This window comes from Serinus canaria, chromosome 3, assembly GCF_022539315.1.
Source record: "Serinus canaria isolate serCan28SL12 chromosome 3, serCan2020, whole genome shotgun sequence".
Lineage (NCBI taxonomy): Eukaryota > Metazoa > Chordata > Aves > Passeriformes > Fringillidae > Serinus > Serinus canaria.
The window spans coordinates 93,550,246-93,694,424 of record NC_066316.1 but is presented as its reverse complement, the minus strand read 5'-3'; the positions used below and the strand labels follow the sequence as shown (position 1 = coordinate 93,694,424).

The 144,179-nt window shown below is 38.5% G+C and overlaps 3 protein-coding genes across 7 annotated transcripts; 2 read left to right on the top strand and 1 right to left on the bottom strand.

Annotated features, from left to right (window-relative positions):
* The first annotated feature begins 56,918 nt into the window (after nt 1-56,918).
* Nucleotides 56,919-70,198, top strand: ALKAL2 (ALK and LTK ligand 2). Its single transcript, XM_009094875.4, has 6 exons — nt 56,919-57,170; nt 58,015-58,346; nt 60,660-60,713; nt 60,824-60,904; nt 63,282-63,348; nt 69,970-70,198. Exons 2-5 carry the CDS (start codon nt 58,064-58,066, stop codon nt 63,344-63,346), a joined length of 483 nt encoding a protein of 160 aa, XP_009093123.2. The 5' UTR covers nt 56,919-57,170; nt 58,015-58,063; the 3' UTR covers nt 63,347-63,348; nt 69,970-70,198.
* Nucleotides 70,199-74,207: 4,009 nt separating this feature from the next.
* ACP1 (acid phosphatase 1) lies at nt 74,208-93,123 on the bottom strand. Of its 2 annotated transcripts, none has more exons than XM_050972305.1 (6): nt 92,982-93,123; nt 83,204-83,277; nt 82,988-83,101; nt 78,533-78,594; nt 76,228-76,333; nt 74,208-75,338 (listed from the first exon to the last, which is right to left on the bottom strand). In XM_050972305.1, the coding sequence occupies exons 1-6, from the start codon at nt 93,022-93,024 to the stop codon at nt 75,261-75,263; spliced, it is 477 nt and encodes a 158-aa protein (XP_050828262.1). In that variant the 5' UTR covers nt 93,025-93,123; the 3' UTR covers nt 74,208-75,260. The 2 variants fall into 2 exon arrangements, with proteins under 2 accessions (XP_050828262.1, XP_050828263.1); XM_050972306.1 differs by lacking the exon at nt 82,988-83,101 and adding an exon at nt 82,819-82,932.
* Nucleotides 93,124-93,229: 106 nt separating this feature from the next.
* Nucleotides 93,230-139,830, top strand: SH3YL1 (SH3 and SYLF domain containing 1). Of its 4 annotated transcripts, none has more exons than XM_018920287.2 (11): nt 93,230-93,385; nt 105,566-105,676; nt 106,690-106,803; nt 107,289-107,353; nt 109,897-110,009; nt 113,133-113,261; nt 114,057-114,219; nt 114,858-114,930; nt 115,648-115,704; nt 116,574-116,623; nt 139,236-139,380. In XM_018920287.2, coding segments are annotated over exons 1-10 (849 nt in total). In that variant the 5' UTR covers nt 93,230-93,384; the 3' UTR covers nt 116,597-116,623; nt 139,236-139,380. The 4 variants fall into 4 exon arrangements, with proteins under 4 accessions (XP_018775832.1, XP_018775821.1, XP_009093104.1 ...); XM_050972302.1 differs by having other exon boundaries at nt 93,232-93,385; nt 114,057-114,201; nt 139,236-139,369; XM_018920276.2 differs by lacking the exon at nt 116,574-116,623 and having other exon boundaries at nt 139,236-139,830.
* The last annotated feature ends 4,349 nt before the right edge of the window (nt 139,831-144,179 follow it).

Below are 144,179 nucleotides of genomic sequence, written 5' to 3'. Positions count from 1 at the left end.
TGGATTTATATCACATTTTGGAATAAAGATGGTGGAATAGCACTTCCTGGTATCAGAGAGGACACACTAGTTTTCAGAGTAAAAGAAGGTATTTCATCACAGAAACACATAAAAAATGACACAATTGCACTTCTTCTTACATTCACTGATAAATAATAACACTAAAAGGAAGCTTTCTTTTTAAAGAGAAAACGTATATATGAAATCAATTAAATTCACACAAATTTAGATGATTGCACTATGACATCAGAGTGAGTATAGAATTATCTTGGAATGATTTGCAATAGCTTATTCTTGCTGCACTTTGCCATAAGGTCACTCATGTTCATTCTGTCTCCCACAGGACAGGGAGTGTTACAGCCACACAGCTGCGTTGTGAGCCCCTGCCTCCAAATCAATCAGTGCCTGTCTTAAATCAATACTTGTCCTAATCATGGCAGCCTGCCAGTTTATCACTCCAGGATAACACACCTGTGGTGTGATATATTCAGTGGTCCTGTGCCTCTCTGCATTAGGTACAATTCCACTGTTGCTACTTACTGTTCATTGATAAGTACCTCTCCTTCATTTTTGTTTTTTGGCACTCAGTTTTGCGACTCAGCAGGGTTCATTTCTCAGCAATAGCAGTGGAAGGAGGTGTGAATCAGACAGTGAAGGATAATTTCAACCACCCACTACCCTATCATCACAGGATGAAGCAGAAATCAGTATAATAGATAAGGTACACTCTCTTGGAGCCATTGATTTTGTGGTTCTGTAATGCAATGACACATATTTGCTGTATATGTCCAATAATGTGCTTTCTGGAAACACTACAACATTATCTTCTGCTTTATTTTCACTGATTCTAAAACTGGATTTGTGTTACTGTCTGAATTGCTGGGTCTGGATCTCATTATGTATTTTAGTATGTGGTCATTAGTATGTAGTCCACTTGCATTTGGATATAAGGGCTTAGGTGAATCTTTTGAAAAATCTTCTTTTATTCAGGTTAAGATACAGAGCCAGAATACTCTCACAATTTATGTCTTTCCATTCTTGAATCTTAAATGTTATGTCAACCAGCCTGACAGCCCTCTACAGAGAGTTGTCTGGCCTTACAAACAGGGGGACAACAGCAGAGAAAAGGCTGCTCTCCACAGCCTGGAAAACTTCTGGAGAACAGAAGGCTCAGGAGGTGGAGATCTTATCAGTGTATATAAATACATGATGAAAGGGAAAGGAGAAAAGAAGGACAGGCTCTACTCAGTAACACCCAATGACAGAACACGGGACAAGGAGCACAAACCAAAACCCAGGACATTCTCCATGAGCTTAAGAAACCTTTTCACAGTGTGACAGTGGCATAACTTGTCCAAAGACACTGTGGAGTCTCCCTCCTTGGAAATGTTCAGAAAGAGACTGGACATGGTTCTGAGCATCCTGTTCTAAGTCACCCTGCTCTATGCAGGGGGTCTGACTTAATGGTCTCCTGAGGCCCCCCTTTAATCTCAGCACAGTTCTGTGTCCGCCTCTCTTTCTTGCCCTCTCACATCTTCTGTTGGTTTGCACTTAAGTCCACCAAAAGTAGCATAATTTTAGAAGACTTTCACTGTTCTTAGCATCAATTAAATTAAAATATCACTTACTAAACCAAATTCTCCAATTTATATACTAAATACATACATTGAATAGAAGCACATGTATAACTGAGGGCATAAAAGGCCCCTGGTACTGTACATTATTTATGATGGAGTTCAACAGCTTTTTGTTTTTCATTTCTCCTTCATCATTTAAGCCAGAGTGCTGTGCTACTACTGAAGGCAAATGAAAATATTTACAGTAGATGATCAGGAGAGGTAATTTTTTTAGGCTCATGATAAAAAATAGTTTGATGCTTTGGGAATTCATCTCCCATGTCCTGCAAAATATAGTACTGAGACAGGTTATAATGGATCGAGTTTATCTGGTGCAAATACTGTAAGATATGATTTCCCTTTCAGCTAACAAGAATTTGCTAATTATTATCATGGATGATTAAGTGTTTTGAAAGAACAGCGAGAAGGAAATTGCCGTGAAAAAAATCATATTAGAAACTTTCAGCAACACTTATTATTCCCATTAAATATGAATCATTTATTAAGAAAAGTGACTGTAAGTGATACACATGCATTCACAGATAACCCAGTGTGAGGCTTATGAAATTAATGGGAAATAGAGCAATCTTTGTAATGTCCCCTGTAATGGCTAGATGGCCAGTCCCTGCTAATATAGCATGAAGCACTTTGAAGTGTCATGGCCTTACCTCCTTGCCTCACTTCTTGTCACTGTACAGCAAACTTAGTGCCATGACTTGAGCAGAAGTACCCAGGATGTGTGTCTTTTCCTTGATTAGATACATTGCATAGAAAAAGCACCATCAGACCTGGTTAAGAATGAAGTTAGAATGAGTAAAAATCAAATCAGTTGCCCTGGAGACAAGCAGAAATGCTAGTGAGTAAGGGTCATATCACAACAGATGTTTGGGTGCCCTATCTTTTTATTTTAAAAAAACAGGTAAAAGGAACTCAAGTTAAAAAAAAAATAAAATTATTTATTCAAATCCTATTTTACTAATATTATTAAGAAGATCATAGAATCATAGAATGGTTTGGGTTGCAAGGGACCTTTAAAGGTCATCTGCTCCAATGGTGCTGCAATGAGCAGGGACAGCTTCAATTTGATCAGGTTGCTCAGAGCCCAGTCCAACCCTTGGATGTTTCCCAGGGATGGGGTATGTACATATGGATGTACCATGGAAATGTTAAAGATTTTTCAAAGGGTATAGTGTCAAATGACTCTCTCTGCATCTAACAGTGGGTGGCCATGCATCTGCAATATCGAAGTTGTGTTTAAAAGAATTATGAACCCTTAGATGAAATTATGAAGATGTTTTCCCTAGGTTTTTAAGCACCACACTGAGGTTTTCTCCTCCAAAAGACAGGCAAACATCGTGATATTTGCCAACACTGTGGAGGGAAGCTTTTTATGTGTTGAAACCACTGGGCTGATTCCTTGCCTTTAATCTCCCATTCTCTGTACAGTTCCTGAGTAGACCCAGCAACAGACCTAAGGACTACCGTATCTTCTCACAAAATACTTATAATTTTTGATGGAAAAAACCATGAAGAATATAAAGTAAAGCATTAAATAAAAATAGCAAGATGATCTGAGGTCATTTTAGTGCTTGTTACAGAAGTTATACGTGGTTCATTGAGCGTGTACATCAGTAGGAGGCTCCGGGTGCCCAGGCTGGCAGCAGCGGCGGCTCCGTGAGGGGAGGCCGGGACTGCCCCAGCCAGACACAGCCGGACACAGCTGGGCACAGCCAGACACAGCCAGTTCCAGCTGGACACAGCCGGTTCCAGCTGGGCACAGCCAGTTCCAGCTGGACACAGCCAGTTCCACATGGGCACAGCCAGTTCCAGCCAGACACAGCCAGTTCCAGCTGGACACAGCCGGTTCCAGCCAGACACAGCCAGTTCCAGCTGGACACAGCCGGTTCCAGCTGGGCACAGCCAGTTCCAGCCGGACACAGCCAGTTCCAGCTGGACACAGCCAGTTCCAGCCAGACACAGCCAGTTCCAGCCGGACACAGCCGGTTCCAGCCAGACACAGCCAGTTCCAGCTGGACACAGCCGGTTCCAACTGGAAACAGCTGGTTCCAGCCAGACACAGCCAGTTCCAGCCAGACACAGCCAGTTCCAGCTGGACACAGCCGGTTCCACATGGGCACAGCCGGGTCCAGCCAGACACAGCCAGTTCCAGCCAGACACAGCCAGTTCCAGCCGGACACAGCCAGTTCCAGCTGGACACAGCCAGTTCCAGCCGGACACAGCCAGTTCCAGCCGGACACAGCCGGTTCCAGCTGGACACAGCCAGTTCCAGCCAGACACAGCCAGTTCCAGCTAGACACAGCCAGTTCCAGCTGGACACAGCCGGTTCCAGCCAGACACAGCCAGTTCCAGCTGGACACAGCCGGTTCCACATGGGCACAGCCAATTCAAGCCAGACACAGCCAGTTCCAGCCGGACACAGCCTGTTCCAGCTGGACACAGCTGGTTCCAACCAGACACAGCCGGTTCCAGCCAGACACAGCCAGTTCCAGCCGGACATCGCCGGTTCCAACTGGAAACAGCTGGTTCCAGCCAGACACAGCCAGTTCCAGCCAGACACAGCTGGTTCCAGCTGGATCCAACTGCCCACCACAGGGTGCGGCTGGGCCACGGCCGGGGCACGGGTGCCTTGAGGATTATTTAACATAGGGAAAAAAACACTGCACAGGCAGTGAGGAGTGAGTTAAAAAAGTGAGAGAAACAAAGTGTGAGTGGGGAAAAGAGGAGAAAAGGGGAGGAGGTGATCCAGGCACCAGAGCAGAGATTCTCCTGCAGCCTTTGGAGGGAACATGGGGAGCAGACACCTGCACTGCAGCCCATGGAGAGCCCACGTTAGGTCAGAGGGATATTCCCTGAAGAACTGCAGCTCATGGAGACCTCACACCAGAGCACACTTCACCTGAGTGACTGCAGCCCATGGAAATGACCCATATCAAAGCAGAAGAAAAGAGTGAGGAAGAAGGACCAGCAGAGAGGAACCTCTAACCATAGACCCCTGCTCCCCATTTCCCCTGTACTTCTCAGGGAGCAAGGGAGTCAGGAGATGGGGGAGGAAATGTGTTGGCTTCATGCATGTTTCTCACTATCTGAATCTATTTTTATTGGCAACAAGTTAAATGATTTTTCCTCAAGTCAAACATGGTTTGTCTGTAATGGTCACTGGTAAGTGATCTTGAATTTATCTCAGCCCACAAGCTCTCTCATCCTACTTTTTGCCCCGTCCTACTGAGGATGGGAAGTGAGTGAGCAGCTGGATGGGAGGCTGGCTGCTGGCCAAGGCTAATTTGCCATTGTACATGAGTCTTTTTCATCTTAAAATTTAGCTGACAGATGAGCAATCATTGAATCAAACATATTCCTGCAAAGATTTCACTGTAAAATCCTCATCAGAACATGAATGCTTCCCTAGTGACAATAAAAAGGTAGACATTTTATGTCCAGCTTAGGTCCCTTTCTGCAATCTAATTTGGTTTAGATTTCATTAGAGCTTTCTCACAGGCTTTAGTTTAAGAAATAACAGGGTTGAACAGTGAAGAATAACAGGGTTATGGTGTCCAATAAACATTTCTATCTCAGGAATTTTGTTACTAGTAAAGCTTATCCTTGATTTAATTTGTAAATCCAGATATAAAATCTGCCTTCATTCCTTCCCTTTCATTTATAATGTCCAGATTCTTTAAAAAAACCCCAGGAGTTATTATGTTATACTTTTATATTTATTAGTCTATATTTTGTATCTGACTCTTTTCTTCTGAGTAGACTCTGTTTACATTGGTTTTCCTCTTACTGTTACACACCATTATTTCAATTTATCAAAATTGTTATGTGCCTCCCAAAGTTCTTGTGATTTCTCAAAAACTGGCCTTGTCTGCAAATTTTATCAAGCACTTTCATCATTAATTCACTAAACACAGGGTTTCTATGTAAGAAAAAGTATAAACTAGTGCTTACAGCTGGGAATTCCTCTGTGACAATGTAAGGAAGAGGCTTCTGTTTCCATTAAAACTAAACATTTACTTTTACATTTAATTATAGTCAAAATTTGAATAAATGTGTAATATAATATGTTAGAACTACAGACATAAATGGAAAAGTGGTAAGGTATGCCCAATTTTCCAGTTTTTTTTAAGAATTATACCACCCAGATTAGTGGCCTTGGATATTCCCTCATCTGGTTCTTCATTAGTGTTTCAAGACTACATTAACTCCTTTAACAGACGGAATCATAACCCAGAAAAAAAAATAAACAAAAACAAAAACAAAAACAAAAACAAAAAAATTTCTTATAAATTTTGATCCTTCTACAAATGCAAAGGTCCTCCCTTATCAGGAATTTGGGCAACCAATTGCCTTCCATGGCTTCCAATGTGTACTCATTCATGAAGTGGAAAAAAAGGTGGGGACAGAATAAGCTGACAAAACCCAGTAATGAATACAAGAGCATGTCTGCTTCTTAGGGAATCTATCCAATCTGAGAAATCCCAGTTTATGGTTAAATGCAATTTCCTTCAGCATAAGGGCTGGTGCATGCAGATTGCATACCTCATTCTCTTTCCCCTCTTACCAGCTGTTCCTTAGTACCCTGCACAGTCTCACAACCAAATCACTCAGCTGTTTGTGAGGTTTCCTGTTTCATCATTTAAAAACCTAGCACCAATGAAAAATAACCCTTTCAAGATGACTCATTCAAGAAAAAATTGCTTCTAGCCTTATTTTCTGTCTTTCACTCAATCTACTCAAAGTTTAACATTCAGGATTTGTAGAATGCTGGGCTCAAGCCCATCAAAATGTTCAAAAAAAAATGTCCCAGCTGAAGAAATTATATTCACATGTATAGAAGCTGAGTCTTGTTCAGGGACATTAAAAACTAATAAGAACTATATCAAGTAATAATTAAAGCTAATTAATTGAGGTTTTAATTCTCAGCAATAAATCTTGCCTCTGTGTGATCCACCATTTCAGAAATCCACAGATCCACTCACCAAAAACTGATATATTCAGTATTTAGCAACATTAAATTTTTTCACTATATAGATATATTAAATTTCTGTGTCTATCATCTATAGGCAATTCAGCTCTATTAGAACAGACAATTCAATGGCACATATTTAAAATTTAAAAAAATTAAAATTTAAAAAATTAAAAAGGTATTAACTCCATTATAGTTAAAGTATAATGCAATAATCTAAGGAAGTGGAGAGAGCATGAAGGGTCAGCCTTATCATAGATACTTTCAGTTACTGTGATATTGTAGCAGAGATTTTAATAGAATGCAAAACACACCTAAGTATGCAACTGGTTTTTTTTTCAAAATCAAAATCAGCTATAATTTAATCTGCCTTTATTTCACTTATACGATTGCAAAATTTTCCACACACATCAATATTTGCACTTCTAAATATATTTACCTGTGTTTTTACTATATGCATAATTTAAACCACCAGAAAAAGCATACAAGAAGAAATTAGTGTAAAGAAAATTGTACTCAGAGCTTTTCCACTGAAATTCTGGCTCTGAACTGTGTCATTAGTTGAATGACTTTTACTTTTTTTAACATTCAGTAATCAATACTGCAATCAATAATATTAGGTGCTCAGAATTTTAATGATGGAATTATTAAGGTTTTCTTTGTTTCATACTGCCAACTTTCATGGGTGTTTTTAGGGGGAGAGTTATTAGTTGATATTCTCATTATGGGATATTTATTTACATATTCTCTTAACTCCCAATATTACATTTTCTTCCTCTGTCTCTGATACTAACCCCATTTCCTGTTTCATTTTGCCTATAACAGAACAACTTCTTCTCTTGAAATCGATGCTAGTTTTGGGTGAGATAGAATTAATTTTCTTCCCAGTAGCTAGTACGGGGCTGTGTTTTGGATTTGTGCTGAACACAGGGTTGATAAAACAGAGATGTTTTTGTTATTGCTGAGCAGGGCTTGCACAGAGCTGAGGCCTTTTCTGCTTTTTGTACTGGCGTGCTAATGACGAAACTGGGGGTGCGTGGAAGCTTGGGAGGAGACACAGCCAGAACAGACGATCCAGATTGACCAGAAGGATATTCCAGAGCATAATGCTTAGTACATAAAGTGGAGGGAAAAATGGGAGATGGGGGGGCATTTGGAGTGTTGATATTTGTCTTCCCAAGTAACTACTGCATGTGATGGGACTCTGCTGTCCTGGAGATGGCTGAAAAGCTGCCTGCCCTCGAGAAGCAGTAAATTTATTCCTTGCTTTGCTTTGCTTGTATATGTGGCTTTTGGTTTCCCTATTAAACTGCCTTTGTCTCAGTCCATGAATTTTCAATCTTTTCCTTCCAGTTCTCTCCCCAGTCTTGCTGGGGGCAGAAACCGCAAGTGGCTGTCTGGGGTCTGGTTGCTGGCTGGGACTAAACCATGACAACATCCCAAATAACCTGCTTAAGACACATCTGTTGCTGCAAATGAAATAAAATGACAGAATCTTCCCCACTGATAAAGCAAAGCTAGCAGTATAATTTTTGTTGTCCTGTTGGATGCAGGAAGATGGCTGCACTTGCAGCACAATCATTTGCCCCTACTTTCATTCAGATAAAAGCAATCCTTTTTTTTCTCTACATCTATGACAAATTTATATTATGAGTCACTTTCTGTAAGGTCACTTGTAGGTGCATTACATCACAGGGGAAGGTACAACTCAGCATTGCATTTCTGTATTATATCACTGGAACAATTCTGCCAAGTTTTGTCAGCAGGATGAAGGGTCAGGTTCAAAATCTGTGAGTTCTTTGTGAAATTACAAAACAAAACCAGATGAGTGTTCATTCAAGCACCTGGGAAAATGAAACCCTTCCTCTCAAGGCTAAAGGTAGTCAATACTTTCCTCTTTTCAAGGAGTTTATATTTTTGTGCATATAATAAAACAAACAAAAATAAAACAAACCCAAAGCATTTATATTAAGGTGAAAGAGAGCACAAGCAGCCAGGAATAAGCAAAATGTAATGTATGAAGCACATAGCCCAAAATTAATTTTGACAATAAACATTTTCCTTTGCTTCTTTTTGTACTGACACAAGTATCCATTGAATAGATGTCCTCTTGACACACTTAACTATTGGTTTTATTTTCTTGTGACTTGGATTTATTTCTTTTCGTTAGTGAATGGTCAGACTCAGGAATTCACTTCCATGGGTCCATTTCGAGTCCCTCAACGAAAAAACTCAGTAGCTTCTTTGGACATGGACACCCAACTCTTCTGCTCTCATAGCAGAGCTTTAGTATTAAAGTACCTAATTTATGATCAGCCCAGAGCCATCTTGTACTTTGTCTGCTCAGACAATGGACAGAGGATCTCTCTAAACCCATTCCATAAGAGGAGTACACCTATCAAATGACTTCTTGACCACATCTTCAAGCATCTTTGCAATAACATGGTGAACCATGAGCATCTACTTTCAGGTTTGTAAATGCTGTGCAGAAAATAGTTTGTATTTTTTTCCCAGGTGACCTGCTGTATGTAACAATATCTAACAATTTGCAGCAAAGAAACACCCTTTTATTTTTCGTGCCAAAACTATGCTGATTTTAGCTCTGTGCTTATTTTGAGAACTGGTTTGAATTATCATTCAGCTCTTGATGCAACCTAGAGCTTCAGCAGAATGTGTCTTCCCTCTGATTTCTCCTCTTGATTCAGCTGTAAATTGCAGAGTACTCATTCAGTTTTGACGCATGAAAACAAATGGAGAAAAATGGTCCTTAGCCACCACACATTTGTTCTTTCTCATTTATTTCAGCTGTGTCTAGAAGCTAGAAGATGGCAAATCTAGTTTCTTTGTTTGGTGTGGAAGAATGACTAGTGAAAGCTGAAATACTAGCACCCTTTAAGCCCTTTAGATTGGAAATGTAGAATCAGTTCTGAGGTTTGGTGTTTTTATTTGTTGGTTCATATTCCACTTGAGGATCTGGACCATAGTCTAAATAAACCAAATGTGATAATCTAATAGGTGTAGCAAAAGAATAAAAAACTAAAATATCATTATTTCAAGTTTCCACTGAGCCATAACCCATATAACCTCTGATACTAGAAATGCAGTTGACAGCTTTCTATCAAAGAAGGTAGTTTGTCCAAGTTAAAACACAAAGCTGCAGTTGGTTTCAGTGGTAAAGACCAAACCACAGATATTTAAATCTTAGAAGTGAAGTTCTGTTTCTGTTTGACCTCCTAGATGACCTAAGGTTATAGATGATTGGAAACAGACGATGCAGAAAGAAAAACAATGATACCACCAACAGTTAAAGATTGGGAATGAATTGAGGCTTTTTATCCATATGCTCTTCAGGAGGTAAAGGCAAGGTTCTTTGACTCACTGATCAGCAAATCTGTTCTACTTGGTGGACAGTTTAATTCTTCATTCATTACTTGCCTTCATTTGGAGGGCCCTTGCTTTTAGCGTTATAATTCTTTTTCTGTGTAAATAAAATGAAATTACATGAGGCAAAAGAAATAAAGGGAGTTTTAAAAAAATTATTTCCTTAAAAGCTCTTCACCTTTTGCCATTTTGTAACACACTTATTTATGCACATTTTCTACATGATACCTCATGAACTTGTACATAGAAATGAGAAAGAAGTCACTTCCGAATCTGGAGAAAGATTTCACTCCTGAAAAATAACAGGTCTCTTCCAGAAAGTAAGAGCAAAGAAAACCACAAGACTAAAAAATTAAAAATTATGCACGATTTTGGTTAAAATGTGTTGACAAAATACTGATTTAAAATCAGAAAAGCCAGGAGAAGTTCACAGTTTCACTAAGTTTCAAAAAGTCAAAGAGAAGACATTTTGCTTGAAATCTGTCCAGCACTAGAATTAGACAGGTCCATCCCAGTATGGCTGCATCTGTCAGTACTCAATGGAGGGCATAACAGGTAAATCATATCTTAAGTTATTTCTGATTTATTAGAAACATAGCTCTGCATCCATTCTGGCTGAAAACTTCCAATACAGAAAGACAAGGTCCATCAAGACAAGATCTTTGATAAGGATTCTGTTCATTAGATGATCAAAAGTTTAATATTCGGTTTTGAATTAATAAAAGGGATGTTTCTACTATTAGCAAACAGTATTCCCTCTTTGCTGATGATCACAAAAAGCCTTCCTTCTATGCTGTTGCTCTTTTTCTGCAGCATACTACTCTGACACATTTTCTATGATTTTTTTCCTGATCTATTTCCCTCTTTTCTAAATAAGCATGAAAAGCTAGCAGGAATATTGAAGAGGACACATGGTCTACAAAGCATATTTAGCATTGCATCTCTTCTACCATATCTATCCAGAACTTCTGAGTGACCCAGAATGTGGATGAAACTGTAAGTTTATGAAATGAAAATGTGTCATCTGTATAAAACATCAGAAAGCTGGTGGAATTGACAGAAGCAATTGTTCTTGTCACATGAACCACTTTGCATGTAATTCTGTGAGCATTTTCAAGTGTTCTTAGGCTGCAGCCCATTGGCCCTTCAGCTCCTGGTAGAGATGGTTGGCCAACTGTTCTGCATATTTGTAGTCACTACATCAGAATTAATACACTTCTGCAGAAAAAAAATAGTGTCAGTAACCTTCCTTCTCCAAAATACACCCCATTCTCTTTGAAAGCATGACTCCACAGTAATTTAAATAATTTTGGATAGGGAAGGATTGTTAAAGGTATTCAGGTCTCATGTCATTTTGCTGTCTTGACATTGTCTTCATTCTCAACAGAAGGCTACATTTTTTTTAAGTGTATACAGCCTGTTGCAGCAAGATTTTAAGAAAACTCTCAAACACCTAAAAATTCTGAAAAAACTACTGAATTATGTACAACACTTCAATGTGTAATTCTGACTTTGAAGTTAATTTTATTTATTTATTACGTATTATGTTTATCTCTGTTTTCAGGTAACACAAGATCTATGCAAATCTTACTATTGTTGATTCCTGTCTTGGTTATTCAGCTTATCCCATACTTATCCAACTCTCACCTCTCTTTGCCAATAACAAGTTACAGAATTAAAAATGTTGAAGCACGGTCTAAATTTTCAAGAATGGATAGTGATTTAAGATTGCTGAAACAGCTGGGAATCAAGCACATGAAATTTTGTAGATGCAAGAGCTAGCTTTCAACCAGTGAATGCTAAATGTTTTGGAGAAAACAAGCTTAAAAACAACACAAGAACTGAATCATTTAAATGATGCACTAGAAAATTCGGAAATACATCTGAGCTTATATTTTCTGTTCTTTATTCTTGTTCTGAATTGCTGGGCAGTACAAATTTACCATACTGACAGTAGTGGCAATATCAGGACATAGACAAAACAACAATAGACTTCATCTTTGTGTTGAAAGTGCCAATAGCAAAAATTGGAGATCAGCATAGTTAGTAGCCCAGTCCAATCCATTAAGGGATTAACTTATTTTAAGGATTGAATTTTGTAAAAAACAAACAAACAAACCAAACCAAAGGGGGAAAAATCAAAAAGGAGGGGTGTACCAGGTAAAAACATATCTTCTCTGTTTGATATCCCTTCCAGGTTTAAATACAAGCAAATTAGAGTAGCAGTCTTTTCAAAGCAGAGAGCAATAGTTGTTTTCAGAGTTGTAACTCACAATGGCCATATATTTTTAAAAATTTTCATTTTTACAGCATGGGAAAAAAGTATTTCCTGTCTATCTCAGCATCAGGAAAGAATTGTGGCATTTTGTCAGTGAAGAAAATAAAGAAAGAGTAGAGCTACATCAGTCTCCAGAGCCATGAAGAAAGTACTTCTGGACACTTGAAGGACTGCAAATTGATTTGTAAGACATCCCCTGTTCTTTTCTTAAATCATTTTGGCAGGAGGAAAAGTTTGGGGCTGGGACTCTTCCCTTTTTCTTGACCCACTGAGACTGGCATCCCAAAGATAGATGCAGGTAAAAATCCACACTGATGGCATTTGTTTCAGATCCTTCACTGTTAGAACTTGAGGAACAACTCAGCTCCAGTGAAAATTCGCCTCCACAGCTAACCCAAATTAAGAGGCACATTAGATTCCTTACATTTATACATCTCAGTCAGCTGAGATGACTGTTATCAGATGGCTGAGTTATCTAATCACCTGGGACTTTCAGTAATAAAAAGAAATAGGTGTCTACAGTAATTCAGTCTTATCTAAGAACACAGATCAGAGTGAACTGCCTTCTGAAAATATCTGTCATTTCCTCTCTTCATTGAACAGCAAAGTTCCTCAGTTAAGCAGCTGAAATTAGGAGAGGTAAGTCTGGGCCTATGAGTTCCAGAGGCACTACAAACTTTAAAAGCGTTAAGGTCTGCTTTAAACTTCTGCTAAAGGAGTACCAGGGTTTTGTTATTCTGCTTCTACATGGCTAAACTCTTCTCTTAATAATCTTCTTTCTGATTATTAAAATGATAATTCTATTTTTCCTTTATATTTGCTAAGTTTATGCTTTATACTCAATACTAAACACATGTGTTACTTGGAAATCCAACACTATGAAAAGGTAATGGTAGCACAGGATAGAATCTTCATTTTGTGAGACAAAGTGCTGAATAAAAACAATCCATTTTACTAACTGAGATAATCTGCAATTGTAACAGCTCTTGTTAATAAAAAACAGAGATGATTCTTTGACAGTTAGATCTAACATATTCACAGCAAATTGTGTTTGACTCCTTCTTGAAAGTTGACCACTAGTCAAATAAAGTAGCTGATTGAAAAAAATTGATAACTTAAATTCAGCTGTCCAGTTTTTCCTCATAACTCAGTCCAAAGGGTTGTCTGCATATGGAAGAAGGAAAACTCACCATCTTAGAGAAAGTTTTAGTGAAACCAGTAACTGTTAGATTAGATTTTTCACACTAATCTGGACTATCCTGATTTACAACATCAATTTTTTAATAACCATAACAGTTTCTGGGAGATGATAATCAACAGGGCAAGTGGTGAGAATACATTTAGGTTTTTCCAATTCACAGCATTGTTGTTGATAAAGAGCCTCACCAAACAACTTGGTTTTCTCTACATGGAAGCAAGTGACATATTTTTGGTTCTTCAGTCACACTGCATCAAATAATCCATATTTAAAACAAAGATGGTTTTACTCATACATTCAGCAGCCTACTACAAATAATAATCAATAAAAATATTTAGAGTTCACAACTTTGTGGATGACATATTTGTTTAGGCACTTTTACAGTTTAACATCTGGATTGAAAAAAAAAAAGAAGTAATGCTGCTCTTTAATTTGACACTCCCCAAAATTCCAAGCATAGTCAAAAATCACAAAAGTGTTAAGTTTGGATGGCATCTCTGGAGATTGCCTAGTCCTACTTCCAGCTCAGAGTAGGGTCACCTGAATAAGGTGCCTAGGACTGACTAAATGTGGCCTCTGTGGTGGGAGTGTCTGCATGAGTGGCTTAGAGCAACTAATGCCTCCGTAAGGGCTTTAGCATGGTCTCACTCAACATCCTTGTCTCTAATAGGAGAGATGGATTTGAAGGATGATATCTTTGATGGATAAGGGACAAGCTGGATGGATGCACTCAAAGAGCTGCAGTCAGTCATTCGATGTCCAAATACAAAACAGTATCAAGTGGTGTATCTCCACATCAGCACCAGTACTGTTCAATATCTTTATTAATTATACAGACAGTGATCAGTAAAATCTCTTCAGTAAGAAACTTGAGGATTAGTACTTTTTTCTATTCTTTTTTCAGAAATATCTGGAGAATGAGATTGTAACAATATTCTACTTGCACTACAAATACTGCAAATCTATGTGCACCCGTGCACTTCCATTTACCTGCATAAACAGAAAAGATTAATAAACAGGCTAACTTATGCTAATCTTGAATGGAAGCAGTTTTCGGATCCTTACTGATTCTTTGTTTTCAGAACATATTACTGAGACTTGCTAACAAAGCACATGCTTCACTCACCTCATGTGCTAGCCTGCATAAAGATGAGTAATCTGCTATTGCCTAGTGTTAATGAAGACGACTGTATTACTTTATTGCTTGTTTTTATTACTTTAGATTTGCATACCTTCCAAAAAGTAGTCTCATGACTCAATATCAAAGGGATGATTTGTGATTCATCTTATCTTTTTTTCTCTATGTAAAGTAGTAGAAAATTGGAAAATAATCTGTGTTCAGACTGAAGTTGGTAAAAAAACATAGTTGTCCATACACTACCATTAAAGTACTTTAAACAGAGATGTGTATCCAGGTCCATTCATATGCTAAGAAATTCCTGCTTAGTGCTTTCTTTCAGTAAATCTCCTGAGTAAATAAAACCTTCATCAACTTTTTTGTCTCTTCTCATTTGTCCTGTATTGTGTCTGTATAAGTAAAATCCTCGGACTGTGTAATCCCTATCTGTAATGTCCAAATAATCTTTACCCAAAAACCACATATTCAATTTTTTTTCCAACAGTTAGTATACACTGATCCTCTGAATTGAGTAGATATCATGAGGTAAAGAATTACATCAACAATGCAATGCATCTTCATGGCATTTTTCAAAGTATCCTAATTAACCCTGTTTGCTCAGTCATTAAAAACATCCCGTTGAGTAGTGAACAAAATAGAAACCAATTTTAAGCTGAATTTCCATGATGTTCCCCAAAAATCTTTTCTTTTAATGATGTTCTTCTCTCATATCAGCAGTGTCACTGGCTACAACAAAGCCACATAGATTCATGAGGCCATAGAAGGCACGTGGCCTCTTCCAGTTGCAACAAGGCTGAAGTGCATGGCCACAAAAAGAGCTAAGGATTTCTAATACTCAGGCTCTGAAGAGGTTTTATTTTGTTCCAGTTTTTGTCAACACTTGATAAAAAAATAAAGGCAGGTGACAGAATCAGAGTACATCTGAAGTAGAGAAGGTTTTTCCTGCTAGCAGGCAAGCAATCAAAGAGCCAGCTGAGCAGAATGATCCAACAGAAGGTCAGAATGACCTGCTGGAGATACCCAGTATACCAGAATCTAACATGCACTTAAAATTCCAGCTTTTTTGGCTTTGAACAAGAATTGCTTTTCATCTACAAGAAAATTGAGGAGAGAGGACACCACTACTTTAATTTACTACAATAACAAGTGTGGCAATTTTAATTCTCAGAGAAGTTTGAAGAAATATTAAAGATATATAATTTTATTTTGGATTGCTAAATCTTGTCATTGGGTATAAATCTTTGATCATCACCAAGTCCCACAGAAAAAAAGCCATGTTTTCTACCAGGATCAGCAATGATCCTGTTCTGTTTAAGTCATCATGCAATTTCTAGATGTCAATAGTCCAAGACTGAGAAAGCCACTATGATCTCTGTGATCTCTGATATCTGGCACCAGGTTTACCTGAATTTTCATGTTTTCTTTATCTAAATGTTTTCTTGTACCTTATTCATTCATGCCTTACATCATAATCCAAATTTTACTCACTTCAGGCTTTAATCTTAGATTTTGCTATAATGTTGCTCACTAGATTTGGAAAGTTTTCAAGGAACAGTTTCTTGTTCCTTATGTAGCTACTCACTTGACAAAAGTCAAGTCTCTCTTTTGCCTCTTCTACGGGTAACTCATCTCAGCATACACCAGAAACATCTGAGCAGACTTCACGTTAGTTAGTTTGAGCTCATTCTTACACACTCTCCTGTGGAATCATGACCTGATTTTCCTCTACAAACTTCTGTTTCTAGAGTACAGATGTACTTTTTCAGTCTCTTGTTGATAGCACAGTATCAAACATAGTAAGATTTTAGAAGAAACAAACATTTTACTTTCTATTCAAAAATGATGAAATTTATGACTCTAAACCCAAACAATTTCTGTACAAATACCTTTTACTTTCAGTGTTTTCTTTTTTGGTGTTTTAGCTTTTTCTTTTCTTTTCTTTTCTTTCTTTTCTTTTCTTTTCTTTTCTTTTCTTTTCTTTTCTTTTCTTTTCTTTTCTTTTCTTTTCTTTTCTTTTCTTTTCTTTTCTTTGTGCATTACAAGTCTACCTCAAATATGTTTCAAGTGCACTAGATTAAACTTCTTTCACTGAAACTTAAAATAATACATCTGTCTTACATCTATGGTGAATTAAGAGTGTGTAGGTGGCAGCATACAACAGATGGTTGGCAATGGAGGTCTCTGCAGAGATTCTCTCTACCTGCTACCCAGCTTTGAAGGAATTCAGTTCAGAATTAAATCACACAGATGCAGGTGTTTACAAACACGTCTGTAGGTATGCTGTTTATTGAATTTTCCTTATATTCAATGGACTATTAGTCAACAGAATCAATCAAAATTAGAAGTTACTTAGCTCACCATAAATCAAGGTATCTGGTGGTATTATCTGGAGTTGAATTTTGAACACTATCACTAAATATCAACAGTTGAACCAGCTCCATGAGGTGATTCTTTGTCTGTTCTGACTGCAGAGAGATCCTAGACCAATACATTAGCTCGGAAGCCTAATTCTTACATTGCTGGAATTAAACAAGATTCATCTCACTGCTTTTGTGGCAAGCTTTTTCTTTTGTCCCACTCTCATATTCATCATTTGGCCATTATTTCTCCAAATTTCTCTGCTACATTGTGAGTAAACTGCTAACACTGTTAGCAGTAGTTAAAAAAAAATGGGGACATATCCTGATGGTTTTAATTTATTTTCTCATGTTTCTGTAGACCATTTTCAAAAGGAAAGAGGTAAACAGCTCATGGCTTCTCAGTGGAAAAACAATCTGATAGTGCTGTTTTCCTAACTTGTATTTTTGGTTGCTCAGGACAGTCAGACTAGAGGAAAAAAGTCTTTGAAAGCAAAATGACTTGCAATGATGAATCACAGCTGAGAAAGGGGATATACCAAATCAACTTCTTGGCTGTATTGATTTCAGTGTACAGACAGCTCAATCTCTGATGTAATGGGAAGCACTGTCCATGGCACTTCCCTAAGGACTAAGAGGCTTTATGCTATTACATGAATGTCTCCTAAATGAGGATGAGGATTAATTTTCAGAACTCTGAAATAATACTATAAGTTTTGCTGTCTCACACTCAGTTGGATCTGTTACATAGTAACTCCCACTACTTTATTCTCCAAATTACAGTAAATTGGCCCTGACTTTTTGAGAGTTGGCCTTATCTCATGCAACGCAGGGATAAACTATTTTATTTTGTATTGTTTTTCTAAATTAAAAGAGCAAATCATACAAATTAAAGTCGCCCCAAAGTGTTCTGTTGAAATGTGCACCTAGTCATGCCAAGTTGGGAAAAATATGAACTCTTGATCCTTTTCTCAAAATCTGACATACAAATCTGAAGTCAACAAATTTTGTTTTCAAGAAATACAGGGTTTAGGGTTGTATCTTGACTGTTGGAAAGTCATTGATTAAATGAAATACAGCACAATTTGAGATCTAGTCTAATCAACACAATACTTTTCCACAAAGACATTCTAAGAGTACACTATTTCCCTAATGATATTACTGTTCAGATATACACATACCACGTGAATTTTAGCACCTACATGCTAAAATTCACAATATCCATTTCCTGTCTTTGTCTTTCTTCTTATTTGTATATAGTTCAGGGAGTGGAATATAATAATACAATCTGTTGAGAGCATTGAATCTCCAAATAAAATGTTTAAAACACCATGATTCTTATTGGCTCAGCACTACTAGATTCTTGACTTGGATACCCATACAAATGCAGGCTGTTAAATTATAGGTTCGTGTTTGATTTTGTTAATGGAAATACATTTTTGTGTATGCAAAAATATGGACCAATGGCACACTGAACAAAAGCCATATGCTACTTAGATTAAAGCCCTGAGTTAAAATCATTGTGTTATCCTGAAACTTGATCATTTTTCTTTTGGCTGAAACATAGGTAGGTGTCTTGTTAGAGAGACTGACAAGGCAGACTCAAACAGAGTAAATGAAAAATAAAGAGCAGTTTTCATTTTAAAAGACACAGATGTTTTTAAATGAGATACCAACAGAGCTATGTTACTCTGAGTCTCTCATTAATAGTGTGTGAGTTGTCTTTCAGTATTACAGCAAATACAGCTGAAATCCATTCAGCATGCAACAACAGCCTGATGCTTTTATCACTCCACAGGAACCATGATACAGGTTCAGAATTACATACAGCTTCATATCATTATGCTACTGAATCATTCTTTTAAGACAGAAGTTTAATCTTCATAGCCATCTTCGTGTTTAAACAGGCTGGCAAATTAAAATGAATGGTCTTTGGAGAGCAGCTGCAGAATACACTAGAAAATCCCAAGTGAGTTTCTGACCATGCATGAGATACTGCATGACTGACAGGCTTTTTCTTCCTTCATGTATGATGCATATAAAAGATCATGTTAGGTGACTTCAGACAGTAGGTGAAAGTCATTCAGAAGTTAGGAGACACAGATCTTTAGGAGTTTCTGTATTTATGGCACTATAATAAGACCACAGTTAGCCATGCTTGATATGGGCATGGATTTTATGTTCTGATTAAAAATCTACCATATTAAAAATATACTAAAATTAAGAAAATATGTCTTAGTAAAGTTATAGACTGGTCAACACCTGTCACTTGCCATTTAAACCTTAAATTGTGCCCACAACTGTCACTTTGCATACGTATCACACAGGATGAAGAGACAGTGACATTCCTGTCTGACTACTGTTTAAAAATTGTCTAAAAAAATTCATCTTGAAATCTGGCATGGAAGACCAGATATTTACAGCAGCATGAGACCTTTTCTCCCCACATTCAGTGTGTTATGCACTTGTACTGAAAGACAGTCAAAATGCTTGAAAGGAAGTTGCCTCTTGAATAAATTTTCTTAGAAAATTTAAGATAGTTACAAAAAAGGAAGGAATTCTATAGTAATTTTACATTAGTTTTACCTTCATTTGATTGCCACAGGAATCCAGTGTTACTATTTAGACTGATTAGTCTCTTAGGTACTTTGTCTTCACCATCACAAAGACTCAGACTGAGTAAGAAAGCTTTGGGAGAAAAGACCTTGCTAAGTTTCTTTATCCTGATACAACTAATAACACTACTACAACATTTTGGCCTTGTCCGTTCTCTTACTTGGATTCTTCAACATTTTTTTAAGCATCTTCTTTGTAACTCAGATCCCTAAACCTTGATTTCCAGTGTTTGCAGTAGAAAGCAGGTAATAATTATAATTACTTTCTATAAAATGCTGCAAAATATTCAACTTTTCCATCTCAGAAAACCTCCAATTTCTAAAGGAAAAAAAACCAATGTTTTAAATTTTCCAAGAAACAACTTCCATATGGGCTGTGATGAACTTTTAAATGTCTGCCTTTTATTTCACTATAAAAATGATGAACTTGGAATACTTCAGCTTCCAAAACTGGCTTAACCTGAGCATAGGACTTCGCGAGAGGATGAGCTAAGATTGTGACAGAGAAAGGAGGAAAGAACAAGGAGGAAAGATGGCTAGGGGTTAATTAGAGGACACTGAGGAGTTATATTTGCATCCTAACAGATATTATAATGATACAGGAATTCTGGGGTAAAATACAGTCACTGCTCCCTGTCTGGAAAGCAGCTGGCATGCTCGAAACTTATTCCACAGTGACTCCTCATGCACACACACCTGCCAAGGGGATGGAACAGAGGGTGGAGCAGAGTGGAGACATCGTGGCCAGGCTCTGTTGAAATCCCTGAAGGGAAAGGAACCTGATGGTACTTTGCAGCTGATAAACCACAGAACACCCATCAGACAGGGCAGATAGGGGAGGAGATGTCCTGCTGCTGAGCCAACAGCTGTGGCGAAATCTCTCTCCTCAGATGAACTTGGTTCGCTGTACCCTCATTGTAATATCAACTCACACCTCCATCCCAAAGTTACTCATCTCCATGGTACAGCCACCCCTCACTGGGCATGGGCTCGAAATTCCTTTTGACTGTATCTTTAAAATAAAGCAAGGAAATCTTACACCAATCAGTAACAAAGACATGTATGACTAGAGTCACTCAAGCTCCACCTAAACATAGAGAAATAGTGTAAAATCAAGTTGAGAAGGGGGAAAGTCAGGGAAGACTCCATTTTAACTGCTGGGTTCAGTCGATGCACTGAACCATCTTCTCCCCTCTAGGGACACCTGTCGTGTAAGAATCACACTCTGTGCACACTGAACATATTATTGGGGATTAGAGCTTGTAATGTATTGCTCTGAATACATTTTTGCAGTCAGATACTATCCCCTCACCAGAAATCCTTGAACTTTAAACTATCACAATTTTAAATTAATAAAGAGTGATATTCTTTAAACTGTTGATATGAGACCTTCACACGGGCTGGCAGTCCCCAGCAGCAGGGAACATAATGGAGTAAAGAGGAACACCTGCTGAGGGTGCATCAGCACCTTTTGCTCCTGACGCATTTCCCTGAACAAGCCAGTCCTGCCTTTTCATCCAGCAGGACTGCTCAGTGAAGGGTCCCCCTAATGGGACACTGACAGATTGCTCAGGCACAAGGGGCTCGGCTTTCCTGGGATGCTGACAGACAAATTGAACACTAAGGGTCAAGGAAATCTCCTCTTTTTACATGACAGACAAGCATGGCTGGGGATTTCTTTCTGGAACCCCAGATTTAGATATGATGCTTTTGCTGCCTTTTTCCCAACCTGGAGATGAAACTCGAGATAATTTTAGTAAGGAGGTAATATAAAAGAGGATCTTTAATGAAGGCCTTCAGGAGCAGTTATGGAAAGATGCCCACAAAAGCCCACACCCCCTCCCCCCCAGGGGTGAGTACATTTTTATAGGTTTTAGGAAATTAGCATAATTGATAAAAAGCACCAATTAGTAGGACAAGTGGTGATGCAAATCCCCTCCAGGTCAAGCCCCTTCTCTGGAGTCCCCCCTTGGCACTAGTTGTACTTTGTCCATGAGAATGTATCTCAAAGAGTTCTTCTCAGCCTTGGTTCCCAGGAAGAGCCAAGACACCATGAGGCCTTGTGCCTCCCAGGGCTTGGAGCTCTGGAATTTGTTTTGTCATTCTGCTTAGTTCCCTGAGGCCATGGAAAAGGAGCTACTAATAAAATAGGTGACAGAGTTACAAATATATATGTAAAGAATATATAGAGAACATACAAAAGAAAAAAGGTAAAACACAAACTGCATCACTTTTGGGCTGGTAGAAGCTAAAGGAACAAATGAGATGTAGCAGCAGCACACAGAATATCAGATACAGGTGAGAACACAGCAGTACCAGTATAACTGGCCATGGGGGAGTAGTATAGATGTGGAAAGAGAGCAAGACCTGGAAGACGGACTGGATGGGTGAGGCCAAGGCTGGCAGGTCCAGGTCAGTGGAGGATAGAGAAAAGTAGCTAAACCATGCTATTATGTTTTTGTCAGGGCACAATGTTTTTTGGCACAGATTTGAGAGCTGACTGAACAGGATAGGGTGTGACCATCCCAGCATGAAATCCCATGATTTCTCCAGATGTCTTGGACTCACTAGAAAGGCTCAAAGTTCCCACTTGTCCCAGACATCTTTCAAAAGGTAGGTGAGCACCTCAATGGTTTCCTGTTTTGTGCATTCTCAGATTGCCTGCTGTCATGACAGCTACAAAGACCAACTCTTCATATGGGTGAGTATTCCGAGGTCCAGACATCCAGGCATCATGTTCTCTGAGTCCAACTTCAGGCACTTTCTCATTGCCAATACCAAGCTGCCTTATTGGGGTGTGCACCTCACGCTCTGACCCTCAGACTATATATATATATATATATTTCCATTTATATATGGATATCAGGACTGTCATTCTCAAAAGAAATATTATCCATAAATTAGGAGTCAACAAAGGCCTTCCTTTTGATATATCTTGCTAACTGAATATCATACCACGCATCAGAAGCATTCCCTGGAATCTGGTGACAATTTGGGTAGGGAAATAACTGTTCTAAATTATGACACTGCACTTATCTAGATTGTGCAGAAATACCCAGAACACAGGGGTGTGTGACCACTGGTCTAGGGATATGTTCATTTGCTACTAATGAAAAAGAGTTCTAAAAGACCATAAAGTAAGATTCTCATTAGCTAAAATTAGGACCTGCCTTCTTAAGAGCAAAGATAAGAAATCATAAGAAATTAGATTACTGAAGTTCTACTTGAAAGTGGTAGGTTCAAAGTTTTGTCTACAATTCATCTGAGATAAATGAATGAAATTATACCTATTTTTTAATCAGACTAAACATCCTTGATAAAGCCAGGTGCACTAACAAAACATAATGTATACACCTACAACATATCTACACCAATTTCTCTGTATGAAAATAGAAACTTGTGGGCAGCATTACACAATTAATTCTGTAGTCACTTCTCAATTTTCGCTAGTAATCTATAAAGATCTGTGAACAGCGTTTGACCACCTTATGTGTTAACATGTACAATAAAATTCTGCATTTTAGACAACCTTTTCCCCAAACCTCATAAACTTACAGACTCCTCATGCATATCATCAGTCTGATAGACTGAGAAAAGGATGGAGGACCATTCTTTTCAGAGATTCATCATCTCAAGAACAATGATATTCTCTCAATCAGCAGTGCATACCATTTGCTTTCCACATTGTAATTTTTGTTTTAATCATGTGCCAAAGAGGATAAAAATACTCATGGTAGAATAAACAAGTTACAGAAAGGATGATATTGCAAAAGACCTGTCTAGTCTCTCTAGTTCAACATCTAGCTCAAAGTGCAGGTAACTCAGGACTATGTCCACTTTGAATATCTCCAAGGATCAAGCCTCCACAACCTCTCTGGGCAACCTGTTGCAGTGTTTGACTCTCACTATAAAAAGTTATTTTCTTATATTTAAACATCTTTTTCTGTGTTTCAAGTTGTGCCCATTGCTTCTTGTCCTGCCAGCAGGTGCCAATGAGAACAGTGTACTCCCCCTTTTCTCCATTTCCTCACATTGAGAAGATCCCCTGAGCCTTCTTTTCCCAAAGCAGAGGAGTTCTAGTTCTCTTACACTCTTCTGTCCATCTGAGAGATACTCTGAGCCCTAAATCATCTTTACGGCCCTTCACTGGGCTCTCTCTGGTATCTCTGTGTTTTCTCTTCTATTAGGGGTACCATAACTGGACACAATACTCCAGTATGGCCTCAGCACTCAGTCATGATGTTCTGCCAGACCCATTTCTCTAGCCTGATGAGGTCTGCCAGCTGGTGGAACCAACCACTCTTCTCAGTTTTATATTGCCTGTGGACTTGCAGAGTGCAGTCTCCTACACCATTTAAATCATAAAAGTAAATGTCACACAGAAGTGGGCCCAGGATCCATCTGTGGGATAAACTGCTAGTGACTGGTGTCCAGCCCAACTTTGTGTTGCTAGTCAAAAGCCCTTTGAGTCCAGAAATGCAGTTTTCAGTCATCCTCACTGTTTATGTCTCATCAATTTTTTTTCTGTTAAAATGTGATGGATATAGTGTCCTCACTGTTTATGTCTCATCAATTTTTTTTCTGTTAAAATGTGATGGATATAGTGTCAACATCTTCATAAAGTCAAGATAGGCACCAGTCACTGCCCTCCCTTTATCTACTGACACAGTCATTTCACTCTGGAAGACTATGAGGTTGGAAATTTGAAAATCCATGTTGACTACTCCAAATTATATTTCTGTCCTTTATATGTTTGGGAATGGTTTCCAGGAGTGTTTACTCCATCACCTTCTGAGGCACTGAACAGACACTTCCTGTCCTGAAATTCTGTGGATACTCGCTCTTGCCCTTCTTGAAGATAGGAGTATTTGCTGCCCTTCAGTTGTTGCGAGCCTGCCTCAGTTACCATGACCTGTTAAAGATAATTAAAAGATGACATCTGGGCAGATGACCCCAACTGACCAAAGGAATATCCCACACCCTGTGGCATTACACTCCATATATAAAGCTGGAAGAACAAGGAAGAAAGGAGGTACACGAAGCTTGGCTTTCCTGGGGATTGCTGAACATCCACTGGCTGATGGGAAGTGATGAATTAGTTCTTAGCTTTGCTTAACCTGTGTGTGAAGCTTTTGCTTTCTCTATCGAACTGTTTTTATCTCAACCCATGAGTTTTCTAGATTTTGAAGGGCAGTTTTTTTATACCACACTTCAGTTCTCTTCCCATCCCACTGGTGCCCGACTGAGCGATCAGTTATGTGGTGCCTGGTTGCCAGCTGGGATTAAACCAAGATATTGCTACTGCAATTACTGTATCGAGGTAGAATTTCTAGTGACTTATTCCAACATGGCTGTAATAATATGTCTCAAGCCCCCTCATGAAAACTGAGAAAGTAAACAACACTGTGTGGTTACTCAGTAATTAATATTTCCTAATTTAAAAAAAACCCTTTCTTTGTTTGAATGGGCAAAATAACTAATCTCTCTATATAACTGTTAGAATATTTCCTAATTCTGTTTTGTAGTCTATGATGGAGAAGTCCAGCGGCTGGAAAGTTTTATCTCTTGCCCCTGTCATGATGTTACAACCATTGTCACCACTTTACTTTTATACTTACCACCTTACACTTCTGCCCATTTTTCCCAGCAAAGGCAGCAGGGTTTCCTTGCAGAGAAACCAGAGGGGCTTGACTAAATTCCTGACTTGACAGGGAAAAGAAATAGCGGTCTCTTTCACATTTTCTCAATTCTAGTCTTTTAAAGCTTGATCCTGTCAAAGGCTGCAGCATTTATGGGCCACAAAAACAACTGGCAGAACTTCCAAAAAAAAAAAACTAATAAACCCAACTCAGCAACTGTGCTGAAATCAGCTCCAACTGGGTAAAAGGTAATTCTGGCAAGGGGAGATCTGCAACCACCGAGTCAGGGGCCACTGACACAAGAAACCCACTGACCCAAAAGAAGAGAAACACTGAGCATGGGGACTAATTAGCATGAGAGGCGAGAGAATAATTAACCAACAGAAGACAGAATTCTAATTAATAAGAGAACTAAGTTACTTGTAGCCAATGAACGCTAATTCCTTTGCTTGATAAATGTATAAATAGTAAAATGTTTTGATAGTTGGTGTGCTTGATTTGAGGAATTCCACAAGCACCCAGGCTTGCACAACTCTGAAATAAATAATCAATGTCTCCCATAAGTGTGAATTATTGGCTTGTTGCACACCAGGTAACAAATCCAGATTTTGCAGACAACACATGAACTGAGATCTCTTGCCACAGGTTTACAATCTGAATAAAAATTCAACCATGAAAACGTATTGGAATGTTAAAAATGCCTCAAAAATCCTTACATAACTTCCTTGCAACTGGGGATTAGCAGTTACCTTTACTTGCCAGCAGACGCTGGCAGAACACTTTTTCCCTGGGGAGGTTTCTCTCCATGAGCAATTTTAAATAACTTTGGATTCCTTTTTTGATCCATTTATCAACAAAGGTCAACAGCAAAATTTTGTTTATTGTTTCAAACCAGCATCCTAGTAGGCAAAAGGAACATTATCACTGGGTTGTAGATATGTGTGTTTACTGGTTTTTTTATACTATACTTCAATGGCTGGTCAATGGCATAACTGCGGGAAGAATGGGTAAGGTTCTTACATCTGCTCAGTCTTATGGCTGGTCAATCAGGATATTCTACTAGGTGACTTATGAAAGAATTTTAGTTCCAAATAAAAATGCTGGAAGTACAGAAAGTGAGTTATTCAAATTCTGCAAGTGCCTAAATACCTCTAAATCCTTAAGTTGTAACCTTTAAGCTAGGAAGTCTTGCACCAAGCTCATAACTAACTCATGACTGGATTTCTTCTCTTCCTCATTGAGTATCTTCCTGAAGGACAAACACTAGCATTGTAGGTTCTGTGTTCAAATCTGGGCTGGGGATACATGCTAAATGTATATAATTTCCTACTGTGGAGCTAAAGACAGCCAGCCCTAGAGGATGGTTCAATCGTGTCAAGACGGGACAAGCAATAAAACTACTGTAAAGGCGTTCTTCCTTTTACCTTTTAGCTGTCCACTACTTCCTCATTTAGAGGCATTGTAAATTTCCAATAAACATCAAGGTGAATTTACAGCTCTGGCATCTGCTAAATCATTTTCATGTATACACTACAATGTCATCTATGTTGTGCTTGTGATGATTGATTCTGTGTTTACAACATTCCAGATGACAGATAATACACTTGAACAGATTGGAAAGATATTGTGCCCTTAACAGTCTGGCTTCTGTGATAATTAGATAAATAACATATGTTTTTTATTGATGTCTCAGCACAGTTTTATATTTTCAGTATTACCATTAGGTGAGCAGCCTTCACAGTATGCCATTATTTACATTCATGCAGTATGTTCAAGAGTAGCATCTAAGAGCAGATGTCAGACATACTAGCCTTGCAATAAAAGCCTCCAGCATATGATAAACATATAAAAGGAAATCTTCTGTCGGGTCCCTGCCTTTCTGGAGCCTATGAACCACATGGCACACAGTGGAGTCAATCAGTGAACTTTGGATTAGTACTTTCAGTTTCTGTAGTAGTCCTCATCTGCCACTATACAAATGTTAATGAGATTAACTGAACAACACCCTCAGAAGCTGCAAAGACAGAAGATATTCTTTCATCCATCCGTTTCTGACAAGGTGATGGAGGAATGTAAGGAGATACCACACAACGTCTCAACAAGGTAAATGAAATTGCTCATTATACTCTTTAAAAATCCTAGGAGATTTAAATGGATGAGTTTCTATTGGCTCTCTAATAATTCCTCTTAAGGATAAATCCATAAGAGGAATTAGAACAGCAATAATGACTGAGGTTGATATACATTTGCTGAAATTTCTTTCCTGTCAGAAGCATGCCCATAGGCTTTTAAAGATTTTAGTACCACTCCAGTAGTGGAAAATAACAAATGAATACTTGGAAGTAAGTGAAGTGATCACAGATGTTCACTATGAATTCTGAAAAAACCCCAATTTTCTCACAATGCTAACTTATTGCTACAGGAAATTCTGTATAATAAAGAAATAAAAATTAGTTTAAATTTTTTGGCATATTTTTGGAAGAAATGTTCTTCTAACAGTGTTGAAAATAATGGTATGAATACTGAGCCTTGTAAAGTTTCTATAAAAATGTTCATATCAGGTCATACTTAGGAATACTATTTCCTACGCACTCACTCTTGACCTCCATCACAGAGTGGCTTAGAAAAACTGGATGTCTTGATTTGCAGTTCAAACACTAAACTGTCTGCTGCTGGGTCAAACAGCATGTCTTAAATGTTGTGATTTTTCAGGCAGCCAGACAGAAAATAAGTAAGATAGAACAAAGATATTTAAAGACATAAACAGAATAGTTGTGCATTAAGTGGAGGTGTCTCCCTGATATACACAATTCATGTTACTCTTTTGCAACAGAAAACACCATGAAAACATAGCAAAAAACCAGCATACTGAAAGCAATAACACTTGAATAAAACTAACATTAGGCTTAACAATAACTCACGGATAGGTAAATAGTCCCATATGTCTATACTTGGTAAGGTTTTGTCCATTAGGTTGTCATTTGCCAAGATCATATGTCTTGAAATAAATATATTGTTTATATCTTGGAAAACTTACAAATTGCTGTGTCCCTCCTTCAAGCAGGAAAGCCTCAGTGGAAGAAGTTTCTCACTGTTCTCATGTTAAAACTTCCTGTATAAAAATAGAAAAATGTTATGATACCTATTAATTTTGTGAACCCTCGGATCATTTCCTAACATGAAAAGAGAGGACATTTCAGAAAACAAAAACTTTCAGACTATTATAACATGAAGTACTGGTAACACCACATTTATTTATTATTGATTTCATGTGTTTATCTGTACACTTCCAAACTGATTTTCTTACAATATGTAGGGTATTTTTTTTAGAATGCAAACAATAAGCTGTCGGAACAATCTGTCAAAACTGTGAAAAAGTTAAAAAATATATACATACAAGATATGATTTTAAAAAACTTTATTTTAACACAGGAATGACTGGATGAAATTCTGATAAAATTACAGTGAATACCAGACTGAATTAATTCTGTAATTTTGTTGGAATATGACAGATAACTGCAGGAAAATTAATTTTGAAATTTTAAACATACAGAGGTTGACACGCCCTGTTGAAAGAATAAATATAATGTCACATGAAAAATTTAAGAGAATTGTTTGAGTACCAACTACTCCCTTCATTTTTTACACGTAGAAAGAAAGAAAATTCGTACTAAATGGAAAACTGTTAGCTTTAATGTAGCCAGAATCACATTTTATCTACATTGCAAGCCCATAAGTGAAATATTTTCACAAGAAGTTAGTATAAGCACTGAAATCCATATTTTTCAAAGAAATTTCATTAATAAATATATGATTTTTCTCCAGAATAATTTATTGCCCATCTTAATATGCTTATGACAATAATTAAAAACATAATATCTTGATAATGATGTCAGCATTTTATTCAGTCTTTTATCTTTTTATGTATTAATCTTTCCTTCTTTTGTGACTTAGCATCAAGAGTTTTGCCATAATTTAAAATGAAATAATGTTTCAGAGCCATATAATTTGCTCTCAGTCTTCTAGTGAGCCTCAGAATAAATTGTCCTTTATGTTATTGATACCAAGTCAGACATCTCTTTGGAATGCTCTCCTTGTAAACCTAATCAGAGTTTCTGGCGGTCATTTGTTTACTTATTTCAAAACATCAAGAGCAAAAGGATATACTGGACCTCACATCTACTTTAACACTGAAATGCTGCAACCTGTTGGTCATCTGTCCAGGGATGATAGCTAAGTCAGCATAATCATATAATAGGATTGTCTCTTCTCTATTCCACAACTTAATGTTCATCTATCTGTGATAGATAGCAAAGCCTGACAAGAAACCCTGTCTTAATGCAAGACAAATTCTTCTTTAGGAATGATCTTCCTATTAAAAATTGGTAATAGCAGCAACACATAAATGCAATCCATGCAACAGTAAAATAAAAAAGGTGTTTTGCTCATGTAACACATATAGTTATTTGGAAATCTTATAAGAAGTTAAGTTTTGGAAATAAATAATTTGTCCTATGTGGACTTCCCTGCTGTGACTGCTATGTGGACAACTTTGCTTATATGTTCATCTCGCAGGAAGAAAAAAGATTGTGGTGTTTTGACTTTGGCCAGCAGAGAGATACCCACCCAGCTGCCCACTCGTTCTCCCTCCTCAACAGGATGAGGGGAGAAAATAAGGTGACAAACTCATGGATCAAAGGAAGGACATTGAGATCATTTAACAACTAACGTAAAAGGCAAAAGAGACTCAGCTTAGGCATAATTAACTTAATTTACCTCAAATTCAAAATATAGTGGGATGGTGAGAAACAAAGACCTCACCCCACTCTCCCTTTACCCCAGCTCAATTTCAGTACTTCATTCCGGACCCCTTTATGTCCTTCCCCCAAACCCAAGTGACACAGTGGAATGGAGGATGGGGACTGTGATCAGTCTGTATAAGCTCCTCTCCGTTGCTCCTTTTCTCTCCCATTTTTCCTCTCTGCCACTCTTTCGGGGTTAATATGCTCCAGCATGGTGTCCCCACTGGCTGCAACTCCTTTAAGGAGTCTGCTCCAGCATGGAACAGCGTATATCCATGGCTACAGCTTCCTTCAGAACACATCCACCTGCTCCCTGTGCTGTCTTCCATGGACAGACAGCCTGGTCCCCTCCATGGGCTGCAGGGGAACCACTTGAGTAACCTCAGGCTCCTCCAGGAGTTGCAGGGGAATCTCTGCTCTGGGCCTGGAGCAGCTCTTCCACCTCCCTTGGGTCTCAGATTGGTGCTCACATGGTTGTTTGTCTCATCTGGTTTTTCCTCACCACCTTTTGCCCATCCTCACACACGCAGTTCCCGTGGTGATCCGCCCACCCCCGGACCTGGCCCAGCCGCACCCTCTGGTGGGTGGTTGGATCCGGCTGGAACCGGCTGTGTCTGACTGGAACCAGCTTTGTCTGGCTGGAACTGGCTGTGACCAGCTGGAACCGGCTGTGACCGGCTGTGTCTGGCTGGAACCAGCTGTGACCGGCTGGAACCGGCTTGACTGGCTGTGTCTGGCTGGAACCGGCTGTGACCGGCTGGAACCAGCTGTGACCGGCTGTGTCTGGCTGGAACCGGCTGTGACTGGCTGGAACCGGCTGTGACCGGCTGGAACCAGCTGTGACCGGCTGTGTCTGGCTGGAACCGGCTGTGTCTGGCTGGAACCGGCTGTGACCGGCTGTGTCTGGCTGGGGCAGCCCCGGCCTCCCCTCACGCAGCCACCGCAGTCCCTGCTGCTGCCAGGGCCTCGGTGAGGAGGCTCCAGGCTTCTCTGGAGAATGTGGAACTGGCAGCTCAGAGCACAGACACCCTCTTCAGACTGGCAAAAGCCACTTCATGGACTAGTAGAGCTTCTTTAAAGTATGCCTTTGAGGGTCACATATCTTCTACACAGCTTAATGATCTTTTGTCACTATGGATACAGCCTGTCTCCAACTCAGTGTGGATACAGTGTGCCCAGAGATGTGAGGCTCTGCGGTAAAAATGAGGATGATTTTTTTGTAAGTGCACTGCCCACTGTATGATGGGGCCTGGGGTCCAGGAATGAAGTTTTGAGGAGACTGTCATGGCTTGTCCACCCCTCAGACTGTTCCCCTGATTGCTCCATTGGCATGGACATGCTGGTGAGTAATGGCATTACAGGGGAAGATGTGGAGTGTATCAAGAGTGACCACAAGACTCTTGCGGCAATGGTCAAGGGCATTATCGCTCTCTGTAATCCTCCTAGGTGAGAGGGAAGAGCTCAAGGATGATTGGAAGGATTCTGTGGGCAAACAACTGTTTGCAGACCAGGTATCATCATCAGGAATTAAGCTTTCATGACTATGTTTGAGGATTTGAGAACTCCTAGGAAGCTAGAGAACCACCTAACCAAGTGGGGCAAAATCCTCCTTACCAGCTGGCCAAGCTGCTGAGGAGAGCTTTCAGCTAGGAAAGCTGGAGGAAGGAGGTGATGATCAACCATCAGATGAGGAAATCAGAGATGGGTGACAAGCAAAGGATGCAGGGTGATGTGGTCAGGAGAGATACAGTAATCAAATCAAAATCATCATGGTAATCATTGAAACAGAGTTGAAGACACTGTTTATGATGCCATATATAAGGGAATGATGAGAGAGCTGCATTATGGAGAAGATGTCACACTTCTGGGAAATCAGCACTACTATGGGCTGTACACTAATTCATGTAAGCATGGGGAACAAGCAGGAGGAAAGAGAGGACTGTGTGCAGTCTCTAGGCCTCTACAATGCCCATTAAAAGAAAGCACTCATTCTGATGATTCAGATGTACTTTAAAACTTTATCTCAACCACAATACTGTTGTTTTGAAGATATATCAATGAAGCGGTGCTAAACTGAACTGTTGCAAATTCTTAGACTCTGAACTAGCTTCTTTTGTTCTCTGATGTTTTGAATGACTTCTCTGTGGCTACAGCTAAGGATGAGCTGCATGAGTATTGTTAAGTTGGGTGGAAAAAAGAGATATTGGGAAAGAACAGATGTCCTTAGAGAACGCATCCTTTTAAAGGTAGGAGGACTATAACTAATACAAGAGAAAAGGTTTAAGTCACAAAGACCTTTCTTGTGATTTAAACTAGAATCTTTAATCAAAATGACCTCATCACATTTACACTGTCAAATAAAAATGCTACTCAAAGTTCAGTTTCAAAGACAGAGATCACATCTACAAAAACCAGAGCTTTTGAAGATTAGTCCAGATTTTGAGGCCAGCTCTTTTTAAATGAAGTTCATCCTTTATCAGTGTGCTGGAGCTCATTTTCACCACAGCAGCCCTCACAGTGCTGTGCTTTGTATTGGTATCTAGAAAGGTCTTGATTACACACCGGTGTTTTGGCTACTGCTGAGCAGTACTGGCACAGAATCAGAACTGTCTCTCCAGGTGGGAAAGATCTTGGGAGGGGAAACAACCAGGACAGCAGACCCAAACTGTCCAAAGGAACATTTCATACAACTTGAAGCCTAATGAGTGCAAAAGCATTCATTATTACAATGCTTGTCTTCCAGAGCAACTGCTCTACCTACTCAAGGCCTGCTTCTCAGGAAGTGGCTGATGGGAGGCAGAGAATAAAGCTTTGGTTTACCTTTGCTTCTGTGCCCAGCCACTGCTTTCAAGTTTATTAAACTTCCTTTATCTTTATCCATGAGGTTTTCCCATCTTACTGCTTGGCACCATGGATAAGAGCCTGGATCCATCCTCTGACACCTCCTTTCAGATACAGTCAGACACTGACAAGGTCCCCTCTCAGCTGTCCCGTCTCAAGTTTGAGCAGGCCCAGCTGTTCTTCATAAGAGAGATGCTTCAGTGCTTTAATCCTAATTGGAGGCCTCTGCTGGAGCTGCTCCAGGGGCTTCTTGGCCTTCTTGTTCTGAGGAGCACAGAACTGGATATTCCAGGTGCAGCCTTACTAAGGCTGGGTAAGAGAGGCATGATCATCTCCCTTGAGCTGCTAGAAAATCTACGAGGAAAATGTTTTTATGAAGATCTCTGTAGCATAAATTGTCCCTGATGTGCTTGTTTCCATTCCAACAAAGCGCTAAGAGGGATTTAATGTCTGATTCTGGAAAAATACTAAGAATGCAATCTCTCTGTCTCTTCTTGATTAGTGCAGATATGTGCATACACATTCCTTGTGAAGTGTGGACTTTGTTCAGTTTGAATGGGCCTCATAAGAACACACACACACACTCACACACACACCCACACACCCACCCCCTTAGAGTGACTCAGGCAGTTCTCTAAGAGTTGTCATTTTGCAAGAGGAAAGGACACTCTTCAAATATCCTGTAGACTTGTTCTACCTTGCAGGATTTAAGAACTATTCGTTATTTCAAATATATAGTTATTTATTTCTGAAAAAAAGAAGATTACATCCAAGAAGTAAAGACATAACATTGACAGCAGGTGGCTAGGACAGTCTTCTGGAAATGAGGAGGGCTGTTTATGGAACTGGTAACTGTCCAATATAAAGATAGGTGCTGAACAAGGAGCAGAATTAACTGCCTGGAAGTTAAGGAATGGAGTTGCCTTCTCATCAAAGATGCTTGGTCACCAAACTATGAAAGCACAGTCCAACCTCTGGTCTCTCTCTCACTCTCTTGATCTTGAACCATTTCTAGAATAGAGAAACACCTTCTGTAAGGATGCAGAATGCCTGGTCAACACCACCCAAAGCAGCCTTAAAATAACATTGTGATGGAAATGTAATCTCCTGGACCAAGTGATTTCCCTTGAATAGAATGTGGCACACAATTCAGGTTCTCTGCTTTCTTGATGGAAGCTGTAACTATGTGCCACTGTACAGAGGGGAAGTAGGATTGGACTCAGCTTGGTTAAGCTTGGCACAAAATTGTGCCCATGTTGCAAAGGCTTCTATTTGTAATGGGCACCTTGCACAAGCTCAGCACCTACCTAAGCCCCATAATGGAACACAAATAAAGGTTTATGCTCAGAGTTCTCTAAATTCATCTAAATGTTTTAAGCATGTACAAAATGGGAAAGGTGCAGGGAAAGAAAGACTGCATGTTAATTAAGCATTTAAGCTGTTAAATTTGTTTTCCTAAATGAATAAGAATGCATGAAAATATTTGAAAATAACTAAAATTAAAAAAAAAAGTTTTGGCACCATGCTACTGAATATGAAACTGGGAGCAGATGTGAATTTAAATACAAAAAAGTTGATAGGGTCAATCTGAGAAGTAAAATGTCTACATAGAAGTTGGGCAGTTGGTAGAGCTAATACAAGTATTTTACATGTAAGGACTAATTATGATAGCTGTTACTGCTAGTAGAGAACTCTGCACATTTAAACTGTGATGATTTTAATTACTTCAAGTCATCTGCATTTAAAAAAGCACAAGTATTTATTGAAACAAGTGTGGAGAAAATGTTAAAACTAAGCATTTTTATGCTTAGTTTTTTAAAGAAAACTCTCAGGTCTAGGGGAATTTTGAAGGTTGAAAGGAATTTTTTAATGAGTTTTGAAAAGAAAAGAGCACTTTTATCTTATGAGGGCTATATGTCTTAATAAATGATCTCAAATTCAGAGTTTGTAGGTAAGGGACAATTAAAGAGACCCCAACTATAATTAAATTTTATCATGCTTAGAGGCAAAAAGGCAAAGAAACACTGTGCTTTAGGGGTATAAGGTAAATATTAACACAGGACTCAGATTTTCCCAAGATGAATAACTTACTTTCAGATACCTAAAAAAAAAAAAAACTACAGAAAAAATAACCCTACTTTGGTTTCAAAGTCACACCATCAAAACCCTGAAAATAGCTTCATTAAAAATTTCCTGTGTTCTCTCAGTTTAATTCTTTATGTTTATTATATGATCAATCTTTTCCTAAATTTATTCAGTTGTAAGCAAAGCATGCAATGATACATGCAACTGTTTTAAAGTACAGAATTAACAGATATTTGTACTAACATTTATTTGTTTATTGACACTGAAATTGTGTGTGGAATAAAATCTTGAAAAGACTTTCAGCACCTATTAGTATGCTAGGACTGAGTTCTTATATTAAATAAGTCATTCTTTGAGCTGTGTTCTGTTGTTTAGGGTAATTTTTAGTGAAGGTAGGTGGATAAACACTAAAAATGAAATAATTTTAAACAAAAAAAAAAAAGACAAAGAAAATTAAATGTTAACAAAGTCTTGTCATATTTCATAAGGTCTACAAGCAACTTTGTATTTAGTTCAACACACCAATAAGTAATTTTATTATTTTTAACATAGACTGGTAACATAAATTAAGATCTCAGAATCTAAAGCTCTAAAACAATGAGTTTTTTGAACTGTCAGATAATAAATCCAAAATTTGTTTAATTATACAATCTATGGTAATGAAATTATTTTAAAACTCCATATTTTATCATAGCACATAATGTATTTGTATTTACTCTACCATAGTGAAGTGAAAGGTAGCATTTCATCTTGACATTTTATCTAGTAAGAATTTTCACAAAGTTCACATAGAAAAAAAGGAAAAAAAGTCACATTCTTGTCCTTATTTGTCCAATAATTCTGAGATTAGTGTTACTTTTTTATTTTTGTTTTTTTAATAAGCAACAAAAGAATGTAAGTATTTTTAGTAAGCATTAATTCTGCATTCTGAAGTCTCTTGGGCATGTTATATTATTGAATAACTCACTCATGAATAGAAAACACAAGGAAGCATCTGTGAAAAGATAAAAAACTTAACTCTGATACAGAAAACAAAATTTTAATTAGGTTTGTCTACTGAGTACTGAATTTTTATTCTAAAGGTAAGCAGCAACCTTGTTTAAACAGTGAATTGGGCAGGCAAAGTCTGTTATTTAATGCATGTGAGAAGTTTTGACTTCAGAACATGTAATATTTTAAAACAATCTTATTACTAGGAAAAAGAGATTTGTGTATTTTGTAATGAGGATATATACACATCTATGATAAGAACATAAATATAAGATAACTCCAGCTTCTTTTCTTTTTTTTTCTTCACACTTTCTTTTTTTTCTTGTGGGAGGGAACCTCACAATGCACTTCAGAAGTAAACTTACCATAGGTCACATATCAGGGAAAACCTGTGGCTGAGAGCAGGCTTAGAGCTGCTCTCCCTGGAGCAGCACTGGCAAACTCCTGACACTGATGCCAGGTTTGGTACCAGCAGAGATTTATGCTAGCACCAAAAATGCTTAAAGTGCATTTAAAATAATTTTTTCATTAGACATGGAAAAGCTTTACTATTACACATTTCCACGTCCTAGCGAGAATAATCTGAAAAGCTAATTTATTTGCATTTGCAAGGCCTATAAAGTTGATACAACAGTGAAGGCCAATAATTCTAGCTAGTTCCTTATCTTTTTGAGATATTTGCCTAAATTTGGAATTACAGTTATAGTTGGACAGAAGATCAAGTTTTATTTTTGGATTCTGAACACAGATACCAGAGAACATGAGAAAATAGCATTAAATGAATTAGAGAAGGGAATTCAGCCTCTTAGTAAGGCTAAGGCTGGATTAGAAATAGATTTAGCAACTCAGAAGAGAAGACTGAAGATCTAGGTCAATTTCTGGATTCTTCAGTGCCTAGAGAGCTAATCCAGGGGTATATAAACAGACAATGGCTTTTGCTTACTTTGGAGGCAGATGTGAACTGCTAGTTTAAGAAAAGCTGTAAGATCACCCCAGGAGGGATGCAGGAGCATAGTGTTATTGGCAGTGCTTGAAAAGTACAAAGGGCTGTGAAAGACTTGGTGCTAGAGCAGCAAATTGGTTTTGGTTAATTGTCTAGATGTCATTGGGTTCTGGGTTCAGTTCTCAAAAAGACAAAATTTAGCTCTGACAATATGAGCAGAATTGACCAGCATGTGAAGTGTTTACCAGTAATGCTATGTGGGACAAGTATGAATTAGGTATATCTGAAGAAAGCTTTGATTTAACGTTGAGAACATGAAGAAGTGAAAAAGATCTTGTTTTCAGGTTCCTGCAGCTCTGCACTCTGGAATGCACAATATCAGAGGCTTGAAGTGGGTCACATACACAATATAGTGTAGTGCACAACTGTAGAGTACAAATAAAATTTATATTTTGTGTGGCAGTTTAAATTTGAAAGCAGAAACAAATTTTTACCGTTTGTTATGTGTGATTTACAGGCCCAGGATGATATGCTAGTGAGTCAAATAGCTCAGAATGAGATGGATCTGGCTAACAAGTCCATTTTTGGTTTATATTTCATTTCAGTTCAGAGATTCAGACCAAGATGATCTGAAAATGTGGGCTACATGTAACCCCTAAGGCTCATAGAATCAGGGACAGAAGGGTTAAATTGCTAAAATGATTTTTGGAAGAAGCACAAAGGCAGAGAAAAAAATCTGAAATCTGTAGAAACAAATTTCTTTTGGTTGATCCTCTGTCTTTAAAAATCCTAACGTAATAAATAACCTTCTTTTACCAACAATCAATGCCCACATCCCTATTATACAAGCTTTCCAAGGCCATTCCTCATCTTGTTTTAGAAGATCCTGAACTGTACTCTTACCAGTTTAGATCTAGAGCATTTGCTTTATAGCACCATGAAACAAGCAGAAATATAGCTCTGAATAAGATATGCAACCTAAATATGCTTCAAACCTAAAGAAAACTCACCTACCCCTATTGCTAAACATTTACTCCAGATCTGGTGTAGTTCCAGTATAAACATAGATTTTGGGTATCATATCTTCTAGTTCCTGAGACATTCACCCTTACTCTAGCCTTAAACACAGTTTTCTTTGAACACCAGCTGTTTTAGTCTATACAAACTGGGCTAATTAACTTTTTCAGCTGATGATGAACTGTTATACTCCCTTACAATCATACACCCATCCTAAATTTATGTGAAGCACATTGAAAAAGAAATAACACCATTTATCCAGGCCACTCGTGGCATCTGCAAGAATTAAATTCTGCAAGAATTAAACCCACAAAAATCCCAAAGATTTTCAGCACCTCTTGCACAGAACCTACATTTTGCTTTCAATTGTAGCCCTTGTCTCAGCTATGCTTTAACAACCCATAAACTCCTTTACAGAACCTCTTGTTCCTGTGTGCTCTGCTAAGTCTCTCAATAGGCTTAATTTCTTTCTCTGATCCTCTCGCCTATTTCGATTCCTAAACCTCACTAGAACAATAAATTCTCCAACACAATTACTTCAAAAGAAGTAATTCACAACATTCACCCTCATTCTGCCTCTTAGATCTTGAAAGACTTCTGTTCTTCATACTTACTATCCCATACCATAATACTAGCCCCAGACTTTACCTTTTACAGAGAACTATGCTGCCTTCCCTTGCCAAACTAAACTTCTCATTCAGACCAAGCTCAGCTATAATTTGTCTGGTCCTACAAATTTCTCAGAAAAGATAAAGCCAGTATCCCAGCTCCATAGTCATTGTTACTATAATTCTTCTTCTTAGTTTTAAACTTGTTGACAGTAGTGTGTTGCATAGGAAGGAGAGTACTTTCTGGGAGATAGCTCTGTGGCTACCCTAGCATGCTACTGTGCAGTTAAGACAAAGGCAAAGATTGTGGTCACGGCAAAATTCATTCTATTGCCAAGGAATGCTACTTGTCAAACTGGGACTTGGGCTGGCACAGGCAAGGTCATATATCTTACAGTTCATTCCTAGGTTATTGTAGGCTGATGATAAGTCTAAGAATAAGATTTTACTTTGGTGTTGGTAGTACTGTTGGGGAGAGGAGATCCCAGACATTCTGGGCTATAGCCACAGTGCTTTTACCTGCTCTCCTGGCACCTCTGTGTCCCCACCTCTCTCAGTTTTGAGATTAAATTTAAGAATAGGGGTGACTGATTTCTTGAGGTTATTGCTGGATCTTGATAAATGTGCAAAAATTTGATGAAGGCTAGGTCTGGAATGACTGTATCCTTTTTCTTCTTAATCTGATATCAAAGCATACATCTACCTTTAACCAAAAACAAAGTGCTTCAACTAATCTTGGGTCTGCCTGGCTTGCAAGATATCTTCAGCATCAAGTCCTTCAGTACCTCTGCTGGCTGCATTGCATCACTGTTCCTAATCTTCGGTCTCACTTTGCATCTATTAGTCATAACTGCCAGAGAATGAGCCATGACTCCCCCACTCCTGTTGGCACCAGCTTTTAATCCAAGACTGTGAGCCTTTTTTCCAATACAGTATCATTAACTATTTGGTCCCACTTTCTAACACTTCACAATGTGCTGGGCATTATTATCTTACCTAAAGTTTTAGGGAGGAATGGAATCTGGCCAAGTGTCTATGCTTTTGGAAAAGGTGTGAGGTTCTCAAATAAGACACAGTAAAAACTTAAATTTTCCAGAGCTCTCAAGGGCCAAAAAAGCAAAAATTGAAATGATAGAGGTGGATGGGTTCTGTTTAGTAATTTCCTGTCTACAATTCCCATCTATTGAATTATCAGTGTTATTGATTTATTGGAAAATTTGTTAATGGTTTTAGTAAAGGTTCTGCTTAAAAGCATAACAGATATAAATTCAAAATGAGATGTGCTGGATGTGATACACATAAATGTTTTAGAGATGTTCATCTACCTACTAGAAGTATCCTTTGGTATGGTAAAGAGGCAAGGATCTCTTGGATAAGGACCAGGGACAAAGGCCTGAACTGGAATTCACCTCCTCACCCAGCTGAGGCCTCCAACACAGCTTCTTTGCAGCTCTTTCACAAATCCTTTTGCAGCAATCTGATCCCAGGTTACACAGCTGCACTGTATCTTAGCTGGCCTTGACCACAGGTGGTCAAACATCTCTGAGAGGGGAAAGGAATGAAGGGGCTGCTGTTGGCACTCAAGGCGCTGACAACAAGAGTGGGTGGGAACACCTATCCTTTATTTTAGCAATAAACTCTTACCATGAGAGCTGAATGAATAAAATGAATGCTAACAGAAAAGAGGCACCTAAGAAAGCAGATCAGCCTCACAACTAATTTCTCAGTTTTTATTTGCTGTCAACAGTGTTGCAGTCCATGCAAAAGTGAAACCCCCAGGTTGGCCTGCTGATACTTCATCTAAGATAAAAACATCAAAAATTTCTAACATACGCAAAAGATAATTGTGGCACAATCAATACACAGATCTCCTGTCACTCTTCGTAACTAATATGGTTGATCTAATCTATTCCAGATCTAACTCATCAATGTTCTTAACACCCATATTTTCCTATTCTTTTACTCTGAGCTGAAGGCTTTCTATATTCAGAAGTTCCACCTGCAGCCACCTGCATAGAAGTGTCTAAAAACACACCATATCCTTAATCACTAAAAAAATGTCTGAAAAATTCTGAGGCAGCTGCTTATCTTTTCTCTCATCCCAAGGACAGAATCTTCGTGTTATTCAGCCTCATTCATGAAAATTAGGCCAGTTAAAGCATCAACAACTTCATAACCATAACAGATCTGGGCCCTGTGTATTGTTGCCATCCTTTACAATATGCCACAGAATTCCATGGAGATCAACAACTTAATCTCTCTTAAAGAAGTAAAACAGAGTGTTGGTCCATGGATATTCTAATAGCTTCTGAGAATGCTTTTCATGTTCAGATCAAATAACTAGCAAGATCTAGCCTTCACTTTTAGTCAGTGCTAGACCACATTTGACATGTGACCTTACATTCCCTGCCCGAATTCTTGCAGCAGATCTGGGATTTTCCAAACTGTCTTTCACAAACTGGATAGTTTGACAACCTAAAGATGTCTGGATCACATCAAGCCACCTGAAAGCTCTACAAATGCTTCCAGGTCACCCTCAGGCTGATTTTATTGGGAGACCACCATTCCCTGTACGTTTCAACATCATTGTACTTACTCTGTGTGCTGGTTTCCTTTTTATTGTGGTTTGCTGATCAGAACAAAAGCTTTTAATCCTTTTCCTTAGTTCTGGAGCCTCTTTTTTAATGTTCCTCCTGTAGCAATTGCTCTTACTGTGCCGTAAGTTCTTGCAAATGCTCACAGGTACTCAAAGCTTCTACCGGGTCTACTGCTGCCACCTTTACCTGCGCCTGTAGGTACATTTGCTACAACTGTTGGTGATGTGCTGCTACCTCCTGGTTTCCTTACCAAGGAATTCTGAATCTGCATTTTCTATGAGAAACGACCTTGCTGCAGACATTCTTCCTCTCAGATGGTCTGCCTCTGTCCATGGTCATCACAGGATCGCTGGTATCACTCCACTTAACAACTCTTGGATCAATGTTTCAACACAAAGCAAATGCAGCAAGACTACCCAGGGAACAACAACAACAACAACAACTACAACAAATTCCTTCTTCCTTGACATCATTTTTGCACTTATTACAGAAGAATCAGGACACACACAATGGCAGTCCCACACTTTTAAAATCCACAAATACTTGAAAAATTGGTATGCAAGCTCTTCTACTCATTCACTGGGGTAGGAATTGAGAAGCATGTGTGTATCATTTTATTATCGAATACAGTCAATTTGCTAGATTTTAAAAAATCCACATGAACTCCATTTGAGGGAACTAACAAAATTAGTTCTTGTGACTCATCACTGTATTGCTGGTAAAGTGAAAGCATTCAGAACAGGAAGAATAGATTGATTAAATTTGAGCCCTGCAAAGCTCACATGGCTAAGATAAAACCAGGACCAGTAGGCATGATATGAATTTTATTTTATTTTCTAGCAAGTATTGATAGGTGGTTTATAAGGCAATCAGAGCTGAAAAGAAAAGCATAGTCATCTCCAAGAATATAATGAAGGTCAGAGGTCATAATTGTCATGGGTCTTCAATCTAGAGTGGATAGAGTTAGTTATGCTTCCAATTAAGGTTTCTCAACAGAAACAGCTAATTTTTTTAAAAGAGGGATTTTCAAGATCTCCAGGTATGCCTGTAGGTCTGGAGCTATGACCTTTACTTCTGAAGCAAGTATGATCATATCATAAAAGAAATATAGTTGGTTTTCAACAATTCAAAATAGATTATAGTGCATGTGATGGCATCCTGGATTACTATTAAACAAACAGTTATATCTGGAAATGGGCTTTGGGACTTTAAAGATCTGGGACAAGTGCTGTACAATTCTAAAATCTGGTTGAATAGGGTAAAAGCTGGATTTAAAACAAGCATGGGGTTTCGGTCTTTTTTGGTGCCCAGTGTGAGGCAGCGGCCACAGGTGTCAGGCTTCCACAAGGAAAAATCACCCCCTCTATTAGTTGCTCTTTCCAATGAAGGACCCACCACCTGTGACCACCTCATGGTGAAAATAGATCTCCATCACCTGTCAAAAGTCCCTGGGTCCTCCAGGAAAGACAGACACCAGAAGAGAGTAGAGATCAAGGAACTACCTGGTGCAAGGAAGCAGGAGTTGAAAAGGAAAGCCACAGACACTCCTGAGGAGTCCCTTTGAAAGAGGAAGAGAGAAAAGAAGGAGGAGATTGATAGAAAATTAAATCAGAAAAAGAATAGAAATCATTACAGTGTTCAGCTAACAGACTCCAATAAACTGAAAGCATCAAAAACTTCACTTGAAACCCAGAAAAAAGATCTGCTGCTCCTGCCACTGTCACATTTCTATTGCAGTCTGCACCAAAGTCAACCAAGACGGCCAAAAAAGAGACACATATCTGAGACTGATAAGCTTCCTCCCATTGATAACACTGACAGGAACAAGAACAACCACAAGGATCCTTTGCTCACCACGCAGAAAAAAGTGAAAAGAAATCACAAAAATCACACAGAACTGTCAAAGGGTGTCAAAGGATCTGCGGGGAATATCACAAATAATTTCTCAGTGCTTTCTTTACCAAATGGTACCTTCAAGTCAAGGAGGACTCTAATCAATTCTGAAAAACAGCATTTGCAAAAGTACTACTTGGAAAAGATCAAGAGGCTGAAGCACAAACCTGATGCAATTACCAACAAGGCTGGAAATGTCTTTCAGTACTCAGCAGAGGCTGCCCTTTTATTCACCAAATATGGGATTGCCTTGAAACTGGATGTGCTAGAACCAAAATAATCTTACAGCATATTTAGCGACACCAGAGTTCTCATCAAATTCATTATGATATTGAAACCATTTGCAGACTCCTCAGTATCTTCACATGGAAAAATCTTTGACATGTTATGAATGTGCTGTGAGGCCATTTTGCAAATGGCCGTGTTTGGTTATATTATTCCAAGCTCCTGAATGACCACTTCAAGGGTAATTCCACAGTAAAACAAGCACCTTCTCCAGATGCTGCAAAAACAATTGCCTTCTCTTCTTTATCCAATACCCTCTCCTGCTGGTCTTGTGAGTTCTGAGCTGTGATAAAATATCAATAACAGCATTGGCAAGAATGGCATTGTCTAGAATATCTTCACTTCACTTCTATTTAAACTTTTACCATTTGAATCATCTTGTGTCAAGCTGTTTTTCCAGGTAACCACAGGTTAAACACCTGTTTGAATCTAACATCCCCAAAACTTTCATTGGAAGGCACAAGCATTCAGTTTTCTACTCTACCAACAGCACTCTTGATTTCATAAGCCTTTGCCACATGCCATCAATTGTAATTTCCATGTTGAAAGTCCTAATGCATTTAGCTGTTCCCTGTATAGAAGATATTTCAAGTATCTTATCACCTCTGTCAAACTTTTCAGGGCCTCATCCAGTGCTAATATATTTCTTCAGTGGGTAGGGAGGCGGGAAGAGGGGGGAGAAGGGGGGAATTCCTCACGCTTAGGTAGTTGCAGACAGGTCACCATGCTCCCTGGTGAGGGACGGAGTGGTTTCCACCATGTTTGTCTGTTCTTTTTTAAACAGTTCTTAATATTGAGAGCAACAGGATGACATTTCTAACAGAACAATCAATTTTAATTCAGAGACAACATTCAGAACAGTAATTAGTTCAATCTCCATTCACTGTAAAATCCATATTATTTTCCCCATATATTTTGCTGAACATCAGATCTATTTGTACTGAGTTTCACCTGCCATTGCAGTGACCATGCAGTTTTACATGGTACTTTCCTACTTTTTTCATGGTCAGGCTTTCCTGAATACCTTAATATCAGTAAACATTTCCTAAGGAATGGCTCATTTATGAAAATGCTGGAAATTATTGATCTCAGCACAGATTCCTGAAGGGCTTTATCAGTAATTTTACAGAATCACAGAATTAACAAGGTTGGAGAAGACCTTGGAGATCATCAAGTCTGATGTATGACCTAACACCACCTTATCAACTAAAACCATGGCACTAATGCCATATCCTGTCTTTTTTAAAACACCTCCAGGGATGGTGACTCCACCACCTTCCTGGGTAGCCCTTTCCAATGCCCATCCACTCTTTCTCTAAAGGGTTTCTTTCTAATATCTAGCCTAAACTTCCCCTGGCACAGCTTTAATACTGTGTCCTCTCATCCTGTTGCTGGTTATCTGGGAGAGGAGACCAACCCCCACCTGGCTACAAACTCATTTCAGGGAGTTGTAGAGAGTGAAAATTTACTCTTTACTCCAATTTACTGCACTGTGAAATTTTACTGCTGACTCCAGTTTCCGTTTTCTACACATCTATATGTGTAACAACTTTTGTTCTTATTCAGTGGATGCTTTATTTATGTAGGAGGCTTTTGAGATGGCTTGTTGACAGCATCAGTCAGATTTCCCTGATGTCTGCTTATTTCTCAAACAAAGCACAACAGGTATTATATAATTGTAAGGTATGACTTTCCTCTGCAAAGTTTGTGTTAATAATACTGCAACACAAACCCCTCCTGAACTAAAACCACCTGGACCATAGGAAAGCTTACAACAATGGAAAAAACTCCATCAGCAGCACCACTAAGAGTGAGGAATTCTAATGCACTGAAAAAGAAATGAATCATAGCAATGAAACGGCCTTTTAACTAGACATGGATTGTTAAATTATTAATAGTGCAGAAAAGGAACATTTATTCAATTAATACTTTTGTTCTGTCTTTAAAAGAAAGCCAGATAAGATACAAGGGTCACGTAAGAATAAAGGAAAGATTCTTAATTCACTAGCAACTGAGAAAGATATTAGACAACATTAGAACTAAACAAGCATTTTACAGGTGCATAGGATGTTTCCAGTAACACTTAATTGTTTGCTGAGGAAATATCTGCCCTCCTAATTTGAATTTTATTTATTTATTACAGTGACAATAAAACTGTAGAAGACTGAAAACACTGATTATTTCACTGATTATATCTCCATTCCGGATTAGGAAATGGAGTGTTAATTGATTAGTCTGATTCCCGTCAGAAGTAAATTAATCAAAAATTATTTCAGAATCAATAAATAAAGAATTAAAAGACAGAATTCTCGTTAATCTCTGTCACCAAATTTTTTTAAATACAATTTTTCAAACAAGATGGGATGAATTTTTTAAAATGATATATATCTATAGATAATATTGATAATTTAAAGAATATATATATATTTTAGATCATATTTTAGACAGTTTTTGTTTACAAAAGTCTGTTAACCAAAGGGATACATTAAGGAATTAAATATGTGCTATTAACATCATAACTCAATGCCATCCTGCAGCAAAATGACTGAATGAATTTTCACCTGAGTTTCCTAAAAAAAGATACACAACTGGAAATCCAGATACAGCAGTGGTGAGACTGTTACTGTCATACTATGACCTCTTGATGTTTCCTTTTACAAAAGGTTGTAGGGAAAAACATGGAAGTCCCACAAAAGAGGGAACATAAAAATAATTAAAGGGTTGTAGAAAATGTGAGAAGAAACATTCTACATAAATTGAAACATAAGTCAGGTGCTCTTGCTTCAAATAAAATGAAAACCTGTGAAAAAAGGCAAATGCAGTAACTTATTTCTGTAATCTTCCATTAACCTATGATTAATCCACTGATTTTTGAATAGTTAATTGGGCTATCTTCATTAAGACCTTTTCTGGAGTCATAAAGTATATGGCTATTTCATCAACTGAGAGAATTAGGATCCAGGTTAATGTGATTTTACTGAGTTAAATATCACATGAGTCTGACTTTCTCTATGTATTCCTTTGGGTAAGATAAAAAGGAATCATTCAACTTCACTCTCATGGCAACAAAAATGTACCCATTCTCCATATTATCTGGAGCAACTAATCAAAGCATCCGTTTGTTCCAGACACATATATTATCAATATTGGAACAATGTTTCTTTTCCAAAGTATGCCATGTAAAACTGCTTGCCATTCTTGTGTGGCTGCATTTCTCCTCACAGAGAAAAAGCAAGGCACAGCTTCCCAAAGATATTTCTGGGAATCGCAACAAGGACTCTCAGAGAAAGAAAAAACAATTCTTATCTCATTTGCTAGCCTGTGTTTGTGCAAAAGTAGAATGCAATATGGAGATTGTTTACCCAAAGTGATGGTGTTTTGTTTCCTTGGGCTATCAGGGCCAAGCATGTGTCCAGACTGTCAGTCAGCAGACAGTCACAAGATTTTGGGCAGTTGAGAGGTGTTGAGTGCTTGTGCAGGTTCAGTTTAGATGTAGTGTAATATAGTATAGAATGATATAGTATAATAATTAATTAGCCTTCTGATATCAATGGAGTCAGATGCATAATTTCTCCCCTTGTCGGGGTTGCCCTGTTTACTGTATTCTTGTGGGATACACTGGCGATAGGGTCATCACACCTTGAATATAGATTAAGATGAATACAATAAAAATACTGATTTTTTTTCATCAATATAAGACCCCAGAACTTTTTCAGATTTTTCTTCATACCTTTCTTTCATATGTATTTGCTTGCTTACACAAGGACTTGTTTGTTCAATACAGTGCGTTTTACCTTGTCTACAGAACAACAACAAAAAAAAAAACCCCAAACAATAAACAGTAGCAATTTTTTAGTGTTCTGCTACTAAGAAACACCCTAAATGGATCATGGTAATTTAATTTTTTTTCCTTTACCCAGTTTCTCAGACTGAGAGCTTCCTACTACGTGAAGAGAGCTAGTAAGAAGTTTTCAAACATGGCAATATTTAATTTGAGGAACACCTCTTTGTTAAAGTGCTGCAGAAATATTTTGTTTTCTATCAACCTCTGATGAATCACAAATGCTGCTTCCTAGCAGGCTGCACTACACAGATTGCTTCAGAGTCCAGCAGCTAGGCACTTAACAGATAGAACAGCCAATCTCAAGTTTCTTGGCACAGTCAGGAGTTGTAGAACAAGATGCAGCCAAAAGCACAGCAGCCTTGGGAAAGCTTTATTCAAGCTTTAAATAACCTGGAAGCATCTTCAAGGCATCCTGTTCAACATGTTTGCTGTGCTAGTCCTAATTCTGGAGAATTCCCAAGAATTATCCCACTTCTGAGTGAGAGGTGTGCACTGTTTAATTTTGGAAAAATCATAGGCTATTCTGATTTTCTGAAATTATTTTAATATTTATTTTCCACTGTCAATATCTTTGAAGGTTTTTTATTTGTTTGTGACATTGTCTGAGATCAAAACTAAAATATTTTAAAATGTTGAACATTTTCAGATGATGGAAGTTCCATATTTTATCTAGCTTCTAATCATTATTACCGTGCTCGTAATCCTTTTCCTTTGAGTACTGCCCTTTTGCTCTTCTAATCTGGGAGGAATGGACAAAGAAAAGGTGATAAATAGCTCCACTTGAAACAAGTTTTTTTCCTTTATTGCAAATCTCATGTTTTCAAATAGTATAATTGCAGAGCTCACAGTTGCATTGGGCAAAACTGCCAAGGGAACATTCTCATTCTATGACAGCCTCTAACAGAAACATCTGCCTGCAATTTGCTACTTAACTGACACTACCAAAGTGGTATTTCAACTAAACTAGCACTGCAAAATAAGATAGGCATAAATATTAATATCTATGTGCAGTACCTGATGGCTGTGACAGAAGTCCATCTGAATCCCTTTAAACACACAGACAAATTCTTTGGAATATCAGAAGAACATAATACAAAATTTGATATAAGAAAATTAATATCTTAACCAGAAGTTATAATTTTAAGACAGAAACCCTTCTCTTGTGATATTTGACACTAAATCTTTAAAAAGAATGGATGAAGACTTCCCCAGATGAGTATACCAACTGGAAAAGAGGGGAAAAATTGCACTGCTTCTCTTATTCCAAACTGAGTTCAATATAAAATTTAAATTAATTACATAAAACAGTGAATCATCAATTCAATTTTTATCTTTTATGTTAACCATATAGGTAGTAATTCAGCAATACAAGATCTTCTCATACCTGTCTCTGTTGTTGTTCTTTGCTAAAGAGAGTGAAAAGTTTTGAAAATACTTTTATAATGTGATTTTCGAATATAACACTGCAACACCAACAATCAAATAACCCATAAAGATTGGTCCCATTTTGGATGAATGTCAGATCCAAGTCAATTTCCAGTTCCAGAACCATTTGGCGTTAATGCTCTGAGACAAACTGGAACACGCCTGACATTTAAGCTTAGAATAAGACAAAATCAGAAGTGAATACTACTACTACTGCTACAACTACACTAGTACTACTACTAAATGACCTCTCAAATGAATCAAATGTTTTGACAGGCCTCAAAATGGTATTATTCTTTCATGTGTGAAAATTTCTCCATTAAAGAATATATGATTAGTTTTGGGGGGGACTGAGGAGGAGATGATGTCAGGAAAAAGGCTGAAAGGGCAGTCATAATAGCAAAACATTGAGCAGCTATATGTCATGGTTTTACACTGGCCCAACATCAGGCACCCATGACAGCTGCTTGCTCACCCTCCCCAGCCACAGCTGCGCAGAGGAGAGAAAAAAAATTAAAGAAGGGTTCAGGAATTCAGATAAGGACCAAGAGAAAACACTTCAAGGGCAAAACAAGCTCAATTAAATGTTGCAAAGTGAATGTGTTACTAACAGAATCAGAGGAGGATAATGAGAGGTAAAATAAGCCCTAAAACCACCTTTTTTCCCCCAGCCCCTCTCTCCTTCCCACCGATAGCACAGGGAGACAGGGCATGGGGGCTTTGGTCAGTTCATCACCAATATTTTCTTCTGCTGCTCCAGGAGAGGAATCTTTCCCCTGTGAGACCATGGGGTCCCTCCCACGAGAGGCAGTCCTCTGTGAACTTCTCTAATATGGGTCCATTTCCATGAGCAGCAAGTAGTCCTCCCAAAACTGCAGCAGCATGGGTTACCTGGGGCGCAGTCCTCCAAGGACAGGCTGCTCCAGCCTGGAACCAAGGACCCTCTCCCTCCACCAGGTCTCCCACTGGATCTCAGCCTCCTCTAGGCATCCACCCACTCCAGCATGGGCACCTCCCCCATGGGCTGTGGGTGGATCTCTGCATTTCCCATGGATCCCCATGGCCTGTGGGGGGATCTCTGCATTCCCTGTGGATCCCCATGGGCTGTGGGTGGATCTCTGCATTCCCCATTGATCCCACAGGCTGCAGGGCCACAGCTGCTTCACCATGGTCTCACCATGGCCTGCAGAGGAATCTTGGCTCCAGCACTTGGAGCACCTCCTCCCCTTCCTTCTCCACTGACCTCGGTGTCTCCATGTTGTTTCACTCACATGCTCTCATCTCCTCCTCTCTGGGTAGAAAAAACTGTAAGAGTTTGTTTTGATCTTCTTCTTAACTGAGCAATCACAGGGGCATTACCAACCTCTCTAATTGGCCTAGCCTTGGCCAGAAGCATGTCCATGCTCAGAGCCATCAGGGATTGGCTCTCCTGGACATGGTAGAAGCTTCCAGCAGCTTCTCACACAAGTCACCAGCCACCCCTGTGCCCCCCCCACCTCCCCCACCAAAAACCAGGCATGCAAAACCTATTTTAAAAATATATACCTTTTAAAAATAATGTCATGTGAGACTAAGTCATTTTCTGTCTTAGGAGAAAGACCAGATTGTAATGGTCATATAAAATTATTTTAATTTTTTTTATTTTTCTTTGGACTAAAACTAAAGATATTGATAATTTTGAACCATTGCCGTATGAGAGCTAAAAGATCTTGCATTCATAAAAATAGTGGATTGAGGGGAAAAGGAAAAAAAAGTATTATTAAGTTGTGTAACTAAGTTGAGTTTGCTGTGGTTCTGCCCAACTTGCCTTTATTCTTTCCTGCCTCCCGTGGAAGCTGTGTACAGCTGCCTGACCATAAAGACATGGAACTATTTTTTAAAGGTGATTTCAAGTCTTGAGGCTGATTTTTGAAGCTGCTGCTGTTCCCAGATTCTGGTGCTTATTTTATTCCCATTTAGGACATGATGCAAAAAAGCTCATTTCAGTTCTACCAACTGATAAGAGTCCCCAAAGCTTTTGCCTCTACGCCTTGGTAGAGGCAGAGGTGGGACCCACAGGTTGTGACAATACCAGAAGACAAATGTGAAAACTGCCAGGGAAGTTTCCTGGCACTGGAACCCAGCCATCAATACTGTTAAATTGTTAGGGCAGTCCCTGGAACGTGGTTTGTCTGTGACAACTCTCCTGATCGATCCCTGTGTGCTGTTGGGAAGCGAGGCTGCCCAGGAAGTGTTCCTAATGAGTGGTTTGCGTAAGGCTGTCCTCTTGCTGGCAGTAGGAGGGATGGACAGAATGGATGTGGCCTATCCTGTGCCAGCTGGCTTAAGTGCCCCAGACTTTATCAGTGCTCTTGAGCACATTTTATTTATTCCTGCATATGAATCCTGTGTATTCCAGGTCCTTAGCTTCCCGCAGTCGAGCTGAACCAGGATGTTCTGTCTCCTCTAAAGGACAGCAAATTTCCATACAAAAAGAGACAACATTTACAACCCTCGGCTTGTGGATGTACAATACAGTATACTGAATATCTAGTTTGCACTTTAATATCTTTGCATCACTTCAAGTGCAGAATCAAGAAAAGCTACAAGCTGGACTCTGAAATCTAGAGACAGCTCTTAATAGTCTTCTGTTGCTGTTGAATAAACTTTATGCCTTTACTGTGAAAACACTTAATCCTATTATGAAGCTGATCACAAGGAGGCTGCCTGGGTACAGTTTGGGACTGCAGTGCTAATTTCTGGAAAAAAACCCCTCTGATTAACAGTGAGCATGTGTAGGGGGACTCAGTGCCGCACAGTAGCTGTAGAACTGTTATGGCCTGAAAAATAACTGCCTAGAAGGGGAATAACCCCCCTCCCTTCCCCAGCAGTTTTTGTAGGCACATTATCTTCCAAAGGGTGTGCTTGCCTACAAGAAGTTTCTGGAATAGAGTCTGGCCAAGGGCCTGCTCTGCATCTGATCTGTAAGAAGTCATCCAGCTCCCCACTGGATAGTCATGAGGCCAGCTCACTACACCAGCAGTGTGCCTGCCTACTGATGACCTGCAGAAGGAAAAAAGTACCTCGGCTTTTTATAGTTCTCAATGTTTGTGCTTAGCATTCATATGCTGATGGTGAGTCATATGGGATATCCTTATGTTGCCTGAGATGGCATTTGTTTTCCAGCATAAATTTTTTAAGTTCTGCAAAGACAATGTGAGATAAAATTCTCAGATTTAGAGTACACTATCAAAACATGTCATCATTTATCAGCCATGGCTCTAAAAAACACATGTGATCCACTTGTCTCTTCAAGCTAAGAACCATGGTTGTGATGAAAGACAATGCTACTCTGCTTCTAAAATTACTAAGTTCTTACATACACTAAAGCTATCCTCTTTCCTTTGGCAAGACTGGAAAGACCAGAGTAGGCCAGAAAATGTAATGCACTCTATCAGCTAATGAGGCATCAGCTAGGGCTTTTACTTGTAATCTTAATTTGATGTAGAAAGAGCTTCTGTGGCTGCAGCTATGTGAACAGATAGGAGTCCACAGTGAACCCACATGTAGCAGGCCGAGCTGCACAGTAGCCATGGAAGGTAGTTTCATAGAATGGCATTAACTCCTACCCTCACCTACCTGCTTAAAAATTTGGGGTTTGGTCTGTGTTAGTGTATTCCTGTAAGCAATACTCTACCATTGGAGAGGTTTGATGCCCCTGCCCCTTGCTTCACTGGGGCATTTATCTTTACTGTGTAAATGAAAGTATCTCTGAAAACCTAAATACAGAATAATTCAGAGGGATGGTCTCTGAAGATTTCAGGAGGTACCCTGAAGACCATGAAAAGTATCTAAAAAAGTGAGACTGTGCTCTCTAGACTTAAATTTCCTCCTGCTGGTTCAGTAGGATTCCCAAAAGAGTTTTGTTTTGGTGTAGCACTGTTGCCCTGCTGCAGCACTGCAAAGCTGATTGAACATAACTTTAAAAATGGCTCAATAACTGATGCATTCGCCAACTCAGAGCTGTCTTTAGCCTTGAATTTACAGGCAGAGAAAAGTTCTAGCCAAAAATCTGGTTGGAAATTTTTGTTGTGGTTTCTTTTTTTAACTTACTACCAAACATCAAGCTGGCCCTGGATGCAGTTCTGATGAAACATTTGGGAACTGTATCAAAGTTCTTCAGTTTTAGTTGCAGTGATGATTAATGGGATTTTAATCTTGTTGGCATTTGCATCAGGTAGGAAGTGGGGAAAGCCCCTAAAATGCTCAATTGGCTTTAATACCCCTAACATCTGTTGAAGTTTTTGTTCTAGTTATATATGTTCTCTGGCTGATTTCAGTGCTATAGGAATTCTTACTACCTCATCTTTGGTCTCCCCAGCAGCTGTCATTGGGCATTACCTCGGAGACTTGGAGACTCACAGAGATGAATGAGCCAGGTGCATAAATATTATTTTATACTTATGTACAATACATTATATTGAAAACATTCTGCATTTTCATTAACTTGGAACAGAGATTTTGGGAAGAATCATCTGTTGGATGCAGTGTGTGCATTTTTCTATATAGATTTTAAAAGTAACTATCACACATGCAGATTCCATGTGTGTGGTCAATATTTTGTGAGTTGAATGCCATGTCAACCAACTGCTATGCACTAAACCCAGCAGAATTATCAGCCCCATCTCATCCCATAATACTAACCTCTACTAGGATTACCAACTGTGACCCACTCAACCCAGCAGAATTACCAGCCCCATCTCATCCCTCTACTAACCTCTGCTGGTGTGTTAACCTGAGGATAAACACTGCATTTCTATTGTGAGGAGTGAAAAGTCTCATTTTTAAACCAAGATTTTTATAAGTTGATGTGATGTTTAAGAGAAAAAATGAATTTCAAAATATTTTTTCAGGTTCTGAGGTCAATGAAGAGCAATGCAAGAAGCATTTCTTGAGCCTAGTCATATAAATGTCCATTGGAATTTTCTTCTAAGCATACACTCAGTTCATGTATTGGTTATGAGCCTGATTTAGACAATCAGCTCTGCTGTGCAATCACTTCAGAAAATGTTGCACTTGCTTTTATTAAATATAGATAGGAACCCTTATGTCTGTTATAATCAGCTGAAACAAGAGCATGCTTAAAACTGTAGAGCTCTTAGCATGAAAATTTCACCAGTCTTAGACAACAGAACCAAAGAGAACACATTTTCTTGTTTTCATGTACACTGCATAAATAAAGGAAGTCAAGATATCTTTCCTTTTCTGTCTTAGCATGACGTACTAGAATGGAATTGTAAAAACAGTGATTTATGTGTGTTATTTAGCAAAACTAGAAATTCTGCCTGGCATTTGTTCCGAATCCCAAATGCAGTGCCTTTGTTTCATAACCAATGGAACAGGGAAGAATACACTGGCTGAAACTATCCACCAAATGCTGCATTTGATCTCATTGGTGTATGTTTACTGCTTATCCTGAGGACCACAGCGTTTAAAGACAGCGCATTTTTAGTAACATTGTAGATCAAGCTACACACAGATTTTGATTGTGGAAGAGTTAACTAACTTGATGTCCTGTAAAAATAAGACAAAAAACATCCCATCACTTTTAAATGATAACCACTCCTCCAGGACAAGCCAAAAAACCTAATTGCATAGCATTTACTCTAGGTATCTGCTCTCTCAGGTACATGTTGCTCTTTGAGACTGAGTTTCATATGTCCCTCTCCACCTTCTTTCAAGGAAAGTGAGAAAGTTTTTGTCCTGGCATGGAAGGTGTGTTCATCTTTCATCTCTGCCTGAGGGATTAAAGCTTACATCTTGTAATTCCTGGAAGAATGCTTTCTTCACCATCCTGGCTGTTTAGTGTTGACAAGAGTCAGGCGCTTCCCGGCATCCAGGGAAGAAGTCCAAGAACCTGTGAGCAGCCATGGCAAACATTGCACCTATTCAATTTAGAAGCCTCAGGAGTCAAACTGAGGTGGATAGAAGACTTGGGAATTGTAGTTCTGACAATATTTATGCAAAGCAGGAGCTTGGTAGCGTATAGGCAGTTATAATCTAGATGGCTAGCTCAGATGGAGCCCTAAGAAAATATACTCAATAAAATATAACCTGTTGGAATATTAAATTACCATCCTAAATTTATCAGTGAGAATTTCAATTTAGTTCTATTGAAGTCATGAGAGCTATTATATATCCTTGTATAATTCAATGTAAACCATTCAGAATACACCCTTGCCTCAGAGTCTGCATGCAGAAAATGACAACAAACTCTGCATCTACCTCATATCTCACCTAATGCCTTCATTGCACTTTGAGTCTATCTTTAAATTAGTAAATTCGAATGGAGTATTCCTGAGCATTGGAATTCAATTGTTTATGACATTAACTTCTCCTTGGTGTGTCTTAGGGCAGTTCCAGCGATCCCATTCTCAGAGTAGAGTTATCTCATAAGAAGGATTAATGTTGCTCCTGCTCATGTCTTTTCAAAAGGAAGACAGCTACATAAACCATATTATTCAACAATTTGCTGGCTGTTCCTTCACAGCTGGTCTCCATGCCAGACACAACAGGCACATCTGGGTACATGTGAGATAGTAGAAAAGAAGCTGCCTAGCATTCCTGACATGAATTGGTGTGTACTCAAAACATGGGCTGCTCCTTCCTTACACGATGGTGACCAAACCTGACATGGAAATTGTGGCTGTAAGGAAGGGGAGAATCCATTCATCCATGTGTTTAGCTCTTTCAGTTCTGCAGTTGTATTTACCTTTTTCCAAAGAGATTACTTGGGGTGAAGGAATACCTGCAATGTAATCTTGGAACAGAACACCAGGCTGCATTCTGCCTGCCTCATTTTCCACCTTCCCTGTCTCCAATTGGTGACCTCAATGTGTCAATATTTGGAATGACTAACATGTAAGTACAGCCATACCAAGTTATGTCATGCAAAGGGACATTCTTTCTCGCTGTGGAACTAATTGTTCAATTTCTTTTTTCCCCTGAGTCTTAAGGTGACTGGAAACAAACCATGAAGCCAAGAGGAGGAAGGATTCTGGAAACCTGACAAAGCAGTCTTGCTCAGTCTTGCCTCTGCGTCTTTCTTCATCATGTGGTATTTTTTTAAATGTTTTTGTACCTTCACTGTGACAGCACAGGCTGTGTTTTTGTAGTTAGAGACACGTGCCATTCATGTATTGGTTTTGAAGGCAAATCGATTAAAAGGATGAAGGACGAGGGGGAGCCCGACAGGACGGAGAACCGGGCGGTGAATCAGTGCCCGGCACCTCTGTGGGCCGGGCCGGCCCTCACGGCTCCGGGGCGTGGGGCGCTCAGCGCCGCCTGGCGGCGGGCGACGGCAGTGCCCGGCGCGCGCGGGGCGGCGGCCGCCGGGGGTCGCTGTTCCCGCGGCGCGCGGCCCCGGAGAGGCGCCCGCGGGGGTCGGGGAGCGCCCCCGGCACGGGGAGAGCTCCGCGTCCGCGGCTGCCGAGGGACAGGTTCATCCACACAGGAGAGTAAACACCCAGAGTTCCGCCGGATCGGGTTTCAGCCTCCCCCCAGCCGCGCCCCGAGGGGCTACGCTGGGAAGGCGGCAGCCCGTGTGTGCTCTGGGGAAGGGCGCTGGTTGGAGGGGGCTCCGCAGCCTGCCCCGCGCTTCCAATGCCCTTCGCTCAGGCTGTCACCTCTGCCGAGAGCTGCGGGAGCGGACAGGGCGCTCCGGCCATGGCACTGCCTTCGTCGTCGTCCTCCTCTTCCTCCTCCTCCTCTCCCGGCCCCGCTGGGAGCGCTTCCAGGCAGCGGGCGCGCTGGGAGCCCAGGAAGCCGCCTCGCCACCCGGGACCAGTCGTGCCAAGAATCGGCGAAAGAGGCGGCACGCCCGCTCCCTCCCCCTACCCAGACCCACTCTAGCCGCCTCTCCGCGGGCTTCCCGGCCGGCGGGAGCAGAAATAGCCTTCCCTTTCCCCGGCAGCTCGCCCCCGCCCCAACACCTCCCCTTCCCCGCCGCAGCCGGGCCCGGAGTTCCCGGTAAACAGGCGGCTTCCCCGCCCGCCCCCCGCGGGGCTGCGGCCGCGGGCCGGGGACCCGCCTGACGAGAGCTGCGCCAGGGACATCAATATTTCAGTGGTTCCTCAGCGCGGTTCTAATTAAAGGTTCGGGCGATGCGCGTTCCCCCCCCCCTCCCCCCCCGTCCCCATCTTCCCGCCGCCGCCCCCTCCCACTCCAAACACACACACTTGGGACCGTCTCCTTACGTCGGAGAGCAGCGAAGGAGTGACTGAGCCCTGCCCGAGAGAACCGAGCAGGGGGAGGGACGGGGGGGACCGGGGCGGGAGGGGAGAGAGGGCGGGAAGGGGGGGCTTGTGCAAGCAGCGACGCTCCCGAGGTTGCCAAGTGGACTTTTATTGTTTTCCACCCACTTCCAAGTCGATACTATCTGCCGTCTCATGTCCATCGTATAACCTATATAAGCGGCTGCGCTGGGGCTGGCTGCGATGGAGTAGTTTGTGGATACGGCGGGAGCGCAGGGACGGGAGGGGGGCGGGCGGGCCAGTCGCGGAATACTCGGACTCCCTGCCGTTCGCGGGCTGCTGCCGTCCGGGGAGCGGCTCCCGGGGGGAAGACACCTCGGCGTCTGGGACGGAGACACAGGTAAAGCGGCCGGCGAGCGCCAGCAGCCTTCTTCCCCCGTTTCCCTCCCCACGCCCCCATCCCTCCCGCCCCGCTGGACCGAAGCGCTGCGTGCGGCGGTACCGGTGACAGCCCCCGGGCGGGAGCGGCCGCCTCCGGACCCCGTCAGGGCTGGCAGCGCAGAGCCGCCGCACGGAGCGACCGTGTGTGCGGGGCGCTCAGTCGTCCGAAGGCGAGCGGCTCCGGGCATGGTGCTGGCCGCTGCTCCTACGGGGAAGGGGAGCGGGGAAAGGGGCAGAAAATGGGGAGACTGGCGGTGCTGTCCCCTGCCCCGGCCGGTTGCCCTCCAGCCGCGCACCTCCCGTCCCGCCGCTCCTGCCCGCAGCCCGGAGGCCCGCAGCGAGAGTGGGCACAGCTGTCGCGGCTCTCCGGCGGAAACTTCGGGGAAAGTTGTCGCCCCTCGCCCGTGCTCCTCCGCTCCGCTGCGGGGCGGGGAGAGGCGGGGCAGAACGCCCGTCCCGCCGGGGATCTGCCCCGCCGGGGCACCCCCAGCCTGGCCCCGCTCCGGGGCTGCGCCCCCGCCCTCCCGCGGGGCCCGGCGCCGGCTGCGGGGAGGCCGAGCCGCGTTGCCCGCGGCGCTGGGCGGCTCTGCCCGCGGGGCGAGCGCTGTGGGGCGCGGGGGCAGCGGCGGAGCCCCGCGGACCCCCCGCCCCGTCGCGCTCCGCCAGCCCCCGCAGCCCGGAGCGGTCTGTGCCCCGCCTTGTGCAACCTGCCAAGCAGTCGCCGCTCTTTCCTCCGCTAGTGTTTCCGATTTCACCCCCACGAGTCTCCCCACTTTCGACCCATCCCCAATTTTCTCTTCCAGTGAAACAGGAGACCTCACGTAGCAGCGGATCCTTCCTCTTCATCCCCTCATGCACTCTTCAGGTCGGACTGCAATGAGTGGACTGAGGTCTTCTGGGCTTCTGGGGCTTGTACTCTTAATGCTCTCAGCAGGATACTGCAAAGAAAAAACAGACTCCACAGATTTGAAGGACAAGCAAAGTCTCTTAAATCTCATCATGGAGATCATTCAGGAACTGAAAAGGTACCACCTGGAGAAGGACAGTGGGATGCAGTACTTCTCCAAGCATGACTATAACTTGGATCGAAGGGAAGTGGCTGACTACGGAGGGTACCAGGACGAGCAGAGAGTTGGTAAGTCACAGTCCATTTTTTTTTTCCCTAGGGTGCCTCGATGAGTTAGTGCATCAGGTTACTAATTTTGTATTAAGAATTCACCACTCAAAATACGTGCAGATTCCATTTGGTATCAGAAACAGACACAGATGGCAAATTTGGAATAGAAAACCTCCATTCACCTCTCAGAGCCTTTTACTCTCTGAATAATGAACTCAACTTAAAGTCCAACTTCCTGTGGCTTTGAACAAAACCTAATAATATGGGAAAAGACTTAAATGGGCTGGGATCAAAGAAACAAGGGATGAAAACGCTTTTTCCTGGAAGGTTACCACTTAAGATCATGTGCTTGGTTTAAGTGTTTCTTGGAAATGACCCTGGCAAGAATTCTCCTGCAGGACTGTAGTATGTCCTTAAAGACCTTACATATAGAAGTCTTCCCTGCAACTCAGCTTCACTGAACTGAGTTGTTCACCCTGCTTGTTAGTTCCTTTTGTACTCCAGAGGCAGCACCTTTGAAATACTAGCGAACTGAGACTGTACTCCTCTGTCACTGTGCAGGCTGTGACCAGTTTGGGACACTCCTGCAGCCATCCTTCTGCTCGTTTGATTGGCTCCTCTCTAACCTGCTTAGTTTGGTGATGTACTTCTGTGCACTCAGTTGAAACTTGATTTAGTTCCTCCTGCTGCCATGTCTAATTTAGTGTTCCCTGTCACTCCCAAGCCCCTGCAGCATTACTGCTGCTCATCTGACCCCTCCAACTGAAAGTGACTTTCTGAATATTTTCCAGCAAATATCTACTCAACTTTTCCCAATCTGGCTTTCATTTTGATAGTATGCTATTTATTTTTTCTTTATTGACTTTTTAAAACTTTTTTGTACCTTTTTGCCATTCTCATTCATACTCAAATACCCTCATGATTTGCATTTATAGGTGGTTGTCATGAAGATGTTGATTCTCTATTTGGATGATTAATGAATGCACAGAGGAAGACAGTTCTGTTCTCCCTTAAGGTCAACACAGGAGAGAACATTTTGTTTTACAAGTGTTGAAGAGTCAAAGAGGCCGGATTAAGCAGGGAACTGTGATGTGCACAACTCTAAATCTCATCTTGGAACATGGGCATAGTTTTGGTCACCCTGTTGGTGCAAAACATCTGGCTTGTGTAGAACAGTTACCTACAAAATTAATAATCCTCCTTCAGAGGAGATTAGGTGGTAGTGTTGTTACTGATTTCGAAGCAGGATTTTTCATTCTGTTATTACTATGGAGTTTTTCCCAGCAACTCTGGAAAGGAACTACTTGTTAGAGTCTTTCATTTCAGTTTTGGCATCACTTTCCTAGTGAGCTTGTCCCATGGGATGTTTCTGAGTGAAGTATGTGTGTTTTTAATGCTCTTCATGACATAATTAGGTCAAATAGGATAAGGTCAATTTTACTTACACCAACTAAAGTTAGAAGTAAATGAAGAATGACTTTCGAGAAGTGTCTAAATTCACAAGTGAATCGGATCTGGATGGAAATGCTCTCTGCTTTATATCTGATAAGAGGTGCCAGGGGAATGAAAAAGGCTGCTCAGGCATTCATGGTCAAGTAAATAAAGCACCATATAGTGTATCATACACAATCAGCACTAAGCCATCAGCACAGAGTTTGTAACGGAAAGCAATCAAAGATAGCTGTAAATCAGGAAGTCACAAGCAGGGGTTAGGGCTAAAATGGATTTCAGTAAACTAGTTTCATTTTGCCATCTGCTGAACACAAAACACAAGGCGGTAAACCACAAACATAGGGAGCCAGAAGAGAGCAATTTGCTTGGAATAATTTCCTGTGAATTTTATTTACTGCTGGGGGAGGGAGGGGAGATTCCTGTAAGTAGATCAATCCAGTTTCATGATTACAGTAGAGCAGTGCTTGTACAGACATACCTGGGACAGAATAGTAGTTACCTTTGCATAAGAGAATTAGAAGACACAACCCCAGGCTGGAATATACTGTTGAGTCTTTATCACTTGTGTAATATGAAAGAATTTAAATCTAGGTAAACTTGATAATGTAGTTCATAGAGAGCTAGAACTGACTCTTACTTAATAACCATCATCATTAATGATTTCTCACCTAACAGACATTGTTCCATCAGTACTGTCTCCCTATGTAAAATGACTGCTTGCAATGTGGCCTACTGTATGCAAAGGACTTTTGCCCTCCATGCACCTGCCAAGACATACTGGTGATGTTGCTGGACAGAGTATTCCCTGGCTTCATACTATGCTTGGCAAGCACAGGTCCAGTGCAGCAGAGTAACACTATTCTTTTTTCTGTCCCACAGAAATAGTTCCCAGAGATCTGAGGATGAAAGACAAGTTCTTGAAGCATTTAACAGGTATGTTTTAATTTTGCATTGGTATCCATATTTCACATACATACCATAAGCTACACTGCTCTACTCGTGAGCTGCGCTGATTCATAACTTATTTTTTCTTTATCTTTCAGGTCCACTCTACTTTAGTCCAAAATGTAGCAAACACTTTCATCGGCTTTATCACAATACAAGGGATTGTACCATCCCAGCATGTAAGTAACAAAAGCAAGCACATCCCTAAAACGAGAGGAAACTCTAAAATTTATTAGTTCTATCAAGTATCAGTAGTGATACAATGTCAGAATGCATTTCCTGCAAAGAAAAATTTGGACTGCTCTAAAATGTACTAAGGACTCTCTACAGCTTTGCTAGAATATCATCAGCATTACAAAGAGGAAAATGGAAATAAAACTTTTTCATTGCAAATACACTGTGTAGAGTGGCTGTAAACACTGCATCCTTAGGTACTGATGTATTTGCCTCATGGGTTCCAAACCATGTGTTTGTTTTTCCTCTCACAAATATCTCATATTTAATTTTTAGTGCTGTAAATTCAAGATAGGATCACAAATCCAGGTGGGGTTATTTTACTTTTCATTGATTATATATGTAGGACACATTTTATAGACTTTTTCTATTTTGACTATTCAGCTACCAATCTACCAGTGATGTTGACAGTGAATCTTTGCAACGCTTGTCTTTGGTGAATTATAAAAGTATAACTTGTTAGCTTAGGGAAAAAAAAAAAAGTGGTGATGGACACAACTAAGCAAAAGCCACTTATGATACCTCATCACTGTTGGCAGCACAGAGAATTAAATAAAAATCAAACACTGACATTTATCAGTCAGTAGATGTGACTCCAGATTCACACTGAGGTGGACCTGTTGAGTAAGCAGATGCTATTTTAGTACAGCCTTTTCAGAATGGAAGCACACTTTATTTTACTTGTCTGAGGTCAACCAGTTGGGTCAGTAGCAGAGCTGGGAATAGAAACAAGAGTTACAGATTCCAAGTTTCTAGTATTAATAAATATTTCAGTCCAGTGCATTTTAAAGGCATATTTGGTAAAAATTGTGCACATTTTCTCTATTTGTAAGGCTTCAGATCAGGAATTCCTTGGAAAGACAAGGATTTCTAGATGATAGGTAACCAGATCACCTTCTGCATACATGGGTGGAGGTGTGAGTTGTTCATAACTTGTCTGTTCTGAACAAGCAATGGTCATATTACCTTTTTCATAGGGACCACAAGAAAAACATCATTTGGCTCAGCACTGATGAGTGCTCCAAGCTGTGAAGCTAAAAACTAGTTGGCCTTAAAGGCTCTAAATTAGCCTTTTCCTCCTGACAGGTGACATATCCACCAACATAATGTCAGGATAATGGAGGATCATTTGTATGAGTGGCAGTTGTACCATAACTATGCTGTGAGTTGGGATTGTTAACATTTCATCTCCAGAAAACATTAGATGTAGTTACCCATTAATGAAATAATGCCTGACAGAAGTGAACATCACCTACTGGGCTGGACTGACTAACATCTCTTTAAAGTAACTTTCTTCTAGGAAAAGGAGATGAACAGCCTGCTTTAATTCTTCATGCACAGAACAATGTTACTTTTTGATAATATCCTGACTTCAAATTATTCTGTTCCTTGTGTGTAGAGATCTGAAGGCCAAACAGCAAAGAAACCAAAAGTGTCTCTGATGCTGCAGTGTGGTGGTAGCCAGTACAAAAGCATTGTGTTGGCATACTTTCTAGTACTTTGTACAGTGTAGTAGCATTGGTACCTGAAAAAAAATTTACTTTTCTGTCTGTCCATAACCAACTTTCAAAATATTTGCTTTCAGTTTTTCATGCAAATGGAAAAAAATAAAAAAGCCTTTTGAATAATTTTTTTAGTTTTGCATTGGTTCTGTGTCTTACTATGAATGCAACAAAGAGTTGAGGATACCTAAAATATGAACAACTAATAATAGGACTTCAGTGGAAAAAACATTTTTACTAGTTTTAAGATGAAACTTCATACTCCTATGAATGTTTATGATGTTGTCATCTACTTGGGCTGGACTTAAAATTTGTATGAATATAGGATGCTATTTGTCTAGTTTAAGTGTTCCCAGGAAGAAAATCTGTTGGAGAGTGGCATTACTTAAGTTGACAGACTTGCTCATTGAAGGCTGGATTTAAAGGTGGATGAGAACTATTTATTCCTCCTCTAATATGGAAATACTAGAGTCACATGTTTAGATCCTGCACGGAAGCACAGGCACAGATGTATAAATTTTAATACATACATACATACATTGGGAGAGCCTCCAAGCATTTTCACGCTGTTTGTTTACAGATAGAACATGTGCAGAAGTCAGTTGCATAGTTAGACATGCCTTTAGACATAGCTTTTAGTTATTACCCAATTTTTACACATTCCTCTTTTAAGTCAAAGGAGTTGATTTTTATTCTTTTGCAAATGAAGGTATTCATTGAACTTTGCTATGACACTAATTTGCACACGGAAAACGATTTTGATTTTTAAAGGCAAATTTGATTACTTTGGTAATCTAGTCATGCTTTTTTTTTCATACAGACTATAAAAGATGTGCCAGGCTTCTTACTCGATTGGCAGTAAGCCCTATGTGCATGGAAGGATAAAGGTAAGCTTTTTCTTAGCAGAAATGACATCCCACTGCATAGCAAAGCAGCAGATGTTAGGTTTCATACATGAAAATTCATGGGAGTATAATAACAACTGTCCTTTAGACAAGGTATTCCGGTCCCAGAGGACTTGAAGTAACTGGCTTAATCTGGCAAATTTTGGCATTAAGGAAAGGGTACCCCCTACTGGAAGTCATTACATAAACGTCCATGTGCATCATCTGTGAATTATTTATAGCAGCATACAGTTAGCAGATAGTGAATTTGTTGCTACAGAACAAAACACAGCAGCTGTGGCTTGTTTTTCAAGAGTTTACTCAGTACACAACTGCCTGTATCGGCAGCAGCAGCCACCCTTTTATGTGTGCAGCTGTTGATCTGTGCTGTACTCAGTAGTATGAGTTAATACATACATAGCTATACACATCAAAGCTTCATAAATGCAGATAGGTCACAGGTGCTTTTACAGTAATTCAGTTAAAATGTATTGATAGTAGCATTGATAAACTATCTTCAAGCTTTTCGGATTTTTTGGGATTTCCTTGTGTATACCTCTCATGTCTATAGATTAATTTCCTGCTTATTTGCCTAGATGGGCCTATATTTCCCACAAAAAAAGGGGAAATTTCATCATGCACCAAAATAAAAACAAAAACCTATCAACCAAACCAAAAATTACTCCCAAACTGTGTGTAGAGAACTGTAACACAAGAATACAGAAGTACTAATTTACATTCTGTTTTCAACCTTTACCTGAGACAAAATGTGATCTTGGACAGAGGGATAAATAATAACAATGTAGATTTGTCAGTAACAAATGCTGTCAAACCAAGATGCTTTAACTCTGTGACAGAATACACATCTTATGGAAGGAATCTGTGAGAAAAGTAATAAATATTAAGCATTTATTTTATTTTACGCGTTGACACTGTTTTGCACTTCACTCTCACAAGCAAGCTGGGGAAATAGGATCAAGATAAATGTAAAAATGACTGGAAAAAAACCACCTAAGTTATTAGCGCTTCATTGTCAAAACTAGAAAAATGTACTGACCAATGTCACAGAGCTTCATTATGGTTTTGGTATTGTTCAGCATTTTCATTAATAACTTGGGTAGTAGAATACTGTATTCATGTATTTCAGTATTACAGGACAAGCAACCATGATACAGTACAACCTTGAAATTAAAAATAATCTTGGAAAATAAGCCAAATAGTCTAAAACCAGGATAACAAATAAAGAGCAGAATTATTAAGTCCTGTAGGATTATTCAACTGCAGAAATACATGGAATTTGGTGAATAGTTAAATAGTGCTGTTGAAAACAGAGGTTGTTGTGGACTGCAAACTAAGCAAGTCAACAGTGTTACACTTGAAGAAAGTCAAACAATACTGGAATGTATAAGTAGAATCATTGTTTATGAAACTCCTGACACAATTACTATTACTGGAATACTATATTTAATTAAAGGCACCACACTTGAAGACATACAGGTTCTTTTGTATGAGTCCAAAGAAGAGCAACATGGATGACCAAAGGCTTAGAAAACTCAGTGTACAAGAACAGTTACAGGAATTAGGATTATTTAATCTAAAGAAAACATGACTGCAGGAAAACCTGATGGAGCTATTCAATTTCATGAAAGGTTTCTACAAGTCATTCTCTCTATATAGTCTGGATAAATGAGATTTAATTTGTTTAACTTTGCAAATAGGTGAATAATATTATTCACATATTATAATATTATTACCAATACTAATAAGCAGATACATCAGAGTGTGAAATTCTTTTCTCCCATTCTTTAGAAAATTTTATCTGTATCTTTAGAACCTGCCATGTAAACATGAAATTGTAATATGGAGGAATAGCAACTAAAGTAGTTCACATCTCAAGCTGGGAGTCTATTTAAAAATATCCTTTCCTCAAACAAACTTTGATCAACATATTTCAATGTCAGCAACAACTGTCCACTTCTTTTATTCACACAGACACAAATCAGTGTTGGTAGACTCCTTAAGCAGTCTCACTTAGCAGAAAGGAGGACTATCCTCTACCACATACATCTGGAAATGCACAGGTGTCTGTAGGATTAAACCTCTTCTCAAGGCTTTCCCACTGCATCAGTTAAATTTGTGTAAAACAAATTAGGTTTCCTGTTTTGTTCAGTATCTGATTTTTGTTTCATTGCAGGTTTATAAGTGGGCTGGGCTATAGTTGGACTATTACTTTGGTAAACTGGTAGTTTTGTTGTATTTTTCAGATCTGTGGACATCTGTCCATGTTTAGAGATCAATTCGGAGAGAAGAAGAAATAAAAATTTATTTTTATTTGTACTTACAGTGCATTTTGGACTAGCACAGCTTTAAAGCACACAAGACATTGAAACTCAGCTAAGATCAAACAAGAAAATAGCATGTGAAAAGAGGAGTTAGACATGATGTTACTGTCACAACACATTCCTATGTGGCACGTGTGTGTTTATGGTGTGACATGTCTTGTGGAGCCTTAACTTTTTTCAAGTATCCTTTATCTATGTAACTGAGCTCCATCTTCTTTTTTTTAGAGTGTATGTTCCCTTTCTGCCTGTCCTACAGACATAAGCAATGCAAGGACCCAGTAACAGCCCTTGAGCTTGTTGAGATTGCATGAGTGAAGCCAGAGCAGCAGATTTGTATTATCACATCTCTCAATCTCTCAGTACTCTTAGTTATCTTTTTTTGGTTTTTTTTTTTTTTTTTGGTTTTTTTTTCCACAGTCAGCCTCCCAGGCTGTATTCCCTGCCTGCCACCAGCTCCATCTCTAATTAATTTTATTCTGTAACCCCTCTCATGGTCAACGCAGCTATGCTAGAGTCCTGTCCTTGATGCTTCTTTTGTTTTGTTCTGTTCTTCAGCCTCCTTCTTCTGATAGCTTCCTAATAGTTCCCATGTTCCATGCTTGCTTTGCTCCACTCCATGCAGATACATCCCTCAGCTGTTAAGTTGTCCATATCTGCAGTAGGTAAAAAATGCCAGGAACACAATTCCCAAAGTCTTCACGTAAATAAAGTTCACAATTCAGATCATCAGCAGTTCTGGTGACAGACAGTGATGAATCTGAAAACCGCTTTGACAGCATGTGTCACAGCCACTTTGGCTACAGTCACACAGATTTTACTGCTTCTGTTTGAAAACTGCTGGTGCTATTGTTGGTGTTCCATCCCTTTTCCTTTACCAGTTCTATACATGTTTGCTAGAGACCAACACTGATCTCATAACTTACTCTGAAAACTCCTTGCACTGTGAGAAGTTCAGGGACTAAGGGCTGCATTATCACATCTGATTACATACGTCTTTTTTGAAGATTTCTTCTAATTTCTGTACTGACAAATACTAATGTAGTTTTAAAAATTTTTATAGCATCTGCAGTTATTTCAAATAAACAAAGTAAAACTAATGACACATTTTTACACTAAAGGATACAAGACTGGTGCAAGTAGTTGGAATCTCAGGCTATGCAGAGAAAATGAGGTTTATATATTATAAAAAATTTGTTAAAGAAATCTACCAGTTGCTTGTTCCCTTAAGATGCAAATGCAGATAATTAATATTTGTACATATAGGTCAAATACTTGTTGCAAAATTTGTAATAAGCTTAAAACTGAAATTCCCTTTGGAACTCCAAAAAAATCTGTGTAAACTCCTCAAGATGCATTGACAATACTAGTATGTATGAGACAAATGCTGAAAATACAAGATAAAATTGGAAACTTAAATACTAAATAATCTATTCCTATAAACCATATTATATATCTCTCTTATATATAATATAATTATATATAAGAGAGATATATAATTATATATCTCTCTTATATATATCTCTTTTTAAAATTATTCTTAAACTGAGATATTTGGGCACTTGAATTTTGCTTCAATATTTTGTAACAATGGAAACAACAGCCCTTAATTGCATTCTCCCTTAGACTGATGCTTTCTCAGAGTAACATCGAGTGCATTGAAATGTCAGACACTTGAATTTCATATAAAAGTGAAGGTGAAATTAAGGTGAGAGGATTGTGTATTATTCAGTGAAGGCCTGCTTTTTTCTAGAAAGTATAGCTTGATCTGTTATACACAGCTGCTCAGGGCATGTTCAATCACTTCTTCATGATGCCAGGAATTGGTTCCCAAGTTAACTAATTTAAGACTTTCCTCAGAACTACTTTGAGTTAAAAAGGCAGCCAGTGTGCATGGTTACTAGTGTGGCATCATCCAGGTTTATTAAAAGGCAGCTCAGTTTTCCTTGCTGTGAGATGTCTGTGGCTAGCACCAGATGGAACATTCAGAGCTTTATAATCTTCAGTGCACGGAACTCTGTGATCACATTACAGCAGAATTCCAGCTGGGTGTGCACACTTGAGAAAATAATTTTTTATATGTAAGTATGAGGAGGTTCTGCTACAAAATCCTACTGGCACAGTATTTTAAAGTTTATATTGATATTTAAACCACTAAATTCTTTTCATATAGATTAGCTTGTTCTTACAGAGTTTATCATCATGCACAGATAATAATCAGAATCAAATCTGGAAAGCTGCAATATGCCTTTACAATAGTTTTCATGTGTGCTTTTAAAAATTAGCACAGTTGGCTGGGGAGTTGTGTAGTTACCTATGTTCTCAACAGAGGCTGCAGTCAAATTGCATTCAGGATCTCCACTAAGACTATCCATTATCCTTCTCCTAAGTTCCAGCTTAATATTCCTGGACTGATGCACATAACAACTATATGAAATTAAAAAAAAAAACAACAGATTTATCAATGCTAAAAACCTGGGGTCTATTCAAGGGTTTCTGAAAACACCAGGGGTTTAGAAAACTGTGATTAGCTGATACAAAACTGTCAAGTTCCCCTACAAAAGCAAGTGTAGATGAGATGACAAATGAGCATCCTAACCACTGTTTTTCACCACCAGTGAGCTGCTATTCGCATTAGTAATGAAAAAAGTTTTTATTACATTTTCAGTGTTTAACTTGTAGATTGTACCACACACTGATCAAACCAAAAGCAAGTTGATTTCTTCTAAACATCACTTTTTAACATCATTGCTTAAATAGGGTACAATAGGAGCATACATACACAAAATAAGCTAGATGAAAATGCAAGACAAGGAAAATTTACATCAGTTTCCCCCTCTAAGGAAGGATATTAAAAAAAAAAAAAAAAAAGTAATTGTCCTATCTGCAAAGCCAGAAAAAAACCCTAGATTACATTAAGATTTTCTGTAACATCATTACAATTCCTAAACAGCTTTCAAAAATTGCAAAACTAAATGTTTAAATACTACTAACAAGTATTTCTGTATGCACCAATAGCTTGATTTTCCATGGATTATGTCAAGTCCAACTGACTTTGCATACAAATGATTCCATTACAAATTATAATTAAGCAGTAGAAAATGTAGAGAAGCTCAGAGTATCAGAGAATTCACACTGATCATGGGGAAGACAGTTACCTATGTTCAGACAGACAGTATGGAAGTTTTGACTTTGAAAAATATCATCAGCAGAATTCTGGTATCAGATTATCACAGGTTTTCTGTTTCTACCACTTATTTTTGATGGCTGTAAGACACCAAAGTTTCACCTGGGTCTGTTTGCATGTAAGAGTCTTCCAGGTGTGTAGTTCCTGCTGACTGAAAAAACATTGTACATTTTTATTTCTAAATAAGAACAACAACAGGCATAGAAAAACTTGAAACTGGGTGGACAAACTTGCAACATTCAGTGCTCACCTGTCTAGAAGAGGATAGACTTCTAGATTTGTGTATGTTACACTACATTTTCTTACAAGCTTTAAAGGTGTGGGGGAGTGAAAACCTTCACTGCTCAACTTCTGAATCAACATTTCTAGAGTACAGACAAAATATGTACATAAGCAGTGTGGAAACCTGTAATTTTGTATTGGTGATTTTGATATCAGTGCCATAGGCATGACTGTGATTTCATTCCAAGACACTCTTCGGGAAGACTTCAGGCAGCAAATTGAACCTCTGCAGCTCCTGCTTAGTTTGTCCTGGCTCAGTGTTGGCATGTTCCAGGGGCTACAGTTACACAACCGACTCCTAAAAAGTTATTTCTATTTGTTTTTTGTTTATATGAATCCTAGTTTCTTCACAAAAGGGCCCAATGAAACACCAAATCCTTCACAGATCCTTCAAACTGGACACACCATGAACAGCTCTTGACACAAAGGCATTTAGACAGCATTTTGCAATCTGTTAATGCTATTCCTGATATTAATGCTATTCCTGACTTCACAGATGCAGTCATTGGAACAGATTAACTATGAACACATTTTTAATAGGTAGAACTGGGTTTCCCCAGTGTCTATCAAAAATGAATATCAGAAAAAGTTACACTTTCCAGAATTTTAGCCTTGATTAACAAAGAAAGCATTAATGTTTCAGTCAGGCTGATAGGAACCGAGGTAAATATAAAATTCACTATTGATCTTTCCAAAGTTATCACTGAATTCTCCAGTTTTATTTGCTATTTTCATGATGATAAACATGTTTTCAAACTCATGTATGTGAGCATAAAAATGATGAAAGTCAATTTCTTCTTTTTTTTAATCCACCAGATGTTATTACCACTACAAGGAACACTAAGAACCAAGAGAAGTGCCTTGGAAACCAACAGGGAAACAGAACTTACTACCTTTCAGCAAATTCCATTGTGAACAAGAGATTTATTTTTGCAGATTGACAGACTACTTCCCATAATTCTTTTAACATGCATTTTGTATGTCATTGACAGTTTGCAGATTGACATTCTTTACAGTAGTGTAACTGCCAGTAGTACTTAATGCTCCATACTTTAAAACACACTACAATTGATGTGTAATGCTGCCAAAAATTATGTAAACACAGATATTTCACCAAGAAAATTCATGTTCTGTTGCTTAATTCTACAGTTTTAAGGAATGTTTGTTTGTATATCTAGAACTACTAAAGATCTGCTCCACAGTAGTTGTGGTCACTTGATATCCTTCATGCTTATGCAATTTTTTAAAAGTTTGGTTAAAACAGACTTGCATTGGGGTCACATTGTACCCTGGAGTACAAACTGCATGACAAACAGGAATGTTATTCCAAGTAGACATACTTTTTGGGACAGTGGAGCATGGATTTTGTACACAAACACAAGCTGCCATTAATTTACTTTATATAATAAATGTATAAAACATTCCAGCGAACGTGCAATATGTAAATACTGTAAATAACAAGCATAAGTAATAAAGTGTTTGGTATTAAGTTGTTCTCAGTTTGCTCTCTGGTCACTGAATCCAGGTAAACAAACTACTTTCTGGCAGCTACTATCATTTCTCCACACTTAATATCTCATTCCATAGAGTTCACTTGTGTAAGAAGGAAAGGTGTACTCACTTCAGACTTCAGTAACTTGGACACCCTGGATTTATGAGGATGGATAGATCTGTGTGTTTCAAACCCACAGAATGCTCAGACTACGAGGCTGCTCAAATTCTCTCCAGCATTATAAAATGGAATATTTTTTAAGACTAACAGATGTTCTGAGGTTTTTGTTTGGGTTTTGGCTTTGGTTTGGGGAGGGGGTTTTTGTTTGTTTTTTAATAATGTGCAGTCTGTTCATGATACTGCAAAGCAATCTAATCAGAACATATCCAGGAAATCATTTTAGTCTTGTAGAATTTTTAAAGAGTTAGTGTTACTCCAAAAACTTTGGCATCCATTTCCCTTTCTTCCTTAAATCAGATATTAAATCCTGTTGTCACAGTAAAATAACTCAAACAGGAAGAAAAACTTCATGTGCAACCTATAAATCCATGTATTGAAGTTGCATGGCCAGGTTTTGGTAGTGCAGAGGCTACAGGGGTGACTTCTGGGACCATCTGCCAGAAGCTTCCTCCATGTCCAGCAGAGCCAATGCCAGACAGCTCCAGGATGGGTGTGCCCCTGGCCACTCAGAAATGGTAACACCTATGGGATGATACAGTTGAGAAGGGAAAAGTTAGTAATTAAGTTGTAATTTCAGCCAGAGAAGAGCAGGGTGAGAACATGAGAGGAACAGCCCTGCAGACACCAACCAGGGTCAGTGCAGAAGGAGGGGCAGGAGGTGCTCCAGGCACCAGAGCTGAGATTCCCCTGCAGCCCGTGGTGCAGCCCATGGTGAGGCAGCTGTGCCCCTGAAGCCCATGGGGATCCACAGGGATGCAGAGATCCACCTGCAGCCCATGGAGGAGACCCACACTGGAGCAGGAGGATGCCTGAGAGGAGGCTGTGACCCTGTGGGAGGCCCGTGCTGGAACAGGGTCCTGGCAGGGACCTGCAGGCCTGTGGAGAGAGGAGCCCACACTGGAGCAGGTTTGGTCGTGGATTTGTGACCCTGTGGGGGACCCAGGCTGGAGCAGGCTGTTCCTGAGGGACTGCAAAAGTGATCCACACTGCAGCAGGCTGGAGGGGAGAATTGGTGCCTGTGCAATAGAGAAGCTGAAGTTCATAGAGAACTATTTCCAGTGGGGGGGACCCCATGTTGGAGTAGGGGAAGGACTCATCTCCCTGAGCAGCAGCAGAAACAACCTGGGATCGACTGACCATAACCCCCATTCCCATCTCCCTGCATTGCTGAGGAGGAGGTAGAGCTGGAAGGAGGAGTGGGGGAAAGGTATTAAGGTATTATTTTACTTCTCATCACCCTGCTCTGAATTTGTTAGTAATAATTTCAGTTAAAATCCCTAGCATGAGTCTGTGTTGCCCATGACACTATTTGGTGAGTGACCTCTCCCAGTTCTTAACCCACGAACCTTTCATTTTATTTTCTACCTCTGTCCAGCTGCAGAGGGGAGCAAGAGAATGGCTCTGGTGGGTGCCTGGCATCCAGCCAGGGCAAACCAACCAAGAAACCATTTTTATCTTACTACTGGCATTTATAGTTTCTATTCTATACTCAGTTTGAACCACAAAATGTAAAACTAAAACCAAACACGATCCTCCCCAGCCTGAGAATGATAGGAGCTGAGATTCTGGAAACTGACACTTCAGAGCCTTCAGCATCCAACTCTTCAGAAGAAAAAATGGCAGAAGTACAAAATCCCATCCTGGAATGTGGCTGTATTTAGCAGGGGAGAAGTATATATTTTAATTTGCTTTCAGTGATGACAACATGCCAAGTTCCACATCTCAGTGGGTGCAATACATGCCTGCAATAAACATGGTTGTTAAAGGTATCAACTTCTATGGGATTCACTAAAGCTGCTCATCTGCAGTAAACGTGGGTGGAACTCTGTGCTTCACTGTGGTTCCACTGACCAGACCACAGACTAATACTTAACATGGGAGTTTAAAATATTGTGAAGCTTTCTTTTTCTAGTAGGATACCCAAAACCTGGCTAAACAAAAACCTTCTAGAAAATCTCCTTGTAAAAGGGAAATAGAAACTTATTATTTATTTCATAAATTATTATAAATAAATTAATCCCCTAGAAGTTTTCTCTAGATTTAGCAGAAATCATCATGCTCTGACAGAAAACACACCTATATTGGACTATAGCAGACTTTTTTTTTTAGTCTTAACTTTACCACTTATAACAAGCTGTGGGGGCAGGGAGGGAGAAATAGGAGTCATTCTGTATTTTTTCATTCAAAATTACATTTTTCATGAGTGGTATTTTGGATGTGTGAGCGCTTAGTCATCTGTATGATACATGATTTGTGTCTTAATCCTGTTTTCACTGTTTCTCCTTGAACCCAAATAATGGTTCTGTGCAACTGTCTTTTCTAAAGGCAATCCCTGTTCTGTATTCTGGGCTTCTGCAAATTTGTATAAAATACGATAGTGTTCCTTCCCTTCTTCCATTAAAAAACCCTACTAATTATAAAAATAAATCAATCAGCTTTTTCCTCCTTGTAGAGGTAGTGAATTATTAGGTCATTAGATTGCTTGCTGAAAGTCTGTCTCAAGGTTGAAACTTTTAAAATGTGAACTGAATTTAACACGAGTTTTGACTTAGTATCACTTTACAGGAAGATTCCTAAGCCCAGTGAAGGTAAACAACCATATCCCTCTTATTTCCTTTGTTACCCTAGCAGTTCAAAGATAAAGATTTAAGACCTTTCAATCTTACCCTTAGATGCAGGAAACTATAGGCTGAATTCCTACATAGCCATGAATGGGAAAGCACAAACCATCATGTTCTCTATCTTATGAGCTATTTTACTTTCACTGGAATATTTGAAATGGTCATTCTGGCAGAGACTTAACACAAGATTATGCCTAAATAGTTCCACCTTTGAGGTTAGTGCATCAAACCACATTTAGGATGTTTTGTCCCTAACTGCCCATCATTTTCCCCATTTACTTTGTCAAAACAATTAATAAAGAAATTGAAAATTATTTTTCCAGAGTCAGTACTTAATTGGATCTGAAATTGTGCATAACTCTTTGTCCCTGAAAAGTGAAACAGCTATTAGCTTGCAATTCCTACCTTGTTTTTAGAAGTCAAAACTGATGGTAATGCAATAATGCACAAAGATTCTGATTCCTGTATTTAAGTATTACTTTTACCATCCACCTTTTCTAAGCAAGTTCAGAAGTTTTATGTCTGATTGAAATTTTAGCACAAAACAGAAACCTCATTAACACAAACACATCTATTCTACAGCTACAGTCCCAATAAACTTAATCCCCATTGTGAAGTCTGCAACAGAATGACACCAGGATTGCAACCTCCCCAAGAATAACATGATCTTCTGTTGAAATCCATCTCTCTCCCAGAAGGCTGAGCAGGTGACAAGTACAGAGACTACAAGTTTGGAAGGTAGCAAGAGACAAAAACAAGGCTAAATAAGAAAACAAATTTTATAGATCCAGTTTTACAGATAATGTGGTAATGCTAGTTCATACCAATGCTGAGAATACTTAGAACAGGAAAATCATCATGGTATCACTCATACTACTGATCTCAGTACATTTACATGTCCAAGGCAGAGACGAAGAGTGATTTTTGGAAAAGCAGGCTTAGACTTTTACAAAGTATTCAAATTTTGTCCAAGAGCAGAACTGTCTAGTTACTGGCCTTCTGCTAACTAAGTATTGTATTGCAGATGGACTGTCTTTACGCTGAACTGTACTCTCAAAGAACACTTTTGACAGGCTTATGTCCTCCTGAGTAAAACTGGAAATACTGTCTGACCCTCATGTAGGAACTGGGATTACAGCAAATTTCTCACCCATTGTATTGCATGGACTTGAGTATTTTACTACTGTGAGATACAAGATGTGATTTCACATTTCAGCTTTAAAGCTGGTAGGTTTTCTCCTCAAAGTAAATGCTGTGTTACATGTGCTTATGTCAGTGTGCTAGGAACTGACCAGAAGACTAAAGGAAGACTTAGCCAGTTCTATCAGGCAGCAGATCTTTTACGTAGCGGGCTCCACGTGAAACAGCTTCCATCCAAAGGCTGCCTAATGATACTGGGATGACACACCTAAGTTACACATCAATTATTATCTCACAGACTAGCATCGAAAGTTGACTGAAATCAACTCACTTGAGGACAAGATCTCAGTTCAGTTAGCATTACATATAACGAAGCAAGGTGTTACTTTTGCAGTGCTTGTGAGAAAGCACTTGAAGAGTTGACAGAAAAATCTATACTGAATTATATACTTTATAACTACATTGATGTGTGACAAAATGGTTGATCATGTAATCCAATTAAAACCTTTTTCATGTTTTTTCACTAGATGACAGAACAGCTAAAATACAAAATTAAACTGAGTAAGTACTGAATGTAGAGGAATAATTTTACAATTTAAATACATCAATCAAGTAAACTTTACATGTTTCAGAAGAAGCTAATTATTTTCTTTTAGAAATTATGTGATGAAGCATTAATGATATTTCTCCAAAAATGCTTTACAGCATCTAAGACACTGCTCGTAAACAGTTTCAAAGTCCTTTTCGCTCCCCTAGAAAAGAAGAGAGGAAAAAGACTGTAAGAATAATAATAGTGGCTGAAGAGAAAATACAAATTGCAGACTGGTTTCTCTGCTGTCAGTAATGGCAAACAACAGATATTAGGAAAAAAAAAAAACTGTGCAAATACTTGGTGACAGCTTTGGCATATTTTTCTCTAATTTGAGCTCAGGAATGTCTACAGACAAACTCTATGACTTTGTATTCAACAGTCCTGCATGACTTTCCTTCATGTATTTATACCACTCACTTTTGAGCCTTTTAAGTCTTTTCCTTTTTTAGGTTCACACTAATCCATCATGTTGAATTTCAGTTTAATGAAGCACGGTGGGGAAACAAAAAGCCCAGAACAAACCTCTTTGTTCTGAACCTGCTTCCCACTAATACCATTTCCTTACCACTATACCATATTCTCCACTTCCTGGGTAATGCATAGCAATTTCTTATTCAGTTTTCCCCATGATATCAAGATTTTATAGAACCCTACTGCATCTTCATCCACTTTTGTTTCCTAAACTGAAGAATATTAGTCTAATTGTTTGCTCTTGGCTGGCATTATCTAACTTTTTTGACCACCTGTGTCAATGGCTATGTCTCTAACTTTCCTGATCATATCCTCTTTGTAAGGAGGCTAATCAAACAGGGTTTCACCCAATATTGAAAATATAGGTGCACTGCATTATTTTAATTTAAATAAATGCTATAAGCATTTTCCTTTTCTATCCCAGTAATACACAGTTTTCTTAAGTCATAAAAAAAAGTTTACTCTTCACTTTGTGTAACATCGGATTATGTATCATATGCCAATTGTGGGATCTGGGAAGATTATGCTGCACACACACAATTTTTAATCAAGCCACCCCAAGAATTTCTTACACATACATAGTATGGATCTTCAATGATAAGCTGTTTCTGTGGATCATAAGTTCCAAGTAGCTCAATTTTGGCCTTGCAGTCCTTAACTTGGTTGCTTTTCCTGTTCAAATCTCTGCAGAAGAAAAATAAAATTTTCCCCTGAAATTTCCTTCAAAATTTTGGCATCAGTACAAGATGTTCATGACCATTTCTAGACAACATAGGAAAATAATGTCTCTGGACTCCTATGCTGCTCCTTGTTTTTGTTTTTCTTGTTATGTGGGGTCTTTTTTAATTGAGTATGGAAGACACAAACTGAATTCAGAGCATAAATAAGCAGTCAGGCACTTTACCCACAGCTTAAAAAAACTTTATAACAGTAAGTTCATCAAGTTCTTTCTTAAATCAATTGTACTTTCAACACTTACCTTTAGCTTGTATTGAACAACAACCAATGGAAAGTATCCAGGTATTTTTCCAGAAGTATGAGTAAGATTCTCCTATCTGCTCAAAGCCACTGTTTTAGACTGATATGATCTAGCTCATGTGAAATCCTACAACATCCAGTTAACAGAAAATGATAAATCAGTGAGCTACACCTGTTTGCCTTTTGATATACTGTAGCATTTTACCAGCTGTCACATCCTCTTCCTTCTACATTGCTTCTCATTGATAAAACATTTTAGTTTTGAGGTGGCATTTTTCCTATTTGCTTAAAAATGGCCATCTGTTATCCCAAAAATGGTCATCTCTTATCCATACTTAAAATGGACCTCTCATCATCTTCAGATTAAAGGCAGCTCCGTACTATCATCTTCACAATGAACTCCCAAAACATACTAAATTATTTTAATATTACACATCTCCATACCAAATCATCATTTTACTTACTCACAATTACAAAAGGCAAAGAAATCCCTTGTGAATGCTTAGTCATAACCATATCAGTTTTAAGAAATTAAATTAAAATTATTAATTCTGATTAAGAAATTCATTTCAGATAGTTTAGAAATAGCAGTGAGATGACAGAAATGGTTTTGCTTGAAGAAAAATCAGAGATCCTCAATCAAGCTATTGCTTGAATTTACAGATTTGTCAATAAATTCTCGAGCCTTTTATAATTAAAAAAATCTAAGACCATCTTAAAGGTTTTTGACATACCACTTCATGAACAGGAGAGGGTCAGATGGCTCTGGTACTAAAGAAAAGACATGTCCCAAATCTTCCTTTTCTGACAGGCATCAACACCTGGAATCAGCTTGCCCTCCCCTCCTAAAGCTACAAATAAGCATTCCTAGGCAAAACAGTTGAACTCAGTGCAAGCTAAAGGCAAAACTTTAGCACAGCAGCAGCAATATCCCTGTTATAGTTCTGACATTTCTTCTGCTCTAGAGCTCATATCATAAATTGTTAATTAAAATTCCTGTTTAAGAATTCAAGTGAAAATAGAAGGAAGCCTTGTCACGTCATTGCCTGAGACACTGCAATCAAGCCAAGTGTTACATACACTTCATTCATGAAGGCTGTGGAAGAGAGCTTATTCAAGACATTCTAGAAAATTCAACAAAATCATACTTATTTCAATTAAGTGGTGCTGCTTCTAGAAGACTTTATGTGCTATTAAATAGGGTCTTTATTTAGGTTTTGTTGTTGGTTCTGGTGGTTTGGTTTGGGCCTTTTTAAACTAACTTGACAATAGCCCTTACAAGCACTTTGACACTTGTAGTTTATTAAATTCAGCTCCTTAATCCTCAATATGTATTTAATTTAGTAGAAATTTTGCTGGTGATATGCAAAATTTTACACTAGAGGCAGCTACTTAAACGAATCTTTCTTAAGGACGCTTAGCTAGAGCACAGCTAACAATACAACAACACTTCCCCAAGCTAACAACCTTGCTAATTTCAGAGTTCCCTCTCTTTTTCTATATTAAAAAAAGTAAAAAAACCTCACACCATATTTAATCCCTTCCAAGTTCCCAGTTTGTCTTTTAATTGCCATGCAATTAGAAAAACCGATCACTTCAATGAAGACAGTAAGTACATCCTCATTCTTAATTATACAGGCATCAGCTGCATATAGCACAAAGTAACTAAATTTCCATGTCCTTCATCCTTGAGTGGCACATACCACACAAATAAACCATTGAGTTCTGCCTCAATAAACTTATCAGAAGTGAAGAATCCATCCATTAGCACATCATTCACATACATGTAAAAAAAAACCCCCACCACAAGCTAAGCAGTAAAATGTGACATCTGTCTTCAAAGTGACTTATGAGACATCACTAGAAGTAATCCATACGAATTTGTTCCATTTCTTCATACATTACCTTAGATTGCTCTCATCCATACAAAGTATATGATCAAAGGTCTGGAAATCCTCTTTAGTAACCTAGAAGTAAAAACAGGTGCTTTAGCCTACAAACTGCATTTGATTAATGAAAGGGGGAAAAAAGTGTTTTCAAACTCTGTAGTTATGATTTATTAAAAAAAGACAGGTGGAAAGAATAGAACTGCACCTTTATACAATTTTACAATAACTTACAATATTTTAAATATATTCTACCATGATTATTTATCCATTTCTGAAAGCATTCCACAAAAAACCAAACACAAGGCAGCTATTTAACCAACCTTTTCTTTTTTTTTTCTTTTACATTTCATCATCAACTTAGAACATCATTAAAAACAACATTTTTAGTACTTTTCAACTACTAAAACTAAAGCAATTTCCAATTATGGGAACCATGCAATAAAATGGTTAAAAATAAAACAGAAAAATTACTTTCTTGAGAGGACAACAAAAATGTAGGTAGCCTGGAATTAATTGCAATACTTCCAATCTAGAAATCTGCCACTGCACAAAATATACACCAACTGAAACTTAAAGCTGAAGTATGATGGCATAAGTTACAATCTCTTAAAAACAAATGCATCCACAGTATTTAAGACCAAATTCACGAATTTTGTAGTATGACGTGAAAAATCCGGGATCTATTGTACATTTTCCTACCATCATATAATCTGTTTTCTTTCTTGTAATTTATTGACTCCTAAACATGAGTATCAATTAAGTTCAAAGATCTGAGTTCAAGTCATGTAGGCAAACACAGCAGATAAACCACTGCCTTAAATACTAATGTCATCTTCTTGTTATAAGGATGGCCAGAGATGTTTGCCAGTTGTCATTTTATTTCAGTTTACATTTAAGCCTTAGTTTAAGGTAAAATCTTCCCAGACCATGACACCAATGCTGGTATAAGATATCTGAACCAGGTGTCCACAATGAAGATGAAAAAATGGAATAAAATTTTTAATATTAGAGTTCACTTTAAGACTGTCTTTCATGCATAGTCCTGTATGAAGCATCATAACCAAGAAACTTGGGAAGGTTGTTAAGAACAGGTTTTTTGGCAGGCACCCCTACAAAGGATGGGCTAGAGAAGTGAGTAAGCAAGAAAACAGCCAAAAGGCAAAACACAGCATCCCATTAGTCAGAGTTTTAACTTGTAAAAAAAATTTATGTATTTAAAAAAAGGTTTACATGGAAAAACAGCCACTTTTTTTTTTTTTTTTTTTTTTTTTGTGCAAACAGCAAACAGATACTGATTAAGGTCCCATAACAGGGAGCAAGAAAAGACAGACAGAAATTATTATCAGAATAAAGCGATAAATGAAACATTACACACAAAGAGAACTGAAGAGGAAAGGTCAGGAATGCACATGAAAAGAAAGGGTTAAGGATGAAAACTAATGCAGACTTGTTTATTTTCACTGTAAAAATATTTGCTGTATTCATGCAGTGCCTCTGACCTATGAAAATATTTTTGCAGTGGAAATAGCTCTGTTTTTCTGGCAAATCTAATCAGGATTTCTACAAGCTGCTTCTGATTGCTCTACACAGCTGAACACTTGCCCCTGTGAAAATAAGAGGGCACCGATTTCTTTGTTGTACAGACAAATGGAAGAATAAACTAGGAACACTTGACAATGTGACAGTTATTACCCTATGACCAGCACTAATGCAGGTGCAAATGCAGCCCTAAAACCAAGGTTACCATTTGGCTTGTGCTTTAAAGCCATAACACAGAGTCAGTTAAAAAAAAAATAAAAAAGCTTTGTGCAAACTCCAGTGAGCTGAAGGTACTCCTCAAAACTACTAAAACTAATACTTAGGGGGATGAAATTGAGGATGTAAAAATTTAGATACATTTTGAGAAATATATTGGAGAGTTCAAGTAGTAAACTTTGGATGAAACTACTCAGATGACAATAACTTTGCATTTAAAAAATGCATATAGCAATTATTAAATTATTAGTGAAACATTTCCCTTTATTTACAGAAGGGAAATCTAATTTTCTGTCTGAAACCCACAGAGAGGTAGCAATCCTCAAATTTACCCAGTTGTGAAACAGTGTTTAATACAACCTTCTTCTAATCGCAATTTCATATTTAAGGCAAATGCATGGTATGAGTCATACCAAAATCAATTTTTGCCTCAGCATGAATAAAAGTGAAAATTATTAAAACCTTTCTGGTTTGCGCGTGAAGAATAAAAGCTTAGAGAATTTTATACAGCAACCTGCCATTAGCTAAAATAATAACAACTTTATTTTATATATAAATATATATTTTTGGTTTTATACTTCACTTTTAACATCGAAAGTCACTGTACTTACTTACCATCGTAAGACACGAACAATTTAATATTCTCTTTTACATAAACCATTTTTGTAGTACTGAATTTAAAAAGAAAAGCTAAAATCCATGATTATCATAATTACGCAAAAAATTACATAAGAGAAGGTGCCCTTCACTGGGTGGGTAACAATCTTCCAAAGGACTGAAGAGGATAATTGTACAGGACTTTGAAGGCAACAGAAGATAAATTCCTACTCTCCTTAAGTTTGTCTCTAAAAGTGAAGCAAATGCACTTCCACTTGTACTAACCTGACCACTGAAAAGTGTTTAGGAAAACAAAAATAAAAACAAAAAAAAAACCAAACAAACAAAAAAAAAATCTGAAGTTACGTTGTTAACATCAGGGCAAAATAAACACTTACCTGCAGTTCAGGGATTTGAATATTTTCTTTACAAAAGAAAATATGTGTACTGGAATGATTTAGATAAATTTTCATCCTGTTAAGTCTTTCATTTTATTGCCCCATTTTTTAATTTTCTCTCCCTGTAATTTTAAGGTCTTCTGATTGAAAAATCTCTTCATTTGCCAGAATGTATAAGCAAATGTCTTCACTAAAATGTTTTCATTCATTCTCTGCCAAAGGAAGATATAAAAGATTTGCTTCAAGACAGAGGATCATTTGGTTCTTTGCTTTAATTTAACTGCTCATAAACTACTCTAGGAATACCTAGAAGAACAGCTCTCAACTTTCCAAGGTGGTATTTTCTAGGAAGACAAACATGTCACACTACTGTGATGACTGAAACACTGAGTGAATAATTTCAGTACCATCTAGCTTGTATATTGACAAATAATGATGTTTGTAAGAACTGATAAAACAATAAATCCAGATGTTGTAACAGGAAAAGATCACAACAGACTTTTGCAGTGATTATTTTAATAGTAAATTATTGAAAAATCTGAAATGGTGCTGTGCTTAATTCTGTTTCATATAAACAGAGATTAACATTAGGAGAGGTCAGCAGAGGTCAATTGACTAATTGAGAGAATTTATTTTTTAAAGTCAAAAATCTAAACATGTAGTCTTTGAAAAGTGAAGAAAGTAAATATGACCTCAGTGAGGTCTAGAAAAATTCTGAAGGGAACAGAAATGTAAGATAATAACAAGACTACTTGATCTTTTTGTCAATACAAAAACTAGTGGCGTAAACTCAAACTAAGTAAAGGTCAAGCCCTAAAGGAATATCTTATATCCAGAGAATAGTTAACTGAAGTAAATTATGTGCATTTATATGAGTGTCTGAATGATTTAAATAGATGCAGGCACATTTACTTCCAATCTCTCTGGAATTCAGTATGAAAATACATGTTCTTTTGTTAATGAAAACAGATATGAGTTTAGGTAAAACTTAGAGGATTTCACTAAGTGGCAAACCTGCTTTTGACTTAAGAATGCTTCAAGGGTATGTTTTCCTCTGAAGTTACCACCAACTGTGCTACTAATCTTGGGTTTGAGTGCTTTAACTCTAATTTAGCACTCCAGATATTTTTAAAATATCTACATGCAAGCACAGAAGCTTTTTGAGATGGATGAAGAGGTATTATACTTCTTTTTGGACCTGCTAAATAAATATACAATTCCTTGCTGAAGGATGCATCACAGATTACTAGACTAAGTCCATTTTTAAAAAGCATTTTAAAATGCTCAGAATATTAAACATTTTGAGGCAGGAGTTTTCTATAATGCAGAAACTGGTTCAATGCTTTCCAGTAACACTTCCGATGAATCTTAATAACAGAAAACTCATTAAGCTCAACTAGAAGAGTTAAGTCACTCTGGAGTCCTTTAAAAAAAACCAGCACAGAGTATTTATTTGTTACTTGATGCTTAACCATGCATGGTCAAATGACTTCCATGATTGCAATGGTCAGGGCATGGGTATGAATAAGGAAGAAAATGTACTCTCTTCTACCTGTCGTGCTTTATGTGTTGTCTCAATGCCATGATTTCTTAGACAACTTAAAGCCCTTGAATCTGGGAAGCGCCCCACGTTCCAGTCTGAAACAGCGGCACTGTCTGTCATCCACTGTAACAACAAAACAAATACATATACAGATTTAAAGAAAATTCAGGTACAGTACCTGCCTGGCAATATGACTCATGGTAATGCCATGCTTCTTCATGCAATTCTGTCCTCGATAGTCAGGAGGGCTTCCTATTTCATAGGCAGATGTCGCTGCACTGTCTATCCTCCACTACAGAAAAACAAATTCATATTTTTATGTTTCTTTCTTCACTGCTTATATTCTGACTGGCTATGAGACAGTTATTTCTTGGAACAGACATCAATAGCTTACCTTATGTTCAAGCTTCTCATCAGTAACAAGTTTTTTGAAAACTGCTTCAGCTATTGGAGAGCGACAGATGTTTCCTATGGAAACAAGAGATTCAAGTGAATTTTCAGACTATTGAAAACAAAAAACCAGTAATTGTGTGGATTTTTCAGCCCAGATCAGATTAAAGATTTTTATTCACTAAGAATGCAAATTGTATATTTGAGAACCCCGAGTCCTGCACCTGAGTTGGGGCAATCTCCAATATCAGCACAGACTGTGGCATTAGGGATTGAGAGGAGCCCGGTGGAGGACTTGGTGACACTGGTGGGTGAAAAGCTGGATATAAGCCAGCAGAGTGCACCTGCAGCACAGAAAGCCAATCATATCCTTGGCTGTATCTATGGCAGACCTCTTAAAAATTCATGCAGAAATTCGTATTTGAAAAGAATGAAGTGTCTCAACAAAAAGAAAAAGCCTTTTCAACTATTACTTTAGCTCTTTCTACCTTTTCATCCTTCAAAAATTTTCAATAACTAGATGGATATTTATAATATTTGATTTGCCATGCAGATTGCAGTAACTCATATACACAAATCTTCTGTTCCCATCAAACACAATGTGTAACTTAGTCATCTCTGGTTTTTGAGCAGATAAGTATAAAATACCAGAAATGGCAAAACTCATCTCTCTACCCTTAAATTAATCACTCTCCTACTACTGATTAAATTCTTTCCAAATCTCAAACTGTAAAAAGAAAAAAAATGCCAATGAACAAAGCTAAATTTCCATCAGCAAAAAAAAAAAAAATCATATAAGGCACTTAATCTCATTTTTAAACAAAACACCAAGGTAGATACTTCATTGCTAGAGAGAAGTTGCTATGACCTGGGGATTTAATACCTTGCTGTCACACATCACTAAGAAAATCACAAAGAGGGAGGTGAAGGTCTGAAGCAACACAAATTGACTATCAAAGATTTAGAGAACATCAAATCAACTAAATGGCAAAGATTTAGAGAACATCAAATCAACTAAATGGCAAAAGGACCAGGCTAACCACTGACAAACTGATCTTGCCAAAACATTGAGTTCTGATGTCATCAGATCTTCTTTCTTTCTAGGAGAAAACAAACTAATTCTAACAATGGAATTAGTGTGTTTCATGCACATGAAATTAAATCAGTCTTGGAAGAAAAATAAAACAGGAAAATTTTAGGGCTCCCTAAGTGGTTAAGTGAGAAAAGAAGTTAGTACTATTAATTATTTAAATGCTTAAAATATGAAAAAAAAAGAAAAAAACAATCTCAGTTTTTTGAGTGAGTTAAGCATTAAACAGTACAATTCAATTTCAAAACATGGCAACATACAGCACAAGGCAGAAAATAAACGTCAAATGAATGAACTCAATTCTTTCATATTGCAAGCCTATACAGCATCACTCCTCTTACAAACACATCAAGCTTCATTTTAAAAAGCATCATCTATCTTAAAATGTTATTCCAGATATTAATTTCCTGTGGTACCATAAGATCTTCCAGTTTCAACTTAGTATTTATTCCTGGAAGTCTCTGCTCATTTGATCTTGGTTAACATCAGTCTGTCTTTCCTTCAACAGATACAAAACCCTTGCCAAGCATAGCTGTGCTAAACTAAACAAACCAAGCTCTCAATCTCTTCATTAAATTAACTGACCTTATCTAATCACTCCAGTTAAGTCAGATCTGCGCTTCTTCTAATTTGCATTTACTTTTCTTGAATACTGACAAACGAAACAACAGATTACACTACAAGAAAAGTTTGTTCCCATTTGGTTTTTAAATTAAAAAAAAGTCTGTAATAGGTACTTAGTGTTTTTGAAAATAACATGAGAACTTCTACAATCACCTCTGACTCATTCAGAAGTATCAAATATATGATTATAACCCCCTACTCCTAATTTGTCCATTCCCTCTTTGTTACTTGAAATAGGTGACCTTTAAGTCTTTTTTCTAAACTATTACATTCTGCTTCCATTACACCGGCTGTAGAGGCCATCCATTTCTTCTTAACAAAATTTTTTCTCTGTATGAATGATCCCACACAATTGTGCATGAACGGTAACCTCCATTACCACACTCAACATTTCAGTAAAAACCAATGATTAATATTCTTGGACCTAGTAATTCATTAACTAGCCCCCAAAATTTCAAAATGGTGGTTTTGACATAAATCCCTCATGGCTTTTTCCATTTGTTTAACCTTCTGCTCACATGGATTGAACTTCACTCTAAATTTTCACTCTTCTACAGCTTGCTCACTTCTTAAAATAAATGCCATAAATATAATCTTTAATGATATCATACAAAATGCCATAATGAACAGCACCATTAACACCCTTGATTAAACATATTAACTACCACTTCGAGCACTACCTAGAAACTTCAGTTCTATCATTTTTGAAACTATCACTTAACCCAGTTTGTGACAAAAATTCACATCTTCCCTGATGACACACTCCAGATATTAGCAGAGGTATTAACACTGTCAGGGAACTTCAAGCAGCATTTAAATCTATTCTTGGGAACTACAGACAGAATCACAGAACTGACTTAACAGAAGATCTTTTCCCCACATAATCTGCAATATTATTTTCATCTTAAACAACTTTTACCCATGCTACTCCTTGCAACTGTTATCACTCATCTCAAGACTGATGTAAAGCTCTATCTTATCCCACTAACATACATGAATTTAATCCTTGTTTTCCAGTCACTTTCCTCACTAATTTCCATCCATTTCAGATACAATTGTACATCCCATATTGGTCTTTCCAGGCTGTGCATCCTCACAGATGCACAGTATTTCCTAAGTTAGGGACTGACAGATGTATTAGGAGAATGGAGAAATTTCACAGAAAGAATCAAAGGGCAATTACCTTCCTCCTTGGACTTGAACCATTCTTATCCTTAAATGTTACCTACATATTATCTTCACCACCTATCCGCCTCTAGTGTTCCCTTCTTCTTTGTTGTATTTCCAACTGATCTGATCATGCTGGCTTTATGTAGAAGGCAGCAGTATTCAAGTTCTCAAAATCTCCACCTTCTCCCTTCATTTTTTTGCATATCAAGTTCTTTAAGTTGTAGTGACATTTTGAATCATAGAAAACTAGTGCCCAAGGTAGGTAGAGTCTACCTACTGAAATTAATCCTACAAACATCTCGGAATACAATGATTCAAGGACAAGAGATTTCAATCACAGAATCAGCACTGGAATAATTTGTCAATCACTTTTAAGAAGTTTTGTTTTCACATTCATTTTCTAAGCACAAGGCTTCCAGTGATGACCTAAGCCAACACCTAATTTTTTGAGTTCTGACTCCCATCTCTGCACTAATCATTGACCCATCCCAGATGGAAATGGAAGCTCTGCTTCTACTGGCAGGAGAGAGAACTTGAATCCATTTCATGGTCAGTTCCATTACCCATCTCTGAGTATGTTGATCCAATCACCTAGTCTCTCAAGTGGTTTTGTATCTTAAATGTTCCTTATTCAGCTTCCTACTTCTTTCAGAGTTTCCCCAAATGCAAACAAATGCTTTTCTCTTGTTCCTTTTTTTGCTGTCGGCTGTTAGTAACAAAGTTTTACTAGTTTTCATCATCTCACATGCAAAAACCTAATTTTTATTCTACTTATGTTTCCATGAATGGTCACTTAATCCAAGTGACTGGAATAATGCTTCCTATCATTTGCACCATTCATCAGGTCCCCTTCATAAGTGTTTAAAACTGACTGGTCACTTTATTATGTTCTGTACTCAAATTCACATAAGAACTTCATCACAAGTCCTAGCTCTTTCCATACTGTTACACTCAGCATTCAATTACTTTTGTGAGGAAATATTCAAGGCACAGATTTCAGTTCAGATTCTCTGGTTTTGGCATTCATGCGCATATATGTGTGCGTGTCTCAAAAAACTTTCCTTGCAGCAAGAATAATTATTCAACTGCTGAATTATTCAACTGCTGGTACATCATGCTATTCTAATAAACCTGAAGATTTATCAGGAAAGCACAAGTTTTTAACACATAAAGCACCTAATTTCAACAATCAGACCCTTAACGTATTTCAAACACAGACCTTGTTTTTCAATTCCAAGATTACTTTTACCACCATGCTTTCAACTCTCTAATACTTCTGCATCATTTTGAAAAGCAGATTAAATAAGACACTGTATTCTTACACCTATATTACCAATACTGCATAGAAGAAAGGTAATTTTCCTTACATTTATCTAACCTTCTCTTTATAATAAAAAGACATTTCTTTTTGTCAACCTGCCAAAAATCCTCATCACAGCAACTCTTCTTCAATGTCTTACCCAATCTATTGCTTTCCCATTCTGCAGCTATAAACAGCATTTTGTCCCATGAAACCTAGTATTTGGCTATACCTAAACCCATACAATGAATGGTGACACCTGAACCAGGAAACTCAAGTCTCTCTGAAACTGTCATCTAATGTCCTCATACCCACTAAGTTAGTTGCCATTTCAAAACTGATTTTATGAAATCATTTCTAGATGCCCGGGGACAATACTCATACTCAGTGATTCACAACAAGCATTAATCATCTGAAGATCTAGCCAAACTTTGCTGAATAGCACACCCATCTTACAACCGCTCCCCCATGTCTGGAGGAGATCAGAAAGCCAGTGCCTGGTCTAAGATGCCAGTCAACCTATTGTGTTATAGAGAAATATCAGAGAGAAAGAGGCAGACTTATATAACTCAGCAACATATTAAGCCCATTTCTGGAGCACAACTATTAATTACATGAGCTATGTAAGTGTAAAATGAGCAAACTGCATTTTGATTCACCTCCAATTTTAATTCTTTCTTTGCTAAAATGAAAAAAAAATATCTTCTGGTGCTTTTTCATATGCTGTAATTACATATGTTGCTGGGTATTTCAATTATTTCTCAGTGATAAGGAACCCTTATCATTAATGTAGTTATGCACATTAACTAGATTGTATTTTGTTGTGTAATGACTATCTGCTTATTTCATTACAAATAAAGAACACAATCAATGCATATTTAAATATTAGGTTTCTTTCAAAACAATGTAGAAAGAAAATGCAGTTTTTCATGAAGAAGTGTCCTTTCTGGAATCCATTCTCACTAGATGTGGCAAACTTTAGAATTAATGTACTGCATTAACCAATATTATAGTTAAATGCAGTTCTAGAAATCTGTTCAGTATTCTTTTCAGCAATAATCTCAGCCATTATTCCTAGTAAAATTTAGAAGGAAAAAAGTATCACTCTTGAAAAATAATGAAACAAACTAAGAAATCTTAAAGCAGGAACAAGAAACAAATTGCCTACAAAATTTAACTGAGAATGTACTTCACTGTAAAAAAAAAAAGAAAAAAAAAAGAGAAGTGATTATCATGTCAATTAGCTTTCCACACTGCATATCACAAAGGTTTTTCTTAATAACCCAGTAACACAGAAGAGGAAATTTAAAAGCTACTTAAAACATCTGATTAAGACAATCCATCCTATTAACATTGGTACTGATTGGTACTTGTGCACCCTTTCCTCAGGCCAAATAATTAATTAATATTAACTATTATGTTATACTAAAAAGAGTTCCTGCATTAGAACCTTGTTACAGTGCAAATCACCACTGTGGGCTTACACAACCACATGTATGACTTGTTTCACAAAATCTTAGAATAGTTTAGGTTGGAAAAGACCCTGAAGATCACATCTGACTGTTAACCCAGCACTGCCAAGTCCCCCACTAACTCATGTTCTTAAGCACCATGTCTGTTAAATATCCATGCAGCCTCAATTATTTCTCTGGGCAGCCCCTTCTAATGCTTGACACCCCCTTTGTAGTGAAATCTTTCCTAATACCCAATTTAAACCTTCCCTGGTGCAATTTAGGGCCATTTCCTCTCATCTTGTCTCTGTTAACTTATTTGAGGTACTGTAGAGAGTGGTAAGGTCTCTCTTAAACCTACTTCTTTCAGACTAAACAACCCCAGCTCCTATAGCTGCCCTTTAGGACTTGTGCTCCAGACCCTTCACCAGCTTTGCTGCCCTTCTCTGGACACGCTCCAGTACATCAATGTATTTCTTGATTGAGGAGCTCAGAACAGGACACAGCACTTGAGATGCAGCCTCACCAATGCCAAGCATAGGGGGATGATCACTGCACTGGTCCTGCTGGCCACACTATTGCTGATTTGGGCCAGGATGCTATTGGCCTTCTTGGCCACCTGGGCACACTGGCTTATGTTCAGCTGTGGTCAATGAGCACCCCCAGCTCCTTTTCCACAGGGCAGCTTTCCAGTCACTCTACCCTCAGCCTGCAGCACTGCAGGGCGGGGTGAGATCCCAGAGCAGGACCCAGCACTCAGTCTGGTTGAACCTCGTATTGCTGGATTTGACCCAGCCTGTAAAGCTCACTCTGCAGAGCCTTTCTACTTTCCAGCAGATCAACACTCCCAGCCCCAGCCAACTTGGTGTTGTCTGTGAATTGATTACAGCAGACCTCAATCCCCTTGTCCAGATTACTGATTAAGAGATTAAACAGGACTGATCCCAACAATGAGCCCTGGGGAACCACTACTCATGATTTACACCCTGCTGCCAGCTGGGTGTAAATCCATTCATCACTACTTTGGGCCCACACATCCAGTTTTTTACCCAGGAAGCAGGGCACCCATCCAAGCCCTAAGTAGCCAGTTTTTTTCAGGAGAATGCTGTGGGAAATGGTGCTAAAGGTTATAGTCCAGTCCAAGTAGACAACATGCCTCTTTTTCTCATTAATAAGGCAGGTCACCTGGTCATAGAAGATCACGTCCTTCAAACAAGACCTGCCTTTCCTAAACTGACCCTGGTTGGGCCTGATGCCCTGGTTGTCCTGTGCCACATGATGGCACTCATGATCATCTGCTCTGTGACTTCCCTGGCACCAACATCAGGCTGGCAGGCCTGCAGGTCCCCAGGTCATTCTTTCAAGCCTTCTTGTAGACGAGTGTCACATTCACCAACCTCCAGTCAACCACAACCTCCCCAGCTGACCAGGACAGATGGTAAACAATTGAAAGTGGCTCAGCACTTCCAGCAGGTCCCTCAGTGCAGGAAACATGGCTGGAACGCAGCCTAGCAGAAAAGGACCTGGAGGTGCTCGCTGACACCCAAATGACAGCAGTGTGCCCATGTGGCCAAGAAGGCCAGTGACATCCTGGCCTGTATCAGCAATAGTGTGGCCAGCAGGACCAGAGACTGACCAGTGATTGTCCCCCCTGTACTTGGTACTGGTGAGGTCACACCTCAAATCTGACCTTCAGCTCTGGTCCCTCACTGAGGTGCTGCAGTGTGTCCAGAGAACGGCACCAAGGCTGGTGAAGGATCTAGAACACAAGTCCTGTGAGACGCAGCTGAGGGAGGTGGGATTGCTTAAGCCGGAGGAAAGGAGGCTCAAGGATACCTTATTGCTCTCTACAATACCTGAGAGGAGACTGTAGACAGGTAGGAGTTGATCCCAGGCCACTCATAATAGAAGAGGAGGAAATGGTCTCAAGCTGCACCAGGGGAGGTTCAGGTTGGACAGCAGGAGGAAATTCTTCACTGAAAGGGTGGTTAAGAATTGAAAGGAGCCGCCCAGCAGAGTGAGGGAGTCCCTTGTCTCTGAAGTGCTCAAGAACCAACTGGCACTTAGTGCTATGATTTAGTTGACAGATTGGTGTTTGGTCAAAGGCTGGACTTGATGATCTTGGGAGTCTTTTCCAACCTTAGTGAATCTGTGATGCTACTCCCCATCCCTGTTTTCCAGCTCAGGGAGCTGGTATACAGAGACTAACTGGTCTGAGTGTTCAAGACTGAAGCAAAGAAACATTAAACACCTCAGCCTTTTCCTCATCCTTTGTCACTGTTTCCTCCTGCATCCAATAAAGATGGAGATTCTGCTTAGCCCTCCTTTTGCTGCTGATGTATTTATAGAAACATATTCTTTCATGGCAGTAAACATTTTAAGTTGTAGCTGGGTATTGGACCTCCTAATTTTTCTCCCTGCTTAACTTCATGACGTCCTTTAGTCCTCCTGAGTTGCCTGCCCCTTCTTCCAAAGGTCATAATCTCTCCTTTCTTCCTTCAGTTCCAGCCAGAACTCCCTTTTTATCCAGACCAGTCTCCTTCCCCACTGGCTCACCCTCCAGCACACAGGAATGGTGATTACCACTGTCCTTAGAACATCATGTTTGGGAAGGAGGATTCCTATTAATTTTTTTTATACAAAAACATCTGTATAGACCACTAGCTTCTAAACAGACACTAACTGATAATGCCTTACTAAAGCATGTTTTCTCTGGATTATTATTAGGGGTTGATTTCACTCACAGGTAAACATCAGAACATATTTCAGAAAACTAAACTCTTATTTTGCTATTCAACTAATCTGCATGTCTCCTATTACGACAACAAAAAAAGCAGATAGTGATAAACACAAACATTAACTAATGGTTTTGCAACAAACCTGGCAAACTGCCAGGGGTTCATAGCACATAGGTAAGGTTATATGGGCTAGGAAGCAGATAATGTTAACAGCCCTCCTAGACCAGAGCAGAGAGCCATCCTGCTACACCAGCAAGCAGAGAGCCTGTTATGCCCTGAAGAAAGCAGAAGTTTAGAGAAAGCATGTACAAAATGGGGGATGGCTCTGTAATCTGTGTAATCAGGTTAGCTATTTGCTGGTTGTGATTATCTTGTTTACCAGTAATTGATTAACCTAAACTCCAGAAAAGCATTCAGATGGTTTCTAATCCCACCTATACTTCTGTTTTCTGGGACTTTGCATGACAAGGTTTACAACTTAACCATACAAAATATCAGTAAGTTTCCTATTTCTTCATTTTGGTAGCCTTTCAAAAAATTCTCATTCTTTCACTCATTCTCATATCAGATCAAGAATTTCATTATTAGATCATAACAGATCAGCCTTGGTGATCTGTTGCCTCCTACCCTTCTTTCCCTCTTTTTACAGCAGCTCTTACATTAACTTCAGTGGTTCTTGTGGTTTTCTCTCCGTTTCTTACAACAGGAGCTCCCAACAGCAAGCCTGCAGGCAGGCTCCCTGTTCCCATCCCGCTGTTCCCGAAGCTAAGTGCTGCACAACTCATCTCAGGAAGCTGTTCAAAGCCACGTCTCCCTGCTGCCCCGAGCAGCAGCCATTGGTCAGAGCGGGTTTACAACTATTTAGATGTGGCACTTTCCCACACACAAGCTTCGCGTTGGTCAACACTGCATTTCACTTCCTTCACTACTTCCTGCTGGTTCCACAGAATCACAGAACTGTTAGGGTTGGAAGGGACCTCTGGACATTATCCAGTCCAATGGGCTGTCGAGGCAGGGTCGCCTAGAGCAGGTTACACAGGAACGCGTCCAGGTGGGCTTGAAACGTCTCTAGAGAGCGAGACTTAACGACTACCTCGGGCAAACCGTTCCAGTGCTCTGCCTCCCTCAACGCTAAGCCCTCCCTCGTTGTTCCTATTACAAAAAGGGCGCGGGTGTATTCCGCCTTCTATCTCCCTTCCTGGCGACTATTCCGGCCCTCCCCGACACGGCAAACCGTCCGAGGGCGGCACGCCTGCAGCACCGCGGCGGCCGCTGCACTTGGCCCGGTCCCGGCCCTCGCCTCACCGCGCTCCCGCCCCACCCCGCCTGTGCCCCGGGCCGAGAAGCGGCGGTCGCGGAGTGAGAGCAGCGGTCGCGGAGCGGTCGCGGCCGTCCCTCGCCCCGCTCACCCAGGCACACGAACAGCACCGACTTCGACTCCCCCGCCGCCATCTTCGCTCACAGGACCTCGCGGCTGTCGCACCGCTCGCGCCTCGCTTTACGGCATCGGCTGTTATAGGCGGCTGCGGGACTTGCCTGTTTTGAGGGGGAAAAAAGGAGCGAAGTATGGAACGTGCCTGGGACAGCGGGAAGGGAGGGACCGGACGGAACCGGGCAGTGCCGGTGCCGCCGAGGAGCCACCGCCGGGAAGGGGAGCGGGCGCTTTGCAATCTCCCCTGCCCCGCCCGCCTCACCTGCGGCAGGTGCGCGGCTCGGCGGGGCCGCCTCGGCGCCGCCCAGTGAGGCTGCGGCGACAGCGGCGGCAGGAGGAGAGGAAGCGAGGGGGAGCGGGAGAGTCCCGGCCCGGGCAGGAGTGAGTATCCCGCGGGGGCAGAGTGAGGATCCCGCGGAGCCTGGTGGGCTCCTCAGCGGGGCCGGAATGAGTATCCCGCGGGGCCAGAGTGAGGATGCCGCGGGCCCGGTGGGCTCCGAGCCGCCCCCGTCCCCGCGGGCGGAGCGAATGCGCTCGTACACCGCGGACAGGGCTGCGCTGGCACATCGCGGCCCCTTCTCGCCCGGGGTCGCAGCATGTGCTGCGCACTCCACGTAAAAGTCTTAGGAAGCGTCGAATGCAGCTTTGGCCTCGCCAGGCTGCTGGTGAAATTGACCACAGGGGCGCTTCGCTTTCCAGGGCAGCTCGAGTGTCTATTTTTAGTTTGTTTTATTTAATTTTATTTTATACCTATGTATATTATACATAAGTTATCTATACCTACTGTGTATTGGTAAGACATGTATATATGCACATATATTTTATTTATATTTTAAAATTATGTAATTTTGTAAACTTTTGTACGTCTTTATTTCTATTTTTTCTGCTGGTCTATCTTGTACACTGGATCTGTGTACCTGGCTGGGTTTTGTAACCCAGCAGACGCAGCCCCACCACGGCAGGGTGTGGCCAGGACTGGATTCCTCTGCTGCTTTTTAAAGACTTGCTTGGCTGGTCTTCTGGTCAAAATGCAGTAGTTCGGAGGTTAAATAAAAAATGCCATATTCTTAATTTTGTGCCAGATCTGTGACTTGCAAATGAAAGCTGAAGAGCTTATATAACGTTTGCCATGGAAAGGAGCAAACTGCACATTTCCTTTTATGCAGCTTGAAATGCTGTCCTGCATACATCGCTTCTTTTGTAAATACAGTTGACCACGATTTTGAAATGATCTAGTTATTTGACTTTGCAGCAGAAGTGATTGGTAATCAGTGTTTTTTGTCCCCAGTGCCTGCAGCATCGTGCTGTTGTCAGGCCAGCTCACAGGTGTTGGAGTGTGAGGTGGTGGAGCCAGGCAGGGGCCAGGGCTCTGCTTACTTGTCAGACATGGCCTTGACAAAGGAGGGCAAGATGATTCAGTTGTGGCTTTCTCACATGTGGCTCTGGTATATTATATAATTGCGTAGAGTGCCTTCATTCCTGCTTTCTGTCCCATGCAGTCCCTTGTGCTGTTGACATTGGAAGAGGATTCCCCCCCTCCAAACCCCATTCCTATGTTTGTGGGTGTGGGAGGGTGAGGCTCTATATAGAAGTGAGTGCTTTGAAAGGCCACCCTGCAGTTCCTATAAAACCCCGCGTTTGTAGCTGTGTATGTCACATGTAGGCACATGCCTGGCTGTAATTTTGAGACAAAGTCTTTCATGTTTCCCTATCTTTGGGAGGGAACAGGGGAGGATCCTTAAGTGTTATTCCACAGTCTTAATTGAAGGGAGCATTGGAACATTGGAACAGGCTGCCCAAGGAGGTGGTGGAGTCATCATTCCTGAAGGTGTTCAAGGAACAACTGGACGTGACATTGCTGTGGTCTAGCTGACAAAGTGGTGCTTGGTCAGAGATTGGACTTGATGATCTCAGAGTTGTTTTCCAACCTAAACATTTCAGCCCTCAGCAGTGGAAGAGACACAATTTTTACCTTCTTCAGATAATGGCAACGTCATACCTTTGAAATGGACTGTGACAGAATTCACTGTTGTCCATTGTGTCATGGTTTCTCACCATTAAGAATTACTCTTTCTGGTGTAATAAGCTCTCCATATTTTGGGGGCTTTTGAAACAGTTATTGCATTGTTGTAAAAGATCCTGTAATGCACAGCTGTTATGAAGGATAATCTGTATGACTTAGTGGAGAGGAAATGCTCTTGTGAACAAGATAATTTAAGAACGTGGGAAGAACTAGGGTTCTTCTAATTCTTGATTAATAAATATTAAGCACCTTCACTTTTTAAAGGTTTATTCCTTTTAGCTTGAAGAAATGTTTCTTGTATGATTAATAGTAGGAATTAATTAGTTGTGGGACTTGGTGGCTTCTTAGATTTGATTCATGCGCATAGTGAATTGGGACATCTATGAAGTGTGGAAATGAGACAATCAGAATGATGGTGACAGTTTTCTTGACAGAAGTGTTGCATATTCATTGGGAAATAGAGTCTGTATTTTGTTTAGGTAGTTAACATTTTTTCATGGTAGCATCGAGGGCTATTATGTACTGTACATCTGGGTTTCATCTTACATTTTTATTCTCTCTGTACTTCTGGCCTTGGAGAGAAGATAAACAAGATGTGTGTTTAGGATTTTTGTATAAAAATAGCATTGTAAAGCTTTCATGTGCAAAGGGTAATAATGTTAATCTGCTTGGGTTGCCTTGAAGTTTATTCTTCATTAAAAAAATACAGTTAACAAAAATTAAGATTCCCTTTGGGATACTCCCCTTACCCCGCTGTCTAAATTTCACATATCATACCAACTCCTGTATTAAGATGACATGGGACAGGTAGAACTGAATTTGTAGCTCTGACTTAGCTTCAGTCATGCTACTTATCTTACTTGTTGGGTAGCACCTCTTTGGTGCCAATTGTTTACACATCCAACATATTATAATAAGTGTACATGAAAGACTTGCTAAAAGGGTTTCAAGTGGACGGCATCCTGGGGCATGGGTGTAGGGTGCATAGGTGTGGTGGCATAGTTTGAGCCAAGGCCTGCAATTCTTATAGTACAAATTCTGGCTAGAGTTCACATGTGAGTCCCAGACAACCCCCAGCATAACTCTGCCTTTTGTGCATGATTTAGAGCACATCACTGTCATCTCTGTATTCTTGAAAATGTTTTATTATTCTTTTTGCACAAATTGAGTGATTTCTTTCTCATGCCACTTGTGTTTATCCTTTCTTCAAGTGCAAAGACTACAATTTGGTTGTAGAACTGTGGGCTTGGGATTTTAGTATTCTTGCAATTGCTAAAAGTTATAAGAATTTTTGAAGACTTTTAGCTACAGGTATTCCACTACTCTGCCTCCTGTGCATCAAAAAGTACATCTCCTGTGTACTTTCTGGAACAAATCCTCTGTGCCTCAGGCAGGTATCAACTGTCTTCACATGCCACACTTCCTTAGAAATAAGGAACATCCCCTAGCTGGAACATCCTGCATCTACAAGGGAAGCACATTTTTCTTTAAAGTGCATTTTTGAGCTTTGTGACTCTCATTTTACCCTCATGCATTCCAGCTTTCATCAGAATAGGAGATGAGAGGAATTTCTACATCCCTAATTAGAATTTTCTCTAAGCTGTCTTCAGTACAAAAAATGCTGTGATCCCAACTCATCAAATGCTTTTGATAACGCAGGAGACTGTGTTAGAGGGCTTTTTTCCTTGACTTTTCTCAAGGAAATAGTTAATTTAACATGTCACTGAGGTCCAATACCACATAAAGTTGCAAAGTGATCAGCTTTGTGTTTGAATTAGTTCTTTCCTCTCAGTGGAGAAAATTTATAAAAATTATGCTACGATGGAATGGGGCATGGTTTTTTTATGTGTTGTAATATTATTTTACCATTAACAAAATGAATATTTCATGTGAAAAATATTGAACTCCCCTGATCTAGAAGTGCATACATAATTGGTTGCAAGATTTGAAAAAGCAACTTGTAAACACTAGAGCTGACCAAAAATCTTTTATGCGTTTGGACACTATACATGACAATAGTCACATATACATGACAATAGTCACACTGATACAGCTAACAAGGATTATTACTTTTATCAAATTTCATACCATATAATTTATATCAGACACTCTGTGCAAAGCCTAGACTTATTTTAGACGTGATATTTTAAATAATTATGGCATTTCAAATAAATTTTGCTTTGTTTTCCAAAACGTCATCCGCTAACATCTCAATTTATATCTCTATAAGCCTTAGTTTACAAAATACCTGTGCTTAGAGGACAACAGCCTAAAGACTTGGCCATGAAGTTTACTTACTCCTTTAAAAAAGTAATAGCAGAAAGCCTTAATCCTACATTCAGTGTTTATCCTCAGGAAGTTTGCTAATGACATGAAGCTGAGCAGTACCATTGATACAGTGGAAGGATGGGATGCCATCAAGAGGGACAAGCTGGAGAAGTGGTACATGATGTTCAGCAAGTCCAAGTACAAGGTGCTGCACCTGGGACAAGCCAATCCCAGCTACAAGTACAGACTGGGAGAGGAACTCATTGACAGCAGCACTGCTGAGAAGGACTTGGAGGTTCTGGCAAACAAGTGCTGGACATGAGTTGGCAATGTGCCCCTGCAGTCCAGAAAACCTAACTGCACCCTGGACTGCATCCAAAGCAGTGTGGGCAGCAGGGCAAGGGACAGGATTCTGCCCCTCTACTCTACTCTTGTGAGACCTCACCTGGAGTGCTGCTTCCAGCTCTGGAGTTCTTAGCACAAGGCAAATGTGGACCTGTTGGAGCAAATTCAGAGGAGGGCAACAGAGATGATCAAAGGGATGAAGCCCCTCTCCTGCAGAGACAGGCTGAGAAAGCTGGGTTTGTTCAGCATGGAGAAGAGACAACTCTAGGGAGAGGGGTGATGCCTAAAAGGTGACTTTTTACACTGACAGATAGTGACAGAACAAGGGGTAGCAATTTTAAATTAAAAGAAGAAAGATTTAGATTGGATGTTAGGAATACATTCTTTACTGTGAGTGGGGACGAGGCACTGGCAACAGGTTGCTCAGAGGAGCTGTGGATGCCTCCTCTGTGGAAGTGTAGGCGGTCACATCGGGTGGGACTTTGAGCAGCCTGGGCAAGGAGCAGGTGTCCCTGCCCATTACAGAGGGCTGGAACCAGACGATCTTTCAGGTCCCTTCCAACAGAAACCATTCAATGCCTCTCTAATAAAGGCTGTGAAGAATTACTCAGAGTATTATCTAGTGGTAGACATAGTGCCCGTGCATGTTGGGGTGAAGCAGCTTGCCTCTCCAGGTTTCAACTTACAACAGAAGTATTTTAATTTCCATAACTCATAGTAATATATTTTAAAAACCCCCAAGAACAGACACACACACAAAACCCCCAGAAACTCAAACCTACAGACTTCTAGAGATGAGAACAAAGGAAGAAATCTGCTCATCTGTCTCCTTTACTTCATTTCTATCAATGAAAGGCCTCTTGTGTTTGAAATGGTTCTTTTCCCAGTAAAGACTTGTGATTCTTTGTATTTTGGGTTTATTTCATAGTATTCATATTTTCATGTGCATTTGCATGCCAGACTCCAAACATAGTTGCCTGTTTTACTTCTCATTGTCTGACTTAGCTGTCTTGCAGTAACCATACAGATGTAATGCAAGTTTACGTAAAGGTTTTCCGAAGTATTAATGGCATTTGTTATTCCTCCCTCCACACAAATTGCTGTGATTTAAATGTATAAATAGATGTAATTGTGGAAATATAATCACAAATATTATTATAATTTCTAATTATAATGTTCTATATCAAAAAGTTCTTTAAAATACTGTAAATATCTCAGCTTTCTATATTGATAGCAATGTCTGTGAGATTCTCCTCTTTGAAATATAGACTTGTTGGGCTGTTTTCCTTTTAGAGAAGGTGCTATCTTCTGTTATGTGTCATTCCTTTTGCATATTTGAGTTCTTGAAGGCTGAATTTAGTTGTAACTTCAGTATGCTCATGAGGTTTTTCCTGGGCATAGGCTGTCGTCAGCAGCTAACTTTAGCAGGTTATTGCAGGTAAAACAAGGAAAAACAGCCTGGTTTTAACATGGGTAAGAGTGAGTTTGCTTTTTTTTCATTTTCAGCTTTATTTTTAAGCACTTTTTTACTTCCTCTCACCAGAGTGTTTGGACAGAATATATTTCCATCTGTCTTAGGTAAACCTTAAAATACTTCCAGCTCCTTGATTTCTGTATGCTGTCAGCTGCAGGTTCTGCAGACCTTTCTGGTCTGTTCTGCCTCTCTCACCACTACCAGCGCCAGCTTAATGCAATGCCATCCAGTAAACAATTTGTAATCCAGGGTGGGGAAGGAGGAAAGTGTAGTTACATTTACTCACAGTATAAAAACCATTAGGGTAGTGAAAGCACACATTAGAGTCTTCCAGTGCAGCTCAGCTGCCAGTCTGCAAGGCCACGTAGTGCTTGCTGTAGTACTTGCACCCTGCCATAACTCATACTGCTATCACTGATTTCTCACACTGGTGTTGTTGATGAGCAGTGAAGCATGGAAGCTGGTAAAACTTCAGGAATCCAAGTGATAAAGATCATGGTAGAAGTACATGAGCATAGTACAAAACTTCACTGTAGAGAGACCCTGTTTTCTGCTTCTCAGCTGTATTTCCATTGCCTGTCTCCCTTGCTGTTCTCAAGGTGTGTATGTCAGAACTGTACAACCTTGCCCATTGCGTCAGTAATGCTTTCCCATTCCCTGCTACTGCTGTCATAGACTCCTTGCCTATACCATAAAGCAGGATGTTCAAAGTGTACATTCTGAGCCTTTCTTTGTTTGTGGTCCTTGGAATCTGGAGGAAACAATATCTGCTTGTTGCTGTTGGTTCCAAATCAAGATTAAGGAGCTCAGGCTCTGACAATAGTAGTCTCCTGGATTTCAACTAAAGAGGGTTGTTATTGCAGGTATTTTTAAAAATCCTTTTCCTGTAGGTTCCTTTTCAACTTATTTTGCTATTTCCTTGAACTTCACAGATCTTTTCTTGACATTTCATTAGCCTGGATTCTTTGCTTTCAATCACTGGCTTCAAGTGTTGAAGATGGTAAATGGAGAGAGACTTCATCCACATCTCTCTATTGCATCACTTTTTCTTGGGCTGGGCAAAATGCTTACAGTGCACATCTGGCATGCTGTTTGAGGAATTCCAAATACCAGATTAATCCCAAGGCTGGAGCTGGCTACCACAGTATCATGTTGTTGCACATTTGTGGAACCAAAATTGCATTAATCTCTTTAATTGTAGTGCCAAATTGAAATTTCTTGTTTAGGCCCTTTTCCAGTGCTACGCAGTCTTGTTTTTCAGGTTTCTCCTTCCCATTTAAATGTTGTTCTTTAACTTTTCTTGACTATGTGAATTTTCATGTTTATGAATGTACATAATTTTGAATGTTCTCTGTTCATATAAGCCTTTTTAAGCATTGATGTTCCTGATGTAACCGTGCATATTTGCAAATCAGCTATGCCTTAATGTATTCTTGTGCTGTTTCTGTACTTTTTAGTGAAGTGAAAGCAAAGACTGAATGGGGCTCATAGAGGTATTTGTCATTGATTTTCTTCTTTATGTAGCCAAAAAAACCCACAAAACTGCTTTTCATCACATACTTCGAAGCTCAAACATACATGGGCAACATATGTGTGAAATCTGCATGTGAGTCTTTGTCTCCCCTTTGTCATCTGTTCTCTGAAACTGTACTTTTGATGTTTGTGTTCTAGTAATGCCACTAGACTTTATTTCATCTGTTCATATTCAGCATAATTTTGATTGTATCAGAATTAGTTATAGCTTTTAAGTAAAAAGGCTTTATTTATTCTTTTAATGCACCTTGCTCAGATAATTTCACCAAATGTTCAGCCAGCAAATTATTACTGTTAGTCAGAATGTAAATTAGAGGCTGACGCACTTGCCTCATCAGCTTACAAATTAAGCAGTTAATCAATTTTGGTGTGATATTCCCCCATGGGGTTTGTGTTGCTGACTCACATATGCTCAATATCTTCTCCTTTCAACAACAAGCAGGAGTGCAAATGAAGCTTGCTCCCAGCTGAGCATTCTCTGGTCACGGCATTCCGAATCCGTCAGTCAGTGTATCCTCCTGATAGATGTTATTGTCTTATTGCTCCTGGTTGCCTCTTTCCTGAGCAGTGCTTGAATACAAACCAGACAATTAGATATGCATACTTAAAAGCTAATAGTGAAGACAGTGCTACAGGGTTATTATGTATGTTATTGATGGGGTAAACGAAACACGGAAATTCTGCTTATGTCTAAATATTTCATACAGTATTTTTGTTAAAAAGCAGATGTGTCTATATGATTTTTCAATAGATTTGGGATATTAAATGAATTTCCAAGGAACTAATTTTGCAAACTAAATCCTAAGGCAAGCTTGAGGGAGAAGAGGATAATTTTATATATGAACAGAAGCTGAAATAATTTTTGAGGTCACAGAAATCCCACTTACAATTTGGTCTGTTTGCAGAGTGATTAAAATAAATAGAAGCAAGAATTTACTCCTCTGCCTTCACACTAATATTTCTTTTATTTCTGTTGTATTTTGGGACAGATGCCACCATTGCACCACAGTGCAAACCTCTATGTCCATTTTTTTAAAGTGAATAGTTTTCAATTGTTTGACATATTTGTGCTATTTTTATTTACTAAGGTTTTTTTACTAAAAAACCAATAATTTTCTTTGCCTTTGGACAAAGTTTTATGAAGTTGATTGATCTAAAATTAAATGGTAAGAATCAGGCCTCAGCCATACTATATATAGATTATATATTCAACCATTAAACTGCCTTTTTAGTGTTGATTGTTGACTCTGTCCTTATATAAGCCTGAACTCTGTTGACAAAATCCTGAGTATGACATAGCCCGAGAGAGAGCTATCCCCCTTTCCTGAGTGATAAAAATACTATGCTTCTTCCGCTGTGGTTCTAGTATTCACCAAAATGGGAGCCCAGCCAGGTCTTATCAGGCATCTTATTATACATAATTGAGGTCAGGGTGTGGATTTGTTTGGGTTTGGTTTTTTTTTTTTTTCAAACAGGTCATCAGCTCCTCAAGGCTCCTGTAGGCATCCTGCCAGTTCCTTAGTATTAGACAACATTATGGAAGTAAATAAAGGAACTCAAAGTGAGCCACTTGGGAAAGAATCATATGGTTACCACTTTGAGTAACTGTTGGTTTGCAGCATGAAAGTGTTTAATCAGGTGGCTTATTCATTCTGCCCGTTGTTCAAACCTCTCTGTGCCATTTTTGCTTGCCAGTTAATGTCACTTTAATTTTCAAACTCGCTACTGTCTAAATTAAAATCTTGCAGCCATTCTCTACAAGGTGGAGCTTTGAGCTCTTCAGTTGGTAGCATATTCAACCTCTTTCGTTTTTTCTTCCCTTCGTTCCCCTCTCTTTACTTCTCTTGTGCTTTAGAAATATCACCCATTTCTTAGCTTCTGAAGGTGCACAAGTCTAGCTGCATGCAAAGTAACTGGCAGAATGCTGTTGTCAAATCCACCTGCTGTGTCTTAGTTCAAAAAAATAATCCCGCATTACTTTAGTCTGTGGCAGGAAAGGAAAAAGCAAAGGATAATGGAGGAGTGAATTCCTGTAACTATCTAAAGAATGCAGAAGAAACAGTTACCCAAGGAATGCAGAAGAAATAAAGATGCAGGAAATATGTGATACAGGGAGAAAATGAAGTTTCTGATGTTGGTTTGAGGATGGGAAGTTAAGCTTTCCTGTATTTGCTGTTGTAGAGAACAGCTAGATGAATGTCTCTCCAGTTTCTCCATTCCCTGGTGTTAAAGGTACCCCACACCCATGGGGCACCAAAAAAAAAAAAAAACCAAAAAACAAAACCAACAAAAAAATCAAACAAAACTAAACAAAACAAAAACACAAAAAAAAGGGGAGGAAAACCCAAAAACTCCTTTAGAAAGGTTGGAGTGGAAATGCCTAATTTTTAATTTGCTTAACTAATGCTATTTTTCTGTGCAATATTTGTATTTTAAAATACAGTTTTTGGAATCAGAGTGCAGGAAAGTCATAGAATGGTTTGGGCTGAAAGGAAAAAGGACATCTAATCCAACCTCTCCTGCAATAGGCAGGAACACTTTTGACTAGAGCAGATTGCTCAGAGCAACCAGTTATGTATTGAGAGGTGAAGGAACAGTGAGGTAGTAACTGTTATTACTTTTGCTGACTCCTGAAGTTCAGCTTCAAATTGTCTTCAATTAAATAGTAGCTCGTATGTGCACAGTGGCATGCACACAATGTTTTCTGGTAACCATCAAATCTTTCTGAAAGATTTGCTTTTCTGAAAGCAATTTTGAATCTGAAATCTTAAAATGCTTACAAAAACTGTATTGTGATTTTATGGGTTTTTCACATTCTGTTATTACTGTTTGCAGACTTTCAGGTCTGAAAACACATCATTTTCTCAATGGATTTAGCTAAGGGATTTCTCTTCTAAAAAGAGAAATGTATGAAATATGAGCTGGTTTGTTGTTTTTTTTTTTTCTAGTAGTAGGAAGAATAATTGGAGATGCTTTTCCAAATTCTGAAATTAGCCAAAGAGAAGCAAAGAGGAGGAAGGAATGTGTGGGTAAACAAGGAAGAAGAGTTTGAGAAGAGCACAGAAGTTTATTTTATTTCTCTAATCTAGAAGCTGGATAATGCTTGCTTTTGATCAGTAATGTTTTTTAACTCCCCAGTGTTTTCATCTCCCAAGTGTTTTTTATCTCCAGTATACAGGTCTTATTTTCATTGTCTTGCTCTCTTTGCTAGAAGTCCTGCATGGTCAGGCACATAACTGTCCATTTTACCAGTCTAATCTTACTGAACCATGTGAAAAATTAAGTACCATGAAATGTGTATTTTGGGTAGACTGGGTGGGTGACCCTTTCCAAACTCGAGACCTCTAGACTTGCAAAGTATCTTAACTGAAAACCTACATGTAGAAGTGGTCACCTGATTTTGCAAATGGACATGCACTGTGTGTTATAATGTTAATTATTAGTTACAAATTATAATATGCTAGTTTTATTCTTTGTGCCTTCTTGAGCAGAACGGTGTTGCAATATGCTTTTTGGGACTGCCTCAATTTATCTCCTTACAAAACCAGAAATCTTATTTTTCTCTTACAACATGCTGGTCATGTTTGCCCTCTGACCTTGAAAATGCAGTGTGAAGTACAAACAACAGAAGTAATGGAGACATTTGCTCCACCCCAGTTTGTTAATCTACCAAAAGCAATTGTGAGTTCATGTTTTATTTGAGCTACACTGACTACTCCTCTTGCCATGTAGCCAGGTTCCAGCCTGGGGAAGCCTTCCAGCCACAGAAGAAATTTATGTGCAGAACTCCTGAAGCAGTTTGACAATTTTAGTACTGTAACAGTCAGAGAAAATTAGCATGCCAAGAACTTTTCAGAATATCCTGAGCCCTTAGAGCTTCACCTTCTCCTGTCCTTTCACACTCAGGGTCTTGACTATCATCTTAATTTTCTGAAACGAGAAGAGATTATAAGGAGATAGAATTAATATTTCTACTCTGATAACTGCAGTGTGGTTTAGAGTCTGTTGCATTCTATACATTTCCTTTTGTTCCCCAAGAGGCTGATATTTCTGTACAGCCTTCTGATGACTGATGTCACTTCAAACTCTCCAAGGCTGTACTTGCTGCATCTTCACCAAAGCAAAATGTTTCTTCAAACTGCCTCAGGGGACACTAATCCAGACACTCAGCTTTCAAAATCTCTCTTGTTCTTGGAATCTTCCTTCTTGCCTGGAGAGCATACCAGAGAAATATTCTTCTCTTTGAAAAATGGAAGTGTATCATATTCTAGCCAAGGGAGACTGGACAGAAACCTGGCTGACTTGCTGCTAATGTACTTCACTTGGTCTGAGCTGAATTGCCCTCTAAGCTTCATTGATGTAACCTCAAAATGTATTTAGTCCTCACCTTCTTGGTTTTAGGTGGGAATGTTGTCCAGAGTGAAGAGGTGAATGAATGTTCAGGGAATGCCAATTAAAAAAATAATCCACTTTTGACTGATTATTGTTTCTCTATGCACGGTGTTTTTTATATGTTTGGGAATTTAGGAACACTAGAATTTTATGGGAATGCTGTCACTAATTTTTCCAGAGATGTGATGTGGGACTAGATGCATCTTTGGTCTGGCAATATATTTATGTGTTAGTTGGACAGTTTAGTTCTTCTAGACTTGGAAATAGTGTTGCTATGTTCAGATAGGAAAACAAGAAGAATTTAGGTAACTCTGAGGGATTTTAGTAAATGTAACAATCAAGACCAACTCTTATCTCTTTAACTGCACTAAGGCTTCTTTTTGCAAATATCAGGTGAAACATTACTACTCCTACATAAAATTGTATTTATCATGTTGCAGAATACTAATAATTTATAATACTTGATTCTGTTTAGTCAAGTAGATATTCTAAACTGACCATAATTTATTTTTTTCATGTTTTACAGTGAACAACCCTATACCTTCCAACCTGAAGTCAGAAGCTAAAAAGGCAGCTAAAATACTACGAGAATTTACAGAAATAACTTCCCGAAATGGACCAGATAAAATCATACCACGTGAGTAAAGAAAATGCTTTGATTCACCTAAAGCCTTCAGCGCTCCCTGTGTTGCAGTCATGCTGTTTTTACCAATTCCCTCTGTTTCCACTTACCACAACTTGGAGATGAATGAAAATTTCAGGCACCATAACTTTTTTGAAAATATTTTGGAAGTAAAGGGTTTCAGTTTGCTGCATTCTTGGCATCTCTTACTTACTGGGAGAGATCTTTTCAATGTTTACTGCTACAAGGTACCTGCATTGGAAGGCTTCCCCCAGTATGGACGGACTGTCTTATGCTCAACCCTGTAAATGTATGTTCTTAAGAGAGAACCTGGCCTAGTAGCTCTAGCTCTTGACTATCTGTTTTGATTAGAATTAGCTAGATGAAAATAAGTTGAAGCAGAGAAATCAGGGTGATTTTCCTTTTGATACTGGTTCAGCACTCTTATTTACTGCTGTCCTCTTCATTTTTGAAGTTGTTACTCTGTGTTTTTCCTAGTATCTTCCTCCACCTGGTGTTGCTGGTCATGGTTTTAAGTCCTTAACTTACATTCTAGAAGGTCTGCAATAAGATTAGCAGGATGATGGCACATCAGTATTTGCCACTGTCTAATGATAGAAGCTTGTTAGGCTGCTGTATGTTGCTGTGATTTAAATTTGAACTCCTCCAAAAATTTGTGGAGACATGGTTGTCAACTATTCACTGCCTGTTTTCTGTTTATCTTGCCAAGGGTACTCACACACAAAATGTGTGGTACTAAACAAACTAGTTCTATACAAGCTAATCAGGACAGGTGGAGCAGTTTGGCAGTGTATAGATTGTCACAGGCTAATGTGACCTGCAGCTGGGTTTGCAGTTCACTGTGGTGGAGGAGTCATTATTAGTTCCACTTTTTTTGCAGTTTTCTTTCAGCTTTTGCTTCAATTATTTGACTCTTGTGTTCATATTTGTTAAATATTGGATTTTGTTTTTGCCTTCTCTTAGAACTTCTCTTTCAATGTCTTGAATAAATGATGTTGCTGTTGCAGCTCACGTGATAGCTAAAGCCAAAGGCCTTGCAGTTTTGTCTGTTATCAAAGCTGGATTTTTGGTGACTGCTCGAGGTGGAAGTGGAATTGTATTAGCTCGTCTTCCCAATGGAAGTAAGTAGATATTTTCCTTTTGGACTTCATGAGAAGTTAATTTAAAAAGATAAAAATATATTTTTTCATTATTCTTTTTACAGCATAAAACAGGAGATGTGTGATGAGTCAGGCAAATAGGTGACAGGTGACAGTGTTTGGTGTGAAAGCTGTTTTCAAATCTTTGTACCTTTGTTTGACCAAATGTAAATCTTTCCGTATCTTTGTGGAAAATAATGGAATATAAAAGTATATAGTATAAAATTCAATACAAAAATTGATTATGTCTGATTATGGAGAAGTATATGATAAATAATTTTTAACAACTAATTGTTTAGATTGTGAGTGTTTGTATTTCTTAAATCCTTTCCTATAGGTATGATTCTGTTGTGGTTTTGAACACAGTTTTAAATAGAGAATTTGTTAGCATTTTTAACTGTAATAATGAAGTATTTCTTGTAGTATATGGTTAAAATTCCATAAATTTATCTTGTTTTACACAACAGCCTGGTCTGCTCCCTCTGCAATAGGAATTGCTGGTCTTGGTGGTGGATTTGAAATTGGAATTGAGGTATGGTTTTGCATTTGAAGTACTTGTTGGTAACTTTTTTTGCAAGAAATTAAAATGCATTGACAAAGATCTAAATGTTAGGGAGACAGTAGAATCTACTTTCATGTACAAAAATTTATTATGAAATCCATTTATGCAAGACAAACAAAAGTGGGGTTTTGATCCCATCAGTCAAATTGTTAGAAGACATTTAGGTGAAAAAAGATGACATAACACTAATTTTCTTGATTTCTCACTTTTGGCAGAGTGAATTTTTCACTTACGGAAAGCTTCCTGTTAGTGTTCCCATATAAGACAATTGAAGTTAATTGAAAAAGCTTACTATACTTAATAGTGTGTCAGATACTTTTCTGAAGGGCACAGGGACTCCATCTGGCAAGAAACACTGTAAAGAACTGGAGTAAAATGGACTCTTCTTAATGTTAACTGTATTTCACACATTTCCCACTCATACTTGTGGTTACTGACATGACCCTTCAGTGTGAAAGCACCAAAACTGGTAATACCTCCCCTGAAGTAATATTACAGAAAAGGACCCAGTTCCAGCCTGCAGAAATGCTTAAGGATTCCCATCATATTCAGAGAAACCCTGATGAGCTGAGCCCTAACAGTGTTCTGCCTCTGCTTCCCATTTCTTCTTCCTCACAGCTCCTTCACTCTTGTATTTTTTCATCTTTTCTCTGCTCCCCCACTTTAGCCTCCAAACTCATCCTTCTCTTTGTTTAGCTTTTGTTCTGCTGATTCCCAAAGAAAATCAGAGTAACAAGATGCTGCCAGCAAGGTCTCTTGAAATGGGCATTCTGCTCTTCAGAAGAATCCATGTATAGATGATCTGGGTGATCCATGGCAGCTCCCAGTACATCTACAGCTAGCTAGCTATCCCTGTCCTGGCAGCCAGTTAGCCAACACTCACATACTGAGCAATAGATCAATATTTTATTCTGTCCTCATTGTTCACTGTGTGATCTCAGGCATTATTGCATACACTTCCTAAATGATGATGTGAATACAAAATCATTAATTTTTATAAGGTATTTTCATTGGTTTTCATGACTACAGGATCTGAATGCATTAAAAAGTGTTCAGTTTGACCCTCAGATTTTGTTTCATTGTAGGGTTTGTTTGTTTTTTACTTTCCTTTTAAGCCTCTTCATGTGTTTTGATTAATCTATTAAAATTTTCTTTTAATCATCTTCACCTAATAATTTAGATAACATAGACATTTTCTATTAATACTGAATCAAATAATTCCAGTACAGAAGCTATTTGTGAGAGGTGTTTTGCTCTGAGTAATACTGTGCCTTTCATTTGAAATTTTAGTCAGCTTTTGAAATGCTGTTTCCTCACTGATGTTATTATAACACAATCTTTTTTATTTCTTCTAGAAAATATATGTTGCTCATAAGTACCTGAGTGACTTCTACTCCTATATAAACTTAGATATTTTAGAAACTAGGTGAAATTTATTCCTGTAGGAGAGATTATATTTTGTTATATAGTTGTAGTGATACTTATGGATGATTTTAAAAAACAAGATGGAGATCATGCTTCAGAAGTCACAGCGACTTGGTACTTCAAATTAAGGACCAGTTTTAAAATTTATATAAATGCTTTCCTTGCAGGCTTTCTCACTATGGATTAGCTTATCTTTAATAATGGATTCATCCTCTCAATGGGTAAAAGGAGGAAGCAGTATCCTAACAGATGTTCTCCCTCCATCCCTGGATGATTCACAAACTGCCTCTGTAGCGATCTTTTGTTTGGGATGGGGTGGAGGACTAACAACAAAGACCTCTCTTATGCTGTGTGAAATACTTCTAGGCCAGCCTTGTTTTTGCAAATAATCTGCTATTTCCTCTTGTATTCCCTGCTGTCACTGTTTGGAATTCGGGGTAAGTTGAAAGTTTTTTCTTGAACCTGGCTTTCAGTCAAGTCCATCAGATGAAAGATCAGGTGCAGTAGTCCTTGGATATATTGCTGCCTTTTCAATTATTAGGTTTAATAGGTTCTTGAAGCAACTGACTACATCTCATATTCAAGTCTTAAAAAGTTTATTACTAATTCATATACACACACACAGATACATAAAACTCCTGTCATGAAAATAAAGTTTTATCAATTGCACCTGTATCCTTTTTGCTTTTTTATTCTTTGGACAGGAATTTTTGTTTAGTAAGTTCTGTCTTGCCTTTACTAGTATAATTATTGCAAGATCAAAATTATTTACATCTGAAAATGTGCCTTCATAACTGTATAAGCCATGGAAAATAAGAAATTGTCAATTAGGAATTTTGAATTAACATAGAGTTTCTCTTATAGCTTTTGTTTTTCACATACTGACCATATCGGCACTTTGAAAAAAATCAATCAGATTGGATTAAAACAGTAGTTGAAAGGATTTTTCATTCAAAATACCTTGCAGAAAAAGAATCAACTTTGTCATGAAAGCTGTTTGAAAATAATCCTTTACAAGAAAGGAAGATCATCTCCTGTGCTGTTCTTTCTTCTTAAAAAGTGTAGTACTTTTACTTGATATTTTATAGGTCTCAGACTTAGTGATAATACTGAATCATGAAAGAGCAGTAGAAGCTTTTGCCAAAGGAGGAAATCTTACCCTTGGAGGAAATCTTACTGTGGCAATTGGACCTCTGGGGAGGTGGGTAATATGTTTTCCTAATAAAGCATATATGGAACATAATTTTTAATAGCTACATTGATTTGGCATTTTTTTATACGTTACAGGACAACCTGGGCAACCTGTGTGCTGACTGGGCCATATTGTTCTTGCCAATCACTTTTTTTTGTTTTCTTCTTTCCTGATTGAGTAATTTATTGGTAGAAGGAAAGTATTCTGAGATTTGCTCTCTTTTTGCAGGAGACTGTCGGGCTAGGCTCAATGAAAAGCACAGGTGCTTCTGTGCCTGGTAGAACTCTGATTTTTAATAACTTACGGGTCTGTGCTTTCTGCCACCACACATCTGCCCATCAGTAAATGAAAACTACACCAAATAATTGCTTTTAAACCTTTAAGTTGTTAAGCCTGTTTACTTTGAAGGATGAGGTGAAATAATCACTGAGTAATTTTACTTGGAAATGAGTCTTGTAAGACTGCTACTCCAACCTCCTGCTCAAACCAAGGTCTGTTACAATTTCAGATCAGGTTGCTCAGTCCTTTTTTCCAGTTGAAAATCCACAATGAGGGAGACTGCTTGGTTCTCTGGGCAACCTGCTCTACTGTTCAGCTCTCCTGCCTTGCATCCAAAGTATTTCTTCATTCTGTTTATGTCAATAGTATTTTATTTTTCCTCCATATACTGATTTTAAGAGCCTGGCTTCATACTCTTGATTACCTCTCCCTAGATATTTAGAGCCTGCTCTTAGGTTTGCCCCAAGTCTTCTCCAGGCTAATCAAGTCACACTATCTCAGACACTGCTTATGGAATATGTGCATCCTTATGGGTACTGTTTGTGATTATGAAGTTTTTACCGCTCATTTTTAATCTTTTCTAACAAAATAAAAGGATGATATTTATTGCACAGGAGAGAGAGAGATCTGTGGATCAGGGAAGGGCAGTGATATCATCTACCCTACGAAGCCTTTCAGTACACTGTCCTGCAACATCTCTGTTGGGACATAGCTGGGACATAGCATAGGTGTCAGGGTGGGAAAACAAGCAAACAGGTGAAGAACTCCCTGTTAGAAGATCAGAGGTAAATGGTTTATGTTGAAGTCTGAAGCCAGATTTCTTTACAGCTCCTCTGGAGACTCTTCTAGGACCTCTCCTGCTTGGTGTTTTTATCAGTGACTTAGAGGAGCAGTTGCAAAATATCCTCTTTAAGTTTGTGGATGACTCCAAACCAGGGTTTGCAGCCAAGACACTTCAGGGTAGAGCCACCATTCAGAGCCATGGACCTAGAGAGTGTGAAGATCCAGCATGAAACCCCATGAAATTAAACAAGGACATTGGCAAAGTTCTGCACTCCTAGTTGGATGAACCCGCTATCAGGCTGAGCAGCTTCCCTGCAGAGAAGGTGCTGGGATCCTAGTGGGCACTGGGGCTAAGCCAGCAGTTGATTCCTGACAGAAAAGGCAGTGAACAGTGTAGGGGCTTGCATCAACAGGACTGTAACCAGTAGATATGGGAAGTGATTGTTCCCCTTTATTTGACATTTCGTAGACTGTGCCTAAAATATTGTGTTGAGTTTTATCCCTGCAGAAAGTTGTTTATAAACCTGAGTGTGTGCAGTGAACCACCACCTAAATGGCCAGGTAAATACAGCATGTGAATGATAAGACTGGGGTAGCTCAGTTTATTGAACCTGGATGAGAGAAGACCTTCTGAGGCTGCATTCCCAACAGGGCATCACCAAGAAGACAGACCCCAGTTCTTTACAGGGGTACATGGCAAGACACTGCAAGGTAGTAGTCATATATCAAAACAAGGAAGGTTCTGACTGGGTATGAGAAAAAGAATCTGACATGAATAAAATTGAGCACTGATACAGGTTGCTCAGGGTGTCTGTGGAATTATATCCTTAGAATTCTTCAAAAACTGGCTGGACAAAGTCCAGAGCAACCTTCTTTCAATTTGATGTTGTATCCATTTTGAGATGACTGTCTTTAAACATAAAATATTATATGATCCTGTGAAGGACAAAACTGTAATTTTCCAAATCTGTTGAGGCTCAATAAGGCCTTACTTGAAGTGTTTGTGCTGACCATAAAGTCTAGGAGGATTTAGAAATATTGAATAGAGTTTCAGTCACCAGTCCAAACATAATCAGATAATTTTAAAATGTGATTAAAGTGTGTCTTAATAGTTTTCAGAGGAGGCTGTTAAGATCCAGTTATTAAAATTATTACAGAGATGCCTCTGCCCAAATAAGATGCAAGTGAGACCATATGCTGAAGTCAATAGTATGGATTTTATTTAACAGTAAATGTGAGTGGGAGAGAGAGAGAAAAAAATAGAAAAAGAGGAAGAGGGGAGAGGAAAAGTGACAGAAAGATTGAGTAGAAAATACCACCTCTCTGTGGATCCTCTGTGGATCCCAGCAGTGTCCTGTTGATCTTTTCTTCTAGTCTTCTCAGTGGTGAGGGCTCCACAAGGCCTAGAGTTCAATGGATGCCTGTTCAATGGATATGTTCAGGTTGGCTGGGAGCACCCAGGTACCTCCCCTGGTTGGGAAGTTTAACAATGTCTCTTGCCACAGGCTCTGATCTGTTGCATCCCTTTGCATCACATTCAGTCCTTTGGTGTAAAGCCTCAGGAATCAGTCTGAGGGTGCTTTTGGGATCTTTGATGGTTTGTGATCCCTTCTGAGACATGACAGCCACCTCTCTTGTCAGTGCATTGAGTCATTTATGCCCCATCAGACCTTCCCCAGGTGAGGAACTGGGAGTTGTGCAAGGGAGAACAATTGCCATGATAAATGGTGCCATCCCACCTTGCAGGATTTGCCGCATCAGCCTGGCATGCAGCTTCCTCCTCTGTTTTGTGTGAATCTCACTGCACACCCAAACTCATCTCTCCTCAAAGGATATAAACCTGGCCTCAGCAAATCACCCTGGAGCCTCCTTGATTGTTTTGAGTCATAAACCATGAACAGTCCAGTCTCTCAGAGACCTAATGAGGAGCATTCATATGAGGTAGTGTTTTTCTGTGCTTCTGTCTGAAAATAGGGTAAAAATAAAATGAAGGATTAAAAGAAAAAGACAGTTGCTGTTCATGCTAGAAATCTGTATTGAAGAATATCAACCAAAACCTTTTCATTCCAGAAACTTAGAAGGGGATGTTGCCCTGAGAAGCTCTGCTGCTGTCTATACATACTGCAAATCTCGAGGGCTATTTGCAGGCGTATCTCTGGAAGGAACCTGTTTAATTGAAAGGAAAGAAACAAATCGCAAGTAAGCTCTCTAAATATCTAAAAGGTTCAGTGAAAGCAGAGTGACAGAATTAACTAGGACACATTCAATTATAGAAAAAAATGGCTTTTGTGAAAACATACTATATTAGTTTAGAATTTCTTGAGGGACAAGAGTTTCTTCAATTTAGATATCTTGCAGTGAATATTGAGATGATGCTAAATGTTTAGAGATTATTTATCTGTGACAGGTTGACCTTAGTTAGCCTCCACATGCCAACCCAGTTGCTTTGTCACTCCCCCTCTTCAACAGAATGAGAGGAGAAGTATGATGACAAACTCATAAGTTGAGATAAAGGCAGTGAGATCACTTACTAATTGCTATTTCAGTCAAAAAAACTCCAACCTCCTCAAGTTTATTTTATTTTCAATACATTTATTAGTTTATTTTATTAGTTTATTTTATTTTCAATAAATTAGAGAATTTGTTGAAATTAGTTTATTTTAATTTCAATAAATAAGAGAATAGGATAATGAGAAATAAGAACAAATTTAGAAAGCAATACCGTTTCCCGACACACTTTCCATCTTACTGGGCTCCACTTCAATTACAGCTTCCCTACCTCCTCCACCCAAGTGGTGCAGGAAAATGGGGCTGTGGTCAGTTTTCCAAATTTACAGCTTTGAAATAGTTCTGTCATTTCTCAGTATATGATTAGTAGGAAAAATGCAGGGCTAGAGATGGAGATAGGGAACATTTACACAAAATGAATTTATCTAGACAATGAAATGTAATATTAATCAAATACCTGCAATCTTTATTTTTTTTTTGTATTAGGTTTTATGGGCAGGACATTCGTGCTAGTGCCATCCTGCTTGGTGACGTGCCTTTCCCTGCTCAAGCAGATGATCTTTATCAAACTCTAGCATCCTTCACTGAAGTGTATGAAAATGAAGAGCAAAAAAATAATCCAGGAAAATCTGTAAGGGAACAAAGAAGGGTTTGTGTGCTTCTTTCTCACATAGGCTTTCCGTGTTCTTAGGCTGTTTCTAGTCAGTGTCAATGCTGATGTTCATGTGTCATTTTTAACTTCTCTGTTGTATGACTGAAGGCATAGCACATGTCAGTTACTGCATGTGGAACATTTGTTCAAGTATTTCCCTTCTAGGCTCTTGGGGGCAAGAATGTTGCTGGGTTTGCTTTGCATCTTCCAGAATAATAAAGGGTATCCTTGTTTTGTAATGTGCATTATCAAATTTTAGGTGATGATTAGGAATGTTTGAGCAAATATTTTTAGTCAAGTTAATTGCAAATTGGATACTCTTAGTTTTCCTACTTTTTCTGTCTTCCATTCACATTTATAATGTAATACTGGGACTGTAGAAGCTATTTTCTTACAGATGTTGATGTTACTGATAGACAAGCATTTACTTTCAGCTTTGTTAAACCCATGGTGATTTACTTCAGTGTCATGTGTATATCACTAATGTTTAGTATGCTTTTTGAGTTCTTACAAGTTCATTGGAGAAAGAGTAATTTTAATTTTTTTTAAAGTGTAACTTGATGTACTTTTAGGCTCTGAAGTCACAATCTCTGTTCAGATATGATGTTTGTTTTTAAAAGATTTGTGTACTTTAGGTAAATGACCGACCTGCTAGACCATCAACCAGACCTGAGCCACCTAAACCCACTGTTAGACCTACACCACCAGGTGAAAATTTTTATAATGGCTAATTAATTCTCTTCATAAAATTAGAGCATTAAAGCTAGTTAATACTATGCAGTTATTATAGCAGCTGCCTCTATAAAAATGTTTTTTAAGTAATCTTCCTTGGACAAACACTGAAAGCATGTTGATGTAGTGCCATGACTGATAAAGACTAAAGGATTTGGTTTTTTGTTTTATATTAACAAAGATTTTCTCTCTGGCAGATTTGCTATAGAAACAGTGTTTTTATAGTTGCAGAATCATGTAGCAATTCAAAGGAAATATTCATAAGATACAGGATACATAGGAGCCTCGCAGTACAATGAAACTTCTTAGTAAAAATAACAGTCCTAGAAACTCCTGGTCCAAGTTCTAGATACTTCTGGTTTCTAGAAACCATAGTTTCTCTTTAGGTTGTCATTATCTTTTAATCATTAGAGGTTTTACAGTAGAGCAGAAGAGGCAGAATTTTGGCTCTTTAACAGTTTGTCTTAACAAAGAGCTTTCATTCCAAGTGAGGCTTTACTGTGCACCTTCTCTTGTTAACATACTTCTCCAGTTAGGGATGTGAGGCAAAGTCTGTATTTCTTTCTTCTACACTGGTTCCTTGTTAACTGCAATCATTTAATAACTATTGAACTGTATCAGAAGAGCAGTATACAAAATATAACAATATATGTTAGCATGTCATATAAGTCACTCCTTTATTTTCTCTTTCAGCTAAAAAGAACACAAACAAACTTTATCCTGAACTTCCCAATGATTATGCATTTGGGGGTAAGTACTAAGCTTACACTTCTTTTATTACTACAGTATAGAATCTGAGAGGTCCTAAAAGTACTTTAAAAGATATGCAAAAATATCTGGCCATTGATATTTTCTTTTTTGTCCATGTGTTAAAAAGAGATTCAAGTCTTGTATGATCTCCTGAAAATATTTAATAAATATTAATCTTATTCCCTGGCTTTACATTCTAACAATGATTTTCTTTTTTCTGAGCAGCCCAAGTTCTTTTGGTTTATTCTGTGAGCTTGAAAGATGCACTTGGAGTAGTAAAATTGTTTTATGTTACCACCTAATTGAAATGAGGAAGGAAGCTGATATAACAAGCTTCTGTCCAAGTTCTTATGCAATGTACTATAATTGCTGTTTTAATTTTAAAAGTGCTTCCACAGATCATACATGATTATGCTGGCATAAACACCAATTTACATTGCTTCTTCAGGTTTTTCTACTGAAATAACTCTCTGCTGCACTAAACATATTACTATTGATTCTCTTATGTTTAAAGTACTTTCAGCTCTTAACAGGAGAATCTTACTGTGCAGTATATGCATTCCATATTACATATATATGTGTATATATATATGTGTGTGTGTATATATATATATATATATATGAATATGTACTTATATTTTCATGTATTGCATGCTCACTTTAAAATTAATTAAACAAATACTTCTTTTTTACTTCTGCAAATAGAGCTAAAATTGAGTTTGATAATAGATCACAATGAAAAGTCTATTTCAGGCAAAGTGTAATTAGAGCTTTTCACTAAAAATTAAGATAAATTATGTGTCTTTGTCTTTACGTTCTTTTTCATATCTTCTTTTCCTACATGTTCTTGAAATGTGTGTCTGTTGAAGGGGCCAACAGAGGAGTATCTTAAGCTGAGCTGTCAATGTGACTTCTGCAGGTTAGAGACTTCCTGAGAATCCAGATTTCTTATTGTGTTATAGGACTTCTACCAGGAAAAGAAGGATGACTCTAGTGGTCTGTACACAAAAGCTGTCATCCAAAAGAGAAGAACTGGTCTTCTGGCCATTAAAACTAAACTTTCCCAGTCTTGCCAAAGCCCTGGCCAACTGAGAACAGGTTTCTAAAGCTTGCACCCATTTTCTATATTGAAGGGAGTATTCTTCTATTCAGGTGCAAGTGACAAGGTAAAAATATTCCAGAACCATCTGTTGAATGGCTTTCAAGATTCTTTGAAGTCAAGATATAGACTCAGTCTGCTACTGGGGATTTCTAACAGTTTCTCAAAATATACAAGTTTTTCTTTAGGAATGCAGGGGATGGGGGCAGTAAGATCTTGTTTCAATGATGTCATGGTGTATTTGGCTTTCTGTTGCAGATTACATTTCCGCAGGTAACAGTTCAAATGCTTTCTGAGTCCACAGAAATACTCTATATTTCTAAAGGCTAAAGCTTTTTTTCTTCTTGCAGAGGGCAATTAAGGTTGAAGTCAAGAGTCACAGTCCCTTTCACAAAGAGTGTATTAATGCTGGAGGATGAAGTAGAAAGACCCATAAGGCCATATTTCCTGTCAATGATCTGTTTCTGTCTATAGTCCTAGTTATTTCAATAGAGCTGCCGAGCAGATACAGCACATACATGTCAATCTTTATTGCAGGAGTAGTTGCTGCAGCAGATGTTTTTCTACAGCGATCTGTAAAAGACATATTCAAATTTTTTTGTGTCATTCTAGTTTAAAAAATACATATAGATAGGCAATAGAAGAGTGAATGGATTTTATCTTTAGGAAGCTACATGTTAGGTATAATGACTGGGGTGGAGGTAGGTTTTGATGTTCAGCAACAAGCTTAACTGGGTTGCGGGTAATAAGGACTTACCTTTGGTTGGGAAAAGGGCAACTTGGCATTGTGTTACCAGCATTTGGTTTTGCAGCAGTTATACAAGTAGTAAAAAAGGTTGAAACATTAACTCTTCTCATTAGATGAAAGAAGAGCTAGACTTGTGGATGAAACATTTTTAATTATTTTCTGTGTACTTGAATTATAGAGATAAGTAATGTAATATAACCTTTTTCAAATGAAAGAAAATGATAAATGAAAAACATTATTTTCTTAACTGATAACGTGATACTTGAACTCAGTTGCAAGAAGATTGCTTTCATTTAACTGAATAATGCTTAAGGTAATGCATTTAGTTGTAAAATGAGCTTCAGTAGTGTTGTAAATGTTTGGGAATACCACACATTTTATTTAGATGCAGTTTAAAATTGCACAGACCTTTTACAATCCTGGGAAATAAAACCCCAAAACAACCACAACATAAAACCACAACAAACTAGCAGCTGCTACAGTTATTGTGATTCAGTGAACTATGAATTTTCTACACTGGTAGACATTTTTCTGAAGACACACTAAATAAAGAAATTTGATTTGCTTATGTGCATGAAAGTTCATGCCTTCTCCTTTACTAGACTTCTCCTTTAGGCATTTGCATTTCATTTTTCTTCTTGTCCCCTCTTTGTTGTAAAATCTACTAAAAGGGCTTACTAGCCCTTCCAAGATTTATTAAACTGCAACACAGCTTTTCTTTTTCTGGATGGATGATTCTTTGGACTTCTTTACCACACTTGTAATACAAACAACCCATGATTCTTTGATGACTACTTGGACATTTCATTTCATTTCATTGGAGTTCATTTCATTAGGACCATTTTTTAGATACATTAGGTTCATAGTTTGTCACACTGGAATATCTAATCCTAGGTATTAAATTTTCATTAGTGTTTTGATTTGTAGTTTTTCCTGCCTGGGGTTCTGCCGTGGAGCAGCAAGTAACCAAAAATGTAGCTAAATGATTACTTCCTGCCTTCCCTCCTAACAGTGTGCTGAATTGTATACAATTTAAAAAATGTTACAGTGATGTGGTTTCCCAGCTGAACTGGTAGCAGCAGGAGCAGTGATCTGCTAGTAAAAGTTGGGCTTGGGTTAAGGTGAATGTTGGTGAGAACTGAATCAATAACAGGCAGTTTGTTCAAATCAGAAGTCAGATATTTTTTGCTTTTTCTTCTGCTCAGCTTATCAGAAAAGGATAGTTTCACATGTTTGGAAAAGAATCACTTGCAACTGGCAAGGTGCTGAAACAATCACTTGAGACAGGAGTGGGGATGAAAATGGAAGAAATTTCTTCCTTCCAAGCAGTGTGCTTTCACTATTCTTCACAATTATCAAATCTCACCATGGGTTTAAATTCTTACAATACTGTCAGACAAAATACTCATACTGAACACAAAAGCTGTTCTTTTGATAGCAATGTAAGTATTTTATGATAATTTGGAGAAAGTAATGATGCTGTCTGCATTTTTTAAGGGGTCATGTGATTTGCTCAAGAAACCCATAGGAACTTGTGGCTGTGAAGCCTGAATATTTAAGGATTTTTTTTTTAGATTGCTTTAAGAAACACTGTCTTTCTTACCTTCCAGAATTACTAAACCAAATATTTTAAAATTTTATCTTGAGAAAAATATTTGCCTTCTTCTTGGGATTTTTGAATGCAGTAAATTATCTGCAGCCATTGAATTTTTTAACTGTTGTGCGTAAACTCAACACACCCCAACCTGATTACAGGAAAGCTAAAAAAAAAACAAAATATGAATTTTGACTTGGTTTTTTTCAGCAGAAACCTTTCACTTTGAAAATAAGATATTAACAGATTGTTGTTGTCCCAATAGGCATATATTTATATTCTTGCAAATGAAAGAAGTGCTATATCAAACCTACTGATGAGGATATGGAGGCAGATGAGAAAATTGTCACTGTTTTTAAGAAGCTAAAAAAAACCCCTTCTTCCTTCCATGATGATTTGAGTGATTTGTCAACCTCATTATTAAAAATTCATGCCTTCCTACATGAATTTGTCTGCAGCTTTTAGACAATATTTGTTGTGGCTTTCTTCACTATATAAAAGAGCCCTTTGCTACGCAGAGGAGCTTTTTTTTTTTGTTCCCCTCTTGTTCTCTTTGTGACACTTGTGCTGTAATCAAACCACTTTTTCGTCTTCCTTCATCTTTCTTTTGATTGCCAAACAGGTTGATGAGCTCTTTGTCAAAAGTCATTTTCTATTTCCTCTCAAATTTTAAGTAATAATACAGATACCAAATTCTGAGCTGTGAGCTCACTGAGATCAGTAAAATTTGGGCTCCTAAAAGCTCTAATGAATTTGCACTAAACTCCAGCAATATTTTCTATTATTTATTTATTTATTTGTTTGTTTGTTTGTTTGTTTAAACCTTCTTGAGTGTTCCTTATCTGTGTTTAAAACAACTGAGGCAACATCAACCCTTTTTGATTAGGTGGTACCTTGAGGTGGTAAATTCAGTTTGTGTTAACTAAACACATCAGAGCTGCTGCTTTTCATGGTTACAGTTCTCCAGGAATCAGGCCTGGCCCACTTCTCTGTCATTTCAGAGATGATCTCAGTGCTTCTTTTGGTAATCTATGAATGCCAGATGGTTCAGTAGATCTGTGAAAATCTGCTTCCCAACAGAATTCCAAGACAGATTTTTCATGCCTCCTGAAGTGTTTTTTGTCAAGGAAAATTGAGGGTCTGTATGTGAATTTGCCTTTGTTAGTACATTATGGATTTTTTTGTGGCCAGTTACAAATGTTTTAACTGAGCCAACATAATTATATGGACTAAGAATTCATAGACCTCTTCTGAGGTAAAAAGCTTTATTTTTTTTTTGCTTGTGATTTCACCTCCTGTTTGACTTATTTTACTTTCCTACCTGTTCTGCAGTTCAGTTTACATCTGACTTGTTATCTTGTTATTCTGAAAGGTACTACTCTCTAGGGTAATATTGATCAAACTTGGAAAAGAAAATATAAGCTGGAACATGGACACCATGCTAGCAGTCCCTGCATTAATTAGTACCTCTACTTATGTGTGGTGCTGAGCTTTTTTAACACAGTATAATGAAAAAATGGAATTTTTACTTAGAACTGCTGAAAGAGAGCATCACTCATGTTCTTGCAACTTTAAAATAAGCTTGCTTTGGTAAATATGTATTGAGGCAATCACTTTATTTTTTATATATGTATTTCTCAACTTAGGTTTAACAAAACCAGAACTATTTTGGAACAACTCAGATTTAAGTGGAAATCTAACATGCAACTATTTGTATTCACTGTGCAGTTCCATGTTTAGATATGCCCACTGACAAAAAAATCTGACAGCTGTGCTACAAGAGAAATGTAAGTGTGCCCAAATCTCCTCTTGATGAGTGACTTTTGGCTTGGGCATTTTTATTTCAATTAAGACTAAGCACCACAACAGGAAAGTAAAAATACTTCATGAGTTTTCAAACAAACAAAATCAGCTATCTCTGTGGTCTCAGTTTAGTACCTGAATTTTTGCTTTTCCTTTGTTGTTAGAAAGCAAAGTCAAGTCTGCCTTTCTAGGATATTGTCAGTATTTCATTATGTGCTTCTTTCTTTCTTTCTGTTCTGGATCAAGATGATTTAAAATGGTTTCATCATTCTGAAGTTTCTTCTGCCAGCTTCAACTGTAGTAAAATCGAATTAAAAGCTTTTAACTTTTAGTTAATATTATAAAATGTTTTTGGTTTTTTTTTTTTGTATCTGGTATCTGCATAGACCTGGAATGGAGAAGGAGTCCAGAACCTCTTGTTTTTAAGGATGGAGGAAGACTCTGTGGTTCACAGTGAAGGGAAAAATGCATTTTGCTTTTGAACTGGAAATTAAATCATCCATGAAAACACGATAAAATCAGATGTGTACATACTTCTTTAGATATTGTGGATATGTCCAGATATTGTATCTGGAAAAAAAGGAAACTGGAAAAAAAGCCACTTTTTATTCTTCAGTTTATGAATTACTGCTTTTCCAAGAAAGGAAGAGATTTGCTGAAGGATCAAGTAGAACTATAGTAAGGAAGAACCCTCATTAAGCTGTGCAGTAATCTGTTCCTTCAATGCTATAATTTGATGAGAAACTCTTAGCAGATTATAAACTATAAAATCAATAAGCTCAGTGTGACAAACAGGTATTTGTTTTAGAAAAATTTTACAAAGTGAGACATAGAATGTTTCTGCCATAATCATTCATAACATTGTCTACTAATTTGGTAAACCAGAGTATGGGTGTTTTTGTTTTGTTTTAAGAGTTTTAGCTGCGCTTGGTCTATTTTTATGTTATTCGTGGCAAGACTTGTGACATGCTTATATTTAGTTACTAGAAAAATCCATCTGGTGGTCCCCCACAGTATTAATTTTCTTGCTATTATGAGCTCTTTCTTAATACTAACAAACCCAGGAAATCCCAGGAAATTATTTTTGAGACTATTTTTATCCCTGATTCACTTTTACTAGGATTGTACTATTACTATCATGAATGTGATAAGTCAGATAATCAAGCTGCTTATGGCTTATATTGTGGCAAGCTGAGAGGAAAATATGCAGCATGCAGGCCTTCACTGGTCATACTGAAACAAATAACTTGATGCATATAATCTGCTAACTCAAAATACAACAAGGCACAGAGAGATTGAGGTCAGACATGCTAGAATGAAACTGGGGTCTTTCTGATGCATGTGTGCATGTGTGGGCAAAGACCTGTTGTGCTAAGTATGAACCAGCTACTCTGGCATGGGTAACAATACTTTTTTCCTGGCATTTTTTAATGGTTTGAAATAAAAATTGTGAAATTAGAGCTAAAGCACAGAAAAAATTCAGTGCAATCTGTGTGTATTTTTTAAAGTGTAAAGCACCACTAAGGTGATAATTCTGATTCACAGAATTAAAACATTAAATTGTTCACAAGAGCATATAAATGTTAAATAGTATAGATTGAAGTCTTTTCTGAAGGCATTGTAACACATACATATTAATGCTTTAGCATCTGGAAAACATGCTTTAAATGTTGTTTCAATGCTATGTATTGCTTTAGATGGTGTTTTCTTCTGTGTTGTTCCAGCAGAAGGACTGAAACAAGCTTAAATTGCTTTCCTGTCTATTATCTAGAAAAGCCATTATCTTTGGGAGTATGGGAGCTTCTGCTTAATTTATACTACTGGAAGCCAACCAGAAGTTTTGACTAGCTCAAGGAAGTGATAGATATACAGACTTTCTCTCCAGAGTGGGGTGAAATGCCCTGTGCTTTACTCATTTGAGAGAAAAGCTAACACTATTTTAAGAGATGCAGGTCTTTGGGCTGATGCTTTTCAGATCCATCCTTATAGCAGGGACAAGAACATCTACTTTATACTAAATGCTAAGGGAAGGCTTTCTGTTCTCTGGAAAATTATTGGTTTTCACCCTGATGGAACACCCACTTCAAATGTATTTTCCCATGAGCAGTAAAAATCATGGTTACCCAGAATGTGATTTATTCTCTGTCATGGAGGGACCTGGAGTCCTGCATCTACCTTGGCTGTGCTGCTTCAGTGTTACATCTTACAGATCAGCCAGCTGGGTATTTCTGATTGAACCAAGAAGGTCATTCACCTTTTGTGGAAACAGTCTCTGAATAAGAAATAGGAGTCCACGGAAAAAAAAAATAAACTAGACACTCATATAAGCTTAACTAGTATGACAAATAACTGTTCTAGAAATGGTGTAATAATGCTTTTCACTTCTACAAAAAGACAAAGTTTCAAGAAACTTCTTTCCTTTTTATGGAGAGATCTGGCAAGCTTTGCTTGGAGACTTCTGTGATTATATTTAATTTGGTTTGTCTTTCTTACAAAGAATTCTTTTGCCATATTAGGTAACCTTCAAATATTCTTTTTCCAGTTGCTTTTTCTTGAAGAAGCTCAGCTAGAAGTGACCTCTACTCTTGTGGAAAGGAAGTGTTAATTTTTTTATACATAGTGAGACTTGAACCCCTCTTCCCCCTTTTCTCTCAGTGTTGCATGTTCTTAGCAACTCCTTTGCTATGTGGCAAGGAAGGTATCAAAGGAGGATTAAAAATAGGAAAATAGAAAACTCCTCCTTAAGGAAAAATATAATGGGAAAACTTACTCTGGTCCACAATTTCCAGTATTGGTCTCTGCCATAAGGTTTAGACTGTATCTTCTTTTCTCCTGACATTTCTGACTTTTTTCAGCAAGTACAGAAGGATGAGACAAAATCTGAGGCTGAGACAGCAGGGTAAGTTTGGAGATACTGTTGAGGGAAAAATCTGCCTTCACATACATTGTACATAGGACAAATTTGAGCAAGTGGTTGAATCCCATCTGCAAGCCTGAATTTCCTCATGCTTGAACCAAGGGCTGTGATTGCTGTTAGTTTTTTCTTTCTAAAAAGCATCTGTACAACCAATATTTCACTTGATTTAAAAGCATATGTATGAAGAATACTGTTAAAACCACTCTTAAATTTGAACTGAAAATTGTGGTACTGTTTGCTTTTTCATTTCAAGAACTTTGTCATCATTGAGTAGGCTGATGTAATTAATGAGTATTCTGCAAAGTTTGGTTGTGCTTAGCTGGGAAGTGTAATATCAGCACACCATGAGTGATAATGGCTGTCCAAGATGCTTCATCCATGTGATGGTGGATGTAGCAGGTTGCAGATTAGGCTCTAGTTTATGGTTCTGTGCCATTTCTGGCCCTTGCTGAAGCTGTTCTGTAATGAATAGGGCTATCTGCCTTTCGCCTACCAGTTTAAACTCTGGTCAAATGATTACAGGATTGTGCCATGGGATACTGTAAGTGTAAGTACAATTGCTTGAGTCACCATTTGGCACAGGAAGGGAACATTGATTGAATACCTTTTGAAATGATAAGTTGATGAAGCCTGTGGTGTAGGTAGAATTAATAATGGGTGTACTGCTGCTGAAGGAACATAAAAGCAATGAGAATAAGTAATTGTGGCAAGAAGAAATCCCAGCATTGATTTCATCAGCCCCTATGTCCCTTAATGCAGGTAAAGTTAACAAGAGTTTTCTATATATTGCAGGTGTTCATATAATATAAATGTTAGCATGAAAGTGCTACACTTTGCATTAAAACAGGAGATACTCCCTTGCTCCCTTTACAGAAAGCAGTTTCTGAATCTTTCACAATGACTTGAAACTCCTTCTTGTTTTCATCTATATTTTTTCTTACCAAGACTAATTATTCTTTTTCTTATGCTTTTTAGTTCTCTAGCAAAATTACTTTTCTGTCTGATTCCTTTGCATGGTAGTAGTAACATCTTTAATTTGTTGTATTCTGTGAAGCTCATTTTCATTTTGACTTGAAAACAGGCTTTCTATTCTTGCTCCACTTTGTTTTCAACCAGTTTTAAACACTGAGATAAGGATTGTGAACAGACCTTCCGATGAGGCCTTGTACAGTATTATTATTTAGTATGTTTCCATATGAGATACTCTTTGGTTTTGTTGTTTTAATCATTTTTCTAGCCAGTGCAAAGAAGTATTTCTCCATGCAAAGCAAAAAAAAAAAAAAATAATAAAAAAAAATAATAATTCAAGCAATTCAGGCAGTATTTCACAAATCACTACCTTAAGAAACTGGAAGAAATTGTATAGCTGTATATAATTGTTGCATTTACTACTCTTTAGTTTTTTTTTCTAGAGGCTGTAGATTGTTTCCCAGACCTTTGTAAAAGCTAAGACTACTATCAAGTGAACCGGTTATGTGCCAATAATACCCTTGCCAGTAATTTGGAAGCTGGCTGTACAGAGATTTGAGAATCAAAATGCAGAGACAGTATATTGAGATTGAGAATGAGATAGTAACTTGGTATATGTAGAGGAAACATGGAGAAGCTTGTCAACATAAAAGAGTCCCAGATCATTCCTAAATCATCAGTTTGACCAGAATAAAACAGAGCTCAGTTCTTGTGACTGTACTTTGCTTTTCAGAATATGAAGGCTATGCTTAGGATTGCATCTCAGCTTTTGCAGTATGATTTCAGCACAGGCATTATTTGCATTAATGTTATGTTGAGCACAATAAAGCCCTTGATATTGATGTGGTTCATTTGACCTTTTCACTTTGAATGAAAATCTAATTGTTTTTTTGAAATGTCAGAAAAATCCAAAAAGTAATCAGCAAAAGTATTGCTATGGAATTGACTCTTGCAAGCAGGAGGTAGGGGTTTTTTTATATCCTAAATATCAAATACATCCACAGATGCTTAACAAAAAAGGCACTTCCTTAATGCAAAAGCTGAGTGTGCTGAAACAAAGATAGAAAGCATTCCATCAGCAGATGAAGATGATGAGCCAGCATGTTCCCCAGTAGGCCAGAAACTCAAAACCAGCGAAATACGTTTCATACTGAATGAGCTAAATTTGCACAGTGACTTAAACTTTAAATATAGTCAGGTCTGTTTCAATCACCAGTTTGGTTTGCTAGACATGACACTGTTCAGTAACAACTCAAGTTGGTAATATGGAATCTGTTTTGAAATGATCCATTTCTAGCTTATATAGAAGAGGTCAAAAATACATAAGTCTTCTCCTGGGTTTTGTGAGTCTCTTACAAAAGTGTGTGTATAATATCTTTATTCCATGCATACAGATTTGCAGGTGATGATGAACTTTTTATCTATTGAGGCTTTGCTGCAAAATTGAGGGTCTTGTACCTTATTTGGAACTTCTGTGGCTAACTGTGCCTTGAATAATTTTTTTCAGCCACCGTTTCTTTGTTAATGGAGAATGTAGTTATTAAGTTATTCTGAAAATCAACTGGAGGGCTTAGTAACACTGAAAACCTGAACAAAGTACTCAGTTAAAGTAATACATAACATCTAGTACTGCAACTAAATAAAAAAATAGGGTTTGCTGAGGCAGTCCTCATGGAAGTAGAAGAGGGCTAAACATCTGGTTTTGCTTTCCTTTCAAGAACTTGGGTGTACATTTAGTATTGAAACATATTAAAGACAGTAGTTCCTGGAATGATACAGGCCTTCCTTGATATTATCAATGTACCTTGAATACATTTTCTAAGTTACTGGAAAAAGGAAAACATTGTGCCCCTCTTTATAAGGGTGGAAAGGAGGGCTCCAGGAGCTACACACCTGTCAAGCTTCACCTCTGTGCCTGGGAAAGTCATGGAACAGATCCTCCTACGAGCTATACTAAATTACAGGGAGTCAGGGGGTGATTTGAGACTGCCAGCGCAACTTCACCAGAGGCAAGTCCTGCCTGACCAACTCAGTCAATTTCCATGATGGAGTGACTGTGATGCAATGGACAAGGGAAGAGTTACAGGTGCCATTTATCTGGATTTCAGGTCCCTTCCGAGCCAAGCTCTTCTTTGGTTTTGAAATTGCCTTAAATCCATAGCTGCTGTAACAAAACAGCCTTCAGGTGTTCTAGGTATAAAACAAATCTTTGCCTATAAGTGAATGTAGAATAGAATAATGCAACTTATGCCTCCTATCCCTCCTCAGACCAGATTTGTTTAACTGGGCACAAATAGGCATTTGTGGGGCATTTAAAGAGTGGTTTTACTCCAGTGACAGTGAAGCTCACTTAATGCAAAAAGTCCACCCTCATTTTCTTAGTCATGAAGAACTGATTATTTGCAGGCTTCAATATTGAATTTAAATACTTGAGTGTCTTAAGAAGCTTTTATTCATAACGTAGAAAAAAGCAGGTGATATTGTTTACTTGCCCAAAACAGGCCAGAATTATTGGTAAAGAAACAGCTAAGCAAGATATTATTTGTTCTGAGAGTGATTTGCTGAATATCATGTCTTCTGACTTCTGATCAGATGAGCATTATTGGAGATTATTTGGATCAATGGTGGCATATGACATACTTCAAGTATTTGTACAGAATATATCTGATTATAGCAGATTAGTACCTGTAGATATAAAATGTCAAATCTACTGTGCATATTTAGGCCTTCCCAAACATCTGTTCAGTGAGATCTGAGGTTGTTGTTTTGCAGAGGGTTTTTTGAGGTGAGTCTACATTTAAGAAACAAAATTAAAAAGGCCATTAAGGAAATTAGTAGTTTAATATGAATAGAACATTTGAGATTTCACTTTTAAGGCTTGGTTGAACAAACACTTGATTTGTTATTTGTCCGGAAACAACTAAAATTAAATTCGTAGGTAAATATGCATCTGTTCTGCTCTAGAAGCTGAAATAAACCCCTTTTTTTCTTAAACTAAAAGCTAAGAATTTGGAAAATGAGCGCATTGGGTGAGCTCATTTGTATACTGGTGTGATTCAAGAACTGAAATTCTTTTCATGACTTTTAGTATTTAGGATACAGTTAGGCTACTGTTTTTCTTTCTAAATGGGAGTTGCTTGAACTTTTTTAGTTAGTTTAGTTTGAACTTTTTTTTAGTTACTTTTTCTAAGTTGCCATTAGAATACATAATATTTTGTTGCCATATAGGAGTTGAAAAGGTAATTTCTGCAGGGTCACGGTGTATAATGCACTATATGGTTCTTCTTTAGTCCATTTTCCCCAGTCCTCTCTGGCTGATGTTTTGTCTTGTTACAATCGAAGAAAGCCATAAAATCTTTTAATTTACTGACCTCTTATTCTCTATGGAGTAATTCATATGGCACTTTCTTTCATCCTTTCTCTGACTTTCTTTCATTTCCTTCATATGCTTTTAAGCAGATCATTTGCCACTTTCCCAAGATGCTGCTCTTTTAGGCCTATTCAGGCCTTTAGACATAGTAAATGGTAAAGCCTGAGAATGGGCATTGCCCAATAAGGGCCCAATAATTGAATCTCAACATTGTAATATGTTTTATTTCTGTTTATCATGACATTGTAACTTAGATAGCACAGTAATTTGACTTAACTTTTGTGTGTTCTAGCTGTGAACATGAGTTCAATATCACCTTTGTGGCTCTGAGCTGCGACTTTGAGCCAAAGCTGATATTACCTAAATTTCTTAGAAACCACTTACACATGGTAAAGCCTTGAAATTCAGATATGATTAGAACATGGACTATTATTTGCATTAAACTTCTTCAACCATAAAATATTTAAAAGTGTATGTATTCAGTGAACTATACTTAATGATGTCTTAATCTCCAAGATGCCAATTTTCAAAAAGTCATATGGAATGAGATGCTGCCTTTGTCATGTTCTCATCATTGTATGTGGTCGTAAAAGGGACATTTTAAGGTAGTGCTGTTTAAATATTTAATGATTTTGGAATTTTTCTTTCTCTGTTTATGTTACAGGAAGTAAATGACCCAGTCCTTTTTCATAAAAGTATTCTGTAATACATGCAAGAGGTTTTTAAATTTGAGAAGCTATTCAAAATGGTAGTCACACCCATTGCAAACTATGTTATTTTATATTTAAATAACAGAATACTAATTTCAGTTGAAGTTTTCATCATTTTGATTGCTTTCTGAAGTCATGAGTGGAAAAATTAGTTGTAAAAGAGATTAATTGTTTATATGTGCATGTAGTAATAAATGTACAATTCAGTACTTTTTAACCTTTATTTCTTTACATATGAGAGTATCTGTTTCAGTATTTTCAGAGTTATTCTGTGGAAATTTGACTGTCATAACATTAATGAAATTGTTTACATTGCTTTGTTTCTAAGGAGAGGAGTTCAGTTGCATGCATGTATTCTTTCAGATTTCTTTCACCCAAGAAATCAAATCTCGTTTTTAGCTGCTCTTCTACATAATAGTTCAGAATTAGACTTCAAAAATAAAGAAAACCAAGAGGGTAAGTTTAGGGTACAGTAAAAGGTAGATACTCCCCAGTATGACTGATCATATGCAGCCAAGATGTTGGATTTGTCTCAATCTTGAAAAGGTACTGTGTCACTGAGGCTTTGGTAGTTTCAGCTTCATAGCTCTTTGGCAAAAAGAGCGACACAGAATTAGCGTTCTATTAGCAATGCGCCGTCCAGTTTCTCTCTCTGCATCACTGGTCTGGTACATGTTTAATGCTTTGACTTCAGCCTGATTAATGCTGTTCCAAAGTATTTTCTAAATTATATTGACAGGTTGTTTTTAGGCTTGTTTCCTTAGTCTCTTTGAAACAGCTATTTCATGTATTAGTACCATTTAATTCATGTACTAGTATTTCTTATGGCCAGGGAACAGATCAAGGCTCTTATCATAAAGACATCTTTATCTTCCCTCTTAACTTTGCATCCCTCTAGTATTCTGTTTGCTAGCTGCTTTTTTTGGTTTTTTGGGATTTTTTTTAACTTTTTTGTGACCTTAAAATAGGTTCCATTATTGTATAAATAGATTTCTCTCCTTTGAAAACCCACTAATATTAAAGCAGTTTATGGAACCAATGACTTTTTTGATTGATGATTGTCAAACTAATTCCATATCCCAGAACTCAACATAATTCAGTACTGTATTATGTTGAGTTCTAATTTGACTCTGGTTTTAGAGTTCTGGGATATGGAATACATCCATTAATTTTCAAAATCTCTCTCTATATATATTTAAGTTTCTTTAAATTATGTACACATTCCCTTAATTTCTTGATCTTTGCTATTAGTTTCTGTAACTTCGTTAAGATTCTTCTTAATGGATTTGACCCCTTAGCTCTGTGTTGTCTAGCTTTATCACATATTTTACTCTTAGCTCAGCTTTCAGCTGCAAGAGTGACTCTGCTACATCACTAATACTTCTCCTATTCTTGTACTTCACCTTTCTGTGGCTTCCAGTTCCTCCAGTGTTCTCTGCTCTCCTTTCCCTTCCATTTTTCATTTGCTGATTTCTTCATTCATGGTTATCTCCTCATTAGAAAAAACTGTTCGGACAGTCTCATGTGCTGATTCATCACAATTTTTTTTTAATTACAATTTTCACATTCATATATAAATCCGTTATCTCCACAAAGTAAGTTCTCTGTTCCTTCTGTTCCTTCACCCTTCCATTTAAACAATTCTTTGTTTAGTGGTAATGTGAAAGGTCAGTTACTACAGGCTTTTTACCTAATGATAATATTCTGTTTATTCATTTCCAAGAAGAAATAGGTTAATCTGAAGAGATGTGGAGAAGTTCAATGAGTGAATGAGTGGAGTAAGGAGTCCCTGAGATGTGGTACCTATCTTATTTTTAGCATAACAGTCTGAACGTGTGAAAAAATGGGTTTTGACTATAAAAGCATAAGTCAAGTATATAATTGTCAAGAAAGGTTTCAACCAAAGGCCGATGTTAAACAAAAAGGAAAAAAAAGTATGCCAGTACTGAATTACTTGGAGCTAGACATTAAGAAAGTTATCTTAGCAACCAGGGGAATACAGCTATGAAATAACCTTCCCAGATGACTAATGGGGTAAAAAGAGAAGTGGCAAAAAAGGCAGTTTATTGTCTGGCAAAATACCAGACTCTGACCTAGGTCTCAGAGAATGTGCTTCATTCAGTTATGAGCTGCCTGTCTCACCTGTATGGAGGCCTTGCAGTACTAGACCATGCTTCAGGTCCTAGCCAGTGTCTGTCCCTGTTTACCAGTTCCTACTGTTTATCTTTCAGGAGGATACTGATCGTTTTACTCAGTTCATATCTTCTCGAAACTTAAGAGTGTTCACAGATGCAGATGATTCTCATTGTTTTATCTCCCCTCTCTCTCTCTCTCTGTCCCAGGTATCTATCTGATCTAGTTGCTTCATTTAACCCTCCAGTTCACAATCGCAGTATTATCATCTCATCCTTCATCTTATGAAGTCCAAGGCTGATCATATTGCTGTTATCTAATCTTCTTTTTTCTTGTTTGGAGTTCTTCAGTAGTGTGCTTTACCTTCTTTAAAAGATTCTCTTGCTCTCTGTTCAAGCCATTTCTATCTATAGCTCTATCAATGCTGTCTCTATCTATGCTGATAAATTAGTCTTTGCTAATTTATCAGCATCAATAATGCCAATGTGATTAGGCTCTGAAACCTGGACTCTACTTTGGAGACATAAAGCTCAATAACATGGAAAGGAGGCGTTCACTGACATAAATGTAACTGTTACTTCCAAGTCTCTCTGACCTGTGTACAACCACATATTAGAAATTGCATTCCATCCTTCTGTAGGTAACCCGTTGGATTAATATTCGTCTTCTGTTTTCTTTGGTAATACTTGAAATTCCTGAATTCTGTTGCTGGGCTATGTCTGTAATCACCTTTACATTTGTATTTTGGGTGTCTCACTGAGAAGTCTTCCTTATTCAGCCCTCTATTTTTCTACTAAGTTTTTAGCTGTTCTTTGTTGCTTTTAATTTACTAGGTAATATTTTCTGCAAAGAATGATTTCTGTTTCTCCTTTACTCAGATATTCTTTTGTTAACTAATTAAAAATTCAAAATAAAAATTGTAAAACAGAATCTTAAACTTCATCTTGGTGATCACTGCAGAGCTCATGTGTTCTTCAGCTTGAATTTCTTCAGAAGTTCTCACTTTCACTATAGGAGCAATGAGACGTAATAGATATTTTCTGGGTACCTCTTTAAAGATGCAACCTTTTCTTTCTGTCTCCTTTTGTCCATGCTTTTTTCCTGTTATGATTCAGTTGTTGCAACATCCTTGTCTCTGACCTTTGCAAATTCAATATTTCTTTGCTCTCATCTAGATTCAGTTCTTGCTTCAAAGCTAATTTCCTGCCCTGTCATTTTGTCCATCTTTTACATTTCCCCACTGGCTCTCGTGTTAAGTATGTCTTTGTATGAGTATGAGCTCAGACAGAACCTAAAGCACCATCTGACCGATCCAGCTTTCATCTCAATCTTGTTAGTATCACAGATTTAACTTAGTGGTTCACCTACCTACTTCAAAGTTGAACTTTAAGCATTTCTGCCTTTAGTCATCATCAGGGCCCAGTGCTGCTGCATTTCTCAAGTCAGAAATTTAGATCTTTAGTTTCTCCTATCATAAGCCCTAACACTCCTTCAGAAAGCTATCCTTGTCATTAGCAGTTACCCTGATGCCTTCAGAATTTACTGCATGGCATTTCCTTTGCCAACCCCTTGCCTTTCATATTCTAATGTATAATATGCTGCATCGTATCTCTCTGGGTTTTGTAGTCCCTACCCAAATCCTACCTGAAATAAAACTCAATAAACCTTGAGGCTTGTTGAGCTCAAACAGGCTTAAAAGCACTGTCTGACAGATCCACCCTTCATTTCAAGGTTTATTGAAGGCATTATAAAGGAGGAAAGGACTGCAAGACCTCTAGAAACAGTGAGTGCAGAAGCTGAACAACTGTTACTTTCTGGATTCCATACCATGAGTTTAGTTCTTCCCTTAAAGGTGGCTTTGACTGTAATGCAAAGTTACTCACATGGGTCAGAATAAGCCATAAGATAATTTTTTCTCTTTTCTAGGAGCCGGTGTTACCTTTTAGTTTTTACATCTAGGTCTGTCAGTTGAGGAACACAGCAAATGCTGACATACCTGTAAGATAATACTTACTGTTGTCATTTACTGCCTTATCTCATTTCTTATATTGCTCGTCCACCAATAAATCTTTCTCTTCAGCCCTTTATTTTACTAATTTCTGATCGAAGAGTTGCTCTGTCAGTCCTAGGCTTAACTGATTTGTTTGTGTGCCAGTGCAGCTCCTTAAAACACACTGATCCATCTGTTGACAAGAAGGCCCTACCAGAAGGTCACATTCTCAGAGAGATGGGGATCCCTACTAGGTGTGCTCCATGCTGGCACTCCCCTAACTGGATACAGGCTAGTCAGTGTCTGTTAAGAAGTCTGCTCTGTCTGGCCTGACCATCAGATGGTGTTGACAGTGTGAGTTCCATTAGTATCAAATTGGGTTTTGATTACAGCTGTTCCAGTCCAAACTCCCTACAAATACAAATTTTCATGCTGCTGTTATACTTTCCGGTAACTTTATTTCGAAAGTCTCTTTGAAGTTTTTCACCAAATTGCAGAATGGATGAGGTTGAAAAAGGCCTCTAGATATCATCTGGCCCAACCCCCTTGTTCAAGCAGGATTGGGTCCATAACTTTTGAATACCTCCAAGGATGAAAGCTCCATCGCCACTCTAGGAAATCTGTTCAGTCACCCTTAGGGTAAAAGAGTGTTTCAGCACTTCCTGTGTTTCAGTACATGCCCATTGCCCATGTTTCTCTTGTACTGAGAGGCTCAGAACTGGACTGCACTCCAAGTGTGGCCATGCCAGTGCGGAGTAAAGGAGATCACCTCCCTTGACCTGTTGTCAGTACTTTGCCTAATGCAGCTTAGGATACAGTTTGCCTTCTTTGCAAGAAGGCAGCTCATCCATAGCTGTTGAATTAAGCTGATGGTTGTCTTCCACTTTAACGTGTTTGGTTGGGGCCTGATAATAGTCTTCCTTTTTAATATGATATTTGGGGCAAACATCCTTCAGGCATTTCAGCGTAACCAATAAATGTATACACACAGTATTTACACTCCCAGTGGTATCTTAGCAGGTGGTGTTGTTCAGACCATTTTCTAAGGTTGGCATTAAAATTCCCTGTTAAGTCTTCACTGATACCAACTATCATTTTTTACTCAGATTTGCAGTGGGCCCAGTAATTGACGTAGGTCTTTATCTTACTTTGGATTCTTTCCTGAACTTTGATTGTAAACTCAATACTAACCCTTTCCAAGCAAAAGCCCATAATGGGTAAAGAACCAATATTTGTCTGTTCACTGTTAGTTTCATCTCTCATACTAAACCTATGAGCAAAACCTGATTCTATCAATGCCTCTGAACAGTGTCTTAGTATACTAAACCTTTCTGATACTTGATATGTTTGTTTTCAAAAGCACGGATTTTTGCATCTGCCTAATCTGTTAGTTGTTTTCCATCATTTGGTCTGTTTGTTGGTTTTATCTTACTTCTGCACAAACAGGGTACATGTGGTTGCTTATTTTCTAGGTCTCCATTTAAGCAATAAGAATTGTATTACAGCTTGGACAGCTGACCCCAAATGGGTAAGGGGATATCCCACAGAGTCACACTCAGTATATAATCCTGGGGGAAAGTTACCTAGGGGGCCACTGCTTGGGAACAGGCTGAGCATAATTTGGTTAGTGGTGAGCAATTGCCATTCATTTGCATTGCCTGCTTTTCTTGGGTTTTATTTCTCCCTCTTGTTATTTTCCTTTTCCTTACATTTTAATTTAAAAATATTATTTTATTTAAATTATTTTGATGTTCTTATCCCAACCCATGAGTCCATGAGTTTTCTTACTTTTAGCCCTCCAGTTCTCTTTCACATCCCACTGAGGGGGCAGAGAGTGAAATTACTGACAAATTACTCCCAAATTACTGACAATTAGCGAAATTTGCAAAGTGGATATTTAGCAATCTCACCACTAACCTCAAGTACATGAAACTTATTTTGGTTTTATTGCTGTGTCCATGGCCAAAAGCAGCACATCTTCTGCAAGATATTCAGCATCAGGCTGATGGCTGGGGGGTATATGCATCTATGCCAGTAAAATTAAATTTGGGGCCCACAGCTGAACTGTGTTCCAACTATTCTGCGTCCCAACTTAGAGCTGGGTTTTGAAAGTATCATAAGCTCAAGCCAAAATTGTTACAAATGCCTGTTTTTCTCTAAAAACAAGTCTTAGAAACAGCCTATGGCTTTACTAATATTTTATAAGCTCGCATTAGAGTGCGAAACTAGTGGCTACTGTATCTACTAGTAAATTAAACAGTGTGAAGGCATGGGCCCAAGCACTGTAACTCATTTACTTATGTGGTTGTGTTGTTAGAAAATGCCTTGGCATTGTTCTCACCTTGCACTTTTCCAAATAATTCCAAGATGTGTTTTAGTTGTTACTCCAGTATAGAAACCAGTAGGCAGTTTGCATGTGTCTCATCTCTCTGGGCAGTGTTTACTGGTATGCATGTGGCCAGTCTGTGCCAGCAGGCCTTGTAGTCAAAAACTGGCACTCTTAAGTGAGTCACAGAAGTGTGGGCAATGGATCTGTTCCACAGCAACTACATAAAAAATGCTTCTATTACATGATAAATGTGCCATTATTAAAAATAGTTTTGTTGCTCTTTCATTCATTCCAGGGCTGTAATGTAGCACACCTAAGAGGCCATAAATTCACTCTAGTTTATACCCCACGAAGTCTTTTATCCATAGCAGTGGCCCTTCACAGAATCTGCAAATTATTATGGTTTGTAAAGATCAATAAACTGGAAGGATATTGTGGTCAGAGAAGTTTGTCATCAAACACATGCCATACCTGTGTATGCTGGAGTATTAAATATATATGCTGGCTACTCTACTAATTTGCCTTCAACCAAAATTTCTATATTTCTGTTTTGACCACTGTATTTGTGGAAGTATGTATTCAAATATCAATAACAAATAAGGATTTTCCACAGTGTAGTTTGTTTTTCTTGTAGTGTGAATACTGATGAATCTCAATGATCTTAGTATCATATGCTGTATGTAGCACTGTAGCACCATCTTGTGTGAGCTGCAAATGTCGTTTCTGTCTAGGCATTCAGTGATCTTCATGTGGAATATAACAATTTTATTTAAAACCCTCTGTGTAAAACTGAAATTGGAAAATGAGAACACAGAACAGATCCTCCTTATAATCTGTGTGGTATATTTTGAAACAGTGCATTCATTTAAGGTACCTTACTGTTATGATGATCCATATAAATATGAAGCATGGGATGCTGAACTCTGGAAGCAAGAAATATGCATTCTGTCTGCATTGTGCTACAAAATTACAGAATTGGAATCTTTATGAGAAATAAAATGAAAGAAAAAATGAAATAGTGTGGGAAAAGGCTGCTTGGGAAAATTAGATAGAAATGGCTGTGAAAGAGCTGACAAGAATCAAGCTGAAAAATGCTTTTAAATGATTGCAGGTAGCTAATGGGGCAAGGACACAGAACTGAGTGTTCATATTCAGCTGTAGTGCTTTGAGTTTTCTCGATGTTTGGAAAGATGCACATGTATAGGGACAAAAAATGAGAAGAGAAACAATTCTGTTCATATGACAGAGCAAACAATAATTGGAGGCATGGTTGTGGTGCAGTGAATACATTCCTTTGATATCTCACATATGGATGTTTTTCCACCTCTTCAAGCTCTAATTTTTGTCATGTTTCCTTTCACTTTTCCTCCTACTTTTACAGAGCCAATTTCAGAATACTCAGCAGTTTGTATAAGAGGAATTATAGTCTTAATGCAGGTTCAGCCATGAAGGTGGTAACTATTAGTTACTTACCATTGCTATGAGTCCAGCATATCATAGTGGTCTTGACAGCTCTTTTTTGAATGCAATGAAAAGAAGCTCTCACCTCACTTTTAGCACTTTCAGTCTTTTGCTCTGTCAAACATCTACTTTTTCCATATATATTTTGGGCAGTTTTAAATATATAGTAACTCCAATTCTCTTTGAGTGATTATTCATTTACATGATAAAAACACATAGTTTTAAGAACTCAAACATAGGAAATTTTTGCCTTCACTGTAGCATATAAATGCACTTAACCCATATGTGTTGCCTGAATGTGGCACAGGGGTAAAACACACCCCTTCTTCCTTTTTATATGGAACTGAGTCATAACTGTTTTCATGCCACAGCACCTAAAGAGTCCTGGGCCACAGTATTTTCTGACTGTTCTTCAGTTAATGCTAAGACTAAACAGTTGATGTTTTACTTCATACTTTTTCTATGATTTCCTCAATCAAAATATCTATCTTCAAACTAAACTGTGCACGAGAGCACATCATATCATCCCAACTGCATCAAATGCTTGAATTCTTGGACGAAAATTGTGTAATTGCTGAATATTCAGTCTGTCAGGGTTTCAGATGTGACAGTAAAAGATATATTTAGAAAAGCTGCAATCTGCTTTTTTGGTAGGAGTAACTGGTAGCTATATGGACCTGATAAATTTGGTTTTATTTTCATAGTAAAAGAAACAGTGTTGTATGACTTTAGATCATGACTATGGATATCAGGAGAGAGATACTGTGTGATCAAGAAAGATGGCATTTGACTTCTCTGCAATCAAATCTCTCCAGCTGGCCAAATAATGGCCAAATAATTTCCTATTAGTCTTTGGTGATTGTTAAAAGTGCAGATCATGAATAGAAAGCACTCACCTGTAGAATGAACGTATATATTGACAGATGTGGGGGGAAAAAAACCCTGTGCTCTTTGAGCATACATTTGTAGTCCATTGTTCTTCTCTGTCCTCTTTGGCTACAGTTTGTGTTTGTGAGCCTTAGGGAAAAAATTTTTCCTCTTCCTTTTGAAATGATAAAGGCAACCAGATGAAAAAAAAAAATCTGTGGGTATCAGCTGCTGAAGACAGACTGCAAAAAAAGAACAAAAAAAGTTGTATCACTGCTTCTCTCACCACACTTTCTAGCTCTCTGCTTGCCATGTGTAAACTAGTGAGAGGTTGGGTTTCCCCTTTTGCAACAGTTTTGATAGCAAGAAGGTGCAGCTAATTCTAAAAGCCTTTAATCTAGCATGCTTGAGCATTTATGCAGCCATCATGTCCATATGAGCAGTACACCCTGAAATCTCTCTGACTGTGTAAACGTTATTTCCTGTAAACTAATCTTCCCTCGCACCTTCCATTTTTCACTTTTAGATTCACTTATGTGAGGGATTTAAGTGTTTTGTTTTCTAAATCAACATTAATCTAAAGCAACTACCTCCTATAGCTCAGACAGTTAAACGAATTGAGAGAAAACATATTTATTGTTAAATTGAAGATACTTAGATTTAAAGTTCAGTAGTACTAAACATTGGCTAAATAATAAATATTGGCTAAGATTTTCTACTGGAATGGAGGGTGGATAATAGTATGCAAGATTTTGATAGTTTTAAAATTACTTTAGAAGCCTCATGGCATGATTCCAACCCCAGCTGAGAACTGAAAGAGTTATGTAAGAGAATGGTGCAAAGACAATAAAAGCCATTTGTATATGTGGTCGAAAATACCCCTGTACAAAGTCACTTCCAGTACATCAAACCATAATCAGTTCTTTCCACTGGCACATTTTGTGTGTTCTGTTTAACGTCCTAGATGCACCAAAATCCCAGGCACTGCAAAATCGATGGAACAAGAAGGGAAGTGCTATGGATATTTTGTATTTTGCCATCCTATATCCTGAGTTTTGATTAAAAAATCAAATTTTCTCCTTTGAGTTTTGCAGTTTCCATGAAGAAACTATCACAGAGAACACAAACCAAAACTCTAAAACTCAATCCACAAACCAAAACTCAAACCTGAGCAGTGGCTCTGATAGCAGTCATTCAGGAAATATTTGTGCTTTCCTCAACACACCACCTTTGTTCCCAGTGTCTCTGACCATATGAGGCATACAGAAAACTGGCTGATCTTTACTTTGTATAGAGTATTATTTTGTTAAATAGACTGCACTGATAGGCTGGAATTCAAATTTCACTTACCTAAAATTATAGTGGAAACGGAAGGGATTTTTCATCAGTGGTTTATATGCCCATATAGATGATTTTAGTGTTTTTGTCACCCTTTTCTACTGTCATCTAAGAGTTTTCTATTTAAGAACTTATTGTGTGTGTGCTGGCACTAGGAATTTCCTTTTAGTAATTTCCTTTTTATTTAATTTCTTTAATTTCAGATAACTCTGGGAGTGATCCAGTTGAAGTGACAGCACTCTATTCATTTGAAGGACAACAGCCAGGTGACTTGACTTTCAAAGCTGGAGACAGAATCACAGTGACAACTAAAACAAATTCCCAGTTTGATTGGTGGGAAGGAACAATTGGAGGAAAAACTGGAATCTTTCCAGCCAATTATGTTGCCATAAGTAACAATTAAATTTGTACAGAATAAAATGTTGAGGCAGTAATATATTTACACTGAAGAATATATTTTAACTTTTTCAGATTTTATTAAAATGAGATTTTAGATCCATATTGTTCTAACAAAAAAACATTAAATGCTTTGTATGACCATAACTTCCCCCTACATTTATTTAAGTAAACAGTAGTTGATAGTCAATTTATGAGAGTTTTATTTTTGAGCAAGTTGCTCCAAAAAGTTATCCAATTTGTGTATAATTTCAATTCTGTCTTGCTATATGGATTAATTTTTTACATGAGGGAAAGATTTGAAACAGTTTAGAATCAGAAATGCTGAAAAAAAAGTTTATTTCTATTAAATTGTAATCTATGGTCTCTTTCCTTAATAAATGCTCTTAAATTTGCTTCAAACCATGTCTGAGTTCTTTACTTAGTAAATCCAGATGTTTTTCCACAGGTATGACAGTTAAAAGCGACTTCCTACTTGGTTTCAAAAAGCACTCTAGATATTGCAGTTTTTTAGTAACTACTTTAGGTCTGGTCTGTAATTTTTCTATTGTTAGGGTCAGAAACACCAACTCTGTGACAGTTAAGCAGTTCAGCTTCTCTGATAGCTTGTCTTATACTGCCCTCACCTTTGTAGAATTTAAGCACTTCTGAAAGTTTGTTTGGTACAATGCATGCATAGTCCCTCAGAAAACATAGAGGCTTATCCTTGAATCCTGTAGGAACTTGTTCCACAGATCCCTTTCTCCACAAGATAGAGAAATTTCTTGTTCACAGGTGAGCTTCAATTCTTCCTGCTTCTTCCAATTTAAAACTTTGAATGTTTAATCCTTTAAGAAAAGAGAAACATAAAGTAAGCTACAGAGTAAATATTTATAATAATAAGATAGGGAAGATATTTCTGTAGGATAGATGTGATAGTAATGAATAGCACTATAGTATGTATCTGATACTATGAGATAGTATGATTCTCACATTTCAAATTTGAGTGTATTTGTAAATCAACTTCATTTTAAGATACAGATGCTGCCTTTAAAGTTGATGTAACAGATCAGAGCAGAGGTGAGAATGTGACTTTAAGTTTTTTGAACCAGTTTAGTTCTCTTACCAATGCTGAATCTGCTGGATTTGCCTCTTATTTGGAGTTAATGCCAAGTTAATTATGCTCCATCAGTCTCAGCTTTTCCCCACTTGAAAATGTCCTTGTTTCTTGTATGAGGACCAGAAATTTAGTATGTGTGATCTTTCCAGCAACCAAGTTATAGTTGCTCTGTTATGCTCCACTAAACTATCAGGTAACCTTTACCTTAAAGTTATCCCATCAGAATGGTAAGGCTAAGCCTAGTGTAGATGAAGACTTTGCATTCTTTATTTCTACTCATTGGCAAAAAGTTTTGGATTTCTTTCAGACCAAAATACATTTTGATAAAAAAAAAAACTCAAAATGACACAGAAGAGACTGAAACCATAATCAAATGTGTTTACAATCTTGCAGTGAAAATCCTTTATATGCTTTGCCTCATAATTTAGACAAAATCTGTCTTCATATAGATACCACCACCAAATAGATCCATACTCCTTGCACATATTTTTTAGTAAATATTTTCCAGCTAGTGGGAAAGAGTTATACAACCTCATGTGGCTGCAGTGGAAATATATGCTGCCAATATATGCCTTTAGAAGGACTGTTGTAGCATCAGCTATTTTCAGGTGAGAAAGGTTCTGTGCTTACCCATCATGACAGACTGTATCTATTGCTTCTTAATCCAGAAAACACCAAATAAGCCACCATCAGGACTCAGTGAACAGGATTTATAATAGTGTGATAGTCCCAGAAGCTAGATATTGTCACATATTCACAAAGAATAACTCCTGCATTTATGATATCCTGTTGTTGCACTTTAGTTATACTGTATAAGCTGAAGCATCCACCAGCAGAATTTTACTGTAATACTATTAGTCATTTCTAGAATGCTGGCTGCTTTTTCAGCCAGTGTACTTGCTTTTATATAAAGTTGTTAAATCTTCTTAACTCAAGTGTCTTCTTTCATTAAACTGTCAGAATTTATGAACTTGCACAGCAAAATCTTTCTATTGTTTATGTAAATTCAGTTTCTTGGATTGTCTTAGCTAAGTTTGGGGAAAAATGAGGATTTTCTAATCTCAGTGTTCATGATAGTCTGTAGGCTCTGCAGGATATCACTGATTAATTACTAAATCCAAGCTGCATTTTGAAGGGGAATATTAAATGGAAAGGATATCTTATGACTGGAATGTGTCTTACTTCATTTAAATGTAATGTAGGAAAGAGAAGATTCAGCAAATTAGCCTAATGCAAGGAAAGTCAAAAACAGACCTTGAATCACTACAGAACTCTGCTGCCTGATTCCAAATTGACACAGGCTGGATCCGTTCACATCAGTGGGCTTTAGGCTAATTCCAAAAGTGCTTTTGCAGTAAAACCATTTTACAGTAAAAGGCAGTCTGTACATTTCTGTAAACTAAGAGCTCTGTAAGGAACAGCGGTTGTATCTCAGGTTCTCTGCAGTAGGTCTGGGAACAAAAACCTAGAGATACAGAGTCAGCCATGAGACACATGTTCTGGTAAGAGAAGTTTTCCATCAGTGAAAATGATGTCTGTGTTCCTTTGCTACAGGATGCCTGACCAGATCAGAAGAAAGATAGTGAAGATGGTGCCTCTGGCACAATGTATTTAATGAATTATGAGGTACCTGGTATCCAGGTGTTAGTGGGGGTTGGGAGGATAGATGTCTGCAGCGCCAAATCAGTGGGATCTGTACTGGAAGAGAAAAAATCAGGTATGGAGCCATGGTATTCCCTCAAGGGGATACTTAGTAAAAGGTAGAGATTACAGGGAAAGTACTTCTACTGTCTGTTGAGCAGGTTCAATGAGCAGTTTTATAAGCAGTTACCTTCAGGATTTAAAACAACTGTAGGTGACTGAGCACTGGATCAGACTTCCCAGAGAGGCTGTGGAATTCTGTGCCATGTGCTCTAGGATGACCCTGCTTGAGTAGGAAACTTGGGCCAGGTCACAGAATCACAGAATCAGTTTAGTTGGAAGGGACCCACAGAGATCATCGTGTACAACTCCTGTCCCTGCACAGCACCATCCCCAAGAGTGCCCAAGAGCACTGTCCAAACTCTGTCCAAGCTTCTCGAGCCCTGTCCGGCTTGGGGCTATAAACACTTCCCTGGGGAGCCTGTTCCAGTGCCCATCCACCCTCCAGGTGAAGAACAGTTTTCTAACACTCAACCTAAACTTCCCCTGACACAACTTCAGGCCATTCCCTTGGATCCTGTCGCTGGTCACCACAGAAAGAGATCAGGGTCTGCCCCTTCCTTTCCCCTCATGAGGAAGTCATAGACTTCAATGAGGTCTCCCCTCAGTCTGCTGTTTTCCAGACTGAACAGAGGACCCACTGTGGTTCCTTCCTACCTGACCTGGTCTGCAATTCTGTGATCCCTAACATACCATTGGCAGCTTACATAATTTTATCCCTTTATGTTTGTTTGTGATACTTTAAATATGTGGCCAAAACCATAGACAGTGTTCAGATTCTATTCTTTATGATAAATTAAAAATCTTTTCCTTTAGTCTTTAACTCATGATTTTAAAAGTTACTTTGGTAATAGGTATAATTGGAAAACTTTTCACCTCCATTTGTTGCTTTTTTTTCTTGGAGGCCATTGCAGACCTAAAAATATTTCTGTTATGTGCAGGTGTAAAGTTCCATCATGGCTATTATCTCCAGGTCTTCAGCAACAAGTAAACATGTAATCCCAATCTCCATTCTCATATCAGGCCAAACACTCCTGTTTACTGAACCTTTCACAAAAACTTCTTAGGCTGGTCTTTCTTGATTAAGTGTTCTGTTTCACTCTTTCTGTATGCACACACACACCCACACACCCACACACACAGAGGGTAGTTATTTTGGAGCTGTGTTAAATTATGAAGTAAGATTTTTACAGACCAAATCAAGTTTTAGAGATTTAAATCCATTCTGCATACATTTCTGTCAATTCTATATGTACCCTATTCCTAGGATCATAAGAAAGACAAAAAAGTTGTTTATGTTTGCAATTTATCTTTAAAAGAATTGTCTGATATGAAGGAAGCTAAATGTCACCTGTTCATGTTGATTTATTGAGGATACTTAGATGCAGAGAACTTTTGAAAGTTACTCCTCTCTTCTGTATTTCCTAAAGACATAGACACAGCATCCTACCTATAAGTGTCCATTTCTGAAATACTTGGCCAGAACATTTTGAAATCAAATTAGTTTTCATTGGGGATCTAAATTTATCCAACACTTCAGTCTAAAAGTTCATGGGAAACCATTTGACTTTTTAATTGGCTCTTGCTCTTAATTGAATTAGAAATACTACAAAGAAAACCTCTTGGGCTTTTCCCATGCCATAACTAATGTAAGAAAAATAAATAAAAAGAAATGGTAAGCTTCATTCTTTGGAAAAGATTTTTAGTTAATTCCATCTACTATTAAGTGCAAATAGTTCCTTAAATGTCAGGAGTGTATAAACTAATGCGTGGTAATCCTTGTGCTAGATTTTTGTGGTTGATATCCACATATTCTATATCTGCTTTCCATTCTGTAATTCTTTACCTGCATCTGGTTTTTGACAGTAAAACTAAAAATTCTGGTAATTGCAGACTGCAGAGGAATTCTGCTATCTGCATTGCTAAGATGAGCCTTTGCATCTGCCTTTAT

Bases quoted from the DNA above. Each gene is read 5' to 3' on its own strand.
- ACP1 (XM_050972305.1), bottom strand. From the start codon at position 93,024: ATGGCGGCGGGGGAGTCGAAGTCGGTGCTGTTCGTGTGCCTGG. The intron at 83,278-92,981 runs GTGAGCGGGGCG...TTGTTTCCATAG, and splicing joins GGTGCTGTTCGTGTGCCTGG to GAAACATCTGTCGCTCTCCA. The intron at 75,339-76,227 runs GTATGTGTAAGA...CTTCTTTTCTAG, and splicing joins TCATTGAAGATCCATACTAT to GGGAGCGAAAAGGACTTTGA.
- SH3YL1 (XM_018920276.2), top strand. The intron at 113,262-114,056 runs GTAAGCTCTCTA...TTTTTGTATTAG, and splicing joins AGGAAAGAAACAAATCGCAA to GTTTTATGGGCAGGACATTC. The intron at 114,220-114,857 runs GTTTGTGTGCTT...TGTGTACTTTAG, and splicing joins CTGTAAGGGAACAAAGAAGG to GTAAATGACCGACCTGCTAG.
- ALKAL2 (XM_009094875.4), top strand. From the start codon at position 58,064: ATGCACTCTTCAGGTCGGACTGCAATGAGTGGACTGAGGTCTTCTGGG. The intron at 58,347-60,659 runs GTAAGTCACAGT...TCTGTCCCACAG, and splicing joins CCAGGACGAGCAGAGAGTTG to AAATAGTTCCCAGAGATCTG. The intron at 60,714-60,823 runs GTATGTTTTAAT...TTTATCTTTCAG, and splicing joins GTTCTTGAAGCATTTAACAG to GTCCACTCTACTTTAGTCCA.